The 140514-nt window shown below is 46.1% G+C and overlaps 5 protein-coding genes and 1 non-coding gene across 13 annotated transcripts; 4 read left to right on the forward strand and 2 right to left on the reverse strand.

Moving 5' to 3' along the window:
• Positions 1-2634: 2634 nt before the first annotated feature.
• On the forward strand, positions 2635-57409 carry INPP5B (inositol polyphosphate-5-phosphatase B). Of its 4 annotated transcripts, XM_002686466.6 has the most exons (24): positions 2635-2686; positions 3335-3404; positions 3820-3914; positions 4705-4802; positions 4937-4966; positions 6599-6709; positions 12313-12459; positions 30825-30921; positions 34782-34949; positions 36085-36186; positions 37652-37766; positions 38386-38502; positions 39147-39334; positions 40973-41084; positions 43479-43588; positions 44486-44621; positions 46301-46411; positions 47604-47766; positions 49999-50234; positions 52659-52772; positions 54300-54384; positions 55038-55165; positions 56233-56344; positions 56584-57409. In XM_002686466.6, exons 2-24 carry the CDS (start codon positions 3348-3350, stop codon positions 56724-56726), a joined length of 2775 nt encoding a protein of 924 aa, XP_002686512.2. In that variant the 5' UTR covers positions 2635-2686; positions 3335-3347; the 3' UTR covers positions 56727-57409. The 4 variants fall into 4 exon arrangements, with proteins under 4 accessions (XP_002686512.2, XP_059741176.1, XP_010802104.1 ...); XM_059885193.1 differs by lacking the exons at positions 2635-2686; positions 3335-3404 and having other exon boundaries at positions 3831-3914; positions 12313-12463; XM_010803802.3 differs by lacking the exons at positions 2635-2686; positions 3335-3404; positions 3820-3914; ... (2 more) ...; positions 6599-6709; positions 12313-12459 and adding an exon at positions 12632-12718.
• Positions 57410-58510: 1101 nt separating this feature from the next.
• MTF1 (metal regulatory transcription factor 1) lies at positions 58511-103069 on the forward strand. 3 transcript variants are annotated; one of them, XM_059883250.1, is made up of 11 exons: positions 58511-59289; positions 60329-60787; positions 75949-76187; positions 77023-77154; positions 79737-79810; positions 80267-80403; positions 83417-83494; positions 91127-91223; positions 91951-92546; positions 96130-96193; positions 97396-103069. In XM_059883250.1, the coding sequence occupies exons 2-11, from the start codon at positions 60380-60382 to the stop codon at positions 97824-97826; spliced, it is 2256 nt and encodes a 751-aa protein (XP_059739233.1). In that variant the 5' UTR covers positions 58511-59289; positions 60329-60379; the 3' UTR covers positions 97827-103069. The 3 variants fall into 3 exon arrangements, with proteins under 3 accessions (XP_059739233.1, XP_005204750.1, NP_001030252.2); XM_005204693.5 differs by having other exon boundaries at positions 58511-58589; positions 96133-96193; NM_001035080.2 differs by having other exon boundaries at positions 58552-58589; positions 97396-98969.
• A 119-nt stretch (positions 103070-103188) lies between these two features.
• Positions 103189-104398, reverse strand: C3H1orf122 (chromosome 3 C1orf122 homolog). 2 transcript variants are annotated; one of them, XM_059885195.1, is made up of 3 exons: positions 104361-104398; positions 103928-104129; positions 103189-103665 (listed from the first exon to the last, which is right to left on the reverse strand). In XM_059885195.1, the coding sequence occupies exons 2-3, from the start codon at positions 103973-103975 to the stop codon at positions 103570-103572; spliced, it is 144 nt and encodes a 47-aa protein (XP_059741178.1). In that variant the 5' UTR covers positions 103976-104129; positions 104361-104398; the 3' UTR covers positions 103189-103569. The 2 variants fall into 2 exon arrangements, with proteins under 2 accessions (XP_059741178.1, XP_059741177.1); XM_059885194.1 differs by having other exon boundaries at positions 104220-104398.
• YRDC (yrdC N6-threonylcarbamoyltransferase domain containing) lies at positions 104391-108374 on the forward strand. The gene is made up of 5 exons (NM_001075550.1): positions 104391-104869; positions 105717-105831; positions 105943-106062; positions 107022-107164; positions 107496-108374. Exons 1-5 carry the CDS (start codon positions 104487-104489, stop codon positions 107563-107565), a joined length of 831 nt encoding a protein of 276 aa, NP_001069018.1. The 5' UTR covers positions 104391-104486; the 3' UTR covers positions 107566-108374.
• On the reverse strand, positions 108359-116446 carry MANEAL (mannosidase endo-alpha like). Of its 2 annotated transcripts, NM_001102105.1 has the most exon segments (4): positions 109129-110703; positions 112276-112352; positions 114487-114596; positions 115813-116446. In NM_001102105.1, coding segments are annotated over 4 exon segments (1368 nt in total). In that variant the 5' UTR covers positions 116357-116446; the 3' UTR covers positions 109129-110066.
• Positions 116447-129030: 12584 nt separating this feature from the next.
• On the forward strand, positions 129031-129133 carry LOC112446068 (U6 spliceosomal RNA). The gene has a single exon (XR_003034146.1). It is a non-coding gene; the product is annotated as a U6 spliceosomal RNA (small nuclear RNA).
• Positions 129134-140514: the final 11381 nt, after the last annotated feature.

Here is a 140514-nt window from a genome sequence, read left to right on the forward strand (position 1 = left end):
CTGCACTTCTGTGAGGTGAGCCCTGGAGTGCTCCAAGGTCGAGCGCTGCCCTCCCTTAGAACTGCAGGCCTCCTCCTGCCTGGACAGAGTGGGGTCAGCAGCTGAATCTGGCTGGAGCTAGACCTGCTGGGGCCCAGGCTGCTGGACCCCTCTAAGCTCCACATAATGCTGAAATCCAGGATAGCAGCTGGAATCCTCCAAGTCCCCGTGACATGCCCTTGTTTCTGATCACCTTGGATGTTCTCTGAGGACTAGCTGGCTGGGAACCAGCAGCCCAGTGAAGTTCAACTCAGCCCACAGCCCCACTTCACTTTTTTTTTTTTCCAATATTTATTTATGGCTGCATCTGGCTTTAGTTGTGGCATGTGGCATCCAGTTCCCTGACAAGGGATTGAATCCTGGCCCCCTGCATTGGGAGCATGGAGTCTTAGCCATTGGACAACCAGGGAAGTCCCCCCACTTAACATTTTTTGCCTCCATGAATGGGGGACGAAGGCAAGGGGAGGATGAATAGTCTCGTCTCTTCTTGTAGCTGAAACAATCCAGCTCAGGCCACACTGCAGGGTGCAGCCAGGCCTGCACGGCAGGGACCCCCAGGTGTCACGGGGCTGTGGCTCAGCCCTGCTACCAAGAGCGCTGCCAAGCCTCGGGCCCTGACAGCTGCCTCCAGCTGGATGGGAACCTCCATTTCAACAGGGCAGCACCAGGGGCCACCAGGAGCCCCCTGCACGGGACCCTGGCTGCAGCTGCTTCTCCTCCACTCTGCCCTGCTCCTGGTCCTGCTCCCCTAGCTAGGCCAGGCTGAGTCAGGGAGAACCAGGCAGGAAGACCCTTTAGGCCCTGGAAGTTGCCAGGCCCACTGCCAGCTCTGATTCCTGTGACTGTATCTTTAGTGAAAGGGATTTATCAAGACTGCAGCTCTGTGCTAGAGGTTCCCAGGGCCTAGGCCTGAACATGATGCCCTCCAAGGGGGCAGGCTGGAGTTTTGTCTGATAAAACAGAACAATCTCCTATCTGATCCCCATCAAGTTCGAGGACCCCAAAGTCCTGAAGGAGCAGTTTCTTTATCTGTAAAAGGTGCCCAGTCCTGGGACTTCACTGATAGTCCAGTGGTTAAGACTCTGCCCTTCCAGTGCAGGGGTGCAAGTGTGATCCGTGGTTGGGGAACTAAGATTCCTCATGCCTCTGTGTGGCCAAAAATACAAAAAGCAGAAGCCAAAAAAAAAGTGCTCGTCCCTGTCCACTTTTCCCTGATCCTCCCCAGACTTTGACACAAAGAGAGGGGCTGGAATTGGGGTTCCCCTGATTTCCTGAAGTGACCTCAGCCCTCTTTATCTCGAAGGATCTGAATCAATCCCCTTTCCCCTCGTCCTCAACTCAGCTTTGAAACCAAATTCAAATAAACTTGAGCTCCATTTGTGCTGTGGATATTTCCAGGAAAAGAAAATTGGGAAGAAGTTACTTTCTCTGAAAGAGATTTACTTATTCAAATTGGTCACTAGGGCAGCAACTCTGAGCTTAGGGGAAAAGGACGGGGAATGGACTAGAAGTCACATGGTCACTCCTTCCCCAGCACTGACCCTTCAGTTTGGGTCAGAGCTTAAGAGAAAAAGTACTCATTAAGATAACTCACTAACTCAATAAACATGTTCTCAGGGTGAATTTGTGTGCCAGAAACAACACTGGAGTGATAAGGAAAAGATACAGCCTGTTCTCAGGGAGCTTACAGCTTAGTGAAATGGCCAATAGACTGGGAGAGACTGGTCCTGGATACCCTAATCTGAGCTGGCCCTTCGTCCATCTGGAGCAGCCTCCTTATCTTAGGTGGAGAAGGGCAGGCCCCAAAGGAGGAAAGCCTTGCCCAGTGGCCAGTGAATCAGGGGAAAGGGCTGGAAACAACAAAGTGTAGGCTCAGGCTGTTGTGAGAGCTGAGCTGAGGGGGGGACCTCCCTCGATGTCTCTCCTCAGGAGGAGAGAGAATGGGGCCTCAGCACAGGCGCTGCATATGAACACGGTCACACCCTTGACAACGCGCGTTGGCCTCCTTTTTCCCCACACAGCCCCATGAGGCAGGCAGGATGGGCTGGTCCCGTCACACACCCCTGCTGAGGCTAAGGGAGGAAATGCGGCCGTGGGTGGCAGTGTCCGCGGCATGGAAGCTGGAGTCTCACGTTTCAGTTGCAAGACCTTGGTCAGGACGCTTAACCTCTCTGAGTCTCAGTTTCTCCACCTGGAAAATGGGGGTATGTGGTTCTTCATAGTATTGTTCTTCCTGAAGCTAGGACAGGATAGGTACCTGGGGAGGAAGCGTTCCAGCAGAGGCCAGTGTCGGCCTGCCTGGAGTGCGAGGAGCTGAGGATGAAACGGAGAAAACGTTTTCCCTTAAAGTGACCATCTTCCTTCCAGGTCCTGGATAAGGAACTCTGGCCGCTCGAGGGCTGAGGATGTCGGGGGGAGTCCTTAGGAAAAGCTTTCCAGAATAGGGAGCCGAGGGTACCACAGGACTTAAGGAGTTAACGGAGCGGCGGAGGGCGCAGGGAGGAGCCCCCCAACCCCCACATTGGCAAGCATGCTGGGACTTGCAGGCTGGCTGACCATCGTGTGGCGTAGGGGCTGCTGGGAAATGTAGTCTTTGACCGGTCCCGGCCGAGGTTCCGCACACCCAGCAGCGGTGACAGCTCAGGAGGTAGGCGGCAATAGCAGGGGGCCAGGAGTGAGTGCGGGGCAGGGAAGCCAGGGCAGGGCTGGACAGGAGGGACTGGGCAAGCTGAGAGCTGGGTGCCCTGTCCTGAAGCTGTCAGAACCGGACACCCCCAGCCTTTGGCTGATGCAATGTGGCCTGCTGGGCTGGGGGAGGGCCAAGGAGTAACGGGACACTTGCCCATCTCCAAGGCAAGAGGGACAGGACTGGAGTCCTGGTCCAGAATGAGACACTCCCTTCCCAAGATACATGCAGATACACCCCTGACACTTCCCAGACAGCTGTTAGCAGAACTCACACTGCTCCCCCAAAAGAGAGGCAGAGCCCCCGTCCTGGAGCAGTAAAGACCATAGCCTCCTCTCCGGTAATGGGACAGGGCACCACACGTCCTGCAAGTAGACTGGACCCCACTAAGGAGCGACTGGATGCCCTTCAGGACAGAGGCCGGCATAGCAAGTTGTACCTCGCATCAGAGGCAAAGGATGGCAAAGGGGGAGGGGGAGGGAGAGGATGGGGCCTCCTCCGCCTTCTCCCAGCAGAGCCCCCCATCCCTGCCGGTGGTCCTCAGAGGCAACTCCATCACATCCCCGGTGACATATTGACCTAAAGAACCTCCCTTCTGCCCTTCCCCAGGGTGTGCACCAGCATGGACCAATCTGTGGCCATCCAGGAGACCCTGGCTGATGGGGAGTATTGCGTGATCATATCCTTCCCTGCAGCCTGGAGCTCCCAGCCCCAGGGCCTCCCTGCCTGGGCTTGGGAAGTGGAATGGCAGGTGTCTACGTGTCTCTCTGGTTGCCTCCCTCTCTCTGTGCCATGGGGGGAGGGGGAGCGCGGGGGTGGAGGGAAGGAAACCAGTACTTACTATGTACTCAGTTTTGGACTCTCTGCCTTATGCTTTAAATACTCAGTTATCCTCCCACCCCCTGTGAAGTTGGGGGTTGATATCCCTATTTCACAGATGAAGGGTTAGAGAGGTGAAGTGACCTGCCCAGGGTCACACAGTAAACTGCATGGGTGAGGGCAGGGCAAGCCAGGGCAAGGCTGGTGGGGCGGGCCGGGTTGGGCAAGACCTGGATGCAGGCTTCCTTTCCCTTTGCCTTGACCCTGAGCGGCAGGCGGTGCAAGGTGTGCTGTGCGAGGGCGACAGCAGGCAGAGCCGCCTCCTGGGACTTGTGCGCTACCGTCCGGAGCGTGGTGGCCAGGAACACGCGTAAGTGATGGGGTTGGGCCTTGCCTGTTTGGGTTTATTATTTTCCATCATCCCTCCAGCTGGATTTCACACCTTCTAGGACAGAGTCTGAGGCTTCTAGAATAATTATAATAATGATAGTTAATAGTTTCTGAACACTATATGCCCAGCCCTATGTATTATTAGCTCATATAATCCTCAAAATCTGATGAGAAACCCCGTGGCCTGACTGTCTTGGATTCAAACCTAGGCTTTGTTACATCTTGAGCAAACCTCAATGCGTCCAAACTAAAGATTAAAATGAGTTTCTGCATATAAAGTAGTTAAAATGCTGTGAAGTACGTAAAAAGGGCTCCATAAATGTTGCTAGTAACACCCACCTATTACCCAGAAACAGCGAGAATAATGATCAAAGTTCTCACAGCTGAAAAGTGACCCTCAGGGTCTCAGATCTGGGAAGGAGGAGCCTTAGACATTTTTGAACCCATCACCCTTCCTTTACAGATGGAAAAGCTGAGGTTCAGGGAGGGAGAGGAGGAGGTGAGGATTACCCTGTTCTTGTCATATACAGTCCTAGAATGCACAAGGGGGGGATTACACATGGGTTTTACTAACAAAGCGGGGTTCCCAAAGTGAGGCAAGTCCAGCCTTGATAACCCATCAGTCTCTGATGGGCACCATTGTGCAGAGAAGCATGAGCACAGCCCCCAGGGACCAAGGAGAGAATGCGAGCCGAGCACGCTGAGGCTTCCACAGTGGACCGGAGGAATGGCCCCGTGCACCCTGTCCTTACGATGCTTCCTGCCCTCAGTCTCTTCCTGTATACACACCGGAGGATGGCCATCACTGGGGACGATGTCTCCTTGGACCAGATCGTGCCAGTCTCTCGGGATTTCACACTGGAAGAAGGTGCCACAGTGGGCGGGATGGGATGATCCCTCTCCTCAGGGCCCCCAGGTCATTTCTGCCCTTGTTGGGGGTGGAGTGGTGGGAGCAAGGATGATGCTCAATGGCTAAGGGCCTTTTCCTTTCCCTCCCTGCAGTGTCCCCAGATGGTGAGCTCTACATTCTTGGTGAGTGGGCCTTTCAGTCTGAGTTGGGTCCTAATTATCTATAGTGACCTGTTTAATATCTACCTTATTTGCTAGACTGTTTAGTTCAGTTCAGTGGCTCAGTCATGTCTGACTCTTTGCTACCCCATGGACTGCAACACTCCAGGCTTCCCTGTCCATCACCAACTCCTGGAGCTTGCTCAAACTCACGTCCGTCAAGTCGGTGATGCCATCCAACCATCTCATCCTCTGTTGTCCTCTTCTCCTCCTGCCTTCAATCTTTCCCAGGCTCAAGGTCTTTTCCAATGAGTTAGTCCTTTGCATCAGGTGGCCAATGTATTGAAGCTTCAGCTTCAGCATCAGTCCTTCCAATGAATATTTGGGACTGATTTCCTTTAGGATTGACTGATTTGATCTCCTTGCTGTCGAAGGGACTCTCAAGAGTCTTCTCCAACACCACAGTTCAAAAGCATCAATTCTTCAGCACTCAGCTTTCTTTATGGTCCAACTCTTACATCCATACATGACTCCTGGAAAAACCACAGCTTTGACTAGATGGACCTTTGTTGGCCAAGTAGTGTCTCTGCTTTTTAATATGCTACCTAGGTTGGTCATAGCTTTTCTCCCAAGGAGCAGGCATCTTTTAATTTCATGGCTATAGTCACCATCTGCAGTGATTTTGGAGCCCAAGAAAATAAAGTCTCTCACTGTTTCCATTGTTTCCCCATCTACTTGCCATGAAGTGATGACTGGATCCCATGATCTTAGTATTTTGAATGTTGAGTTTTAAGCCAGCTTTTTCACACTCCTCTTTCACTTTCATCAAGAGGCTCTTTAGTTCCTCTTCACTTTTTTTTTTTTTTTGGCTAGATTATAGTCACAGTAGTGAAGTAGTAGTCATTATAAAAAGTATTGATAATAGAAATGAATACTTGGTCAAAGATGATCTTGGCCAGGTACTATGCTAAGAGCTTTACACACATCAGGTGGTGCTCTCTTCACAATTCTATCAGGTCATCATTGCTTTCATTCCTGTTTTATGGATGAGGTAATGGAGACCCAGAGAAATGAGGTAATTCAGTAAGTGGTGGGATTCAAACTTGGACTACAGACCCTGGAGCCCACACTCTTGATCAGTCTGCTAGACTGCTCCTACTTATTCACTAGCTCAGCACGTGTTTTGGGCGATCAGGTTACGCTGTAAGCCAGACACCATCCACAGGCTGATCTCTTCAGCATGGTATTCACAGTGCCTAGCATGTCTGACTGCCAGAAAGCCCCTCCGTCCACCTCTGTGTGCTTTTCATTCCACTTGGGTGGTGGTGGTGGTGGGCTGGGGGAGTGGGTAGACTATAGTTTGAGAACTTGGTCTCTTCTGTCTCCATCCAGAAGTCTGTGGCAAGGCTTACTGGCTTTTCAGAGCCTAGGTCCACCCCCTCTTGTAGACTGAGGGTGTTAATTTGGAGCTGGGGGTACAAAGGGCTCCGTATCGTCCTAGCAACAGTCATTAAGTTGACCCATAAGTCAATTGCTTAAGGGTCAAAGGGGCTTTGGGAGCTTGGGCTGCTGATACTCCATTCTGGGGGCTCCAGCCCAAAGATGCACCTTAGCATCTCAGAAGCCAAGAGCTCATGTCCTGCTTCCCCTGCACAGGTTCAGATGTCACCGTCCAGCTGGACACAGCAGAGCTCAGCCTCCTGTTCCAGCTCCCCTTTGGTTCACACACCAGAACGTTCCTCCAGGAAGTTGCCAGGGCCTGTCCAGGTAGGTGAGACCCCAGGCTCCCTGTGACAGCGGGGGGAGGGAGTGGCTGGGCATTGACCTCCCCACCACCAGTTGACTTTGCACACTTTGAACTCATACTCCATAGTTTCTGTGCCCTCTTAAAGCTATTGGCATGAGGTCACAGTGCCCCCAGGCCACCAGCTGGCCATGGTGTTTGCATTTCTGTTTTCCCATTTCTGGATCAGAGTTTTAACTCCAGCAGGGCCCCTTTGCCCTCCTTGCTCTGAGCAGGGCTGAACGGGGTGAGGTGTGATTCTAATACAGAGTCTTCAGTAAATTAGCAAGATCAGCAGCTTCTAGAGGCCCATCTTCCCTCTCTCTGCCAATGACAACTAGAACCAAGGCAGGTCTGCCCTTGAACCCTGTGCTCCACTGCAACTGAGAAAATGGTCTAGCTTTGCACTAGCAGAGAGAGGTTAGTGGCCTCTAGGGCAGAATCTGTTTAGACTAGGAGATTAGCTAGGCAGGTAAAGGAGAGTTGTTCAGATCAGAAGATCAGTCAAAGAATATGCAAATTCGAGCCACCAGGTGCAGAAGCTTGGCTGTTTACCCAGCACTGTTACTTCTTTCTTTCCTAGCCAGCATCTTTGTTCTGCAGAAATGGCGGAGGTGGGGTGGGGGGGAGGGGGCGGGCTCCCTTTCTATTGTGGTCTCATCATGGAGCCTGAATGTCTGGCCACTCCAGCTTCATTTGCATGGTGTGCAGGAAGTGGACTGACTGGATGCGAACAGGGGAGTGTGCAAAAAGGAAACAAAATTATAGAGCCTTGAATGCTGAGTTAAAGGATTGATTCTCTAAGCAGGGGGAAATTAATCTCCAAACCTTCAACTAATAAGGATAACTTGTTTTATGATGATCATTGGTAGTTGTATGAGAAGCAATAATAGTTTATAGTCCTTGATTGATATTTTTGCCTACATAAACACAACAAGTCTTCAGTATATCTGCATCAAAAATGAATTCTTTAGAAGATAAATGCTTTGATAGGAAACTGAGCAAAGGAGATGGATAGTGCACAAAAGAATACAAATGAACAATATCTTGAAGAAAAAGAAAAAGTATTTGATACGGTTTTTTTTAAAAAGTAATAATAGTCATAACAGCCAAGAGTATAGACTTTGAAGCTATATGACCTCTTGCATTTGAAACCTGTCTTTGCTGTTCCTTAACCGTGTGACTTTGGGCATCACCTCTCTGAACCTTGGTTTTGTAGATTTTTTTTTTCTTACGGTTTTTTGAAAAAATATTTATTTGGCCACACTGGTCTTAGTTGTGGCACCCTGGATCTATCATCTTCATTGCTGCATGTGGGATCTAGTTCCCTTAACAGGGATCGAACCTGGGCCCGCTGCATTGGGAGCATTGAGTCCTAGCCACTGGCCTGCCAGGGAGGTCCCTCCCTTTCTTCCAGTTTTATTGAACTCTAGTTAACATACAGCATTGTGTAAGTTTAAGGTGCACAGCATAATGATTTGACTTGCATACCTCATGAAATGATTTCCACAATAAGTTTAGTGAACGTCCATCATCTCATATAGATATAAAATTAAAGACATAGAAAAAAATATTTTTTCCTGGTGATGAGAACTCATGATTTACTCTCCTAACAACTTTCATATATAACATACAGCAGTGTTAGTTAGATATATCGTGTTGCACATCATATTTCTGTGTGTGCTCAATCACTAAGTCATGTCCAACTCTTTGCAACCCCATGGACTGCAGCCTACCAAAGTCCTGTCTATGGGATTTCCCAGGCAAGAATACTTGAGTAGGTTGCCATTTTCTTTTCTAGGGGATCTTCCCGACCCAGATTTGGACCTATGTCTCCTGCATTGGCAGGTAGATTCTTTACCACTGAGTCACCAGGGAAGCCCCATCATATTCTGAGTACTTAATTGTCCTATAACTGGAGCTTTAGACCTTTTGACTACCTTCATGTAATCCCTCCTCCCCCCTATGTTACCCCTCCCTCTGGTAACCACAAATCTGACCTAATTTTGAGTTTGCTTGATTGTAGATTTCTATATGTAAAGAATATCTTCCTGGGAATTCCCTGGTGATTCAGTAGTTAAGACTCTGAGGTCCACTGCAGAGGGCCTGGGTTTGATCCCACAGGCTGCACAGCAAGGCAAAAAAAAAAAAAAGGGAATATCCTGGGGCTTTGCAATGCAAGGGACACTGATTCAATCCCACATGCCTTAGGGCAACTAAGCCTGGCACCACCACTACTGAGCCTGCCTGCTTCAATTATTGAAGGCTGAGCGCCCTAAAGCCTGTGTTCTGCAACAAGAGAAACCACCACAAGGAGAAGCCTGCACACCGCAACTAGAGAGCAGTCCCTGGTCTCCGTACCTAGAGCAGGCCTGAGTGCAGGGACAAAGACTCAACACAGCCAAAAATAAATAAATATTTTGGAGGAAAAAAAAGAAAGAGAATATGTTCCTCAGGGAATTGTGGGAATTAAATGAGATAATACATATGAAAATGCCCAGCACATAGTAGGAACTCAGAAACTATTTCCTCATCTAACACTGATCATGGACTTATTGTGTATTAGACACTGTTTGAAGAACTTTCAGCACATTATCTCATTTTCTTTACCACAGCCCTTCAAGGCAGGTATTATATCTCCATCTTACAGATGAGGAAACTGAGGTTCAGGGAGGGTAAGTGCCTTGTCCGAATACATAGCTGGTATAAACAGTAGACGGAGGAGCCTGGTAGGCTGCAGTCCATGAGGTCGCTAAGAGTCGGACACGACTGAGCGACTTCACTTTCACTTTTCACTGTCATGCATTGGAGAAGGAAATGGCAACCCACTCCAGTGTTCTTGCCTGGAGAATCCCAGGGACACAGGAGCCTGGTAGGAGGCCGTCTATGGGGTCGCACAGAGTCGGATGCGACTGAAGCGACTTAGCAGCAGCTTAGCAGCAGCATAAACAATAGAGGCAGCATTAGACTGGATTAGAGAGTCTCCTCCAGAGCCTGACCTCTTGAGTTTCGCTCTAATGCATCCTAAACTCATGCCAACCCATCCCATCTAAACTGCTCAGGGAAGATTTCATGTAGGAGGTGATGTTTAAACGGAGACTTGAAGGACAAGTGAGGTTTTTACCAAGCAGGCAACAAGGACGAAAAGAGACATTTGGAGTTAAGAGCAAGTCACTGGGTGGGACTGAAGTTGCGGTGGGAGGAAGCTGTGGAGTGAGCTGAGCCAGAAGAGGCCCACAGAGATAGTACGTGAAGGGCCTTAAATAAGCAACAAAGAACTTGGACTTTTCTATAGCCTGTGGACAGCTGATGGAGTTTTAAAATGAGGAATGACAAAGCAGGATTTACATGTTAGGAAAATTCCTCTGGCAACTGGTGCAGAAGGGGGGAACATCAAACAGGGAGATCAGTGGGGATGTATTTGTAGTGATTCAGGCATAAAAAATGAGACTTGGACCAGGGGCCATCATGGGGATGGGGAGGAGAGGATGGACTGGAGAGACCAAACTGATGAGAACGAAGGTGCCATGGGAACAGTGAGTTTGGGTTATGTTCACAACTTAACCCTCTGTGGTTACAACAGTGCCTAGCTGTGTGCCTATGCTTTGTCGTGTCCAACTCTGTGTGGCCCCCATGATTGTAGCCAGCCAGGCTCCTCTGTCCATGAAATTTTCCAGGCAAGAATACTAGAGAGGGTTGCCATTTCCTACTCCAGGGGATTTTCCTAACTCAGGGATCGAACCCGAGTCTCTTTGTCTCCTGCACTGGCAGACGGACTCTTTACCATTAGCACCACCTGGTAGGCACTCAATAAATATTTGTTGAATGGAAGAACAGAACTTGATGTCTATCTGTGAGAATGAAAGAGAGAGAAGAGTCGATTTTCCTCTCTTAGGCTTACTCCTTTTCCCTACTCCTGGGGTCTACATGTGAGGTAACCAGCAAGGAAACTATACTAACTCAAGTTCTCTGAGTAGCTGTCATGATGGACTTCCTCAGAAAGGAATTGGGTGAGAGGGGACTCTCAGAGCCAACAGGCTCTTGGGAATCCATCTGCCCAACCCTTACATTTTATAGATAAAGGGACCAGAGTCCAAGAAGAGGTTATAGGTGAAAGTAACTAGGTTTTTCCCACTCAGCCCTTGGTGAATAATGTGCAGCACAGAAGGTCAGGGAGTGGAAGTGCCTTGGTCAGGAGATTGCAGTTAGAGAAAAGAATTAGCCAACATGAACTGAGTACCTACTGTGTGCCATACATTTTTCTAAATAGTCAGACAACATACAACCACCATGTTCTTCTGTTGAGTCTTGTGAGCAATACTTAAGTATAAGTATCTGTTTTATCCATGATAGAGTACACTGACACACGGTGCCTTACCAGAAGTCATTCATCAGTTGAAGTAATACGACCAGGTTTGGAACCCCAAGCTATACCTGCAAAGTCCATGGAGTCCAGAGATTTTGTTCAGATCCCAGCTCTGCCACTTCCTAGTTGTGAACAATATATTTAATCTCTTTGAGCCTTGGCTTTATTGTTGTGTGTGAGTGTGTGTGTTTTGTTTTTGGCTGCACTGAGTGGCTTGTGTAATCTTAGTTCCCCTACCGGGGATTGAACCCATGCAGTGAAAGTGCAGCGTCCTGAACACTGGACCACCAGGGAATTCCCAAGCCTTGGCTTTATTATTTGTACAGTGGAAATATGAACTCGCCTTACTTACTACTCCAAGGGTTTTGTGAGGATCAGATGAGGTGCTGCTGCTGCTGCTGCTAAGATGAGGTGCAGTATGGGTTAATAACATGTAAATGCTGAAAATAATTTAAAAGCCATGTCTGGCAGTGCCATAATCAGTCCTGCAACCCAAGTCTTTTCATTTATGATGTTTTTACAAATCCAATTCAGTTTGGTCAGGGTCATGCAGTTCTACAAGGGGGACAGGGAAGATAGCATAGGAAACAGCAAGTGTTTGGGAGTCAGGCATACCTGGGTTTGAGTGAGAGAGGCAGAGAGGACTCAAGAATTTCTGGGAGAGAGGAATGGCAATCTGGTTAAGAGGGAACCATGGAGCTTCTCTTGAAGGTGTATTTCATAGCAAGCACACTGCTTTTACTTACAGAGTGTGTTTTTTGGAGAGGCCTGAGAATTGCTGATGGAGATCATGGGTAGTTAAAGCCTCCAACCGGCTCTCTAGCACTAACATCTATTTGAATTCCCACTCTGCCACTCACTCTTCCACCTTAGACTACACCTGAGCTGAGTTGCCATGGGATAATCATTGCCACGGAATAACAGTTTCCTTCCTCCTTAAATTAGTTGTGAGAATTAGGGACGTAATATACTTGTGAAGCACAGACCTAGGCACATAATTACCACCAGGTGGGAGGAGGTGGTGCTGGTCTATCTTGGTACAGCATTTTGTTTTCATATTTATTATTGTATTTGAGTTTCAGGTGCACCCTGTGCGAGAGGGAAACAGACTTGGAGCCTCCCCGAGAGGCTGATCGATTTGCTCACGGACGGACAACCGTGCCGAGGGGAACCGGCTCTTCAAGCCCGTGGCTCAGTAGTCCCTCCTTTTTCTTTCCACAGGCTTCGACCCAGCGACCCCAGATCCTGAGTTCCGGTGGCTGTCTCGATACAGGTGCCCAGAGCCAGAGCCCGAGCCCGAGCCGCCCACGCCTCAAAGCTGGAATTCGGCCCCAGGCACCTGGCCGGGGCGTGCCAGAATTGGCGGAGGCAGGTATCGGTCTTGGAAGGCGAGAAAGTGATTGGAGGAGACCTCGCCTCAGGGACGGGCCCCGTTCTGTTTTGGGGCGGGGCTACTAAGCAGGCTGGCCTTCGATTGGCGAGGGTGGCACGCGGGGGCGGGACCCTCGGGGGGGCGGAGCTGGGGCGGAGCGGCTCGGGCAGCGAGATGAAGAGCTTGAGGAAGCTGGCAGAGAAATGTCCGCCGCCGCAGGCTCTCGGGAGCGCGACTCTGCAGGTCTGGCGGGAGGTGAGAAGCTGGGCTGGGGCTTTGAGCCGGGGGTGGTGGCGGGCTTGGCCCTCGGGCGGGCGGGGTCTGCGGGGTTGTCCGACGAACGCCTGGGGCGAAGACCAAGGTCCTGGCCCACGGAGGCGGGGACATTGGGTCCGAAGGGCTCTGGGGATGTTAGTTCTCAGCCCTCCGTGATGAGGGCAGGCGCGGGCCAGTGGGGGTATTCAGGAATCCCGAGGTCGGGATTGTGATTGTAGTAAAGCTCTGTTCTTGCTTCGCTGTGTGACCCGGGGCAGGTGGCTGCCCCTCTCTGAGCTTCAGTTTCTCCATCCTGACGTTCGAGTCTGACTTGTGTTGGGGATGCACTCCCTATCACACAGCGTTCCTTTGGGTGAGCACTGGTGTGTGTACTGGGGCTGCCTGGCTCTCCTGTCGGTCCTCAGCCCCTCTGAGAGATTGGACTCTGTGCAGACCGGGAGTCCAGGAGAGCCCTGTCCACCTTGGGCCTGGAGGCCACGGTGAGGTTACAGGTAAAAGAGACTAGTTTTTTTTTTTTTTTCCCACCCAGCCCTTGCTGGATAAGGCTGTGCAGCACAAAAGGCCGATTGTTGAGCAGGAGATTGTCTTTTGGAGAGTGAGAGGCCCCCGGCTGAAATTTGGGTCAGTCTGGTGCTTTGGGAGGAGGTATTTTTTGTCCAGCTCCTGGATTTTCTGTCCGGGGCTCCCTGGTATGTTTTATTCCTGGGTGTGCCCGTGCAGCTCCTGTTACGTCCAAGCTTTGGCATGACCGTGAGTACCCACTTGTGTCCCATTTCTCAGCCACTTGCTAGAGAACTGTCAAGTGCCTGTGTAAGCGTGGGCCGGCACTCCACTTGCTCTCACCAGGCTTGGAAACTGTGAGGGGCGGGGGGGAATAACACATTGCACAAGTTTGTAAAATGAAAGGAAACGAAGTGAGCAGAGGACTTCCTCCGCGCTTGTTCTTTACCTTCTTTGCAGCCGCCGCAAGACGCGGTCACAGCACCCTATGGTGCTGGTAGTTTGCGTCTCATGGGCTTATCTCAGTTATGAAGTGCTGATCTTGAGACAGCTTTTGCATCAGTTTCCATGACATTCTGGGCTCTGGCACTGGGACAGGTGAGAATTTAAGATTAAGAACATATCCTTCCCTGGCCCCTTGGAAAGAGGCTGCCAGCATCCAGACAGAAGACAGGCCCAATGGCAGCAGAAAGAGGTGGGTTCTGTCTTTTCGGCCAGCACGCCGGATCCTGTTGAAGCGCTTCATCTCTTGAATGGAGGGAGGTCTTCTGTGAGGAGTCGGGATGGCTCTGAAGCAGTTATCTGCTGTGGGGTCGTGAATGCAAACGGATCTCAGACTCTTTTGTGATCTTTCAAAAATCCCAAACTAGCTGCATGCTGGTGAAGAGTTACTGTCAAGGTGCTGGTTTCATTTTTAATCTGAAATTATTTGTCCCTGTCATAATCCCTACAATAAATGGGATTACACTATTAAATGGTAAGTTGCTTATGTTACAGTTGGTAAGAAATGGCCGTGGACCTCTAGTTCTGTTTGGGTAGCGTGTTTGCAGAGTTCTTTGGTCTCAGAGGTCTCAGAGGAGAGTCCTGTCATCTACAACAAGTAGGGGGAACCCTTGGGGCCGCCTCTGAATGTCCCAGACAGTCCAGACCCAGCGGGAAACAGATAGGGAATTTGGTGCTTCCAATATGCGTGTAATCAAAATACCCACTTCCTGATGGCTTCGGGAACCAACCCGAGCATTGCTTTAAAATGCTGTGTGTGATATGCATCAGGAGAAACAGGGCTTCTCCAGGGAGCTGACAGTGTCAGAGGGATCTGATGATTCACAGAGGTGAGTGAATGTGGGGTCGGTTCAGCAGGAGGGGGACCTTGTGGGGCTAGTCAAGGTCTGGCTATTTGGGGGGCAAAGTGAATCTGATTTTCACTCTCTGCCTTTGTTTTGGTAGAGAAAGGAAACATCTCACTTGGCTGCATCTCTCCAAAATGTCCATTTTTTTCCCCTTGGATTTGTCTTTCCTGCATTCAGGAGTGTCAGGCTAAACTTGGTAGAGGTTGCAGAAAAGTGAAATGCTGCTAGTTTTCGTTTGGGGTCAGTGTTCTCAGGTTCAAACCAGGATCTTTGAGCTAAGTTATGATGTGGAAGTGAGATATAAGCCTTCTTGTTGAGTGACAGCCTGTTCATCTGATTCTCTTGGCTTCTTCAGGTGCCAAGACCTTGCATGGGTCCCAGACAAGTAGCTGTTCTAAGTAGGGGATCTTTCTGCTTCTTCACTTAGTTAACTGCTCTGTGGTGTAGCTTTTTTTTTTTTTTCTTAAAAAGAAAAAAAAGAAATACCTTCCTGTTTCTGTTTAGCCAACTGAAGATGCTTTTATCAAGAAAACCCCTTGGGGAATCTGCCTCTGACTCAGTGCTCACCCTGTCATTGTGTAAAATATTCACCTGCCTCATCCTACACACACTCAAAGACCTGGAGCTGTGTTCTGGAGGACTCTGAGCTATGGGCTTGAGAGGAAGCAGCCACTCAGAAGTCCCATTGGGGTTGTTCTGGGCTAATTTAATGAAATGGTAACAACAGACTCATTGCAGAGTTCTGAAGTGGTTTTCTGATTCCATGGTTGATTCAAAACGTGATGGCTTTGTAGTAACTCAAATTCAGAATGAGATGTGCTATGGGTATTTTTTCCCCTGGACCCAGGAAATAAAGCATTGAAGTCTGTGTGGCCTGAGAAAGGAAATGAATGCTATTTATAACTCAGGGTAGCATAAAGGGTAACCTAGATTACTAGGGTAGAAGCCAGTGAGAATGTTGGAAAAACAGCCCCTGGGGTCAGTCAGTCGCCCTGCTCCTCCTCCTCTTAATAAATAAAATCTGTGTGACTGACATACCCTTTTAGCACAGAAAATGAATTTTCCTAGATGTTTATCTTACACGTAGAACTCTTGCCCATCATCTCCACCTTTGTGGGAAGCTCTGCTGGCTCCTAAGCAAATTAATTGGGCTCACTTTGTTTCTTTAAACAAAAGAGAACTGTGTTCCTTTTTCTTCCTTCTTGTGTTGTTCCCTTCTCCATTTCCTTGTGTTTGTTTCTTGAACAGGAGAACCCCCTGAAGACTTTTCTCTCCTTCAGGAAACAGGTTGTTGTGGAATTTTACAGTGGGAGCATGGAGCAAGCAGATGACCCACAAACATTCCCTTAGAAGGGGTGCTTTGCACAGGAAAGTCCTCAGGGACAGAAGGTTCAGGAAGAGGGAGGCATCAATATTTACTAGAGGAAAGACAGTCTGGAAACATAGACGCTCACTAGCTTGCTTGTTTTGTTTGCTGCTTCAAATCTACTGTAACAAACTTGTAGATTTTACCAGTGGTGCAAATGTGAACTAAAGCTCCAAAATGAAGGCTGAGGATTTGAGCAAAGTGTATGTCTACGTGGCCTACTTTAATTTTTATTTTTCCTACTGCATGTTAGTATCACATTGGACATACCTCTGACTTTCCTCTCGTCCCTCTGTAAGATAGGAGTGAAAGTTTGCCTCCTAGAAGGTCTCATAGGACTGAAGAAATTCAAATTTGGCGGGGGGGCATGGGGGGTGCTTCCTCTGGGAAACCCGTTTAGGATTTGCAGATGCCCACCTCCAAGAGCTTAGAAACTGGCTGCACTCCTCAGGGCCTTTCCTAGGCTGGCTTGTTCCAAGTTCCGTATTCATTCTCTTCTTTACTCCTTTCCTTCCTCCAGTTTCTTTTCTGTCAATACAATCACTAAAAACCTCAGTCATCCTTGACTCTTCCCTCCCCATGTCTAATAACCACATTTGGTCCATTTTTTCCCTGCAATTTAAAAATCTTTTGAAAATTAAAGAGATTAAGTCCCTGTAGTTCACATTGGTATCCTCTCACTTGAACTAGTGCAGTGCTGTCTCTACAAGTCTTCCCCTAGGTCTCCTCCTCCCCCTGGGGCTTGCCCTCAGTTCAGTTCAGTTCAGTTCAGTCGCTCAGTCATGTCCGACTCTTTGTGACCCCGTGAATCACAGCACGTCAGGCCTCCCCGTCCATCACCAACTCCTGGAGTTCACTCAGACTCACGTCCATCGAGTCAGTGATGCCATCCAGCCATCTCATCCTCTGTCGTCCCCTTCTCCTCCTGCCCCCAATCCCTCCCAGCATCAGAGTCTTTTCCAATGAGTCAACTCTTTGCATGAGGTGGCCAAAGCACTAGAGTTTCAGCTTTAGCATCATTCCTTCCAAAGAAATCCCAGGGCTGATCTCCTTCAGAATGGACTGGTTGGATCTCCTTGCAGTCCAAGGGACTCTGAAGAGTCTTCTCCAACACCACAGTTCAAAAGCATCAATTCTTCGGCACTCAGCTTTCTTCACAGTCCAACTCTCACATCCATGCATGACTTCTGGAAAAACCATAGCCTTGACTAGACGGACCTTTGTTGGCAAAGTAATGTCTCTGCTTTTGAATATGCTATCTAGGTTGGTCATAACTTTCCTTCTAAGGAGTAAGCGTCTTTTAATTTCATGGCTTCAGTCACCATCTGCAGTGATTTTGGAGCCCCCAAAAATAAAGTCTGACACTGTTTCCCCATCTGTTTCCCATGAAGTGGTGGGACCAGATGCCGTGATCTTCCTTTTCTGAATGTTGAGCTTTAAGCCAACTTTTTCACTCTCCTCTTTCACTTTCATCAAGAGGTTTTTTAGTTCCTCTTCACTTTCTTCCATAAGGGTGGTGTCATCTGCATAGCTGAGGTTATTGATATTTCTCCCAGCAATCTTGATTCCAGCTTGTGCTTCTTCCAGCCCAGTGTTTCTCATGATGTACTCTACATAGAAGTTAAATAAGCAGGGTGACAGTATACAGCTTTGACGTACTCCTTTTCCTATTTGGAACCAGTCTGTTGTTCCATGTCCAGTTCTAACTGTTGCTTCCTGACCTGCATACAAATTTCTTAAGAGGCAGGTCAGGTGGTCTGGTATTCCCATCTCTTTCAGAATTTTCCACAGCTTATTGTGATCCACACAGTCAAAGGCTTTGGCATAGTCAATAAAGCAGAAATAGATGTTTTTCTGGAACTCTCTTGCGTTTTCAATGATCCAGCAGATGTTGGCAATTTGATCTCTGGTTCCTCTGCCTTTTCTAAAACCAGCTTGAACATCTGGAATTTCACGGTTCACGTATTGCTGAAGAGGGTAACTTTTATCACGCCCTGCTGTTTTGTTTGTGAACTTGAATGCTGCATCACTCCCTGTAGCCTGCAGAATAAAGTTCAGATTCTTTAGTGGGACATCTAAGTCCTGCAGGCCTGGCCTCAGCCCCTCTGTCGAGCCTTATCGTCCCCAACTCACCTTCATTTCCTCTTACTTCAGACCTGATTGCTTATTATTTCTGTGTTTTTTCATCTTCGTTGGCTGTTCATTCATCTGCATTTGTACAAGCTCGAACGTGCTACTTTTAGCATTTTGCATCCTGTCTCCTCCCCGAATGCCAGCCCAATGCCTTGTATATCGGTAGGTGCTCAAAAAATGTCTGTTGTCTTTGAGACCTGAACCGTTCCAGCTCCAGTGCTTTGTTGCCTGAAGGATGCCTGCCCCCTTCCTCTTTAAGCGGGTTCTGCACTTCTTTCCACCCCTCAACCCCTTCCTGGTTTGCTTTTGCCCACTTCTCTTTCGGTTTTATCACCAGACCACAGACAGTTCACAGAAGGCCAGCAAAGAGAGAGCCTGGTGGAAAAAGTCAAGTCATCTCTCCAGTAGCCTGTGACCATTATAACCTGTGGCTGAAAAGTAATTGCACGGTTGTAGTCTTTGCTCAGAAGCTAAGCTAGTGATGTTTATTTAGTCCTTGCTAACCTACATTGGGGGCTTCCCTGGTGACTCAGGGGTAAAGAATCCACCTGCCAGTGTAGGAGATGCAGGTTCTATGCCTGGATCAGGAAGATCCCCTGGAGAAGGAGAAGGCAACTCACTGCAGTATTCTTGCCTGGGAAATCTCATGGACGGAGGAGCCTGGTGGGCTACAGTCCATGGGGCCTCAAAGAGTCGGACACGACTGAGTGACTAAACAACAACAAGAGCTCAAGTTGGATTTGCACAGGGGGCAAATTGGATTTTGAGACCAGGGCTTACAGGTTTGTGGGGCCTGGGATGTGTTTTTAGAGATGCCTCTGCTTACGTGAATTGTTAAAGTCTATGGTGCTTTTTTCTAAAGCCATGAGATAGTGGGAAATGTTTTTTTTTTTTTTAAAGGAAGGAAGACAGAAAGGAAGGAAAGGACTAAGAAGCATGGCTATTTGATTTTCAAAAAAGTAACAGAACTGTTTGGGTTGGTTGCCATGTTGGAATAGGATAATGCTGGTGCCCTGGGCTATGGGTTTCTCTCAAGAGTTCTCTGCCCTGTGTGTGCTATGTATTTCGTTCCCTTTGGTCATAAGAGTCAAATCCAAACTCCACATGGCATTCAAAGTCTTACAGTTTGGCCTTAATACATATAATAAAAACCTATTCCTAATAAATTAAAACAATAAAATTATAGTTATACATAAAAATCGATTACTATTATAACTATTATTATCACTGGCAGTTAACATTTAGTAAACACTATGGGCCTTACCCAGTGCACAGAAAAGTTCTGTAAAAGGATGTCCATTTTTCACATGGAGAGACTAAGGCTCAGAGAGGGTAAGTGACTGTGAGAATAGAATTCAGGTCATCTGTTTGAATCTAATGCTTGAGCCCTAACCCTAACACTCTTCTTTTGTATCCCGTGATGCTTCTCAAACAAAACCTTGCATGTCTACTTATTTATACTACTTGTTATGACTTATTTCTGAGCATATCATGATGCCATGTCTCTGCGCTGGAATTATTTCCTCTGCCAGAAATGCTTTCTGCATGTCACCTTTTTCTGATAGTATAGTTTTTGATTAACTGCACAGACTCTTGACCCATATTCCCTGGGTTTGAATCCTGGCTGTACTGTTTATTAGCTGTGTGTTCTTGGGCAGGTTACTTACCCTCTCTGTGTTTATCTCAGTCTGTACAGTGGAGATAATAATGCCATCTACCTCATGGAGGAGTTGTGAAGATTAAGTATACATACGGAGGTTAAAACCATGCCTGACATGCAGTAAGCCTTAAGTATTTGCGATTAATATTATTCATGGTGATATTACTATCATTGTCATCGTTAACACAGTCTGACTTTGGGTCTGGGTAATTAGGTCCGGATGGCTCTGATTCCTTGTAAAGTGAATGAATCTCTTGCTAGTGTGTGTTGCCTTGTCTTAGACTCAGAGAGGCCGTGGGACGGCCCCCTGGTGGTGTGTACCCAGCATCAAGAAGCGTTAATCCTGCCTATGGGAACTGCCGAGTAATTTGCTCACATGGTTTTGCAGGGTCTTCAAGTGTGCTGGAAATGGAATGCCAGGGCCGGTGACTGAGGAGTTAGGGACACCACCTCCTAGACTTATCTAGTAGATGCTCAGAAAGGGGCAGGATATGATTGTCACCCACTAGTGACAGCCATACACACACACAGCCTGTGCAGACCAGGGTGGTACTTTGGCTTTGTCATCCAGACTGACTTAATCCTTCTCTCCATGTAGTACTTACTCCTAAGAGTTCATAGTTTCATTGAAGATGTTGTGCTCATGTTGGCAAAAGGGAGGCTGTGGAGTTCTGACTGTTAATGTCAACGGTGCTGTTTCCTGGGCTAGCTCTGTGTCGCTGGGCATGTCTGCTCCCTTTCTGGACCTCAGTATCCTTATTTGTAAAATGAGGCCAATAATCAGAAATAACACATGAAGCATGTAGTGCAAGCCTAGCTATTCATATTAGAGGGGACTCGGTAAATGAGCATCATCATTATCAAGGCCGAGGGGGATGAGGAGTGGCAAGGCAGAGGGAAGAGAACTAACCATTCCTGCGTATGTGCTGTGTACCTGGCATGGTGCGAGGTTCTTGACCTGTTTAGAATTTCATTTGTTTATTCTTTTGGCCTCTCTCCAAGTGTAGTGGTGTTATCATCATTTTACAAATGAGGAAACAAATGAAGTAGTTTGCTTGAGGTTTCCTGTGAGGTTATGGATGCAGCCGGTAAAATGGCCAGGTCATTTTATTCCAAAGCCCCATGGCTTTTCCAGAAACACTCAAATGACCCTTAAAATGCTAGACAAGTCATACAGACTGGAAGGCCTTCAGAATTGAGAGAAATGACTGCCGAGGGCTAGTGTGGTCGTGGAGAGCTTGGTGGTGGAGGAGTTGAGGCTGGACTTTGAGGAGAGGGGTCCAGAAGTCAGAGTGAGGACGACGTGCACGGGGAACCTGTCTGTTTATTAAATCGGCTGTCTCCAGGTGGCAGATGGGGAGAGAGCGCAGGACCAGTTTGCAAAGGGCCTCTCCTGTGCCAGTGCAACCAGCTTTGGACCTTCACCTGCAGGCAGTGGTGTAATACTGGAAGTTTTAGAGCAGGGAGAGATGAAATCAGATTTTAACCTGGCCAAGTCCAGAGATAAAACTGGCAGATCGCGTCAGGAGAAGCAGGAAGCTCTCTCGTTGGGAGGCTTTTGATGTAACAGGCGAGGGGAGGAGGCCTGGAGGAAGGCAGCGGTGAGAATGAAGAGGCGGGTGGCTGACCAGCCCTGGTGGCCCAAGGAGAGTGGTGAGCGAAGGGCGGGTTGGCAAACCAGGCTGAAGGGGAAATGATGGGGCTGTGACAGAAGGGAGAGCCCAGCGGAAGTCCAGAAGTCAAAGCTCAGCTTTACCTGGGACCCACCAGTGCGGAGACGTGAGCAGCAGAGGGCCTGATGCCAGGCACAGCTGGGTAGCTCTGTTTGGAACTGACTGTGATGGCCAATGATTCTCGGAGAAGAGAAGAGCCAGATCTAGAACTGCAGTGGCCAATGTGGTAACCCCTAGTCACATGTGGCTATTTAAATTTACTCTAGGGGTTTAAAATTAACAGTTCAGTTTCTCATTTTAACTGTTCAAGTGTAGCTAGTAGCTACTCTTTTGGGCGGTGCAGTTATAGAGCATTTCCATCATCTGTTGGATTGCACTGGTCTGGATCTTGGGAAAACCTGTGAAAAACTGGGGGACATGCAGGGGGAAACCAGGGCAAGAGGAGCAATTGAAATAAGAAATATTGTAGCTGCCTTTTGGGCAATTCTCAAAAGAAATAGAGTACTTGAATTTTGATTTGAATTTGCTGGTTTGACTTCTAGAGCCCCTCTGGTCATGCAGTGAGGGGTAGCTTCGATTAACCATAGGAAGCAGTCATAGGCAGATACTGTTATCTTTGTTCAGTTCAGGAAGCAGAAGCTTAGAGAAGTGAGATAACTTCTTCAAGGTCATAGAGCTAGTAAGTAGCAGGGCCAGAAATGGAACCAAGTCTGACTCCAAAGCCTCTCTCTCTTTATATGTGTGTGTGTGTGTGTGTGTGTGTGTATGTATATATATATATATATATATATATATATATAGTGCTTTGTACATATATGTACATGCTATGTACAAAGGCCAAAACCTTTGACTGTGTGGATCGCAACAAACTGTGGAAAATTCTTAAAGAGATGGGAATACCAGACCACCTTACCTGCCTCCTGAGACATCTGTATGCAGGTCAAGAAGCAACAGTTCGAACCAGACATGGAACAATGAACTGGTTCCAAATCAGGAAAGGAGTTCATCAAGCTTGTATATCGTTACCCTGCTTATTTAACTTATATGCAGAGTACATCGTGTGAAATGCCAGGGTGGATGAAGCACATGCTAGAATCAAAATTGCCAGGAGAAATATTAGTAACCTCAGGTATACAGATGACACCACCCTTATGGCAGAAAGCGAAGAGGAACTGAAGAGCCTCTTGATGAAAGTGAAAGAGGAGAGTGAAAAAGCTGGCTTAAAACTCAACTTTCAAAAAACTAAGATCATGGTATCCGGTCCCATCCTAGATGGGGAAACAAGGGAAACAATGAGAGACGTTATTTTTTTTTTTGGCTCCAAAATCACTGCAGATTGTAACTGCAGCCATGAAATTAAAAGATGCTTGCTCCTTGCAAGAAAAGCCTAGAAAGCATATTAAAAAGCAGAGACATTACTTTGCCGACAAAGCTGTATAGTCAAAGCTATGGTTTTTCCAGCAGTCATGTATGAATGTGAGAGTTGGACAATAAAGAAAGGTGAGCACTGAAAAATTGATGCTTTTGAACTGTGGTATTGGAGAAGACTCTTGAGAGTCTGTTGGACTGCAAGGAGATCCAACCAGTCTATCCTAAGGGAAATCAGTCCTTAATATTCATTGGAAGGACTGATGCTGAAGCTGAAGCTCCAATACAGAAATCAATCACTGGCTACCTGATGCAAAGAACTGACTCATTGGAAAAGACCCTGTTGCTGGGAAAGATTGAAGGCAGGAGGAGAAGGGGACGACAGAGCATGAGATAGCTGGGTGGCATCACCGACTCAGACATGAGTTTGAGCAAGCTCCAGGAGTTGGTGACGTACAGGAAAGCCTGGCGCACTGCAGTCCATGGGGTCACAAAGAGTCGGACACGACTGAGCGACTGAACTGACCTGTGCTGATGTACGTACATACTTCCCGGGTGGCGCTAGTGGTAAAGAGCCTGTTGGCTAACGCAGGTGAGGTAAGAGATGTGGGTTTGATCCCTAGGTGGGGATGATCCCCTGGAGAAGGAAGTGGCAACCCAGTCCAGTATTCATGCCTGCAAAATCCCACAGACAGAGGAGCCTGGCGGGCTACATACAGTCCATGGGGTCACAGAGAGTCAGACACGGCTGAGCAACTGAACTGAACATGTTTGTGTGTGTGTACTCAGCTGTGTCCAATTCTGTGCAACCCTATGGACTGTATCCTGCCAGGTTCCTCTGTCTGTGGGACCTTCCAGGCAAGAATACTGGAGTGGGTAGCCATTTCATACTCCAGGATGTATATATATAGTACTTATATATTTATAGTATCAAGTGAAGTGAAAGTCAGTCCCTCAGTCGTGTCTGACCCTTTACAACCCCATGGTGTACAGTCCATGGGATTCTCCAGGCCAGAGTACTGGAGTGGGTAGCCTTTCCCTTCTCCAGAGGATCTTTCCAACCCAGGGATTGAACCCAGGTCTCCCACATTGCGGATGGATTCAAGGGAAGCCCGTGTGTGTGTGTGTGTGTATACCAAAAAAATACATCTTATTTTATCTAACTTTGAAAGTACCTATAAGCAAAAAGAAAAAAAAATTACCATTGAGAAATAACTACTATTGACCTTCAGTGTATGCTTTTCAGACTTTCCCATGGGTATGTGTGCGTCTAAATAAATACATATATATGTATATTTATAAGCGTGGTATATATGTACAGAGACATGTTCCAGTCTTTTCTGATGCATGTAGGCCATGCTCTTAACTACCACCCTTAATCCTTTATCAGCATTTCTGAAGTCCTAAAAGCTCTGAAGATGGGAAAAAAAATTTTTTTCCCTAAGTTTGGCCCAAGCTCAATTTGGCAATTAAGACTTGTCTGAACTGCCAGGAAACTATTTATAGGCTTTATTTATCCCACTAAGCATTACTACTCATAAGTTGCACTAAGGAGATACTGAAGCGATTGATTTCTGGATGTTCCCTTGACTCTGCTGGGTGCTGTATAACGTACAACACAGATTATGTGTTACCTTTCTAAAATCCCCAAATTTTGAATTCCAAAATACACTTGGCCCCAAGGGTTTCAGATAAGGGACTGTGGATCTGTATTAGGTTATACTGCTGCTTTAAGAATTTTCCATAGTTTGTTGTGACCCACACAGTCAAAGGCTTTGGCATAGTCAATAAAGCAGATGTTTTTCTGGAACTCTCTTGCTTTTTTGATGATCCAGTAGATGTTGGCAATTTGATCTCCGGTTCCTCTGCCTTTTCTAAATCCAGCTTGAACATCTGAAAGTTCACGGTTCACATACTGTTGAAGCCTGGGTTGGAGAATTTTGAGCATTACTTTGCTAGCCTGTGAGATGAGTGCAATTGTGCAGTAGTTTGAACATTCTTTGGCATTGTCTTTCTTTGGAATTGGAATGAAAACTGACCTTTTCCAGTCCTGTGGCCACTGCTGAGTTTTCCAAATTTGCTGGCATTTTGACTGCAGCACTTTCACAGCATCCTCTTTCAGGATTTGAAATAGCTCAACTGGAATTCCATCACCTCCACTAGTTTGTTCTTAGTGGTGCTTCCTAAGGCCCACTTGACTTCACATTCCAGGATGTCTGGCTCTAGGTGAGTGATGAAGCTAAAGAGTCTCTTGATGAAAGTGAACGAGGATGGTAAAAAAGTTGGCTTAAAGCTCAGTATTCAGAAAACTAAGATCATGGCATCCAGTCCAGTCACTTCATGGCAAATAGATGGGGAAACGATGGAAACGGTGAGAGACTTTATTTTTGGGGAGCTCCAAAATCACTGCAGATGGTGACTGCAGCCTTGAAATTAAAAGACACTTGTTCCTTGGAAGAAAAGCTATGACTGACCTAGACAGCCGATTAAAAAGCAGAGACATTACTTTGCTAACAAAGGTTTATATAGTCAAAGCTGTGGTTTTTCCAGTAGTCACATATGGATGTGACAGTTGGACCATAAAGAAAACTGAGCACTGAAGAACTGATGCTTTTGAACCGTGATGTTGGAGAAGACTCTTGAGAGTCCCTTGGGCTGCAAGGAGATCCAATCAGTCCATCCTAAAGGAAATCAGTCCTGAATATTCATTGGAAGGACTGATGCTGAAGCTGAAGTTCCAATACTTTGGCCACCTGATGTGAAGAACTGACTCACTAGAAAAGACCCTGGTGCTGGGAAAGGTTAAAGATGGGAGGAGAAGGGGACGACAGAGGATGAGATGGTTGGATGGCATCACTGACTCAGTGGACATGAATTTGAGTAAGCTCCGGGTGTTGGTGATGGACAGGGAAGCCTGGTGTGCTGCAGTCCATGGGGTCGCAAAGAGCCAGACACGACTGAGCGACTGCACTGAACTGATACTGCTGGTTGGGCCAAAAAAGGTGCCCCCAGGAGCAGTGTTAGCTATTTAGGCAGGCGTGTGAGAGGGGTGTAGTTTCCGTAATATGAGCAGTGCACAGAATTCACATGAAAAATGGTAGTTCTGCACATCTAGGTCAAGCTGCAGTTATCTCTTGATTTACCTACTAGGAGGTTCTTACTTGGACAGGGTTTCAATTGTAGGTATGAAAGGACCATCAGAAAGCACCCAGAAAAAAAACACCCAGAAATTACTTTGATCTTAACCCTTGCCCTGAGGCTGTTTGTTCAGTATTTACTGACTGCCTGGTACATTTCATATGTTGTGGCAGGCCGGGATAGGGGTGTCCCAGATGCAGCATAAGAGGGTTCAGTCCCCAGGTCTGGAAGATCTCCTGGAGAAGGAAATGGCAACCCACTCCAGTAATCTTGCCTGGGAAATCTCATGGACAGAGGAGCTTGGCAGGCTGCATTCCATGGGGTCACAAAGACATTACTAAAGTGACTTAGCATGCATAGCATGCATGCATGGTAGGCTCGGGGCCACGGAGGAAAAACATCAGTCCCTGCTCCCAGAAGCTGCTGCTTTTGCTGCTGCTAAGTCGCTTCAGTCGTGTCTGACTCTGTGTGACCCCATAGATGGCAGCCCACCAGGCTCTGCCGTCTCTGGGATTCTCCAGGCAAGAACACTGAAGTGGGTTGCTATTTCCTTCTCCAGTGCATGAAAGTGAAAGTGAAGTCGCTCAGTCATGTCTGACTCTTTACAACCCCATGGACTGCAGCCTACTATGCTCCTCCGTCCAGTGGATTTTCCAGGCAAGAGTACTGGAGTGGGGTGCCATTGCCCTCTCTCCCAGAAGCGGAGATCTAGCTAAAGAAAAAAGATGGATGAAAAGAGTTAAAGGTGGTTACAATTCTTTTGTGATAAATAAATGCCTTAGAGGTGAGCACTAGATATGTAAGGAGGAGAGGGCCCCAGAGGGCTTTTCAAAGGAGATAACTCCTGAGCTGAGTTTGAAGTTTGCCACATGAAGGTGTGATGGGCTTCCCTGGTGGCTCAGAGGTTAAAGCGTCTGCCTCCAATGTGGGAGACCCGGGTTCGATCCCTGGGTCAGGAAGATCCCCTGGAGAAGGAAATGGTAATCCACTCCAGTATTCTTGCCTAGAGAATCCCATGGATGGAGAAGCCTGATGGGGTACAGTCCACGGGGTCACTGAGTCGGACACAACTGAGGGACTTCCCCTTCACATGAAGGTGTGTTTGAGGGGTGGTTAAGCTATACCAAGGATCAGGGGTGGGTTGGAGGCAACATTTAAAACGATAAATGTCACCCACCACCCTCGGCAGTGAAAGCGCAGAGTCCTAACCACTGGGTTACCCTTAAAAAGGTAAATGGTTTTGGTGTGACTGAATTACTGGGGTGAGAAAGAAGTGTTTGTTTTAAAATCTCTGTTTATTCACAAATCTTTTTTTAAGAATTATTTGTTTATTTATGGTTGTGCTGCATCTCTGTTGCTGAGCACAGGCTTTTTCTAGTTGAGGCGAGCAGATGTAACTTCCTTGTAAGTGCACGGGCTTCTCACTGCAGTAGCTTCTCTTGTTGCAGAGCGCAGGCTCTAGGCACACAGGCTTCTGTAGTTGTGGCACATGGGCCTTGTTGCCTCGCAGCATGTAGAATCTTCCCAGACCAGAGACTGAACCTGTGTCCCCTGCATTGATGAATGGATTTTAACCGCTAGACCATGAGGGAAGTCCCGAAAGGAATGGTTTGAGTCAGGGGGTGTGGAAGATGGGTCTGGAGAGGTAGTCTGGGGCTAATTATAAAGGTTCTTGTATGTAGTACTTAGAGCTTTGGGTTTTGTTATGAAGGTGTTAGAAGTTATTAAGCCCTGCTTAATAAAGACCTGCTCAGATCTGCATTTTCTTCTAGCAGCTGGCAGAATCCACTGGAGGGGATGAGAATGGCGGCAGGGAAATCCCTGAGTGTGCTTTCCAGGCATATTAAGGGCCTAAACTAAGGCATGGCAGTAGGGATGGGGAGACGGTCGGGTATAAAAATATTTAGGAGAGAGGATTTATAGGACTTTGGGAACATGGAAAGAGGAAAACAATCCAGGTGTCATCTGTTAGGTTGAGTGACAAGGGATTGGAGGTCTGAGGTTGGAAAAAGAGCAGAGAGGGAGTAGGGAAGCAGGAGAAGAGGAAGGGCAGGAAGCTGTGGCCAGAGAGGGAACCATGGGCTGTGTGATGGTGAACTTGGTAAAGAGCTGCTGACAGCCGACTTCCGTGCCAGATTCAGGAGAGAAGAGATTCCGAGAAGGCTGCCCTGTGGCTGGAAATTCCCCCAACGGTGCCTTAAAGTTTCCATACATGAAGTCATGAATGGTGACGTTCCAGTTCTTGCTGGACTGAGTCCTGAGAGAGATATTGGGTGGAGGGATCGACAAGATACAGGTCAGCAAGGTGGTTTCCCAGTCTGTACACTGCCTGCTCTGGATGGAAGTAGAGTCCACAGGGACAAACCACTTGTTCCCTGAAAGGTAGCCTGACGGAGTCCTCAGAAAGCACTGACATGCAGAAAGAGCCTAAGTGTTATTCTTAAGTTTGCCTTTGCATGTCATGAAGCTCTATGAGTTTTTCTTTTTTTTTAACTTTATAGATGAAGTAGACCCAAAGAGAGGAAGTAACACAGAAAGATGATGGTGGAGCTAGACTTCAACTTAAGTTTCCTAATGCTTACATTTAATACGTTGAGTACCTTTACTGCTCCAAGTCCCTGGAAAGTAGCATAAAGATGGCAAAGTCCTTATCTCATACAGCTTACATTTTAATGGGAATAGCATCCAATTGAAAAAAAATGAATACATATGTATAAGATTTGATATCAAATGAGATTAGTACTAAGCACAGTCTTGTCCTCCGGAAGCTTACAGGCTAATGGGGAGACGACACACAGCCATCAGGGCTATGACAGGAGAAGTACAGGGAGCTATGGGAACATCCCTGTCAGAGCATCTGAACCGGTCTGGGAGGAGTCGGAGAAGGCTTCTTAGAAGAAATGGCCTCTAAGATGTGCCGTACACCAGGGGTTGGCTAACTACAGTCCCCTGGGCCAGAGCTGCCTGCTGCCTGCTTTGGGATACAGCCCATGAACTAAGAATAGTTTCTACATTTTTAAATGTTTGAAAAGAACTAAAAGAAACTAATATTTTGCGACATGTGCAAATAACGCAGTATGTAAACTTCAGTGACCGTAAAGTTTTATTGGAATACTGCCATGCTTATAGCTGCTTTAACACTCTAATGGCAGAGTTGAACAGTGGCAGAGACTGTGAGGCCTGCAGCCAGGACATTAACCCTCTGGCTATTTACAGAAAAGGTTGTTTGCTAGCTCCTGGCCCCAGGATGAGTGGGAGTCAGCCGTGTAAAGCAGAGTGAGGAAGAAGGAAGTCTGCTTCCGATGGGATCGTTGTATAACTGCAGTAACTTTCGTGTACTTGGACTACAGCTTTCAAGGAGCTAGGGGGCTGTGGTGAGCGATATGGCTGGAGAGGTGGGCAGGAGCCAGACTGAGAAGACACTTGGCAGCTGTATTAAGGGGTTTGGATTTATCCAATGGGGAGCTTTTTAAAGGTGTTATATTATCAGATTTTCAAAAAATCCTCTGGCCACAGTGTGGAGATTAGATTAGAGAGGGTGGGGTGAGAGAGGAGGCAGGGAGATTAACTGAGGTCTCTCTCAGCTTGTTCCAAGGAATCGCTGGTAACCTAAACTAGTAGAGAGCTATTGGAGAATATATTGACTTGAGATGCAATTTAGGAAGCAGAATTGAAAGCCCTTGGTGATTGATTAGAGGCATTGAAATGTAATTATTTTCATGTTGCGAATGACTGTGTTTTCTTTCTCAACTCCAAAGTTGTTTTTTTTTCCTCCCATTGCTGTGAATGCATGGTTGACAAATCCATGTTTAGTAATAGTCTTCAGAGCAGAATTCCTTAGTGATGCTTCACGCCCACAGTGCTCCATGTACCTTGTGTATCGAAGCAGCATCTCTCTATGGCCTCTTCATGCAGTTCCCTGTTGACAAGGAATCTGGCTTTTAAGGAACAAAGAAGCAAGAAATTGGCAGATGAATTTTCCTTTTCTGGTTTCTCTTGGTTTGATAGCTTTCCCAAAATATTTCTTTGTTGCAAGTCCTCGGGCTCCTTGGTTTTCAGGGCAGTTTGTTGACAATGACAGGGACTACTCATGTTCTAGAGCACTTAGGCCCTCCCGGTTTTACTTCTCTCACCCTTGCCTTCTCTGTCCTTGAAGCTGAAGTCTCACTCACAGTAAATGGTAATAACGTCACTACATTATATTTCATGATATATTGTGTGGCTTTCAAAGTGCTTACTCACACGCCAGCTATTTGATCCCCACAATAAACCTGTGAGGAAGGCAGGACAGGTCAGATTACTGAGATCAGGGGACATTAGATGGTTGCCCAAAGTCAAAAGATTAAAAAACAGCAGAGCTGATGATACAACTTAGGTCTGCAGATTTCTTAGCTTTGTTCCTTCTGTAATGCATTCCATCTCCAAGAAAAGCGGGTCAGACTAGTCGGGAGAGTTGTGTTTTCAGCAGTAAAGACATCTGGATGAAATACCTCCCGCCACCACCGTGCCCCCCGCCCCCCCGCCCCCGTCCTGGCCCTGCTCTGTGGGAGCTTCATACAGACACTGGTAGGCCTTTCCTGTGCCTTCAAGCAATATGTAAAGCACCAGTCATTCCCAGACCGAAGTTTGAGCAGCTGTGGTCTGCATGGTAGAGCAGCAGTCCCTAACCTTTTGGCACCAGGGACCAATTTCATGGAAGACAGTTTTTCCAAGGGCCGGGGGTGGGGAGATGGTTTCTCCCCGCCCCCTGATGAGGCAAGTGCATTGCATTTATTGTGCACTTTATTTCTATTATCATTACATCAGCTCCACTTCAGTCATCAGGCACTAGACCCCAGAGGTTGGGGACCCCATATGAAAGCATGTATGTGTTTTCGTTCCTTCCCTCTCCCCACAGGTGGTTCTTCCTCTGACGAGCTGAGACCAAATGGGAAGGGCTTGCCTGTGGACCAAAGCTCCTGGGGTCAAAATAAACCAGAAAACTCGCTCTCAAGGTAACACAGCTCTCCCTTCACTTGTGCCTCTTGGGGCCGCGGTTTTCCTCACTGAAGAGCTGAGGCCACTACTGTGCATAATGTATGTTGTCCCACAGTCGCTGGCCTCGGACATGTTAGACTTTTATTGAGCATTTACTGTGTAATGTGCCACACATCATACACTTACATGGATTATCTTCCCTTAACCTAAGAGGTAGGTACCATTATTTGCTCTGTTTCACAAGTAGGGAAACAGGTGAAGAAGAGATGTTACATAACTCACCTACGACCCAGAGCTAGCAGGCGGCAGACCTAGGGTTCGAAACTGAAGTCTAAGCCTACCTTGGAAATGCAGATTAGAAACATTTGATTTCTCCTCCTCGTTTTTTAGAAGTTTCTTCACTCTGAAGATACTTCTTTTCCCCTCGTTTTTATTTACTCTTTTCTTTTTTCTAATGCCGTTATATTTAGTGTATACTCCAGTTCCCCCTACTGACCATAGCTGGAATCATCTGGTCAAGATAAAAGCTTCCATGTGTCTGGCTTCCCAGCTGGCTGAGACAGTAAAGAATCTGCCTGCAATGCAGGAGACCTGGCTTCCATCCCTGGGTTGGGAAGATCCTCTGGAGAAAGGAATGGCAACCCACTCCAGTACTCTTGCCTGGAGAAGCCCATGGACAGAGGAACCTGGTGCACTACAGTGCATGGGGTCACAAGGAGTTGGACACAGCTTAGCTACTAACACTTTCATTTAAATTATGCACCTAAATAGCAATGAACGATCCCTGCGTGATCACTCACCTAGAGCCAGACATCCTGGAACGTGAAGTCAAGTGGGCCTTAGAAAGCATCACTACGAACAAAGCTAGTGGAGGTGATGGAATTCCAGTTGAGCTATTTCAAATCCTGAAAGATGATGCTGTGAAAGTGCTGCACTCAATATGCCAGCAAATTTGGAAAACTCAGCAGTGGCCACAGGACTGGAAAAGGTCAGTTTTCATTCCAATCCCAAAGAAAAGCAATGCCAAATAATGCTCAAACTACTGCACAATTGCACTCATCTCACATACTAGTAAAGTAATGCTTAAAATTCTCCAAGCCAGGCTTCAGCAATACATGAACCACGAACTTCCAGATGTTCAAGCTGGTTTTAGAAAAGGCAGAGGAACCAGAGATCAAATTGCCAATATCCGCTGGATCATGGAAAAAGCAAGAGAATTCCAGAAAAACATCTATTTCTGCTTTATTGACTATGCCAAAGCCTTTGACTGTGTGGATCACAATAAACTGTGGGAAAATTCTGAAAGAGATGGGAATACCAGACCACCTGACCTGTCTCTTGAGAAATTTGTATGCAGGTCAGGAAGCAACAGTTAGAACTGGACATGGAACTACAGACTGGTTCCAAATAGGAAAAGGAGTACGTCAAGGCTGTATACTGTCACCCTGCTTATTTAACTTCTATGCAGAGTACATTGGAGAAGGCAATGGCACCGGACTCCAGTACTCTTGCCTGGAAAATCCCATGGACGGAGGAGCCTGGTAGGCGGCAGTCCATGGGGTCGCACAGAGTCGGACACGACTGAGCGACTTCACTTTCACTTTTCACTTTCATGCATTGGAGAAGGAAATGGCAACCCACTCCAGTGTTCTTGCCTGGAGAATCCCAGGGACTGGGAAGCCTGGTGGGCTGCCGTCTATGGGGTCGCACAGAGTCGGACACGACTGAAGTGACTTAGCAGCAGCAGCAGCAGAGTACATCATGAGAAACGCTGGGCTGGAAGAAGCACAAGCTGGAATCAGGATTGCCAGGAGAAATATCAATAACCTCAGCTATGCAGATGACACCACCCTTATGGCAGAAAGTGAAGAGGAACTAAAAAGCCTCTTGATAAAAGTGAATGAGGAGAGTGAAAGAGTTGGCTTAAAGCTCAACATTCAGAAAACGAAGATCATGTCATCTGGTCCCATCACTTCATGGGAAATAGATGGGGAAACAGTGGAAACAGTGTCAGACTTTATTTTTTGGGGCTCCAAAATCACTGCAGATGGTGATTGCAGCCATGAAATTAAAAGACGCTTACTCCTTAGAAGGAAAGTTATGACCAACCTAGATAGCATATTGAAAAGCAGAGACATTACTTTGCCAACAAAGGTCCATCTAGTCAAGGCTATGGTTTTTCCAGTGGTCATGTATGGATGTGAGAGTTGGACTGTGAAGAAAGCTGAGCGCCGAAGAATTGATGCTTTTGAACTGTGGTGTTGGAGAAGACTCTTGAGAGTCCCTTGGACTGCAAGGAGATCCAACCAGTCCATTCTGAAGGAGATCAGCCCTGGGATTTCTTTGGAAGGAATGATGCTAAAGCTGAAACTCTAGTACTGTGGCCACCTCATGCGAAGAGTTGACTCATTGGAAAAGACTCTGATGCTGGGAGGGTTTGGGGGCAGGAGGAGAAGGGGACGACAGAGGATGAGATGGCTGGATGGCATCACCAACTCGATGGACATGAGTTTGAGTGAACTCCGGGAGTTGGTGATGGACAGGGAGGCCTAGTGTGCTGTGATTCATGGGGTCGCAAAGAGTCTGACATGACTGAGCGACTGAACTGAACTGAACTGAACTGACTGAAACCTATCATTCTCAGCTCACTTTTGAGTCTTCCTGATACATATAGATGCATTTTTACATAGCCTTTATTAGTATGTGGGAGAAGGCAATGGCACCCCACTCCAGTACTTTTGCCTGGAAAATCCCATGGATGGAGGAGCCTGGTAGGCTGCAGTCCATGGGGTCGCTAAGAGTCAGACACGACTGAGCGACTTCACTTTCACTTTTCAGTTTCATGCACTGGAGAAGGAAATGGCAACCCACTCTGGTGTTCTTGCCTGGAGAATCCCAGGGACCGGGGAGCCTGGTGGGCTGCCGTCTATGGGGTCGCACAGAGTCGGACACGACTGAAGCGACTTAGCAGTAGCAGTATTAGTATGTATTAATACATGACCATCAAGCACTTAAATGGCATTTATTCAGTGTCAGAAATTGTCTCAAGTGTTTTATATATCTTAGTTGGTTAAGTAATTTCAACAAAAGGTTTTTGAGCATTAGGATTCTTTTATATAAATATGTTAAATTTCCCTTAACTTTATATTTATTTTTCTTTAACCTTAAATGTTGGCATTTGAATAATTTTTAGTATGGCTATGAAAACTACACAAATAATAATAAAATATAAATTTTTACTGCTTTTCTCTTTTATTACAGATTATTCCTGTGGAGTAGAGACCCAGTAGAATTATCGAGTCAAAAGATCTAGACAGTTGTAGAGTCTTGTTATGTGAGACCCAGAGTCCAGAAAGAGCACTGTGTAAACTGAGTTCTAACGCACAGTCTGCCACCGTCCAGCCTCATGAGTCATTCACGGTGCTGGGTCTCATTTTTCTCATTTGAAAAATGAAGAGTTAGATTAGATTATCTTCCAGGTTTCCTTCTGGTCTGAGATTCTATAAAGTTAATATTTCTGGACCAGTGTATATAATCAACAGCATATAAGGGGCTTCCCTGGTGGTCCAGTGGTTAATACTCTGCATCTTCACTGCAGGGGGCTTGGGTTCGATTCCCTGGTCAGGGAAGTAAGATCCTGCATGTCGTGTGATGTGGCCAAAAAAAATATGATAAAAACTTTTTTTCTCTCTCTTTTTTTAATCCCCCTTTTTTTTAGGCACATGGGCTTAGTTGCTCCACAGCGTGTAGGATCTTCCCGGATCGGGGATCAAATCGGGGTCTCGTGCATTGGCAGACAGATTCTTTGCCACTGAGCCACCAGGGAAGCCCTGATAAACACTTTCTACAAAAACTTTTGTTTTGTTTGTTTTTCTAGACAGAACAAGTCCAAATCTGAAATAAGCAACATGGTTCGCTCCTCCACTATCACGGTATCAGACAAGGCTCACATTTTATCCATGCAGAAGTTTGGACTGCGAGATACAATTGTGAAATCACATCTAATACAGAAAGAAGAGGATTATACCTACATCCAGAACTTCAGGTAGCTCACTGGATCTTAGACTGTTTCCACAGCAAAGTGATCGCTCAGCTCTCTGAAACAGAAGCTTCCTCTGTACCCTACAGAGTCACTCCCATCATTTTCTGAATGAGTGATTCCTTTCACTCTTCCTTGGCAGGCATTTATTCTGTGCCTTTTCGGGCCAGGCATCGTGGGAGGTGTGGTGTGGTGGGAATGACACAATTTGCAGCAAACAGTTGCAGAGATATTTGAAGATAGCCCTGTGTGGAAGAAGGAGAGAGATCTTGATTTTTGGTTATGCCTCTGTGTATCTCTTGGTCATGTGGGGCCTTTGAAGAAAGTTGTTTGAATTTAAATTAATCACATGAAGTTAGTGACTGGTGATCTTTTTAGACAAAATGACTGAAAGTTCCATGAATAAAGGGTGCAGGTTTGCCAGGTCTTTTTAAATCACTGCACTGGGACTATAAGACAAAGTCATGTTGCTTCTAGAGATCAAGATACGAATTGTCTTAGGGAGTTTGGGATGGACATGTACACACTGTTATACTTGAAACAGATAACCCACAAGGACCTGCTGTATGGCACATGGAACTCTGCTCAATGTTATGTGGCAGCCGGGATGGGAGGGGAGTTGGGGGAGAATGGATGTATGCATATGTGTGACTGAGTTCCCTTGCTGCTTACCTGAAACTATCACAGCATTGTTAATCGGCTATACCCCAATACAAAATAAAAAGTCTCCAAAAAATTTAAAAAAAAATCGAACAACAGAAAAAACCCCAGTGAATTATCTGAACACTGGTATTGCTTTCTTTCCAAAAGTAGTTGCCGGGATACTTCTCTTTTCATTTCAGTAGCACGCACAGTACATAGTCATTTTGTGGATTGTGGCTCTCTAATTGCTATTAAAGCTAAGTAGAAATGTTCAAAGTGGGTCTCTACTGTCTGAAGTTATCACAAAAGCAACAAATGTCATGGCAGACTGCAGGTCACCCCTTGGTGCCACAGTCACTTGTCTAGGACAGCTGTGACATTTCTTAAGTCTTCAAATTCCAGCCCAGAGAAACTGAAACCTGCCAGAATCAGCATCCAGCGCTCTCCCTGTCATGTCCATAGTCCTCCCAAGTGACCAGTTGATTGTCTTTGGCAACAGATTTTTTGTAGGAACGTACAATGTGAACGGACAGTCCCCTAAGGAGTGCCTCCGGCCCTGGCTCAGCCACGATACCCAGGCCCCAGATGTGTACTGTGTGGGGTGAGTGCTTCTCTTCTCGTTGTCTCTGCATTTTCCAGAATGTGTAGCTGTGGTTGAAGGGATGGGGGCATGAATCTGTAACTGAGACTTCGCAGCAGGTGAAGGGATTGAAAAACGAGCATATGCTCAATAACAGCTGCTCCTCTGTTCTGTGTGCTTCCTCATAGTAAACAGATTTCTGGCACTATTAAAGTGATGTGCTTGGCACTGGAATGCTAATAGTTAATTTTGAGTGCAACCCTGTGTTAAAAGCATGCACCTTGAACTGAATTTTATTACTTAGACATTCAATGCTTTGTTGGTTACAAAGCAAAAATATCTTTTGTGAGGGAAAGAAGGTTAAAAGGGAAAAAAAAAGGCCCCATCCAAGGACTTCCTTGGTGGTCCAGTGGCTAAGACCCTGTGCTCCGATGCAGGGGGCCTAGGTTCAATCCCTGGTCAAAGGACTGGATCCTGCAGGCCACCTTGAAGATCCTTCGTGCCACAACTGAGACCTGAAAGTGAAAGTGAAAGTCACTCAGTCGTGTCCAACTCTTTGTGACCCCATGGACTATACAGTCCATGGAATTCTCCAGGCCAGAATACTGGAGTGGGTAGTCTTTCCCTTCTGCAGGGCATCTTCCCAACCCAGGGATCAAACCCAAGTCTCCCAGGCGGATTCTTTACCAGCTGAGCCACAAGGGAAGCCCAACTAAGACCTGGCAAGCCAAATAATTAAATATTTTAAAAGGGAGGGCCCCATTCATCAGTCTTTTTTTTTTTTTCCCCACACCTACTGTCTTCTTACCACTGTACCAAATATTGTTGTTGGGGAGGGAGAAGCAAAGACGCCTGGGTGGTAACGTGTAAAGGGACTAGAATTTGGAATTTATAGAGAGCTAGGTTTCAATCTTGGAGAAGGCAATGGCACCCCACTCCAGTACTCTTGCCTGGAAAATCCCATGGACGAAGGAGTCTGGTAGGCTGCAGTCCATGGGGTCGCTAAGAGTCAGACATGACTGAGCAACTTCACTTTCACTTTTCACTTTCCTGCATTGGAGAAGGAAATGGCAACCCACTCCAGTGTTCTTGCCTGGAGAATCCCAGGGACGGGGGAGCCTGGTGGGCTGCCGTCTGTGGGGTCGCATAGAGTCAGACACCACTGAAGCGACTTAGCAGCAGCAGCAGGTTTCAGTCTCTTTGCCACCTGGTGCTTAGGTGAGCTAGTGATCTCGGATGTAAAGACTGGAGACTCTTCCAGGTACTTCAGGCTCATTATGAAGATGAAAAGGGCCACTGCTTGAGAAAGTACCTGGTGAGTTCCTGGGCCTTTAGTCCTTTGTCTCTGAGTGTTTGTTTTCTTCCTCTTTGAGGGTCCTGCAGTTTAGCTAGAAAGGTAGGCCTTACACAGCTTCACCAATCTGAGAATGTGCCCATCTCGCACGTTACCCTTCTCTACTCCCTGACTGGTTGCTTTTCCTGATAGGTTCCAGGAGCTTGATCTGAGTAAGGAAGCCTTTTTCTTCCACGATACCCCTAAGGAGGAAGAGTGGTTTAAAGCTGTATCAGAGGCTCTTCATCCAGATGCCAAATATGCAAAGGTATGAGAGGAGTCCGGGACCTTCTGACTTTGTGTTGCCATGCAGGGAAATGCTAAGACAACTTTTCACTTCTTCTGCGACTTTCATCAAAAGCCAGCCCTAATGGGTGGTGGTCCCTTCCCTGGTGGTCCAGAGCGTGAGACTCTGCCTGCCAATGCAGAGGACACAGGTTCAATCCCTGGTCCGGGAAGATCCCACGTGCCTCGGGGCAAGTAAGCCCACGAGCCACACTACAGCTACGGAAGCCTGCATGTCTCGAGCCTGCGCTCCATAGAGCCACTGCAGTGAGAAGCCCGCGCATCACAACAACGAGCAGCCCCCACCTCGCAGCAACTAGAGAAGGCCCCGTCACAGCAGTGATGACACAGCCAGCTAGAAAGGAAGGAGGAAGGAAGTCCTGTTGATGCTGTGATGTTCAGTTCTAGGAGAGGTTTCTCAGGTCTCGGCACCTGTAGGCTGCTGAGGTTATCACAGGGTGTGGTCAGTGAGTTGCTCGGGTAGTTACCCTGTTTCCTGGTGTGGAGCAGGAGATATAGGAGTCCTCACAGCCAGCTTCCCGTCCACTTATCCTTTCACCTCCCCATTAATGCCGTGACTTGAACGCATGCCTCTCTTCCAGGTGAAGCTCATCCGACTGGTTGGGATTATGCTGCTGCTATATGTCAAACAGGAGCATGCCGCGTACATCTCAGAAGTGGAAGCTGAGACAGTGGGGACAGGAATCATGGGGAGAATGGTGAGTTCCTGGTTGGTACAGGGAGGGCCTTGGTCCCTAAGGTCTTGAGCCTGCTTCTCATGATACCACAACTACCTGTGTCCCAGCTTGAGGGTACTGGCAGCACGAGATGAACTGTCCCCTCATGCTGTAGCAGGAATTGATGGAGGAGGCCATTCCGAAATTGTATTTTAGTGACTTCCAGGCTGACTTGCCCAGTTAGCCCGCATCCTCACGGCTGCTCCGCTCTGGAGCCCCCAAGTGGGTCCTTCCGTTTAATGCATGACCCCTGTCGCAGAAGCTGTACTGGATCACCAAGGAAAAGAAAGAAAGAATGCTAATAATAGGTTTGCCGTTTTTCTTCTTGAAGTTGTTAAAGTCCTCCTTTTAGGTTCTACTGTGAGAGCTTAGCTTCCCAGGGGGAAGGGAGAGTGTGTGGCTTGCCTGCAATCTATTGCAGAGTGGACTCGCCTTCACCGCTGGCCGCCTGGTCCTTCTGTCTTCTTGCATTTGTTTTCCCACCTATAAATATGTAACTCTGCTTTACTCATCTCCCAGGATTGTGACACAGACTGACTAAAAGAGAACATTTTGAAAGCCCATGGGTTTGAATGACTATCACAGTGAAGTTGGGAACTGTGCCTTTTCCGGGCTCCCTTTCACAGGGTAACAAAGGGGGCGTGGCCATCCGGTTCCAGTTTCACAACACCAGCATCTGCGTGGTCAATTCCCACCTGGCAGCCCACACTGAGGAGTACGAGAGGAGGAACCAGGACTACAAAGACATTTGTTCTCGAATGCAGTTCTGTCAGGTCGACCCAAGCCTGCCCCCTCTCACCATCAGCAAGCACGAGTGAGTCTGGCTTTCCACCCCAGGCAGCGTGCCAGGCTGCGCGGTCCAAGCCCAGGGCTCTCTGTTTCATTAGGGAGGGGACCAGGGGAGGCTTCCCACCACCTGAGCGGGAACTCTCAGCCAACTCTCGGTTATACAGGGATTACACCTCTTGGAAATTTTTAGTTTTCCAACTTACCATCTGGCCAACCTCTCGAATTTTCTCAGACACCATTTGTTCCTGGAAAATGTGTAAGATGTTTTTTTAACACAGTCCGCCTTGATGCAGCGTCATGAGAAAAGCCACGCCAGAGCAGGCGTCTCGAGCGCAGGTTTTAGAAGTGTGGTTCAGGGTTCTGCTGCCTGTTGTCTGCAGAAGCATGTGCGGTCGAGGATGGGGCTGCATTTCCCAGTCTTCACGTCTTTTTCGCCTCTTGATTCAACATTTTGGAGCCATGGTTGCAGCTGCTTGGGATGTCTTGTGCTAATGTTTGTTCTCTTTATTTCATTTATCTCCAGTACTTGCTCTCTGTCTAAACTCAAGGCATATTGGAATTTCAGGCTTTACAGTAACACTTGAAACTTACGCCCCTTCTTCTTATAACAAGGAGGAAGCCACTGGGGCTGTGGTGTCTGCCAAGGAGTACGCAGAGCCCAACCTCTCATCCACCTGCTGCGTCCATAGGACCATCTTGATTGGTGTGCTGGAAGCTGCCAGAATGGCTTTCCGTCTCCAGGGGACCTAGCAGGGACTGGGTCTTCCATTCTGCTGACCCGGCAGCATCCCAGTGTGTGAGGCTGCATGTCAGCTTGTCTGCATTTAGCTCGTGGGCGCATTCATTTTGGAGTGTGTATGCTGCCATGCGGCTTCTCTCATAACCCAGCTCTTGGCTTCATGTAGAGCAGTACTGGTCTCCCCAGAATGTGCAGTGTCACCTGGGAGCATCCAGTCATCGTGTTCCCAAAGCAGCAGGTGCAAGAAAACACCTGTCGAATTCTGCAGAAAGAGCCGGCCAGTAACGCAGTGGTGGTTAAACTGAGACACCACTGGGCAGGTCAGGCTTTGTTTCAGAGGAACTCTGCTCCAGAAACAAAGGCTAAGAGCATGCTTTGGGGGCTGGAGTGTGCATGGAGGCAGAGGCAGCATTGTGGCATCATCTGGCTTGGGGTCCCTGAGTGATTGACAGGACTCCCAATACTTGATCTTTCCCCGTCTTCCCAGGAGAGGTAAATTATTGTCTTGCTTTTAGATCTTATTAGACTATCTTTCCAGCTGTGCTCGGTCGATTCAGTCGTGTCTGACTCTTTGTGACCCTATGGACTGTAGCCCGCCAGGCTCCTCTGTCCATGGGATTCTCCAGGCAAGAATACTGGAGTGGGTTGCCATGCCCTCCTCCCTTTCCAGCTGTATGGGAATAAAATAGTCAAGGAGAACACAAGGCTGTTGCCAGTGAACTTGGACCAAGATAACTGAGTAAGAGGCATGCTAGAGATGATGTTAAATGGGATGGCAAGAGGAAAAGAGACCCTGAGCAGTCAAGTTCCTTCCCCATGCAGCTCCCAAGAGACTGAGCCTCCGGGCATTCTGTCAGAAGCACACCGGATAGGGTGGGCGAAGCCCCTCCTAATCCCTGTGCCCTTTGTGCTCTGTCCCCGCAGTGTGATCTTGTGGCTGGGGGACCTCAACTACAGGATAGAAGATCCGGATGTGGAAAAAGTGAAAAAACTCATCGAAGAGAAGGCCTTTCAAACGCTGTATGCGTATGACCAGGTACCAGCGGCCACCCAGGCACTCTTCAGGCAGCTGTCGTTGCCCTGCCCCACCCCCCAGGGGGCACAGAAAGCCTGGCTGCCCAGCTCCAGCTCCGCCTCTTCTTCCTCATCTTGGGAGGGTTCCCTGAGGAGCTGGCGCCCGCCATCCCTTCCTTCCCTCCATCTGTGCTCCCTCTCCTATAGCTGTCTGCCCCACTGGTCCTGCCCTTGAGGTTTGTCTCCCCTGGAGGCAAGAGCTGTTCTCTTTCTCTCTGTCTCGTGTGTGCCCATTCATTCAGTCATTCAAGTTGGGGCCAAAAGGGAGCCAAGCTTCTCATCAAGACGATATTAGTCCTTTGTATATTTCAGATGATTTACTGATGTTTCGAGTGGGCCCCCTGCGCCCCCTGCCCCTCAGCAGACCTGTGCCGTGTGCGGGACCACTCTTTTTCTAAAGGGCTGTGTTCACTTCCAGAAAGAATCCGTTCCGTCTCCTGCTAGCCTCTACCGTTGTTTGGGTTATCATTCCTTTCTCAGAGCATTAGCTGTTTCCCAGCTAATGAAGGTCTCTCTGACCTTCAGGGTACTCCTCTCAAGAGATTCTGAAACTGTTCAAGCAGTCAGAGTTGTTCGGGATGTCATGGTCCTTTTTCTTTCTACCCTGTATCTCCCTTTTAATCATCTTTGTATTGTCGTTAGTCTAAATCTTTCTGTTACCTTTATTTTTCTCCCAGTGGGATCAATTAAGGGGAAAAAAATCCCAAGTCTGTTATGTCTTTCTTTATAGAATAATCTCTTTAGTGACCCATTTTTCTCTCCCATTCTTTTCCTTGGTAAATTAGTCTCTTTATTCCCCTTTTCAGCATTATCCCTTGTCTGTCTTTTTTCTAGACTGCAGCATTCTTATTTCCCTGGGAGTTCAATACCATCTCTTCTTCCCTTCTTTTCTGGTCTCTCCTTAAGTAATAGTAACCAGTTTGTGTGGTGCCTTGCTTTCCAAATGGTTTCAAGATTTATATTTACCCATTTCTTGTTTTTAATTTATTTTTTACTCTTCTTATTCTGGCCATGCTCAGTCTTTGCTGTGGTTTGTGGGCTCCAGGGCACGTGGGCTCAGCAGTTGCCACATGAGGGCTTAGTTGCTCTGAGGTATGCAGGATCTTAGTTCCCCCAACCAGGGGTCAAAGCCAAGTCCCCGGTATTGGAAGGTAGATCCTCAGCCACCAGACCATCAAGAAAGTCCTCATATTTACCCATTTAAGAGTCATCTTGGACTTCCCTGGTGGTCCAGGAGTTAAGACTGTGCTTCTGTTGTAGGGGCGTGGGTTCAATCCCTGGTCTGGGAAGTTCCGTATGCCATGCAGTGCATCCAGAAAAAAGCGAAAAGGAAAGAATCATCTTACACTATTTTAATTTCCTGTTGCTTTTTCCTTAATAGTATTTTATTTTTAAGGAATTCCTATTTGGGGGTTTGTCAACTGTTGTCCCCTGGATAGCTGACCCTTTCACCAAAGTTAGAGCTTACAGTTCGTCACCAGGCCACACAGCACCAAGCTTGGTGCTCCAGGGAGGGGGCAGGAACACCCATGGTTTTTCTCTTTTGCTGAGAAGGAGCTCTTAGAACCAGTGCAGTGGCAAGGAGGCCAGTTACTATCGTAATGTGTCAGGCACTGTTCTAAGTTGACAGCTTATCTTTGTAACAATCCTGTGAGGCAGATTCTATTATAAATCCAGAATTTACAGATGGGGAAACCAAAGCATAGAGCTCCCCCCAGTTCATATAACTGATTTGACAAACCTCTTTAAAGAATTTAGTTTAAACTTAATTCATAATGGTTTGCTTATACCTGTACTATATATTTATACATACTTGGAGGTTCCCTTTTACTTTTTGGATTGTATCTTTACAGACTTTTTTTAATGCAGTTTTATCCCTCTGTATATTGGAACACCTGTGCTACACAGATGATGTGTTTGATACCTGGAAGAGAAACTATATCCATAAACTAATCCTCCTAGGGGCATCTCACTGCGATGGAGCTCAGGCCCCTCAGACGTGGATATGGTTTATAAAAGAGCATTAAAAATTGTACAGCAGGCAGAATAGCCAGCATGCTCCTCTTCCTGGGAGTTAATTAACTCAAGGTCTTACAGAGTAATTTTCTTTCTGTTCTTTTTGACACTGCAGTATGTGGGGTCTGAGTTCCCCAACCAGGTATCAAACCCATATCCCTTGCAGTGGAAGCATGGAGTCCTAACCACTAGAGAATTCCCACAGAATAGTTTTCTCATGGGCTTTTCCTTTGGGGTTAGGGTTTAGATTCCAGATTGGTTTCCTTTCTTCTGCTAATTCAAGGTTTGACCTTTTTATGCTGAGATTTTTTTTTTTTTTTTAATTCCATCCTTTGTGTAGCTGAGAGCTCAGGTGGCTGCTAAGGCTGTCTTCGAGGGCTTCAGCGAGGGTGAGCTCACGTTCCAGCCTACCTATAAGTATGATACTGGCTCCGATGACTGGGATACCAGGTAGGTCAGAGGTTGCTTCGGAGGCTGAGCAAATAGAAACTCAGAAAGTTTTGGAAGTACTTTCCCTCGGGGACCTACAGAGGAAGATAGGTTTCCTGTCACTTCTTCCTCAGGTCGAACATTTTCTCTCAATATCTGTTCATTAAGCAGACTGCTTTCCTACACTTTAAAAAAAAAAAAAAAAAAACTTATTTCTTTGCCTGGTCTGGGTCTTAGTTGCAGCACGCAAGATCTTCGTTGTGACAGACGAACTCTCTAGCTGTGGCTCAGGGCTTAGTTGCCCTGCGAGGCATGTGTGATCTGGTTCCCTGACCAGGGAGCGAACCTGGGCACCCTGCATGGACAGCATGGAGTCCTAACGCCTGGACCCCACCCAGGAAAGTCCCCACAATAATTCTTAAGACGCATTTCCCTTCCAGCTATGCTTAGGGTGATGATTCCAATAGACTGAGCTTGTACTTGGTCATTAATGGTAGTTCATATTTTTATGAGAGCCTATGGGATGCTGTTCAGTACTTGCATTATCTCATGTAACCTTCTTAACAACCCATTGAAGTAGGTATGATTTATTATCTTCATTTTATAGACTGGGGAACAAAAGCCCCCCACCCTCAAATTTAAGATCCTCCCAAGCAGGCAAGCGTTGAAGCAGGATTTGAAGCCAAGCTGTAGGAATTCACGACCTGTTTTAACCAGCATCTTTTGAGGCCCACAGAGTGCTTACCCTCAGATGGCCTGATCCCCATAGGAAGGTGGAGAGCAGAAATCATCCTGAACAGCGTTTTCGCTCTGAGTGCTCACAGCTGTTTGGGGGTGACACCCGCAGGATACACGCTACCCCAGGCGTCAGGCGCCGCTGTGCCTCAGAGGGCTTTCAGTGTGGGCTTTGCGTTTCAGCGAGAAGTGTCGTGCTCCCGCCTGGTGTGACCGGGTCCTCTGGAAAGGGAAGAACATCACTCAGCTGAGCTACCAGAGCCACATGGCCCTGAAGACCAGCGACCACAAGCCTGTCAGCTCAGTGTTTGACATCGGGGTAGGTGGGCAGCTGAGACCAAGCTGCCATCATCCTCTAGGGAATTGGTCCCCACAGCTGAGACCACTTTTGTCTTTCTGGTCTCCTCCTCCCAGCTTGAGTGAGAGGAGGCTCCTTTTAAAAATGGTTTTAATTTAAATTTAATTCATAAATGTTTTATAGGCTTATACTTTATGTCTCTGCATACATGGAAGTTCCCCTTTGCTCTTTGGACTGTTTCTTTCCAGACCTTTTTCTATGCAGTGTGTCAGTATTCTATATATAACATAGAGGAAGTTTCTCCCTTTTTGTAAAAGAAATCTATCACACCCATGGTTCTGAGAACATCTTTTTCCCTCACTGGCTATTTTTTAGGAGATCTTTTCATGTCGGTAAGGGTAGAGCTCCCTCCTCATTATTTTTAAGGGCTGTAACATGTTTCATAGTATGGATGAACCATGTTTGTATTGATAATTTAAGTTGTTTCCAAAATGGTGCTATGATATACATTGCTATAGTGACCAGCCTTCACATATATCTTTGTGTGTCAATATGAACATTTCTGTAGAATGAAATTCCTGGAGGTGAAATGAGTGGTTCAGAGAAAAATGTATTCTATTTTTATTTGAACCTACAAAATTATCCTCCCAGCATCCTTACCATTTTACTCTTCTGCCAACCATGGATGAGCTTCTTTTCCCACAGTCTGGCTAATACTGGGTTTTAGCAATCTTTTAAATTTCTACCAATCCAGTGAGCCAAATGAGAAAGATACTTCATTCTTTTAGATTATACTTCCTTGATTACTAGTGAAACTGAACATCTTTTTTTTTTTTTGTCGAAGTATCGTTGACTTATAATAAATATTTTTTTTAATCTTTTTATTTATGTATTCTCCACTTGCATCTCCTCTTCAGTGACTTCTGTGTTTCCTTGTATATTATCAGTTCTCAAGGGTGCAGGCAGAGGTGCCTCAGAATCCACAAGGGTGTGGGTGGCTTGAAAAAAGCCTAATGAGTGTTGTAACTAAGGTTTTATTATTGGAAGATGACAAGAATTGTAATTCAAAATATAGAAGGGAAACCCTGACAAAAGCTTCTTGGCTGATGGAGCACAGGTTTAAAAAGCCTGTGAAATGCTGCTTTGACTCAGAGCCCTAGAGAAGCTCCCGCCTGCCGGCCTGTCGGCAGCAGCAAGCATAGCAGAGACAGGCAGGGGCGTCTCTCTGCCCTGGCCTCAGACCCTGCAGAACCACTCACCCAGCTTTCACCCCCATATCTTTTTTTTCTGCTAATCGGGAAGCAGTTGATTTTATGAGAGGCTTTGCCTCTGGGGGACCCTTCTACGTCTACTGTTAATTGGCTTCTTTGTTCATTAATTAAATCTGTTTAGTATTCACTTTCTGCGTTGTGATCAACTGCTATTTCCCAAGGCTGTGAATGTCCTCTAAAAGCAGCCGTCTCCAGCCTTTTTGGCACCAGGGACCGGTTTCATGGAAGACAATTTTTCCATGCATAGGGAAGAGTTGGGGGTGGTTTGGGGATGATTCACACACGTTACATTTACTGTGTACTTTATTCTGTTATTACTACATCAGCTCCACCTCAGACTATTAGGCATTAGATCCTGGAGACTGGGGACCCTGAAAAAGAGAAAGTGGGTGAAGCCAAGGCACTAAGTCTCTGTTGTTTCCCTTCCAGGTGAGGGTCATCAATGAAGAGCTGTATCGGAAAACTCTGGAGGAGATTGTTCGCTCCCTGGATAAGATGGAAAATGCCAATATCCCTTCCGTGTCCCTCTCCAAGCGAGAGGTAGAAAGGATGTGATAACGCATCTGGCTCTTCTCTTTGTAGAACATAAATCTCATCTGCTAGGTCTCAGAACTCAAAGGGGCACCTGTCAGACTCCTGGACTCTATAGTCTTCCTTGATTGGCTGCTTCTAGACAAACTGAGGCTGATGATGCCAGCTGACAGGAGAGGGGGTGTTGGTTTAGATTTGGTTCACCTCTTGATCTTTTAAACCAAAAGCCTGAAACCTTTTGTGACTCCTGTATTTTACCCATCCATGGGCCCTCCATCGGAGAAGGCAATGGCACCCCACTCCAGTACTTTTGCCTAGAAAATCCCATGGATGGAGGAGCCTGGTAGGCTGCAGTCCATGGGGTCGCTAGAGTCGGATACGACTGAGTGACTTCACTTTCACTTTTCACTTTCACGCATTGGAGGAGGAAATGGCAACCCACTCCAGAGTTCTTGCCTGGAGAATCCCAGGGACAGGGGAGCCTGAGGGCTGCCGTGTATGGGGTTGCACAGAGTTGGACACGACTGAAGCGACTTAGCAGCAGCAGCAGCATGGGCCCTCCATGAGTTAAATAAGTCACAGAGGATCCAAAATATGTTTCACTTGATCTTAGTATAGCTGTGTGCATTCTTGCCCTGGGTTTGTCTTCCTACTGATGCTTTGCTTTGAGATTGAGTCCAAAATGTGGGGTACCTATGAGTTGATGAGAGGGAAGGCAGTATGGAAAAGTAACAGGCATTGGGAGAAGTCAATTTAGGGCTAAAGATTTTTCAGAGAAGTGCCACAGTATAGATCATTCAGAATTGACAGTAAAAAGTCAATTAAATGAGGATTTATGGTGAGGGTATTTTTAATGTCCTAGATGTCCAGCTGCAGGGAAGGAGGAGCTTCAGTTTCACATTTGGGAGTGGAATGTGTGAAGGATATTTTGGGTATGGTCTTTGGGTATAGGAGATTTAAACTTGGATTCTGTTAGGGAATTTTTTGTTTTTTTTTGAGTTTAGGATTTCTGAGTTAAACACTAACAACTGGTCTTTAGTACGAGCAGCTGTGGTCTCCCAGGTAAATACTTAAAAGCATGATTTGAAAGAGATGGTCCTTCGTTTTCTTCCCAGGAAGGGCAAGGATCGCCCAGTTGGGGTGGTTGGGCAGGTTGCCGAGGAGAGGGCCCTGGTCTGACTGGTCCCGGGCTTGTCCCCAGTTCTGCTTCCAGAACGTGAAGTACATGCACCTGCAGGTAGAGTCCTTCACCATTCGGAATGGACAGGTGCCATGTCAGTTTGAGTTCATCAGCAAGCCTAACGAAGAGTTCTACTGTAAGCAGTGGCTTCGAGCCAGCCCCAGCCGAGGGTTCCTCCTGCCAGGTAAGGCCTCTGTCCCTGGCTTCCTGGTGGCTGGTTTGGGGAACACCCTACCCTGTCTTTTGCCCATTCTCCTAGAATAAACTTTTTGTTTCTGAATGTTTTGTTGTTTGCTTGAAGCTTTTTCAAAGCCCTGTGGATGTTCAGTTCAGTTCAGTTGCTCAGTTGTGTCTGACTGTTTGTGACCCCATGGACTGCAGCATGCCAGGCCTACCTGTCCATCACCAACTCCTGGAGTTTATTCAAACTCATGTCCATTGAGTCCGTGATGCCATCTAACCATCTCATCCTCTGTTGTCCCCTTCTCCTCCTGCCTTCAATCTTTCCCAGCATCAGGGTCTTTTCCAGTGAGTCAGTTCTTCACATCAGGTGGCCAGAGTATTGGAGTTCCAGCTTCAGCATCAGTCTTTCCAATGAATATTCAGGACTGATTTCCTTTAGGATGGACTGGTTGGATCTCCTTGCAGTCCAAGGGACTCTCAAGATGGAGATCCATCCATAGATAAGATGTAAAATAGTAAAGGGCGTGAGTTCATTGTCAAAAGTATTCTCAGTCATGTGGATGCTCTATAATTTCACACAGAAAACACAGTTCTGTGAAGCAGGTGTGGCTGTAACAAGAACCCTTTCACTTTCTGTCTCACTATAGTCAATTCCTAATTGTCTGCTCTTGTGGCGAAGATAATAGGGTGGTCATCCAGAAATTATGTCCGGCCTGACCACCCGTATCTCTCTCCCAGCTTCTCCTTGGCACTGTGTTATGCTGTGAAGCAAAGGGGTTAGCTTGTTTTGTGGTCAGTTCACATGTCATATACAGATGAGAGAGCTGGACCGTAAAGAAGGCTGAGCGCTGAAAAATTGATGCTTTCAAATTGTGATGCTGGAGAAGACTCTTGAGAGTCCTTTGGACAATGAGGAGATCAAAACAGTCAATCCTAAAAGAAAGCAACTCTTAAATATTCATTGGAAGGACTGATGCTGAAGCTGAAGCTCCAGTACTTTGGCCACCTGATGTGAAGAGCTGATTCCTTGGAAAAGACCCTGATGATGGGAAAGATTGAAAGCAAAAGAAGAAGGGGATGGCAGAGGATGAGATGGTTAGATAGCATCACCAACTCAATGGATATGAATTTGAGCAAACTCTGGGAGATAGTGGAGGACAGAGGAGCCTGGCATGCTGCAGTCCACGGGGTCGCCAGGAGTCAGATACAATTTAGTGAGTGAACAAAAGCAAGTGGACAGTTCACAGTCTAATAACATGTTATATTTTCTACTGGATCCACACCTTCTTATTAATTGTTTCTAGCTTGAGTGTCTGAGAAGGCAATGGCACCCCACTCCAGTACTCTTGCCTGGAAAATCCCATGGACGGAGAAGCCTGGTGGGCTGCAGTCAATGGGGTCGCTAAGAGTCGGGCACGACTGAGTGACTTCACTTTCACGCTTTGGAGAAGGAAATGGCAACCCATTCCAGTAATCTTGCCTAGAGAATCCCAGGGACGGAGGAGCTTAGTGGGCTGCCGTCTATGGGGTCGCACGGAGTCGGACACGACTGAAGCGACTTAGCAGCAGCAGCAGCAGCAGCAGCAGCAGCTTGAGCGTGAAGTGAAGTGAAATCACTGTCGTGTCCGACTCTGTGCGACCCTATGGAGTGTAGCCTACGAGGCTTCTCTGTCCATGGGATTTTCCAGGCAAGAATACTGGAGTGGGTTGCCATTTCCTTCTCCAGAGGATCCTCCCGACCCAGGGATCAAACCCCGGTCTCACATTGTAGGCAGACGCTTTATCGTCTGAGCCACCAGGGAAGTAGAACCTAGCTTGAGCAGTGCTACCTAGAACGTGAATTTAATAGCAATTACCTATTCGTGTTTTTGTTTACTGTTTTCAATTCCCCTTTGGACCATAAACTCCTTGTTCACGTGTCTCTTGAGTGTGTGTGTGTGCATGCTCAGTCTCTTCAATCGTGTCCAACTCTTGTGACGCTATGGACTGTCGCCCGCCAGGCTTTTCTGTCCATGAGTTTCTCCAGGCAAGATACTGGAGTGAGTCGCCAAGCCCTCCTCCAGAGGAGTCTCTTGAGTGCTGAGCATGTAGATTCTTGCTGGTTGGCTGATACCTCTTATTTCCTTCCCCTAACTCTGTATGCCCGACCCTCTGCCAGCCCGTCTTCTCGCCCCCTTTCCTCTTGGCCTCCTGCCAACCAGCATTTCTTTTTACTTTTTTTTTTTTTTTTTAGATTCTGCCATTGAGATTGAATTAGAGCTATTTGTAAATAAGACCACAGCTACAAAGCTCAACTCAGGTGAAGACAAAATCGAGGACATTCTGGTTTTGCACTTGGAAAGGGGAAAGGATTACTTCTTATCTGTGTCTGGGAACTACATACCAAGCTGCTTTGGATCGCCCATTCACACGTTGTGCTACATGAAGGAGCCGATTTTGGACTTGCCACTAGAAACCATTAGAGAGCTGGTAAGTTACTTGCCACAAGAAAACATCTAGAAGGATGTAGCAGCCAAGCCAGTCAAGTGAGAGGCTCTCATGCCTGCCTTGCCAGGGACCTGAGGGTTCTCTAGCCTCCATGGTGTTTGCCTATGCTGTCAGATGTGTACTGCTGTGTATCGGACATCCTGACAGTTTTTTGTGGTTTGAAACAACAGCAAGTTATTGCTTCTCATATGAGTTTCCATTGTGGCTCTTTTGCTGGTCTCGCCCAGGCTCATTTTTGTCAATGGCAGCTGTGCTGGCCAGAGGGTTCAAGGAAGCCTTCCTCTCTTTCTAAAATAATTTTTCTTTGTTTATTTTTGGCTGTTCTGGGTCTTGGTTGCTGCAAGGGCTTCTCTCTAGTCGTGAGCGGGGCCTACTCTCTAGTGCGGTGCTTGGGCTCTAGGGTGTGCAGGCTTCAGTAGCTGCGGCATGTGGGCTCAGTGATTGCCGTTTGCAGGCTCATTGGTTGTGGCACATGGCCTCCGTTGCTCCATGGCATGTGGGATCCTCATGGACCAAGGCTGGAAGCTGTGTCTCCTGCATCAGCAGGTGGATTTACCACTGAGCCACCGGGGAAGCCCCTCCCTTACTTTCTTGGTGTTGGCTGCTCACTGGACCTCTCCCTCACTATGGGCTCTTGCCATTCAGTAGGTTGGTCTGAGCTTCCCTCAGTAGTGGCAAGAGTTTGAACGCAGAAACTGTAAGGCCCCTAGTGGCCTAGCCTCTAAACTCACATGGTACCATTTCTGCCACATTTTATTGATCAGAACAAGTTGTGAGGTCAGTCCAGATTCTAGGGACAGGGCAAGACTACCTCTTGATGGAAAAACTGTGAAATGTTTTGCTGTGTTTTTTGATCCTTCATAATATTATTAAAGAAATTCAGCCACAGATACTAAGATAATGCATGTCCCTGCCCCACAATAGTTATTTCTTTTCCTGTTTTAGTCATCACTTTTTTGTTTTGTTTTATTTTGTTGGCTGCGCTGCGTAGCCTGTGGGACCCTAGTTCCCCAACCAAGGACTGAACCTGGGCCCTCGACATTGAGAGCTCAGAGTCCCAGCCACTGGACCACCAGGGAATTCCCTGTTTTAATCATCACTTGGTGTATTATCCTAAAATAATTTTCTGAGATCTAAAAAGATTCATATGCAGACTTACAGGTATTGAACACAAAGTTATGGTTACCAAAGGGGAAGTGTGGGGACAGAGAAATCAAGAGCTTGGGATTAACATATACATACTTCTATATATAAGACAGATAACCAACAAGGACCTACTATATAGCACAGGGAAGTCTGCTCAATATTCTGTGATAACCTGTATGAGAAAAGAACCTGAAAAAGAATAAATATATGTATATGTATAACTGAATCATTTTACTGTATACCTGAAACAAACACAAAATTGTAAATCAACTATCATTTCAGTTCAGTCACTCAGTCGTGTCTGACTCTTTGCAATCCCATGGACTGCAGCACGCCAGCCTTCCCTGTCCGTCACCAACTCCTGGAGCTTGCTCAAACTCATGCCCATCAAGTTGGTGATGCAATTCAACCATCTTGTCCTCTGTCGTACCCTTCTCCTGCCTTCAATCTTTCCCAGCATCAGGGTCTTTTCTAATGGATCAGTTCTTTGCATCAGGTGGCCAAAGTATTGGAACTTCAGCTTTAGCATCAGTCCTTCCAGTGGATATTCAGGGTTGATTTCCTTTAGGATGGACTGGTTGGATCTCCTTGCAGTCCAAGGGACTCTCAAGAGTCTTCTCCAACATCACAGTTCAAAAGCATCCATTCTTTGGTGCTCATCTTAATCAACTATAGTCCAATAAAATTAATAAAAAGTTCCTATGGAGATAATTTTAATACAGGGGAGCTAGTTTGGAACAGATTTTTGGCAATAGGTATGCTTTTCTTTTTCCTCCATTTCATTTTTTAATTTAGGGACTCCTGAACTCTCTTCTCTCCATTTTATGGATGAAAACAGAGGCCTAATAAGGGGAGTGATTTTTGTCACGGATCTGTGTAGTGAGTTAATCCTGGACCTCAACCTTGCTTTTGGGTTTTGGGATTCCTAAGTCTGTGCTCCTTTTTCACCAGACCACACCATTTCTCTGGTTCTGATGGTGAAAGTGCTACAGGCAGGATGTTTGTTTCTAAGATGCTACATATTTCACCTGATTCATTGAAACTACTTGCCATAAGCCACTCCCAATTCTCAGGAGTCACTTTTCATACCTTGATCATGCCACCTGATTTCATTTTTGCCTGATGAGCATTTGCTTAGGGACATCAAAACGCTTCCCTTCTTCCGTGGGTCTGCGTCCCCATATCCTGCATTCTCCTGAAGCCAGCCTGGTGAAAGCTCCATTGGTGGACCTTCTGATCATGCTTTTTATTTCTTTTCAGACTCTGATGCAACTCCAGACTGAAGATAATGGGAGCCAATTGGAGAAACCCATGGACATCCCCAAGGAGCTCTGGATATTGGTTGATTACCTGTACCGAAATGCCATCCAGCAGGTAGGTGGTGCTGAGGTAGGTATTCACACCTGACAGAGGCCATGCTGCCTTGAGAAAGAGCATCAGCCCTGAGAACTTTGGGCAGAAAACACCTTTACCCTGCAGAACCTGTGGAACGCTGCTCTTCCACCGTGGAGTGGAGGTTGACAGGTTCACGTGCCACACTCCCATGGGGCCCCGCTATGACATATAGCACCCAATTCTTCCTAGGGGAAGCAGCCTGGGAGGGCCTTCTGGGCAGAGCATACTCCCTCCCTGGGCCTCTGGGGTCCCCCAGTAGAAAGGCATCTGAAACCTTCTCAGAATGTCAGCCTGCTTTCCTTTGCAGGAACTCTCATCAGCTTCTAGGAATGGGAGGGGCTCACTTGTTGACAAGCCAGACAGGCAGGGGTACCCGTGCCGTCAGGCCGTGAGTCAGGAAGCCTGATTTCCAGAGTGGGTTGGGCAAGCTTCCTGCCATCAGATTGGTCAGTTTCACTGACTGGTTTGTCTGGGGCCCAGGGAGACCCATAGAAACTCTGATCTACTGCAGCTCTGCCACTTCAGAGCAGTGTACATTCTTAGCACAGTGTCTCTCTGCTTTTCCCCTCAGATTTATTGAGCATTACAGTGTCCCAAACTCTGTTCTAAGTGTTTTGCAGCACAACCTGATTTAGTTCTCATAGTAGTTCTCAAATGAGGAGACAGATGCTCAGAAATGGTGAAATAATTTGGCCAGGGTCCCAGAGCTGACAGATGGGCAGGATCGGGATTTAAACCCAGGGAATCTCTAGAAGTCACCTTCTTAAGGACTGTGCTAGTCTACCTTCTCTTCAGAGCTCCTTCCAGGTGTAACTTTTGAGCAATACATATAATATTGTTACTGTTCAGTTATTGGGCATTGAGTCATTTTGTAAAACAAATGAATGTACGGGATCCTAGGATTCATGGAAATACCTTTATTGCCATAATCTCATTTTCTCAAAGCACTGAGATACCTTTTTAACTTTCTCCATCTTATAAATGATATATCTTCTTTGTTTTTTTTTTTTCTGGTTAATCCCTCTTAACACTGCAGGAACCATAGCTACTTTAAAGTTTTCCCTTCAGCTCCAGTACACTTGCCTGGAAAATCCCATGGACTGAGAAGCCTGGTAGGCTACAGTCCATAGGGTCGCAAAGAGTCAGACACGACTATTTTAATAAATGTTTATAAAAAAAATAATAGTTTTCCCTTCGGTCAGATCTCCAGGGATCAAACTTGCACCCCCTGCAATGGAATCACAGCATCCTAATCACTGGACTCCAGAGAATTCTCTCATAATAGAAACATTATTATGCTCAAGACCTGTTGTGAGAGCATGACTGGGAAGGCCTGAGAGATGAATTAGCCACATCAGCCTACATCACATTGTCTACTGGGTTGATTCAAAAGCCTCAACATGCTCTCCCTTTCTGTACCCTGCTGGTGATCATGTTTCTAGGTCAGGAAATCATTGCTGACTTTCTGAGAATAGAATTATTTTGTGACTCTCTTCCTTTTTTCAGGAAGATCTGTTTCAGCAGCCAGGCCTGAGGTCGGAATTTGATCATATCAGGGACTGTTTAGATACTGGGATGATTGATAACCTCTGTATCCTTTCAGATGTTCGTGTGCCCGTGTGTATATGTGTGTGTGCATATGAGTAAGAGAAGTGAGCAGAAGGAAAGGGTGATATTTTAAGGCTCAAAATCAGACACTGTGAACTCAGCTGTCATGTTTTTCTTATTTAAAGTTTGCATAGAGAAGACTTTACAACCTTGCTGCTGCTGCTAAGTCGCTTCAGTCGTGTCCGACTCTGTGCAACCCCATAGATGGCAGCCCACTAGGCTCCTCTGTCCCTGGGATTCTCTAGGCAAGAATACTGGAGTGGGTTGCCATTTCCTTCTCCAGTGCATGAAAGTGAAAAGTGAACGTGAAGCCGCTCAGTCGTGCCCGACTCTTAGCGACCCCATGGACTACAGCCTACCAGGCTCCTCCATCCATGGGATTTTCCAGGCAAGAGTACTGGAGTGGGTCGCCACTGCCTTCTCCATTTACAACCTTAAGCAACCAATATATCAGGAATTTAGGAGAGCCCAGCTAAGCTAACAGCTTGGCCCCTTCACGATGTCGGTCCAGCATCTGAGCACTGAGCAGAGAGCCTGACTGGGCACACAGCACTCTGGCACGTGCTGGCTCCCAGGCCTTTTCCTAACAGTGACCATGGCAGCAGTGTCATCTATTCCTTAACGATGGGCCCAAAGCTGCTAGCAATCATTCTGTGGCTGAAGCCCTGCTGCTCTTCTTGGAGAGCCTGCCAGAGCCTGTCATCTGTTACAGCGCCTACCGCAACTGCTTGGAGTGTTCCGGCAACCTCGCAGCAAGTAAACAGGTGAGGGCAAGCGTGGAGCATTGCCGTGTTCATGGTGTAACCCTGGGTCTCATGGGGCCTACAGGGAAAAAGTGGCTACCATCCCCCAAATGCAATATCTTAGAAACTCAACTCCAAGTCTTTCCTTCCCAAACCCATTCTTCCTCTCATGTCCCTTTTCCTCTTAATGGCATCACCATGATTCCACTGACTCAGCCCAGAAAACGGCGTCATTCCTTCCTCCTCCTCTTCTCACCTCCCACATGTGCTATCCCCTTACTCTGCCACTCTCCTTCTTTCTTCCATTCTAGTCCCACTTTCCTTGGTTCAGGGCCCTGCATTCATGCTCTGCCTCTGCTAATTGGTTTTGCGAACTGCCATTAGATCTGGGGTTCAAAAGTTCTCATCAGGTCCCCATTAGTCAGAAAGGCTCTCCACTGCCAAATAAGGATTTTCTTAAACCAGTATTTGGGACTGTTTATGATCTCACCTAGTCGTACACATAAGTAACCTGCTGGAGCAAAATAATCTAGAAAATATGCTAACAATACAGGTTCCCGAGTCTTACCCCACCTCCTCTGAATCAGAATCTCTTTTGAAATATATTTTGTGCAAGCTTTGCCACCAGTTCTGAAAGGCAGACAGCCAGAGTACTTTTTGAATTCTAGCCTGATCAACCATTCCAGGCTTAGGGCCTGTTCAGACAGTAGTGCTCTTACCAAAACTGACTTCTCACAATGGGTTCTCTCTTCTTATCTCACAGTTTTCCTTATCTTGCCTTTTTCTACACTTTCTTTTGCCCTAAATGCTCTAGTCCTTACCTCTGCAAGTCCAATCTTCACTTATATTCAAGACCCAACTGAGATGTTTTTGACTTTTGAGAACATGCAGTTAGAAATTTGACCTCTAAATTCACGTAGCACTTGATCTGTGCTTCTCTTTTGGCACCTGTGATGAGTGATCAGGGTTTTCTACACACAGTCTTTCTCATGTACCTGGATCGTGTACAGTCAATTCCTGGAACATAACAGCCACTGGAGAAATGATTGAATGAACAAAAAGACAAATATCAATTCTCCCTCTCTCAGGTCATTACTGCCCTTCCTGCGTGCCACAGAAATGTCTTCACCTATTTGATGGCGTTTTTGCAAGAATTGCTGAAAAATTCAGCAAAAAATCATTTGGATGATAATATTCTAGGTAAGCCAAGGATGTGTGGAAAGCAGTCTGCAAACTGACTCATTACAAGAAGGGTGGTTGAGGAAGGTCCCAAGTCCACTGCAGTGGAACTAAAACCTCAAGCTCTGGGCAAAGTTTACCCTCAGATAGTTATTTTAAAGCAGAAACTATTGCCACGGGGGCAGCCCTCCCCACCCTTTAGAACACGAGAGTAAGTAGTACTTCTGCTGAATTCTGTGTCTTATGTGTTTTTCATGCAGCCAGCATATTTGGTAGCCTGCTGCTTCGAAACCCAGCTGGTCACCAAAAGCTTGAAATGGCAGAAAAGAAGAAGGCTCAAGAATTTGTTCACCAGTTCCTCACTCACCCGGAGCCTCTCTCTCTCCTCTCCTATTCTGCCTGAGACAGCCAGTTACCAGCCCCACCTGTTTCAGCTCCAGAGCTGCCCTAAGAGGATATGAGCCCACAGGGAAGCCTGAGTGGCAGCTGCCTGTTTCTTGAGCCCAGACCGCCCTGTCCACCATGACCATCACACTCAGTCCTGCTGTGAAGACATTGAGGGGAAATCCACCACAGTAAAACTGACATGCAGTGTTCAACTTTAGTTTTTTAACTTTTTTTTTTTTTTTAACGTTTAAACAGCCATACTCCTTGTGCTCAACCTGCTTCCAAGGCATACAGTGCCTTCCCTGTAGCTTGGGCCGAGCTCCCCACAATCAGATATTTGAACAAACTCTGGAGTCCTGAAGGATGAATGAGGATGCAAATACAAAGAATTAAATGGAAGCTGCTGGATAAACAGGCCACACAGCCTCTCCAGGTGCTTTCAGTGCTCTGTCCGAGGACATGGGTGTACCCATATGCAAACCCTGCCCCGCTTCCCACTCATAAATATGGCTCAACAACTCTGGAACTGGCCACTTAGCCTCCAAGGGCAATACAGTGGCTTGAAAATGAAAATGCTGAAGAAACTGGTGTTCTGGTGAAACAAGTGGAGTTTACCAGGCCAACAAATCCTCCCAACTGTATATAATGCATTCCCTCTGTGTGTAATATATTTTAATGATAAATGTATTTTTAACAGTGGTTGCTTGTTTTTATCTTTTTAGAGATGGCAGGTCTCAGCAGCTGGACATTTGTGGCATAAGCACTGGGGGCAGCTGGTCAGGGGCCAGAGAGATACTTGCCTGGCAGTCTGGTGATAACAACCACTATTTACATTTTTCAAGGAAGAGCTAGTACAGGCATGGCCCAACCCCTTGACCCCTGATCTAATTTCTGAGGGTTGTCCCACGCTGAATAAGTAGCTTATAGGGAAGACGATTGTGGCTGATAAGAAGTTCCGACAGCTAGATCTAACAGGCATTTATAAGTCTGGAGCAGAATGAAAGCACGTTCAAAATCGCTTCTTGGAACACCACCACTCCTTGGCAGTGTACCGATTCAGATACGGGCAGGCTGTACGACCATGTGAACGGTGAAAGAAAGGGAATGGCCAGTAGGTGGCGTTACCTGGCCCGGGTGCGTGTCCGGAGGAAGCCGGCAGTCCTCTGGAGAAAAACCTGGGAGACACGGCCTGGGCAGGCGAGTGAGGAGGGACTTGGGCGTCTTAAAAGAGCCTGTGAGAGGGGGAAGAGGTGGCGGCGCCCTCTGGCCAGGCTTGGAATACTCCCCATTTCTGCCGTTTGGGTCCAGGATTCCTTTCTGGAGCCCTCCTGGCCTACTAACTTTGTTGGGTGAGGAGGGGAAGCTGGAGCTACAGGAGAAACGCGGGAATGCCACAGCTTTCCAGGTTTCCCCCTTGCGGTCCCGGCCGGAATTCAGCGGCTAACTGTGGTCCTTTCCGTCGTGCTTGCGGCTGCCAAGGTGACGGCAGCGCAAGCCCCGCTGAGGAGACTTTGGGTTAGTGATTTGCGGGTCTGACCCGTCTTCCTCGCGTCTGGTGCCTCTAGAGCGGAACTTCGAACCCCCGGCAAGCAGAATACGAGGCAGATTCTTCACCGCGCGGGCGGAATTCGCGGCCCAGCGAAGTCTCCGCGGTGCCCGCCCCGCCTCACCCCTTTAGCGCTTACCAATTGGAGGCTCGAGCTCAGCCCCCACACTGACTAAACCAACCAGAAGCTTCAATGGGAGGCGGAGCCCGTATCTTCTCTTTCCTCCGGAAAGCGGAAGCGGAAGTGACGTTCGGGGAAGGTGGGGGCAATCATGGTGCCGCTGGGGAGGGGAGAAGCTGCTGCCGCCGCCGCCGTTGCCGGGAGCCGCGGAGGTAAAAGGCGAAACTAGACGCGGCCTGGGCTGGGGACTTCCCGGGAGGCACGGGACTTAGGCTTCCTCCTGAAGCATTTTCCAGTAGGGACCCCAGACCGGTTACCATAGGGACCCCACCCCGCCTCCGTTTCCATGGGGATGAGTATCCAGCCCCCCTCCCCTGTTTCCATGGAGATCCGGACCCTGCCCCTCTTCTCTCGGCTTGGAGCCCCCCAGCCTGACTTCGGGTGTTTTCGGGTAGCCTTTGACGGGGGACCATCCCAGACAGGTTCCTTTTCCCAGGCTCCTCTTAAGGGTGCTCCGTTTGTACTTCTCGTTTGCCACCCTCAAAGCTCCTGGTCTTGTTTGTTCCGGACAGTTGGTCTCCGCGTTGCCGCCTGTGGTGCTGGGGCAGCCCAGTGGGGCCCCCGGTGCTCTTATCTCTCCTCTCAGATGCAGCGAAATGTGCATCTGCCGGGTTGCGTAAGCCAGAGCAAGGGGTCGGGCCGGTTCCTCCCGGATCAGATCCCCTGGCCTGTCTCTGGTAACTACCACTGTGTCTAGCCGCCCTACCGAGTAAAGGTTCACTTTCTGATCCGAAACAGAAGAGAAAGATAAAGTGCAAAGCCAGACTGAAAACTAAAAGTGATGTACTAATTATTTGTAAATTCTCTATTCTGTCTGCCAAACCCGCGTTTGTGGAACCGGTGTGTTTGCAGGTAAAAGAATCAGTATTCCAGAACAGGAAAACTTGAAGTTTGATATTTTCCCCAAGAGAGTATATCCTTCCAAGAGGGTGTATCTGCAAGTCTTTCATTCATTTAACTGATATTTCCTGAACTCCTCATGCCTAGGGACGAAAATAAGACTCTTTATTCCCTCATTTCAGAGAGCACCCTATAAAACTTAACTTCTAGTGGACACCAGATTGTTTTAGGAGATTAATAGATAAAGTGATCTTCATTAGATATACCTGATTAGGGGTCAGCTCCACTACCCAGAAACTGAACCATCTGTTTTGGGATGAAGAGAACAGATTCACCCTTGATTCCTCTGCTGTGGTCAGACATTGCGTTTTAACATACATTATGTCTTTTACTCTGCATAACAGTTTTGTGAGAACAGGAATTACCAGTCCCACCCTATGTAAGTGAAAAGTAAGGCACAGAAAGTTACCCAGGCAGTAAGTAGGAAAGCCAGGATTTGTGGCTAGGTGACCCTACCTTCAAAGCCCTGCTTCTTCCACCATAGACTTACTGCCTCACTGTTGCATTTGGAGTTTCCTTTCTTTAAGATTTATAACAACTCAGCCCTGAAACAGTTTGTCCCTGTTTCCCCTTAAGTATTTTGACTCACCTTCACAGTGTTTGGCAGTAAGGCACATTTGGAAGGTCTTATGAGCTGCTACTTATTATTTCCATTAAATTTTTTTATTTTATTTATTTATTTAAAAAATTTCTTTGGCCACACTAAGTGGCTTGTAGGATCTTAGTTCTCAGACCACAGATTGAATCTGGGCGCTCTACAGTCCTAACCACTGGGAATTCCCATTACTTCCATTTTTTAAAAAAGGCATTGTTTTTCCTTCAAAATGACTTGATAGTTTTCAACTTAAAGAAGAAATTCCCAAAGAAGATGTTTTTCATTGCTCTGGCCTGCTCTTATATGGAGAGCAAAAAGAGTCTCGTGACTGCTGTGAAGGTGAGGTCCCTGGGTCCTGTGTTTTATGACTTTGACTCTGGCTTTGTTCTCTTGTAGACAGGTCACTGCCTTTCCATTTCTCACAATTGGGCTGAGCACAACTGAACCATGGGGGACCACAGTCCAGACGACAGCATCAGCTACTTTGAGGTAGAGGAAGATGAGCTGACCCCCGATGACAAGATGCTCAGGTTTGTGGATAAGAACGGACTGGTGCCTTCCTCATCTGGAACTGTTTACGATAGGACGACTGTTCTTATCGAGCAGGATCCTGGCACTTTGGAGGATGAAGATGACGATGGACAGTGCGGAGAACACTTGCCTTTTCTAGTAGGGGGTGAAGAGGGCTTTCATCTAATAGATCATGAAGCAATGTCCCAGGGTTACGTGCAACACATTATCTCACCAGATCAGATCCATTTAACAATAAACCCTGGTTCCACGCCCATGCCAAGAAATATTGAAGGTGCAACCCTCACTCTGCAGTCGGAATGTCCAGAAACAAAACGTAAAGAAGTAAGTAAAGCAGTGGGTGAGGGCCCGGTTTGGCTTTGGGGAGGGTCCTTAAACCACACTAGATGGCAGTTTCAGCCAGGGAGTATCAGAGCCCCTGGAATTAGGACCTACAGTGGCTTTCCTTAACAGTATATGCTTCGTGTTTTGTTGTGACTCTTTTCTGAAACTTTCAGTGTGTATGGCTATGTTGAAATCTGGGAAAGCTAAATTGCTACTTTTCCAAATTTCCTCCTCAGATCATAAATAAAATAGACATCTCACGGAGGTAAATCCATGTCTCTGATGCGGAAATAACTGCGTTGTGTAAAAATGCTTTGTTTTGGAGAAATGAGTGTTTGCTGGAGTATGCTTTATTAGTGAACACGTAGTGGACAATGAAGGCTATCTTTCTTTTGTAAGAAACTCGAGCAAGAGGCCGTATATCTAAAAGTTTTCATGCTTGTGTTTAGCTAGTGCGCGTAAGGTAACTCATTCTTACAGTGCTTTGAAAACTGTAAAGCTTGATACAAAGTGGTGATAATTAGCAGAGTAAAAGATGTGGTTTAAAGGTAGTGATATACATTTTCCAGGAACTAATTGCAGGTCAACTCGTAGATCCCTGGTAGTTAAAATGCCAGGGACTAACTGTCAGATGTTGCTAAACAGCCATTGGATAAATCATTTTGCAAAATACTTTTCTCTTTTACTGTAATTCAGGTCTTGAAACTGGAGAATTTGATTCGTGGCATATGGTTTTCCTTTGCTAGGCTTAGAATCTCAGAGCTGGAAGGGAGACCTAGTGAGACCATCGTGTCATACCTCCCACCTCATGCAGAAATCTCTCTGCAGCAGTTTCTCTGGTCTCTGCTTGCATACCTCCAGGATGATGAGAGCACAGTGTTCCACAGTTCAGCCTAATACAAAGTTTGTTGGCCAGCTCTGATTGTTAGAAAGCTTTGGCTTGTATGAAGCCAAGAATCTGCCTTCCTGCAGCTGCTGCCCGCTGGTTCTAGATCTTCCTTTCTGAGCAGTGAGCTAAACCTTCCACAGAGGGCAACCCATTAAGGTAGTTAAAGATCATGGGTTTCTCTACATCTTCTCCACTGACTTTAGTGTCCCTCTTATGACATCTTCCCCTAGTTTCTCAGCATCCTGGTCACTTTTCATTGTATGAGTTCCAATTTTCCGGAGTCCTTAAAATTTGTAATTGAAGACAGTCTCAGAAGTGTGAGTCAGCTGGCACCAAATACCATGCGACTCTTATCTCTTCATCTGGACACTGTACTACAATTACTATATGGCCTGTATTTTATTGGCAATGACATCTTACTGTTAGCTGACACTTGAAAATCTCTAGACTGTTGTTTCTTAGCTGGGGATAGTTTTGTCCCCCAGGAAACATTTAGCAATGTCTGAGGACATTTTTGGTTGTCACCTTGGGGAAATGTTACTGGAACCTATTGGGTAGAGTCCAAAGATCCTGTTAAACATTCTAGTACACAGGAGAGCCCCCTACAACAAACAATTAATTGTCTGGCCCTAAATGTCAATTAGCTGTATTCCAGTAAAATTCTACTTACAGGAGAAAACAGGCGTTGGGTTTCCTAGACTACCCCTAGACTAGAACACAGGGAGCTGTGGAAGAGAAGAATGAAAAGATAGCAGACATCCAGACGTGGAAGGCAGTGATAGCATGCAGCGGGTCTGGACTGTGTTCTGGAAGTGCACTGAAGGTGTCTGAGCCAAGGAGTGATGTGGTTAGAGTAGCATTTTAGAAATGTTGCTCTGATAGCCGTGGCAGCTTGATTGCCTGGTTAGAAGATGGTTTCAGTTTAGGTTTGGGATTTCCTTTGAGTCTGATGAAGGTTAACATGGAAAGAATCCAGAGCTTGTGTTGACGTATAAGAGAATGTGGTTTATTATTGAAATTTGAAGAACGAGTGGTAAATTGAGTCTGATTCAAAGGATTTAAATGGCACCCCACTCCAGTACTCTTGCCTGGAAAATCCCATGGATGGAGGAGCCTGGTAGGCTGCAGTCCATGGGGTCGCTAAGAGTCAGACACGACTGAGCGACTTCCCTTTCACTTTTCACTTTCCTGCATTGGAGAAGGAAATGGCAGCCCACTCCAGTGTTCTTGCCTAGAGAATCCCAGGGATGGGGGAGCCTGGTGGCTGCCATCTATGGGGTCACACAGAGTCGGACACGACTGAAGTGACTTAGCATAGCATAGCGTAAGCATGTTGAGTGTCTTCTCTCTCTTAGCACAGTGGCCACACAGATGACTCATGGAGCTTCAGATCTCAGCAGTGAGTTAAGTAGTTCATGTCCACTGTGATAGGTACTTTGAGGCCTCTTCAGAGTGCTCTATGCAGGCTGAGGAGAAAGCAGCTAACTCTCCTGTCCCCCTTGCCCTCTAAGAATGGTGATTCCATTAACAGGGATCAAGAGGGGAGGAAGAGGAGAATATTTGGTGGGGAAACTGGTGAACTGGTTGGAGTATATTGAATGTATAGTACTTGGAGGAAAGTCAAGTGAACAAATTGAGAAGCTGTTTGGAAATGTGGATCTGAAGTCAAGGAAGGGGTTTGGGATGAGAATTGTGGATCCATGAAAGTGCAGTAGTTCAAACTGTGGGCAAATAACCTAAGGAGAAGAAGTAAGACTTGTTCTGAGAATTTAAGGGTTAGAAAGAGAAAGAGGAACCAGAGATCACATAGTCCCAGAGATGGGTGGAACACACAATGCTGTGGAAGCTGAGGGAAGAGGGACTTCAGAAATATGAATATTCTTTTGTGACCCTGAAGAGGGATCGAGGGGCTGAAGATGAGCCATTAGTTCTGCTGCTTGTGCAGTTGATCACCTCGTGGGAAGACGTGCACCGGAGGCTGAGGCCAGATTTCAAATGATGGAGAAGTGAGTGGGTGGTGAGGAAACAGGAGGCAGGAAGCATCAGGGTTTCTCTCTCTCTCTCTCTCTTTTTTTAAATAGGGTAGTTGGAGGAGGAAAAGTGATGAGGCAGTAGTAAGTAAGGGGATTGGATCATTGTTTTAGCAGAGGAAATCTGAGCATGGCTCAGGGCCTAAACTTCGGGCCATCCTCAGTTAATGATTACTATGTGAGAGTTTTTCAAGAGCAGATGTTTGGGAAACATTTAAGTTAAATCAAGACAGAGATTTGTTTATGAATATGGGATTTCTCAAGAGCTTTTGATAATAACCAAGAAGGAAGGAAATGCAGAATTCTCCAATTATTTTGAACTTGCGAAATCATCTTTCCAGGTCTTATTTCCATGGTCAGTGTTCTGTGGAACACGTTTTGGGAATGCTGATCTAGGCAGAAAAGGAGGAGATGGTAGGGAAGGGAGGGTTATGCAACCAGTGATACGAGCTGTCACTTTTCCACTCCGTCCAGCTTGCAAGCCTGGTTTACCATTCATGTCTTTTGATCCTTGATAATCATGTTGAATAAGACAAGTGCCTTGTTCAGTCCACCATGGGTTTAGCCCACTGTGCTTTCTTTTCCTCCCACCATGTTTTCCCATTCTATCCATGAGACCTACATGGAAGGTTCTAGAAACGCATTGAAATCATTAGGTGTGGGGTTGGCTGGGGGTTGAGGGAGAAGCTACAGTGGCTTTCAGTCTTTGAAAGTTGTGCTAAATGACCAGACATTCAGTAGAGTCGCCTTCCTGGAGCACCATCATAAATGTAGCTTTCGTTGTAACAGCGATGTTCTTTTATTTCTTGGCATTTAAATCCATTTAATTGGTATGAAGAGGCCAATGTTTATGACTGACTGATAACATTCTTCATGATTTCTTTACATTCCCCCCACCTCCACCTTTAAAAAAAAACGACAAAAAACCGTGGTCTTTTTCTGCATCTCTATGCCCAGGTGTTACTCTTAAGAAATCAAATTATTTGATAGCTAGTCTTCTTGGCTTCCTAAGCAGCTTGTTTTCTGAGTCAGATTCTGGCTTGATTTTCCTGTTTACCTTAGATTGTTCCATTGTTTGCTATAGTGTGTGGTTGGCTTACCTGTTACTCCATTTTTTTCTCCCTTGTGCTTGTTTTGTGCAAAAAGAAACCAGCCAGAGCCTTGCTGCAGATCCTCCCTTTTTCCGCAGGGCCACTGGTCATTCCCACCCAAAGTGCACCTGTCTTATTCTTGTACTTGCTGCTTTGCTGCTGTCTGCCTGTTGACTTGTTATTGTTGTTCAGTTGCTAAGCTGTGTCCGACTCTTTGCGACCCCATGGATGGCAGTGCACCAGTCTTCCCTGTCCTTCCCTATCTCCCAGAGTGTGCTAAGACTTAAGTTCATCGAGTCAATGATTTAGAAGCTCGCAAATCAGAACATCGTCACTCTGACCTGTCAGAATGACAGCCTGTCATTCTCAGGGTCAGCATTCTTAAGAATTGCTCCTTTAATACCTTTTTACTCCAGGTTTCTAAGCAGCTGTGTTTCCTTTCGTCGGTTCATGCAGTCACTTGGTTTCCTAAGCTTTTTTACAGCTATGCCCTTCCCAAGACCTTTTCAGGACTGTCGGGTTACTTCCTCTGAACCACATCAGTGAATGTGTCTCCCCGCACCCCTGAACTGACCTTGCACTTCTCTGCTGCATGGTTGGCCAAGAAGGGTGAAGAAACCCAGGAGTCACATACCAAATATGCTCTTTATGATGCACCAGAGTGTCCCAGAGCATTGATTGGGAGAAAATATATTTTTCTGCCAAGAAGCACAGCTATAGGGATGCTTAATGAATTGGGTTGCTTGCTATGTTGGTCAGTGACATTCCAAGAGATCTTTTTTTTTTTTTAGTGTGACAAATTTAAGATATAGAATAAGGGGGAAAATTTGACTCCAGTGTTTCAAAGCCTTTTTGCGATGTGCCCTTTACCGTGGGGACCCAGTTCCAATCTCATTGCTCATTATGAATCCCTACGGCCGTGTGAGGATCCTCTGAGACAAACCAGGTTGCTGCTGACTCTGCAGAGGGGACCCGCCCACTTTTAGTCTTTGCACACCGTGATTATATTCCTTTACAGGTTCCCTTGTGAACTCTCACAGAATTGCCCTGCAGAACTAGGACAGAGACAGTTTCTGCTTGAAATGCTAGTGTTGAGGATCTGTTCATTCTTTCCATAAGCTTTTATTTATTGAGTATCATCAGCGTTTGTCAAATATCAGGAAGGACAAAGAAATAATCCCTGCCCTGAGGGACTCTGGGGGGTCCGGAAGGAAGACCGCTGAGGCCGAAGGCGCAGCGTTCGGTAGGAAACCAGGGCTGGAAGCATTTTCCCTTGCCAGCAGATGAAGCCAGTTGAGCGCTCTCTCCTGCATGCCGCTTGCGTGTCACATACTTCTTCTCAGCCATCAGCATTTCCATCACTGAGGCCCACTGGCTTGGAAGAGAGACCAGGGTGGCTTTACATTCCAACTGGTTTTCCAGCATAATGCTGCAGGAATAACAGTTCTCAGATTTACATCGTACATAGGCTGTACCTGTTGAGTATTGCTAATATTTCGATGTAGGACATTGGAGAAAGAATCTGAATGTTCATGTTTTTCTTTTATTTAAATCTAGCTTTTTCTTAAAATTGTTTCCTCTGTGATGTACACAGGGATAAGTTAGACCTCGGTCCCATCTTTGTTCTGGTATATACTAAGTGGCCTTGGGCAAGCTGCTCCGTTTCCTCTTTTGTAAAATTGAAATAGAAATATCTTGTCACTTTTTGTGAAGGTGAAATAAGATTTATTCAGTTATACATGCACAACAGGGGGTGCATAAAACGTCCAGGATCGTGCCTGGTGCCTGGTGGTGGCTTGGTGAAGGTCCGCTCTTCCTAAAGGCCCACGTGGTTCTTTTTTCTTCCTTTTTAAAAAAATTTACTTCTGGCAGCACCGGCTCTTTGTTGCTGCGCTCAGGCTTTCTCTAGTTTCGGAGTTGAGAGGGCTCCTCTTTTTTGCAGTGCACGAGCTTGTCCTCGCAGTGACTTCTCTTCTTGTGGAGCATGGGCTCTAGGGCGTGCAGGCTTGAGTAGTTGCGGTTCCCAGGCTCTACCATGTGGATTTAGTGGTTTTGGCACATGGGCTCAGTTGCTCAGTGGCACATGGCATATTCCCGGACCAGGGATTGAAGCTGTGTCCCCTGCATCTGCAAGTGGCATCTTATTCACAGTACCACCAGGGAAGTCCCCCACATGGTTCTTGAAGGACGTATGGAAGGACGTATCCTCCTGTTGAAGAAAAGGTTAAACTGTTTTTGTTTGGAACTCTTTGGGAAGCGTTTTCTCCTGAAACAGCATTATAGATTGTGTGTTTGGGTACCCTGGAGCCCAGTCACCCTTGACTTGCTGAACTGTCTTATTAATACAGTTGTGGAATGTGACCCACCATTTAGAACCATGTTTTACAAGGAGAACATGTTCGTAGTCCCTCTGCAGGGGCTCTGGGTGCAGCCCTTGCCACAGGTAACCGTCCATACATTCACCCTCCTCCCTTGGGCTTCTTGGCCTTACTGAGAGCAGGCCCCCCAAACTTCCTTCCCTGGTGGGCAGTTGGGGTACCAGGCAAAGGTGGGACTCTTTTTAAATATTGTTTTAAAAAACTTTTTACAATTGAGATAAAGTTGACATGCAATATAATGATTCCGTATTTGCAAATATTACAAATGATCACCATAATAAGTCTAGTTACCATTTTTTTTCTCGTGATGAGAACTTTAAAAATCTACCGTGTCAGCAACTTTTAGATAGACTATACATATCTATTAACTGTAGTTACCATGCTGTGCACTACATCCCCATGACTTACTTATTTCAGAAGCTCAGGGCTCTTACAGCTAAAGAATGAGGACTCCTGTTTTGCTGGCAGTGGCAAGAGGGTTAGGTGGCTGGCATCTTTTGAGTGCCTGCTACGTATCAGGCACTGTGTTCAGGATTCTGATAGTTTTGTATTTTCGTAATGATCTGAGGCAAGAATCGTACAATGAAGCCCATTAGCTATGAGAAGGGCTGAGACATGAAGGGCAGCAGGGTGGCACTGGTTCCCTAAAGGTACAGGGTTGAGGCATGGAGACAGTATGTGAATTCAGCTCTGTGGTGGGCAGTGCAGAGCTCTTCCATTTCTCCTTCGAGCTCTTTGGTTGCATTTGATGGAGTGGGAGAGAAGAGATCACTGACAGTGTGGGGAGAGAGTTGCTGGGGAGAGGGATGGGAAGGAAGGGGCAGAGCCAGGCTGAGGATTGATTTATAAGTATGTTCAGGTGCTCGGTGTTCAGAATCAGAGACTCCCTTTCCTTACTGACAATGGCGCTTTTAGTGTGTGTGGGATCTAATTCTGCTGGACTCATTTCTTTTTCCTCCAGCAGAAGCTCAGCTTTTTTTCTCTTCTTGATTTTTTTTTTCCCTCCCGTGCACCACGTGGGGAGCTTAGTTCCCTGACGAGGGATTGAACCTACACCCCCTGCAGTGGCGTCTTAACCACTGGACGCTAGGAAAGTCCCACTTCTGAATTTTTTTTGAAGCTATTTTCTTCTAGAATTCCAGTGTTTAATTTTCTTATTTTTGCTTATCTCATTTCACCTTTCCTTCTCTGCTTCTATTAACTTACAAGGGCAAAATCATCTTTGTTAAATATTTCTCTATTCTAGAACTACTCAGAGCACTTTATAAGTCAACATCTGAAAACTTTTATGCCTCCTGCCCTTTATGAACGGAGAAGGCAATGGCACCCAACTCCAGTACTCTTGCCTGGAAAATCCCATGGATGGAGGAGCCTGGTGCTGCAGTCCCTGGGGTTGCTGCGAGTCGGACACAACTGAGTGGCTTCGCCTTCACTTTTCACTTTCATCATTGGAGAGGGAAATGGCAACCCACTCCGGTGTTCTTGCCTGGAGAATCCCAGGGACGGGGGAGCCTGGTGGGCTGCCGTCTATGGGGTTGCACAGAGTCAGACACAACTGAAGTGACTTAGCAGCAGCAGCCCTTTATGAAACATTAGACCCCATCCTCAGTGATCCCAACCTGTGCTGTATCTGAGCTCCCTAACTCCCTAATCAGCAGCTGTTTAAGTGATGCAGTACTTAAGCTCTTTTGGAGAAATGTGTTTTCCAATGGAATCTTTGGTGACATGTTCATATTACAGGTACTCTAGTTAATTTCTTAAAAATTTTTTTTTAATTTTTAAAATTGTTTGTTTGTTTTTGGCTGCACCAGGTCTTCTTTGCTGTACACGGGCTTTTCTCTAGTTGCGGAGAGTGGGGGCTACTCTGTGGTTGCGGTGCACAGGCTGCTCACTGCAGTGGCTCCTCTTGTTGTGAAACACGGTCTCTAGGCGCTCGGGCTGAGTTGCTCTGCTGAATGTGGGATCTTCCCAGATCAGCAGCGATCGAACCTGTGTCCCCTGCATTGGCAGGCAGATTCTTATCCACTGCACCACCAGGGAAGTCCCCTACTCTGGTTAATTTTGACAGGCCAGTTAATTATGTGTCCCTCAAGTTCTTTACAGAGAAGGCAATGGCACCCCACTCCAGTACTCTTGCCTGGAAAATCCCATGGACGGAGGAGCCTGGTAGGCTGCAGTCCATGGGGTCGCTAAGAGTCAGACACAACTGAGCGACTTCACTTTCACTTTTCACTTTCACGCATTGGAGAAGGAAATGGCAACCCACTCCACTGTTCTTGCCTGGAGAATCCCAGGGACGAGGGAGCCTGGTGGGCTGCCGTCTATGGGGTGGCACAGAGTCGGACACAACTGAACCGACTTAGCAGCAGCAGCAGCAGCAAGTTCTTTAAATTCAGGTTGGGCAACACCTCCTTTGAGAAGTTGTTCTTTTTAGTCATCCCCAAGCTTGAGTTTTTCTTCAGTCAGTTCAGTTCAGTTCAGTTCAGTCGCTCAGTCGTGTCTGACTCTTGGCGACCCCATGGACTGCACGCCAGGCTTCTCTGTCCATCACCAACTCCTGGAGCTTGTTCAAATTCATGTCCATCAAGTTGGTGATGCCATACAACCATCTCATCCTCTGTCGTCCCCTTCTCCTGCTGCCTCCTGGGTTTTTCTTAGTCTTTTTCTCTATATTTCCCTATATTCTAACATCTGTACATTTCCTCATACCCTATTGTTCTTGTCTGGGTCTCTTCTCGACTTTGAGCTTCTAGAGAGCAGGAGCCATTTTTTCTGTATTCCTATCTCCTGGGCAATATAATCCCTGGAACAGAACTTTTTTTGAATGCGTACACGCGTGAAAAACTTTAATTGTATTTAAATGTACCAAATGTTGCAATACGTCTGCTGAGTAAGGAGGTTTTTTGCAACTTCCTGCTCTGATCCAGTTTGAGGTGGTTTGTTTTCCCTTTTTGTGATATTCGATGCTGTTTAAAAACGATTCTCAAAGACAGTATTGGCACTTGCATTTACTGCCTTCTTCCAGACAGGGTGAGATTGCACACTTGTTCAGTGTAGTACTGGGGAGCACTTGCTTTGACAGCCATGTGTCCCACCATTAAATCCACACACCTTCCTCAGGCTGTGTCCTCTCCCCGGTCTCTCCCCTCCGCTGTTTTGTGTAAGAGTAGTTTTATTCATTATCTCCATCTCCTCTGTTTCCCCCAGCTTCTCAGCCTGGTAAGTCCTGGCTTCTGCTCTTACCCTTCACTAGTCTTGCTGGACTAGTTCTGATCTTGTGAGCTGAGTCTTAAGAAATGCTTCCTCAGTCACCTCTGCTAAATTTGACCTGGTTGACCCTCCTCCTTGAAACTCTGTCCCTTTGTTACTTAGAGCCCTTGCCCCTACTTTCCTCAACAATGAGTCCTGTTGGTTTAGTTTTGTTTGTTTAGTCATCTGTTCCTTCACTCAACAAGTCTAAGTCACTTCTCCAGAGGCTGGTGCCTGAGGCTGTGACAGTGAACTGGTCGAGCTGGACGTGGTCCTTGCTCTCCTGGAGCCTACTACAGTCTCACTGGAGAGGAGCGGTTCATTGTTTAACTTTACAGATGTCTGCTTGGTGCTTTCTGTTCTCCAGCTACTGCTGTGCCTAGCATCTAAACAAATAATTATGTAAATTATTTAGCTATATGATTATTTCATCTTACTGGTATTCTGTGCTTTAAAGACATCAGGATGCCATGTGCTCTGCTTAGTCGCTTAGTTGTGTCTGACTCTTTGCAACCCTGTGGACGGTAGCCCACCAGGCTCCTCTGTCCATGGAGATTCTCCAGGCAAGAATACTGGAGTGGGCGGCCATGCCCTGCCCTCTTCCAGGGGATCTTCCCAACCCAGGAATTGAACCCAGGTCTCCCGCACTGCAGGCGGATTCTTTACCGTCTGAGCCACCAGGGAAGCCCAGGATGCCATGAAAACCTGTAATAAGAATTGTTGTTTAGTCGATGAGTCGGGTTCAACTCTTGTGACCCCATGGACTGTCGCCCACCAGTCTCCTCTGTTCATGAGATTTCCAAGTCAAGAATACTGGAGTGGGTTGCCATTTCCTTCTCTGAGGGATCTTCCCAACCCAAGGATCGAACTTCCGTCTTCTGCTTGGAAGGCAGATTCTTTACCGCTGAGCCAACTGGGAAGCCCCTATAATAAGGATACCTCTTCTCATTCGGGGAGGGGGTAGGAATGGGTCAGGGAACAGGTTCCTGAGGAAGGAACACTTAATGGAAGCTTGAATTGGCCAAGTAAGAAAACCTAGATGAGAGCAGTGGTTGGCAGGGCAGAGAGACGGGAATGAGTAATTAATTTCACTTGTTACTTAGGAAGTTATCAACCGCTATAGCATCTTAAGAAGGAAATTCTGCTCTTGTCATTCACCACTGTCATAAGCTCTATGACTGAGACTTACAGACTCCTTAATTAGAGCATTCACAGTCATGGTTCTCCTCCCTGGTCAGTGATCATTTTGAAATCTCTATCTCGAAGTGCCAAAGAGGTTTTCCGTCTTGAGAAATCAGGACATGTGCATGAGAGGATAGTTAACTGTGTAAGCTAAGTGTCAAGTGAGTGGTATAGTTAAATATTGTTGGAATTCAGAGAAGGGCACTGTCACGTAGGTATGGAATGGTAGCGGAGGGCCTGGTGGTGGTGAAGCTTGAGTGGAAGAGATTGGGAAAAGCAGAGAAGAAAGGAACTGGACATTTCCTTTCTAGTGGGACTCTAGTGTTGCAGTTAGGGAAGAGGGTACTGTCCCTGTGGGCCTTAACAGTTCTCCGCTGCTGGCCTGAAGAGGACCTTGAAGGAGTTTGAATACAAGGCTGGGGAATTGGGACTTTACCATTTGAGCAGGGAAATGGCATGTGTGTGCACTGTTTTAGAATAAATCTGGTGGTGATTAGCTTCAAAACTAGACCCTGAGACATGAGAATGCCTGATCAATAGTTCAATTCAGCCGGTATTTATGGAGCACCTCTGGTGTGGCCTAGGGAAGGGAAAGGGGTGTATGAGCAGGAGAACCCTTGTCTGGGGAACAAAAATCCTGTGCAAAATCCTACTAGGGATTGGGCTTTTGAGAGAAGGACCTGGAGCCCAAGGGAGATGGGAGGACTCGGGGCCCCTCCCTCCCCACCCCCACAGGTTTTCAGGGTTTGGCAAACAGATGCCTGTTTGTGTAGAATGGTTTTCACATTTAAAAATTATTTTTAATCCAAAGAACATTATTTCATGATATATGAAAATGATGAAATTCAGATCTCCTTGTCCATAAATACAGTTTATTTGGAGCCCAGCCTTGCTTGTCCGTTTATGTACTCTGTGGTTACTTTCGGTGCTTCCCAGATGGCTCAGTGGTAAAGAGTCTGCCCAAACCCTGGGTCAGGAAGATGCCCTGGGAAAGGAAATGACAGCCCACTCCAGTATTCTTGCCTGGAGAATCCCATGGACAGAGGAGCCTGGCAGGCCACAGTCCATGGGGTTGCAAAAGAGTCAGACACAACTTAGTGTCTAAACAACAACAGACTGTTATTTCCACCTACATACAGCAGTGGAGTTGAGTAGCTGTAAGAGAGACCACGTGGCCCAAAAGGCCCTTGAGTCGCCGCATCCTAACATCAGATCCTCCTTCTCTGAAACTGGATGTCCTCCTCCCTACCTCAGGCCTTTCCCTCCACCCGGGCTTTTAAATATCCTTGTCATCTTTATGTTCCTCCCAGATCCTCAGCTTCTTTCTTCCAGGACCATTTTCCTTCCAAATATGCTCAAAACCTATCTTCCTTCAAACAGACAAGACTTCATCAAGTCAGAGGTCCATTGTGGTGCTGCCACTCTGCACCTCCAGCCTCTATCCCTGCCTTTCATGATTCACCTTAAGCCAGACTTCTGGCTTTGTCAGTCCATTAAAACTAGTCTTGCTGAGTCCTTGGTGAATTCCTAGCTGCTGGAGCCTACACTTTCCCTAGTCCTTCCTATATTCCTTGTTTTCTCTGAAAACATCCTGACCATTCTCTTTTCCTTAAGACCTTTTATCTTTTGGCTTCTGTGACGTCCATCTCCTTTGCATTCTCTTCCCAGTTCCCCAGTCATGTTACCCATTCACCCATCAATGGCGTCGCTTCTTTTTACCAGTTCCCTAAACATTGCTGACGTTCAGGAGCCCGTCCTTTGGCCTCGTGGCCAAGATTTTATTGAGCATCTACTGTATGCCAGTCCCTATGTTGAAATACTTTACATGAATTATCCCTAATCCTTATAACAACCCCAAAAAGATTGATTTTCTTTCCTTCATGTTGTAAATAGGGGCTGGAGACTTGGCTTAAGTAATTTTCCCAAAGTTACACAATAAGTAGCAGAGTTGGGCCTTGAACCAGCCTGCTTTATTATATAGAAAAGGCAACTATTATCTGTGTACCAGAAACTCCTGCGCTAGACTTGATTTTGTAGCTTCCAGCCTATTATGTGTGCCTACTAGACATTCCTACTAGACATTGAGGTACCTGGCAGTACCTCAAACCCAACTTATCACTTCTCCCCACCCTCTGTCCAGTCCAAAATTGGTATGTGACCATCTGTTTTGTCATCCAGGCCCTAATCTTGGGAGTTGATCTTGACTTTGCCTTTCCCCATTGCTACCACGCCTCAGCACACAGTTGTCACTAGAGCCACCCATTTCCCCCCTTTTATTTTCTCTGGAATTCATCTTTCATAATGTCCACTGCCACTTTATTTATTTGTGCTGTGTGGGCATGCGGGATCTTAGTTCCCTGACCAGGGATTGAACCCATGCCCCCTATAATTGGGAGCACAGAGTCTTAACCCCTGGACTGCCAGGGAAGTCCCGTCACTTCCCTAGTTTGGATTCTTCTCACCTCTGTCTTGGACAGTTGTCCCCCCTCTCTTCACCTCTGCTACCCCTTCTTCTGTTCGCTTACCCTTCCAGTTTATCTTCCGTAGGCTTCCAGAATGATCTCTTGCAAACCCCACATCTGGTTGTGTTGCTATCTTGGTTAAAACCAAGATATCTTGGCTCCCTGTTGTCCTGTTCCTCTACTTCACAGCTTACCTGAGGAGGCTTCACTCATTTTTCTAGATTCTTTTTCCAGTCTCTTACCTACCGAGGTGTGTTTGTGGTCTCTTGGACCAGTGTTCTCATTCATCTCTGCATGTAGTCCTCAAGGTGTTACCTCATTCTGGAATGCCCATCTCGTCCACTTTGTCTAAGGAACACTTTTTCAGTTAATCCCTAAAAAATAGACCAACAGGCAAACCAAAACACATCCTCAGTTCAGACAGAATGCCTCACTTTCCAAGCCTTCACTGAGTCCAGTCTTTCTGAGAAGGATTAGGTTTCCCTTTTTTACGCTTCCCAAGCACCGTGGGTGTGTACATCGTCCAACTCAGCACAGTCTATAATCATTTGTGCACATGGGCCTCCTTAAAATGATGCTCCTTAAAAGGAAAGCTTTTTGTCTTGTTCACCTTTTTATCTGTGGTATCTAGCTTGTTGCCTGGGATATAGGAGTTCATTAACTGTTGAATGAATACCAGTAGTGTGGCGAGAGCAGTAGACTAAAGCTTGGAGAACGATGAGGACTGAAGGAGGAAGGTGTTTGCTAAAGCTGAAGAATAGGCAGAACTAGCGCTTTGATATGAATAGCATCAGGACATTGACAGTCTTTTCGCAGATGCTTTATCTCACTTTGTTCTGCTCACAAGCACCGTGAGACAGCAGGACGTTCAGTTCTGCCGTGTAGAAATAAAGAACCTTTAGTTCAGAGACATGGAAAGACCTGCGCAAAGTCCTGAACCCAAGCACCAGTATTCATGTTTCTTCAGCCAAGGCTGTGTTGCTTCCCCTTTCCCAGGAGAGAGATGGGGAAGGTTTGGAAGATGAGAGAGAAGCTTTGGGCTGAACCTATATGTAGAAGTTAAAGAAAAGGAGTGAGTGACTCAGGGAAGAAGATAAAGAGCCCCATGGAATTGCTTTGTGGTGTAGGACACGTTTTCAGAAGGAGTGGGCGTCGATGAGAAATTTTTTTCCAATACTAAAGGAAAATTGGGACGGAGGAAAGAGCTTGAGCACCAGCAAGCTCAAGAGCATGGTTTCGTCTGGTGAAGGCAGCTTGCCGAGTGGTTCCATGGGCATTGTGGGAAGTGGAGGCTCCTGTGGAGAGCACGCTTTCCGGGAAGGGGACCAAGAGGAGCAGTTTGAGAAGCGCCATACTGCCAGATATTCCCAGAGATTCGTGATACGCGTTTTTCATTTTGTAGATCTGAAGTTATAGAAGAGACTATGCTGGTATATAACTGAACTAGTACACCTATGACTGAGTATATAAATTTCAGAATGTTTTAAACTCAGTTTTATATTGGTTGGTTCTCATCAGGTTACAGGCCCAGAGGACAGGATGTTGAGTCAAACCTTAAAGTCAAATTATATGTGAGTGTGGGTGAGTGTAGTAGTATGTGCCCACCTTTAGCGGGTGGGTGTTGAGTGGACACCGGTCTTATATTCGTTTAGAGTATTTAACTGCCTCTGCCTTGTCTCTTGCCCATTGCTCTCATCATTTGTTGCCCCGGTGTAATTTGCTCAGCAGGAAGATTTCCCCACTTGTGTTAGAGGGTGCTTTCTGTGTCGACGACAGAAGCCTGTGTATCTCACCTGCCTCTCCCGAGAGCCAAGCTCTCGGGGAAGTTCGGCCCTGGGCAGCTCTGTTGTGCCACTGACGAGGTGTCCTCCGTCTGCCAGGTAAAGCGGTACCAGTGCACCTTTGAGGGCTGTCCCCGCACCTACAGCACAGCAGGCAACCTGCGCACCCACCAGAAGACCCACCGAGGGGAGTACACCTTCGTCTGTAACCAGGAGGGCTGCGGCAAGGCCTTCCTCACCTCCTACAGCCTCAGGATCCACGTGCGGGTGCACACGAAGGAGAAGCCATTTGAGTGCGACGTGCAGGGCTGTGAGAAGGCGTTCAACACGCTGTACAGGTCAGCACCCCCACGCCCAGCACCGCCAGCCCCCGAGCCCGGCTCTGCCGTGACCGCGGCGCTCCCCCTGCGTGCACACGTTCCCATGCAGGGCTTTAAAGAGGGCAGCCGCGCTCAGCTGCTGGCAGTTCCTCAGAGGAGCTGTTACTTAAACATGGACACATCCTGGATCGGTTACAGTCAGAGAAGCTTTGTGCCTGGATTTGTATCTCCCGGAATGATGTCCCGGCCTGAGGATTTAGTAGTTGGTATGGAATAATATCTCCTGTCGGCTCAGGAGCTTGGTATTAAGGATTCTTTGATTTCCTTCCCAGCCTCAACTTGAAGATTTAACTTTTTTCTACCCTCAGGAAGTGGGGAGTGGTCGGCTCATTAGCCCTTTCTCTTTTCTACCGTTTATATCAGGAGACTTATATTAGTCTTCAGCATTGGCTATCACATAGCAAATATAATAGCTAACACTGGCGGGCTCCAGTCCATACGATCACAAAGAGTTGGACACAGCTGAGCACGTGCACCTAAAAAGCACTCACTGCGTGGTAGGCAGTGTCCTGTGTGCCGCAAAGGCAACGGAAGCAGAGAGGTTTTGTAACTGGGTCAAGATCCCCTTCTGGTAGAGGAGACCAGAATTTGAGTCCCAGGCAGCCTGGCTTCAGGGTCACACTCACACCACTCTGCTGTATAATTGTTTGAATTTCTCTCTGAGCACAAAATGTTGGTATTAGTGTATTATGACTAGAATTCTTATGTGCTTGACCTTGATGCACATTAAGCTGACGTGGGAAAGCTCTGGTGTGCATTATGACAAAGGGGATTTCTCTGGGGTATCTTGCAGGCTGAAAGCACATCAGAGGCTTCACACAGGGAAGACGTTTAACTGTGAATCTGAAGGCTGCAGCAAGTACTTCACCACACTCAGTGATCTGAGGAAGCACATTCGAACCCATACAGGAGAAAAGCCATTTCGGTGGGTCTTGCTGTTTTCTGTTTATCACTGACCAGGTTTCAGGGGGGTGTCTTGATGTACTCTAGTATTTTTCAGAATGGGAAGGAAATTCCCTTTGCTAGTTCTCTGGGCAGTGTTTGCTCTCCCCAGGATAGCTATAAACTACTGCAGACTGAGGGAGGGGTGATGGGGTCCACGAGCGTCTCTACCTGCTCTGTGGATGGTGGCTTCTCTGCCTTATTCTTTCCCTTTACTTTTACGAAGCGCTTACTGAAACTCCCTCATCAGTACTAGAGAAATGCTAACACGTAGGCTCTCCTCCTGAGAACCTTAGTCTGCTCTGGTGGAAAAGAACAGGTAACCAGACAGTATGAGAATGAGATTCTGAGCACAGGAGCAAGGATACCTTCCTAAGAAGAGGTGAGGAGGGAAGGAAGGGATGAGGGGCAAAGACACTTAAGCTAGTGGTGCAAGAATTGTTTTTTTTTTTTTTTTTAATCACTTGTTTGGTTATTGCTTTGTAATATGTCATGTGTACATACAAACATTATAGGAGCATCTTTTTTTAAAAAAGTAATTAATTTATGTTAATTGAAGGCTAATTACTTTACAGTATTGTAGTGGTGTTTGCTATACATTGACATGAATCAGCTATGGGTGTACGTGTGTTCCCCGTCCTGAACCCCCCTCCCACCTCCCTCCCCATCCCATCCCTCAGGGTCATCCCAGTGCACCAGCCCTGAGCACCTGTCTCATGCATCGAACCTGGACTGGCGATCTGTTTCACATATGATAATATACATGTTTCAATGCTATTCTCTCAAATCATCCCACCCTTGCCTTCTCCCACAGAGTCCAAAAGTCTGTTCTTTACATCTGTGTCTCTTTTGCTGTCTCTCACATAGGGTCATCATTACCATCTTTCTAAATTCCATATATATGCGTTAATATACTGTATTGATGTTTTTCTTTCTGACTTACTTCACTCTGTATAATAGGCTCCAGTTTCATCCACCTCATTAGAACTGATTCAAATGCATTCTTTTTAATAGCTGAGTAATATTCCATTGTGTATATGTACCACAGCTTTCTTATCCATTTGTCTGCTGATGGACATCTAGGTTGCTTCCATGTCCTAGCTATTGTAAACAGTGCTAGGAGCATCCATTTTTATCTATAGATTTCCGTTTATATATATATATATATGTGAACACACATATATTTAATTGATACATGTATAAATATAAGCTTGAAGGAAGGAGTTGTATCATCTAATTTCTCCTGTGCTCACAGCATATAGTGTGGTTCTGGGCATTCAGCAGGGATTGAAAAACAACTTTGAGTGATTATATGATGTTTTTAATGAGGTAACCAGTTTGTAAGGATTTGTCCTAAATATAACATATCTATATATTACTGAAAACTGCCTATAAACATGTTTCTGAATTTAGGCAGGAGGGATTACTGTTACATTCATGGCATTAAATATGCTGCCTTTCTATTCTCAAATCACTCATCTTGTTAGGACATCTAAAAATCGGAACCTCTTCAGGGACAGTCAACTCTTAAACACCAGTTAAATGGAAGTGTGTTTTTTAAGAATTACAGATACATTTCTGAGTCATGGCCCCTCTAAAGGCAAGAATGTTTGGATCCTAGTTGGTTACTTCCCAGCTGCTATGAAGCTTGGGTTGCTTTTTTCCCCATAGGGCTATCAAGGGGATTCTGATTTCTCTTCAATTACACGTGTTTTTGTCATGATTAAAACTGCTAATTTTTCTTGAATGTTAGATGGGGCTTTAGATGCAATGATTTTATGTACTTAAAAAGTAAAATGCTTTAGAGAAGCTTTCTATTTAAAGAAATAAAATATTTTGGCTTATAAGTGTATGCATTCATTCATGTAAATAGTGACCAAATGCCTGCTATGTGCAAGAACTACAGCAGATGTGAAGAACTACATGGACCCTGCCCTCAAAGGAATTGCAATCTAGGAGAAGAGATAACAAATGTATGCACACAGAGATAAAATAAGATTGGGAATGACAGGTGCCATAAAAGTAGCATGTAGATAAATGTCCTTGGAGTCCTAAGGAGGGAAGTATTACCTCTAGTTTTAGTTATCAAGAAAGTAAAAGAGAAAAGTTCTCTGAAGATGACCGATAATCACATTGTAGCCAGTGTATTCTAACTGATTTTGCTCTTTGTATTTCGGGCCCTGTGCCTATGTGAAAGCCTCTGTACCCATCACTGATATTCCTTATGTTTCATTTGCCACAGTAGATTTTCCATATGCATTCTCATTGTCAATAGAATTCCATTGTGTCATTCATCAAAAGGCTTTTATTGTTAGGGCTCTCAGCATGTGCCTTACCTGTAGGACAAGAAACACGTTTCCTGGGCCAGCCTCTCCCTCTGATTCCAGATTTGTCACCTTACTTTTCCAGGGACCTGTCATCATTCCTACCTGTAAAACCTGTTTTGTCGATCTGATCATAGTGTTCTGAGCAGTTTTAATTTAAGTTTGTATTTACAAGAGATATTAAAGATGAAGGTCGATTAGCTAATGACTGCTATCCTTTCTGCTTAAACAACTTCCTTAGGTGTGATCATGATGGCTGTGGAAAAGCATTTGCAGCAAGCCACCACCTTAAAACTCACGTCCGTACACATACTGGTGAGTTTAGGCTAATTTTTATCTTTTAACCTTCGTTGAGCCAGTAAATTACGTGTGTTTCCATCGAGACTGGTACAGCTTTGTGGAGAGAGCAAGTCTAATCAGTTGGCCTTCACCTATAATGTTTGAGTTCCTCTCAGATGTTAAAAAGGATCTAAAGACTGGACTCAGGAGCTTAACCTTAAGAAATAAAACCAATTCAGAGATACTCAGTAAAGAATCTGAGGGGGGAAAAAGAAACTAGCTTCTCTTTTAACTTCCTAGGAGCAGGCCATTCTCAGTGCTTTGTTCTCCATTAAATTTTAGGACTGGGATGATTAACTTGTGGGTAATTGATCCAGTGTATTACTTGAACCCTCATGAGCATATTTACTTCCCTATGTTAGGGGAAAGTAGATGTCTCAATCCAGTGAAATGATTTTATGGTGAAATTAACACCTCTTTTCGTTCTTGCAGGTGAAAGACCCTTTTTCTGCCCCAGTAATGGCTGTGAGAAAACATTCAGCACTCAATACAGTCTCAAAAGTCACATGAAAGGTCACGATAACAAAGGAAACTCATACAGTGCACTTCTAAATCACAATGGATCAGAGGTGTGGAGTGTTTTGTCTCTCGTTTTGATCTGGGCACCATAGAACAGCGACAGTTGTTTGTGTCTCAAAATAAAAGGTTAAAATGCCTTCTCGCTAAATCTGTTAGCGAGAGAGAAGAATCAGTGTCAAGATCTACGTCTTCGTGAGGGGGTGGCAGAAGCCAGAAATTTCACCAGGCTCCCTGTGCGTCAGCCCCTGATTCGGCTCCGCCTCCCCTCCGTCACGTCTGGTGGAAGAGGTGTCTTGGAACCAGAGGTCTCAGAATGGCTGCCAAAGGGTTGGCCAGGTGCTCTCAAAGGGTGTTATTTTCCCATTCTTGTCGTATAAAATGGTACATTTGAACTTGAGTTTGGGACACGATTTAATGATTTGCTTCACCCTTCCATTAATCCATCACTGGAGAACCAGGTGGAGTCTGGGGGCGGCGGGGGCGGTGGTCCCCTGCCCTTTAGAATTGTCTGCAGACATGATGGTTTGATAGCCACTGCCTTTAAGGCACTGAACCACAGACAAGCCTCTGAAGAGGTTTAGGTGGTTTTGTCTGTTTTCCTTACCAAGCCCTCTCCTCTGTGGCTTCTTTCCAGAGAGATCCTGGGATAAATTTACTGTTGCTACTTCTGATATGGTATTAGGCACTTACCTTATGTCTTTTGCACTCAAAAAGTGAGAACTGTTATTATTTTACTATTTTATAAATAAAGTGGAAGCTCACTGACCCCCTTTAGAATAATAAGATTCTTAAAGTATGTAATATGGTTTTGATTTGGGAAGAGACAGCATGATTCTTTGGTTTCTGATTTTTAAACAGAAAAGGATCCCTTTAAAAGGACTCTTCCTCCTGTGTTTTATTGGTAATAATAACTAATATTTACTGAATGTTTACTGTATGCCAAGTACCGTGCTAAGTTTTCTTCAGTGAATTATCCTGCTTACAAGAGGTCAGTATTATTATTCCCATACCACTGATAGAGAAACCCGAGGTAAGGAGAAATTAAATAACTTGCCTAAGTATCCAAAGCTTGTAATTAGCACCCTTTAGGCAGACCATCTGATTCCAGAGCCTGGTCTTGACTGCCCCCCACCCCACCCCAATCATAGGAGGTAAAACAGCATTGGTTGTGAAGAGTCTGAATTCACATCCAAGCTCCACCACTAGACGCATGACCTTAGGCAAATGGCTTCTTTGTGCCTCAGTCTCACTGTCTGTAAAACCAGATAAAAACACTAAGATTTGAGAGTTTTTGTCCACAAAGCTGCATTTATGAAGTCATGATCCGTTTTCTCAGTTTTGTAACAATCGCAGTTTCTCACCAATAGCTTCTGCGCATTGGAGGCCCCAATGCACAGGGTCCAGACTTCACATCTCTTGGCTGACTGGTAGCTCCCCAGTGGAGTGAATCTGCTGTAGTCTTAGGCTTTCAAAGCTATCAGTATTGCCTTTGAGTCCTAAATTTATATCTCTAGCCCAGATTTCTTCCTGAACTTCAGACACATATTCAACCTCCTACTTGATGTCTCCACCCAGCTGTCACCTACATTTCCCAGACCTGACGCGTCCAACCTGTTCCTCCTGCAGTCTTCCACATCTTAGTAAATGGCACCTCTGTTTTTCTAGTGGCGCAGGCCAAAAATACTGGAGTCATTCTTGACTCTTCTTTTTTTTCCCTCATTCCACACACCCACCAGCATCTATCAGTTCCATCTTTCTAGAATCTGATCTGATTACTTCATCGAAGCCCTTGTCATTGTTTGGCCTGGATTCTTGCAATGACCTGCTAAGTGGTTTTCTTAGCACCTTTCCCCTCCCTTCTCCCCACTGATACTCCACCCTGATCTTCCTAAACAATGAGGCAAATCATGTCTGTTCTCTGCTTATAACCCTTCAGTAGCTTCTTATGTCACTTAAGGTAAAAACTAGAATCTTTACAGTGGTCCAGAAAGTCCTAGACACTGTGGCCTGGTCACTTCTCTCTTCATTTACTTCACTTCATTTCACTTGAGCCGCACCATCTGCCTTGTGGTTCCTTGAACTGGGGAAACCCGCCTTGCCTCCAGGCCTTTGTATGTGCTGTGCCCTCTGCGTGAGTCACTTTCCCCACCTGTGTGCATGGCCCATGCCTTCTTCAGGATCTGCTCTAAGGCCACCTTATCTGAGTCCCTTCCTAATCTGATAAAAGAGCATCTCCTCCCCTGGCCTTCTCCACTCCCCTCACTCTCTTATATACTGTATATTTATTTGGTTTTATGTCTGGCGCCCTTTCTCTGGTATCAGGGACTTTATTATTGTATCCCTGGGCCTGGAACAGGGCTTAATATGTATTAGATGCTCAGTGAGTATTTGTTAAAAACATGCACGAATCAGAACATACGATACATGAGGTAAAGTAAGGCGACCACATAAAGTATTTGAACCACAGCTGGCATTCTAGGAACCCAGGATTCTGAGTCGGCCCAGACACGTGTATAGGAACAGCAACCGCTCAGCACCATTCTTCAGTGACAGTCCTGAGCTGCCCATGCTGGGGACACTGTGAAGTAATGGAAGATGGACTTTCAGTCAGAAGCACCGGGTCCGTGTTATGTGAATTAGTGATTTTTGGACCGTTTACTGCTAATCTTAGCATTAATTTTCTCATACTTAAATGGGAATGTGAAATAATACTACAGAGGATTATATTAATAGTAAATGAAGTCACGTAAAATTGCTTTGTCAGTGATAGACCAATTTCACAAATATTATTGATTTCCTGTTATTATAGCTTTTGTTACTCTGGAGCCTGAGTCGTGAGATAATTCTTAAACTCTACTAACCATGTTTAAGAACATAAACAATTTCCTCTTAAGAATATCAGGATTTTAAAAATTGAAATAATCCAGGTAGCCTTTGTTTTGAATGTTTTTTTATTCTCTAGACATTTGGAATCTTAGGGACGCTGTAATCAAGTGTTTTATTACATAATAGAATACGGTAAATCCCAATTGTTTGTCAATTAAAATTTTTTTTCTTTCACAGGATACAAATCACTCACTTTGTCTGAGGAATTTAAGCCTTCTGTCCACAGATTCTGAATTTCAAGAAAATTCCAATACAGTAAGTGTACCTGTGATATGGATGTTATTAAAATAAATGCAAGAATTGAGCCTCCCTTTGGTGGGAAAATTGAGTGAGGCCAGTCTTGGAAGTCTTTCAGATTGAGTTGTGTTCAATTACTAGCCACTTAGGGTGTTTTGATTTTGTTTCCTGATAAGAGCTCTCATTGGAGAGGTTGTTCTCTCCAATGCATAGTGCCTTTTGGCCCAGATCACTCGCTTGATAACCTCCTGCACCAGAAAATAACTTCTTTATTTATTTAGCAAATATTTATTGAGTGCCTACTCCAGTCGGGCATATCAGACCAGCCCTCCCACAGAAAACAACTGTATATGCTGGGCAAAATATGAAAACAACTACGTGAAGGCACCAGAGAGCAACCCAAACAGGCAGAGGCAACATTTGAACAAAGGGGCCACTTGGAAGATAGCAGTGGCACTGGATGGGTCTTCAGGCTTTATGGCTTATCCGTCTCAGACCAAGCCCAGTTGATACCAAACAAGATGGCTCAGGCTCAGTAAACACTCGCTCTTACTGGAGTGACTACCAGGAGGACAGAGTTCAGGGCTACTGCAGCACCTGGAGAGTCGAGGGGGATGACCTGGAAAGGAGAAAACACACAGGTCGAGTCCCAAGTTCTGTTTGGAGCTGTGTCCAAACCTCTAGGTGACCCCTGAACTGTGGGTGTGTGGGGCAGACCCCAAGCAGTCCAGCTGAGGCTAAAGAGCTGGATGAAGATGACAGCTGCCATCCACTGCAGGGAAGACAGAGCTTGGAGTTAGAGCATAGCCAAGTCACTGGAATGTTAAAGCAAACAACCAAATACTCTTCCAAGAAGTGTAACAGAATCCTGAGTCTCTGCAGCATATCATTTGCAATGTCTAGGGTTATCCAAAATTAGTAAACATAAGACATAGGAGAACATTACTTCTACTCAAGAGAAAAGTTCATTTATGGACTATGGAGACTGACCCCAAGATGAGCCAGATGATAGAACTAGTGGACAGGCATTTATAAGTAGCTCTTAAAATGCTCAAGCATATTAAGGATTGCTTGTAATGATTTAATAAATAGGAACTCTTAGCAGAGAGATAGAAACTATAAAAAAATGTGCCAAATGGGAATTCTGGAACTGAAAATATATCAAAATTTAAAAATTCACCAAATGGGTTCAACAGCAGACTGGAAATAACAGAAGAAAGAATCGGTTGAACTGAAGAGAGATGAATAGAAATTAACCAATCTGAAGCCCCCCGCCCCCCCCCCGAAAAAAAGCACTTTGTATGATTGTTTGGCATATTCACATTTCAGAGCTGATGCTCTAAGAGTACTGGGCCAAGATTGCCCTCTAAACCACACGGGGTAAGATTTCTGGGCATAATGTCTCCTTAATATCAGAGATCATGGGAAATGGTTGAGGTATCCACTCCCTGACTGGGACTTGACACATGACTGAGGAGCTTTCTGGAGCCCTGAGGTCACCAGTGAGGAACCACATGAGGGGACATTGAGAACTTGTGAAAAAGGAAAGCATTTTCTATCCATAATTTACAACAGCAAGAGAGAGCCCTGTTTTTCTCCCCTGGGATCAAATTATATGTTGTGTCCTTGTCTTCCAGCGTTTAGTCTTTCAGACTAAGACCAAAGTTCCTTGAATAGGATGGATTTTGCCTTGCCTGCTTTAAAAGAAATGATAATGAGTTAAAATTAAATGATATATTTTTATGAGATCATCATTTTCCAGGTTCCTGGGCAGCCTACATGTTTCTGTGTGTCCTGGGTATGAATTTGGGCTGAAGCTCTGAGGAACGGCCCACTGGGCCTGTTGGCCCCTGAGCCTCAGGATCCATCCTGTCCCCAAACAGCTCAGTGTTCTCATGTCTCTTGCTCCAGGCCACAGAGGCTCAACCTGTTCTTCGCTCCTAACTTGAGGGGGTGGTTCCAGCTCGCTCTGCCCCCAGGGTTATTGCCCTGAAGCCTGGCAGTGGCTGAGTCAGTCCCTTTGGCACTTACCTTTTTTAATTAAAAAAAAAACCAACCTGTTTATGGAGATATAATATACATACAGAAAAGTACACCTGTCATAAATGTACAGCTTGATGAGTCATCACAGTTCATCATATTCCTGTAACTGTCACAGGAGGGAAAGTGTGGGGACAAGAGGATGGTCACATCTGAGTCCCCTGGACGGCCACCAAGTGTAGGTCCTTGGCTTTGTGCAGGAAGGAATTCAAGAGCGAGCCATAGTAGAGTGAAAGAAGGGCTCTTCAGGGAGCAAACTCTTCAGGGAGTACTCAAGAGTGTGAACCATCTCGGAAGGCAAGAGAGGCCCAAGAGGCAGCAGGGTATCGGGCTGTCCGAATTTATAGGGGTGGGTAATTACATAGGCTAATGAGTAGGAGGAGTATTCCAGCTATCTTGGGGAAAGGGTGGGGATTTCCAGGAATTGGGCCACTGCCCACTGTTTGACCTTTATGGAAGACAACTCATGGCCATTTTGGACCTAGTTATTTGTAATCACTTTATGCTGTGTCCTCAGGCCATGCCACTGGGCTTCCCTGGTGGCTCAGCAGGGAAGAATCTGCCTGGGAATGCAGGAGACACAGGTTCCATCCCTGGGTCAGGAAGATCCTCTGGAGAAGGAAATGACAACCCACTCCAGTATTCTTGCCTGGGAAATCCCATGGACAGAGGAGCCTGGTGGGCTACAGTTCCACGGGATCGCAAGAGTCGGACTCAACTGAGCGACTAAACAACAACAGGCCATGCCATTCTTTTAAAGGTTGTGCCCTGCCCCTTCCTGTGTCATAACCAGCATGCAAATCAACAAGTACAACATTCCCAACACCCTAGAAACCCCCATCAGGTCCCTTAACAGCCGTTACCTCTTCCTAAGGATAACCACTATCCTGGCTTCTCACAACCTAAGATGAATTTTGCCTGTTTTTATGTTTTCTATAATTTGAATGTGGCCTATACTCGTTAGTCCTGGCTTCGTTCTTGCAACATTTTGTTTGAGGCATTAACCCATGTTATTGCATAAAATAATATATAGATTATTTGTTCTCATTGTTGAAGAGTTACTCAGTTTCAGTTCAGTCGCTCAGTCATGTCCAACTTTTTGCGACCCCATGAACCACAGCACGCCAGGCCTCCCTGTCCATCACCAACTCCTGGAGTTCACCCAAACCCATGTCCATTGTGTCGGTGATGCCATCCAACCATCTCATCCTCTGTCGTCCCCTTCTCCTCCTGCCCTCAATCTTTCCCAGCATCAGGGTCTTTTCCAATGAGTCAGCTCTTCTCATCAGGTGGCCAAAGTATTGGAGTTTCAGCCTCAGCATCAGTCCTTCCAGTGAACACCCAGGACTGATCTCCTTTAGTATGGACTGGTTGGACCTCCTTGCAGTCCAAGGGACTCTTGAGTCTTCTCCAACACCACCGTTCAAAAGCATCAATTCTTCGGCACTCAGCTTTCTTCACAGTCCAACTCTCACATCCATACATGACCATTGGAAAAACCATAGCCTTGACTAGACGGACCTTTGTTGACAAAGTAATGTCTCTGCTTTTTAATATGCTAGGTTGGTCAAAACTTTGCTTCTAAGGAGTAAGTGTCTTTTAATTTCATGGCTGCAATCACCATCTGCAGTGATTTTGGAGCCCAAAATAAATTTTAGAGCCACTATTTCCACTGTTTCCCCATCTATCTGCCATGAAGTAATGGGACTGGATGCCATGATCTTAGTTTTCTGAATGTTGAGCTTTAAGCCAACTTTTTCACTCTCCTCTTTCACTTTCATCAAGAGTCTCTTTAGTTCTTCTTTACTTTCTGCCATAAGAGTTGTGTCATCTGCATATCTGAGGCTATTGATATTTCTCCTGGCAATCTTGATTCCAGCTTGTGCTTCCTCCAGCCCAGCATTTCTCATGATGTACTCTGCATATAAGTTAAATAAGCAGGGTGACAATATACCGCCTTAATGTACTCCTTTTCCTACTTGGAACCAGTCTGTGGTTCCATGTCCAGTTCTAACTGTTGCTTCCTGACCTGCATACAGGTTTCTCAAGAGGCAGGTCAGGTGGTCTGGGATTCCCATCTCTTGAGGAATTTTCCACAGTTTATTGTGATCCACACGGTCAAAGGCTTTGGCATAGTCAATAAAGGAGAGAGAGAGGTTTTTCTGTAACTGTCTTGCTTTTTTGATGCTCCAGCAGATGTTGGCAATTTGATCTCTGGTTCCTCTGCCTTTTCTAAAACCAGCTTGAATATCTAGAAGTTCATGGTTCACGTATTGCTGAAGCCTGGCTTGGAGAATTTTGAGCATTACTTTACTAGCATGTGAGATGAGTGCAATTGTGCGGTAGTTTGAGCATTCTTTGGCATTGCCTTTCTTTGGGATTGGAATGAAAACTGACCTTTTCCAGTCCTGTGGACACTGCTGAGTTTTCCAAATTTGCTGGCATATTGAGTGCAGCACTTTCACAGCATCATCTTTCAGAATTTGAAATAGCTAAACTGGAATTTCATCACCTCCACTAGCTTTGTTCGTAGTGATGCTTCCTAAGGCCCATTTGACTTCACACTCCAGAATGTCTGGCTCTAGGTGAGTGATCACACCACTGTGATTATATGGGTCGTGAAGATCTTTTTTGTACAGTTCTTCTGTGTATTCTTGCCACCTTTTCTTAATATCTTCTGCTTCTGTTAGGTCCATAACATTTCTGTCCTTTATCGAGCCCATCTTTGCCTGAAATGTTCCCTTGATATCTCTAATTTTCTTGAAGAGATCTCTAGTCTTTCCCATTCTATTGTTTTCCTCTATTTCTTTGCACTGATCGCTGAGGAAGGCTTTCTTATCTCTCCTTGCTGTTTGGGTGTTTGCTATGACCAGTGCATTCTCTTGGCAGAACTCTGCCTTGCTTCTTTCTGTACTCCCAGGTCAAATTTGCCTGTTACTCCAGGTGTTTCTTGACTTCCTACTTTTGCATTCCAGTCCCCCATAAGACATCTTTTTGGGGTGTTAGTTCCAGAAGGTCTTGTAGGTCTTCATAGAAGTGTTAAACTTCAGCTTCTTCAGCATTACTGGTTGGGGCACAGACTTGGATTACCATGATATTGAATGCTTTGCCTTGGGAACGAACAGAGATCATCCTGTCCTTTTTGAGATAGTATCCAAGTACTGCATTTTGGACTCTTGTTGACTATGATGGCTACTCCATTTCTGCTAAGGGATTCCTGCCCGCAGTAGTAGATATAATGGTCATCTGAGTTAAATTCACCCATTCCAGTCCATCTTAGTTCGCTGATTCCTAGAATGTCGATGTTCACTCTTGTCATCTCCTGTTTGACCACTTCCAATTTGCCTTGATTCATGGACCTAGCATTCCAGGTTCCTATGCAATTTTGCTTTTTACAGCATCAAACCTTGCTTTCATCACCAGGCCCATCCACAACTGGGTGTTGTTTTGCTTTGGCTCCATCCCTTTATTCTTTCTGGAGTTATTTCTCCACTGATCTCCAATAGCATATTGGGCACCTACCGACCTGGGGAGTTCATCTTTCAGTGTCCTATCTTTTTGCCTTTTCATACTGTTCATGGGGTTCTCAAGGCAAGACTACTAAAGTGGTTTGCCATTCCCTTTTCCAGTGGACCACATTCTGTCAGACCTCTCCACCATGACCCGTCTGTCTTGGGTGGCCCCACATGGCATGGCTTAGTTTCACTGAGTTAGACAAGGCTGTGGTTCGTGTGATCAGATTGGCTAGTTGTCTGTGATTGTGGTTTCAGTCTGTCTGCCCTCTGATGCCCTCTCTCAGCACCTACCATCTTACTTGGGTTTCTCTTACCTTGGATGTGGGGTATCTCTTCACGGCTGCTCCAGCAAAGCGCCTGAACAGTTATTATACTAAATGAATATGAGTATGTTCTGTCTCCTGCCCTTGGGCATTTGGAAAGTTTCTAGTTTGGAGCTGTTACAGTAGTACTGCTGTGAAAATTCTTGTACATCATCTTCTGAAGTCACAGACTCATTCCTTTTAAACAGTGTTATTCCTGTAATGATTCATAAACAAGTAGAACAACAAAAAAAATAACAACCATGAAGAAGTTGCAAAGCTTGCGGCTTAGTGGCAAGTTGTTAGCTCACTATGTTTCAAACTGGATGGTGCATCTATATTGGGTTATGAAATAGTGGGTTATAATCAACATTTTGAGAACAGCAATAAAATAGAAAATAGAGAAGACATTGCAGATCATAAGGACAGGCTCTGTTTCATAGACTTTTGTTTCAGTTATACATTCATATGTATGTAATATATTTTATAAATTATATATAATATAAATTATTATATATACCCACTTTAGTATTCTTGGGCTTCCCTGGTAGCTCAGATGGTAAAGAATCCTCCTGCAATGCTTGAGACCTGGGTTCGATCCCTGGTTTGGGAAGACCCCCTGGAGAAGGGAATGGCAACCCACTCCAGTATTCTGGCCTGGAGAATTCCATGGACAGAGGAGCCTGGCAGGCTACAGTCCATGGGGTAGCAAAGAGTCAGACACGACTGAGTGACTTTCACTTTCATAAATTATTATAAATTATATAATTTCCTACTTTGTGTCATGATGAAAGGTTTCAAGGCGTTTTCTTGGCCTGTGATTCCTCACTCCCTCTGGACTAGAGGCTGGAAGCCTTACATAGGTTTCTGCCTTCGTGTTACAAAGAATACGAACAAACATTTTGGCCAACCCTATATCACACTGGTCATCAGCGTCACTGAACTTCTTGGAATCTTGCTTTTGTCACTCTTGCTCTCCAGAACGCGGAGTGGAGGTGGACCGAAAGAATTACTGTTTTCCCCTTCCCTTAAATAAACTAAAGGGAAGCCTAGAGGTGGTTATTTCATTTGGTGCCTGGCAGGAGTCAAGCCCTCAGGAATCTAGGTGTTTTGGTTTTTCATAGCTTTTCAAAATGCCTCCGACCTTTTCTTAACTGTAAGTTAGAACGAAACTGGAATGCCAGTGGTGAGGATAAGGCCGTTATAATTGTCTGTTATTAGGTTTCTTTATATTGTTTGATTCAGCACCATGGGTACATATTAGAATATTATAGATGTTATATAATAACCTTGAAAGATATTCACAATACATTATTATTATTACATGAGAAAAGCAAGTTCCGAGTAGTAGATATTATACAACCCCACTTTCATGTAGGATTTTATCTTTCAGAGCAGGGATCAGCAAACTTTTTTTTTGTAAAGGGCCAGATAGATGATTTCAGCTTTGTGGCCCATACATTCTCGGCATAACTCCTCAGCTCTGCCATTGCAGTGCAGAAGCTATAGAGAGAATTCAAAAGTGAGCCAGAGTGCCTATTCCAGTATAGCTTTATCTGCAGAAACAAGCATTCAGCCAGCAAGTCAGTTTGTCAACTCCTGCTTCAGAGTGTTTGAAGACCCAGATCTTCAGTGTCTGAGGCTTAGGGGAATAAATGTCACCTTAGGAAAAGAGAAGTTAGAAACAGAAGCATAGCCAAAGATCATTCTCGTCCTGCTGCTCTGTGCTGCCTCGTGCTGCAGACCTGCTTTTGGATGTGCGCCTCATACGTTTGTCTCTGTCTCTGACACAGGGCCAGAATCTCAGCACTCTCTCACCAGCAATCATTTTTGGACCAATGTTCCAGAAGTCAGATGACCCGGCAATTCAGGAAGATCCTCAACAGACAGGTTTGTTGCACAGACTCTCTTCCCCCTCAGATCTCTGCACTGGGAAGGAGAATTCACACTTGTTGACACGGTAGATGTCAAGCACAGTGATATATTTCAGGTCCTTTGAATGAAGTGTACTTACATTGAGGGATCAGAGAAGGATGGGCTTTTTAGCTCAATTCCATTTTTTTCTTTCCCCTGCTTCCCTCATCAAGGGTTTACTTGAGGATCTACTTTTCCTGGACCCTCAAATGAAGAACGTCCCCTTTTCCAAAAGTTTTCGTTGACTTCAAAAAGTGAGAGGAGTTGTGAGCACTTTCTTCTGATGTGACACCCCATTCATGAGTGCGTAGAATCCACAAACCAAACTTCAGATATGTAGATCAGATTGTGTTTGAATGAAAATATGTCCCTGAAGCTTCACAGTAGTTAGAAAGTGTGTTCAGTGGTCATATGCCAAGAAAAGAAGGTCTAATCTCTTTTCCACAAAAGCCACAGGACACATATTTTTTATGGTTAGGTCCATACTAGGTCTATATGTTTAGAAAGTGAGGTTGAAGGTAAAGCCTGGTACTTTGACCAGAGGGGTCATTAGATGAAAAGCAGAGAGCCAGCCTGTCAGCAGTGAAGGAATCAGCTCTAACAGACTTCAGCTGTCTTTGGTGTGGCCCATAGAGACTGTGTTTTTGTGGCTTATATAAGGGTTGGAATGTGTATCTATATTTCTATTTCTTTTTCTTGCCAGCTGCCTTGATTGAAAGTTTTAATGGTGATGCGGAGTCAGTCAGTGATGTTCCGCCATCCACAAGACATTCAGCATCTTTATCTCTTCCACTTATACTGCAGCCTGGCATCTCCGAGCCACCCCAGCCTCTACTACCAGCCTCAGCACCATCTGCTCCTCTGCCTGCTCCCTCCCTAGGAACTGGTTCCCAGCAAGCTGCATTTGGCAACCCCCCTGCTCTCTTACAACCTCCAGAAGTGCCTGTTGCCCACAGCACGCAGTTTGCTGCTAATCATCAAGAGTTTCTTCCGCACCTCCAGGCACCGCAGCCCATCGTACCAGGACTCTCTGTTGTTGCTGGGGCCTTGGCGTCAGCAGCGGCAGTGGCATCAGCCATGGCAGCACCACCCCAACCACAAAGTACTACTGAGCCCCTGCCAGCCATGGTCCAGACTCTGCCCCTGGATGCCAACTCTGTCCTAACCAGTAATCCCACTATAACCATCACCCCGACTCCCAGCGCGGCTATCCTGCAGCCCAGCCTGGTCATGGGAGAGCAGAACTTACAGTGGCTACTGAATGGTGCCACCAGCACGCCGCAGGCTCAAGAGCAAATTGTAAGTATGAGGTGGAAAGGGACCCAGTGGGCGAAGTGTATGGGTGGGTGACGTGTTCAGAGGCCTTTACGTCAAAAAAGGAAAACGGCTGTCATTTCTACCCCGAAACACATCATTCTACCAGTCGTTTGCCCCATAATCAAGCAGCGTAAATCCCGGGATGTTGTGGTCAATACCTATAATAGAGGGCCAGAGAAACAATTTTCAGATTTACCTAGGTATTTCAGCTGTGGTCTGATTCTGTCAGCTCTGACAGGAGAGCCCGAGAACGTTCTCCAAGGCAGAGTCCAGCCTAGGCTGAGGGACTGATGGGACCTCATCAGATGGAAACAGACCACAGTGGCCAAGTCAGAAGTAATCTGTGCTCCCAGAATCCATCGTAGAGCCATTTTCTACCCAAGTGTGTGGTCTCAATGGCTAAGGACGTGATGTGGTTGTTCAGCTGAGTATATTTTGAGGGCCTGCTGTATACCAGATACCACATAGGATACTCTTGGAAATCTGGAAAAATGAAAAAAAAACATGATTTCTTTTTGATAAAAACTTATATTCTAGTTAAAGAGGCTAAAATGCCTAAAAGAAAGTTAATGCTACCAGTAGATAAAGTGTCAAATAATAAAAATAATGGTAATAAAAAATAACAATGGCTGTGACCTTTGGAGCCCTTACTGTATGTCTGGGCTTCCCGTGCTAACTAAGCACCTATTGAAATTGAGGATCTAACGTGCCAATTATTACCTTAGGGACCTTATTTTTAGATTATATATATATTTTAGGTTTTACCAAACAAATAGTAAGAACTTCCATACACTTCCTGCTCCCTGCCCACCCCCAGCCTAGTTTCCCTCATTTTTAACAGCTTGTATCAATGTGGTACTGTTATTGTAAGTAAATTAATATTGATAAATGATTATTAACATCTGTATATGTTTGTATCTCTACAAACATATAGATGTCACCCCCCCATGTTAAGTATTTTAATCACAGCAATCCTAGGAAGTAGATATGATTTTATCAATGGAGAGCTGAGACCCAGAGAAGTTAAGTGACTAGTCCAAGGTCACACAGCTTATAAATGGCAAAGCCTAGGCAGACCAGTCCCAGAATCCATGCTCCTGATTGCTGCCTTGTGCTGCCAGATGAGGGGTTCAGAGACTAAGGGCTTGCTGGGTGGCCATACGCGCCAGGTGAGCCTTCTTGAGGTGTGAGCAGGAATTAAGTGGAGGAAAGGCTGCACTGAGCAGGAGTAGGTCTGGGCGGATGTATGATGCTGCCAAACGAACCGGAAAGGCAGGAGCACTTTCCGGTTGGCAAGAGCACTCGAGTTCCATAAATGGGATGGGCGCCACCACCTCTGGAGGCACTGTGGTTCCAGTTTCAGATGGCCAGAGTCCTTAGAACGGCCTCTTCAGCATTGTGATCCAACCTGCCTCCAGGTGGTTGGGTTTTTTGGTTGTTACTATTGTTTTCATTATTTAAAATTATTTTCAGGGACTTCTCAGGCAGTCCAGTGGTGAAGGCTCCGCACTTTCACTGCAGAGGGCAGCCCCTGGTTGGGGAACTAAGATCCCGCATGCTACACGACACGGCCAAAAAAAAATTTTTTTTTCCCATTATTTGTACTGTTCTTTATTTGCAGATGGCTGTATACAGAAAATGATCCTACTATCTCATTTATGATCATGGCATTTTTTTTTTTCTATTTTCTTCCAGTTTTATTGAGATACAATTGATAGATAGCAGAGTATAAGTTTGAGGCGTACAGCATAATAATCTGACACACGTTTAGTGAGCATCCATCATCACATGATAGATACAAAGTTAAAGATACAGGAAAAAATGTCTGAGTGTGAGAACTTCAGGGTTCACTGCTTAAGGAGCTTTCGTATATCACATACAGCAGTGTTAATCGTGTCCATCACATTGTGCCTTGTGCCCCTCGTACGTGATCTCTTAACTGGAGGTCTGGCTCTTCACTGCTTTCATCCAACTCCCCGTCTCCTCACCCGGCCCCTGCCTCCTGTAAGCACAAAACTGATCTTTCAGTGAGTCTGTTTGTTTGTTTTGAAGTACAATGGACCTGCCTCTGTTCCTGTTAGACAACGCAGTGATATTTCTGTACATTTCAAAGTGATCACCGTGATAAGTCTAGTCACCATATGTGACACCACCACACATGTCACCATCCAAAGGTTTACATACTTACTGCCTATATTCCCCACACTGTACCTTTCATACCCATGACGTGTGTGTTTTGCAACTGGCCTTTTGCAGTTTTTACTCCCCCTCGCCTGTTTCTCTCCTCCCCTCTGGCAACCACGTGCATCCATGGTTTCTTTATCTCCTTTTTCTGGATCTGTGCTGCCCTGGGGAATTGCATGGAACAGCTTATTATTTTTCCACCCAGTTCATTTTCATGTGAGCTTCCCTGGTGGCTCAGACAGTAAAGAATCCGCCTGCAATGTGGGAGACCTGGATTTGATCCCTAGGTTGGGAAGATCCCCTGCAGGAAGGCATGGCAACCCACTCCAGTATTCTTGCCTGGAGAATCCCCATGGACAGAGGCTACAGTCCATAGGGTCTCAAAGAGTGGGACATGACTGAAGTGACTTGCACATGTTCACTTTCATGTATTTGTATGTGAGTCTCATTCCTCCATAATTGTTTCAGAATGTCTTCCCCTATAACTTGCGTTCATATTCCTCCTAGACTCATCCTAGAGGCACTTTTTATTTTCCTTAAAAGGACGAAAGATAAAGCCCTTTTTAATATGACTTGGAGAAAGCAAAAACCCTATAGCAGTTGAATAGGAAGTGTACTAAAGTGAGGGGTGATTTCTGGGCACAACTTGATGGTCCTACTTAGTAATCATATGTATAGCTAGTATTTGCTGAATCCCCATGGTATGCCCCAGGCTTCATATGCATCATCTCATTTCATCCTTTTGGGGCCTTTGGGAGAGTCTTTGGGTTGTCATCCCAGTTTTTACAGGTGAGGAAACCAAGACTAAGAGGTTAAATTACTTTCCTGACATCAAAAACTAGTAAGTGACCAAGCTTGAACTTGAATCCTGGTGAGGCTAAGTCCAGGGCTCACCCTTGAGCACCATCCTGTGCAGCTTATACCATACTGCCTAGGGCCTTCATAGGTCTTCTGCCTATGAGAGGAAGTCTTGGCCTGTCCTTAGCATGCAGCTTAGTCCTCAAGGGGTAAAAAGAACTTCGGGAGTCAGCAGGGAGTAGAGAACTTAGAGGGGAAACTAGCCCTCAGGCTCCCCCTGAGAAGACCGTCCACTTGAGAAAAGCAACCTTGGAGGAGCCTTTGTGCACATAGAACCTACTGGATTAAGCAGCTGGGAGACAGCCAAGGAGTAGGGGACAAAGACGGCTACATTGTTAGCACTGAATGTCCAGCAGTGTGGTGACCTCATGTCAGAGCACAAACAAAACATCGCTCAGTGCAAAAATCCTGAACACTGAGGGTTTTCTGTCCTCATGGATGACTGTTACAAGTGGGGAGGTGTCATGTCCTTGGGGATCTATCATATTTGAGTAGCCATAAATGTGATTTTTTTTCCCCCCAGCAGCAAGCATCTAAAGTTGAGAAGGTGTTTTTTACCACTGCAGTACCAGTGGCCAGTAGCACAGGTACGTAATTCTGTGTTAGCTGTAAATGGAAGTCAACTCTCTGGGCCCCCTGAGGCACAGTTAGTTAATCTTGCTTTGCCCTGGATTTTAATTTCTTTTAAATTACATTTTAATTTCTTTTAAATTACATTTATCATGTATTGTCTTTCTGTTAGAGTATTTCATATTCTTAAAGCTATTGAAAGTTACTGCACTTATAGCATAAATACCACATTTAACATTCTTTAACTAGTAATGGTTCTTTCCCTTTTACATGTAGCCTTTAATATAGCCAGAACAAAGTCTGAATCACAGTTAATGCTAAAGAGAGAAGTTATTAATTCACTGGACTCTTTTCTAATTACAGTAATGAAGAAATAGCATCTGGGTCAGAAACTCCTATAAAGCTAAAGGGTCCTTTTTCTCAAACTCTTTCTTTTATACATTAGAAAACTTAGGCTCTGAAAGATGAAACGAGTCCCCCAAAGGCATCAGTGAGTTTGTGGCAACGCCAAAGCATTTGTTCTCAGACAGGCCTTGCCCCCAACCTGTTCTCTTGCCCCGTGGTCTCTAGCTCTTTTGAGACACACAAAGCCTGTCTAAGTTCAGAGTGTGCTTGTGCACAACAGACATAGGAAAAAGAGGAGGAATGTGTGCACAAATGTGTCAGAGACCATGGCTGCAAAGATGAGCAGAATGTCCTAAAGGAGGTCAGAGCCTCTGGGGCAGGCAGGGCTAAATGGTACAGTGCCCTCTGCACACGACAGTGCCCTCAGGCCAGCCCTGAGGTATAAGCCTGCTGCAAACACTGCCTGGAGGCACTGGGAGAGGAGGGGAATGAACTCAGAGATGAGTTAAGTTCTCCAGAAGAATTGAGGCAGAAGGACGAGCTGTTGAGCCCAGAGCTTTGAAGAACGTGCAGAGAGGCGTCCACTGTGGCTGGCATGGTGGGTGCCTGGGAGAGCGGCCAAAGATGAAGCTAGGAGAATAGGGTGCATTTAGATGTGTGGCTTTTCTGTCTTGGAGGGGATGGGGAGTGTCAGAGGCTTCTTGAGGAAGAACGCGGTCCAATTTAAAGCAGAACGAAACCTGGAGCGTGGCATCCAACCCTTCCCATCGTTCTGCCTCCGCGGTGCTCAGCTAGTCTCACACCCTCCTGTCCTCTTGCCCTTGCCCTTGCCCTGCGGCTACTTGAAGAGCAGTCTCTCTCGCCTCTCTCGCAGGGAGCGCTGTACAGCAGATTGGCCTCAGTGTTCCTGTGATCATCATCAAACAAGAGGAGGCCTGTCAGTGTCAGTGCGCGTGCCGGGACTCTGCCAAGGAGCGGGCGGCCAGCAGGAGGAAGGGCTGTCCTTCCCCGCCCCCTCCCACGCTGAGCGCCCAGCCTCCTGACGGGCCCAGCCTGAAGCTGCCACCACAGACTTTCTCCCCACCCCCGATCCCCCTGTCATCCTCTTCCACTGCCGCCTCCTCCTGTGAGCAAAGCAGACAGGCGGTGACTCCTTCAGACCCGCAGACAGAGCCACTCCGTGCCATAGATATGTCAGAGTTTCTGTCCCTCCAGAGCCTGGACACCACTTCCAATCTGATTCCCATTGAAGCACTACTGCAGGAAGAGGAAGAGATGGGCCTGACCAGCAGTTTCTCCAAGTGAAAGGCCCGCATGTGCTCCCCTCCTGGAACAGGCCGAGCAGGAAGCAGGAGGTGTGTGATGCGTAACATCGTGGGGGTCAGCAATTTGAAGGATGAAGAAATCTACTGTTTGTAATCCTCACCTTTCAGACGTATTTTCTTTATTCGAATCCCAGGAGCATCCATTTTTAATGAACTGATCTTTGGAAAAAACAAAAACACAAAAAAAGGCTAAGTTATAAATGAACTGTTTGGCTGCACTGTATGTCACTTTTGCTTATTGTCATGTGAACTTGGAAATTAAGGTTACTCGTATGCATAAAAATTCTAAATGAAAGGGTGTGGTTTCCATCAATCTGATGCTGCCCATCTCTTGCACTGGGGTCTTTGTAGTTGGGCAGTGGAGTTCAGTGTATTGGATGTTGCGATGCCCTGTGAGTCTTTTGAGGCTGAAGCTTGCTTGCAAGGCCAGACCCTCACTCCATCCAAGAGGCATGTGGCAAAGGCAGGTCAGACAGCCGTGAGCTGGACAGGGATCGGGCGAGGCGGTTTTGTGGTCTGTGCTTGGTGATGGTGGAGCTGAGGGTGACTATGGCTGATGTCACCCTGCAGCCAGCAGCATCACAAACGGGCATCCAAAATCCTGGGCCGAGGCTGTGGGGACTGTCCGCTTCCTCCGGAGCCCTAGCAAGTTGTTGACTGCTCTCTGTCTGTCCCTGACACCTGTGCGGAGCAGGCTCTATCAACATGATCATACTGTTTGCTCTGGGTTCTTGCTTCTCTCTCTGCTGGTTGCCAGGCCTTGCAGATCACAGTAATGAATTTTTCTTGGGGATCATCCCTGTTTTGTCCTAGAGTGGACATGTGGTTTATGGCCAGTTGCTGGCTGGTGGTCTGCCTTCCTTGAATGGTATCTTCTTCCTCGGAGCAGAAGAGCTGCATTTTGCTGATCAGGAGAAGGTGCGGCTTGATGGGAGTGATGTTCGGTTGGCATGTCATCGGCAGGCCAGGTATCCTGGTCTTGGGTTCCAGCCAGGCTTTTGGTTGCCCTCCCCCCCCCCCCATCTCTGCCTCTCACCGCTCTGGATTTTGCATACAGCCTAGTACAGTGCAAAGAAGGATGTGACTTGCTCGGCTTAGTCATATGATTTCTAAACAGAAAAAAGAAAAAGAAAAAAAAAAAAACACAAAGCGATGATCTTCTACTCAGGGTAAAACAAAAAATTCCCCTTCCACCAAAAAGCCTGAAATGTTGCAATAAGTTATCTCATTTGGAATGTTTCATTAAGTTGTGTTATAGGGAAAAAAATTTTTTTATTTGTGTATAGAATTATATCCATCTCTCTGCCTTTGGCTCCGAGTCAGTCATTGCCTCTTAAAACATAAAATACAATCCACACTAAAATGGAAAGTTTCTCTTAACTGGCTATATTAATGTAGTCACGAGTGCTCCCCACACTCACTGAACTCAGAAACTAGGTATGGCCCAAGGTCTAACGAGGCCTCTGCCTCCCAAGGGCCTCGTCCCTGCCTTGAGCAAGCAGTAGGGTGCCACACACAGGGCTGCCCTATTGAGTCAGCGACGTTAGGCAGAAAGCAGCCGTGATTTCGCCTTCCTGTTTCACTCCCTAAGGTGACGAGATCTGCATTTGTCACTCTCCTGTTCCCTGCACCATTACTCAGGGCCAGCCAAGACAGTATCTAGAGTAATCATTTACCTGGGAGCCAGGGGCCCTGCTTTTAACAGGATGTTCAGGGACAGATTCGGATGAGAGGGCAGAGGTGGTAAATGTGACTGCCATGGAGAGAAGTGGGGTTTACTACAAGCAGCTGGTGGTTTCTCACTCCTGGGGTCTAGTCAGGAGAATCCGTTTCTTTTTTGACCCTTTGCATTCTCCTGTCCAAAAAACTGGTGGGTTCTGGGTGACCACTGACCTCAGCAGAAGTTGATAAGGCAGGAGGAACCTTCTGTTACCACAGTGGGTTCGTCTCCCTGGAAAACAGCTGCTGAGTATGGGTTGTCCTTGGCTGTCGCTCAGCCTTGAGCTTGTGGGAAGCTTTGCGGTAGGTCCCTGGCTGTTTTCTCTACACCTTCTGAGAGACAGCAGCACAGTGGGGTCCCAAGACACCTCCCCATGCGCGCACCCTAGGCTCACCTGAGATGTGGCTCCTGGGAGCTGAGGTGGAAAACAGGAGCCCGGTGAAGGCCGTCGGAAGTGCCCATGGTTGATATATTGCTTCCCCACTGCTGTGCTTGTGTTGGGTCTGCTTGGGTCAGTGACTTTTCTGCTCTCCTAAGGTTGAGGGTGGTGAAGAAGCAGAGTTTTAGGCTGACAGATTTTTCTAGTTGAAGTGTCTGCCTTTTGAGGGCGACTGATTACAGGGGGGCTTTTGAAAACATCAGGGATATGCTTAAAATGCTAGTGAGTGGTTGTGAAGAGCAGGTTTACTCCACAGGGTAGGCAGTCTCATTTCCTTCCTCTTCTCGCACTCTTCCCCACCCTACCTACCCCCTTCTATCAGCCTGGTCTCTAGTGCCAAGGGCCTTGGAGAAGAGAGGGCCACTGAAAATGGAGCCACAAAGAGCCTTCACGAAGAGTGGTTTTCAAACCCAGGAACGATTCTAGGGTGAAGCTAGGGAAGGTGTGCAGACTTCCAGCAGGTAATATCACGCCTTTTTTCTTCCCACGGTAACCTTAATCAAACCCCCCATAGACTGAGACTTTCTGCTCCCACTGGCATCTCCAGTTAGACTGCCCCTTTATAGGGTGCTAGTCAGCCTGGGGAATTTGGGGATTTGTGGGCTTGGCAGGTGGCCGCAAACTTTGGCTGGCACCACCAAATTGCCTTAGTGAATTTGGCCCTTCCCAGGTAGGTGAGGGAGGCATTGAGGGAAAGTGGCCTTACCTTTCCTGGCAGTTTGGCCAACCTCTCGGGGGCATCAGTAGTTTGATGACAGGAACTGGTGTCACTCACTGAATCCCACCCCACCCCACCTCATCCCCCCTTTAGAAGGAGATCATGGTACAAAGCCCAGGAGGGGCCTTCAGGTGTGAAGACTGCTCTGGGTAGAAGAAAGGGACTTCTTTTCACCATCTCTGGAGAGTTAATAGACTGGAGAGTTTTACTTTCAGGGTCAAGGCAGCAGACTGATGGGGATAATGGGCGGGTGGGTTTTTCTGAGAGATTTTGTATAATGCTGAATGTGTCCAAAGGGACGGGTTTGCAGAACCTCATATTGGTATATTAAAGAAATAATTTTTTAAAAAAAGCACTTTAGGTTATTTTATCTTTAACTCAATTGCTGCAATTTCTTTTGTGTGTGTATATATATACATATATATACTTTCCACAAAGTTTTATTTTTTGCTCAGAAAAAAAGTTAAATTGAGGTGTGACAAGAAAAGCACTTACCTTGGTGCAATATGTGTAGCTTGACGGTCGTTGTCCCATGTGACCCTGGCCTGGCCGCGTTTTCCACTCTATCAGCCCTGTGCTATGAGGCTGTCCATAGGGAAACACTATTATGCATTCTCAGCAACTGCTCAATCTATGCAAGCCTTCCCTGTGTGCCCAAGGGCACCCCCTCAGGCTCTCTGAAGAACTGCTGCGGGTCCTGTTTCTTCTGCTGACTGTTGAGGCCCTTTTTCATCACTTTTGCTTGGCCGTTTGCCATCTTTCCCCCTTCACCGTTACACAGTGATGCCTGAAAGGAAGAAACCGGTTGTTCCTAGGTAGACACCTGGCACTTTCTAGACTTTTACATTTGTAATCAGGTCTATTGTCCTTAATCCTAAAGACTTCTCCAGAGTCACTGAAATCATTGATTGTGGAACTGCAACAATATTGCTAATGAGTTTACAGTATTTCTACACCACCAATCAGAAATATGTTTGGGGAAGGTGGTGGGGGTCACCACCCTAGCCATCCTGTCTCTTTAAGCAAAAGCCTCCAGCCTTCATTGAATCCAGTAAACAAAGCTGTTAATAATCTGCTTTATGAACTTTCTTCCTTCCCTCTCACTCCTCTCCCCTCCCATTTTATCTTCAGTTTTCAGGCTACAATGAATAGAGAAGTTTTAAAACATATTTCAGCCAAAGCAGAAAGATTTCCATAGATCATATACAAATAGTTCTGCTATGAGATAGATCAGAAATTGACCATTCCTAAATATTGGGGAGGGGAGAGGCAACAAAACTGAATTAAGCATATTTCTGATTGGTCGTCAGTTTAGCCTTTTTTCTCTTGCATGTGTTGGGAGGCAAGAGAAGGGGTCCCATGTTTCTTCTGAAACCTTTTGGGGAAGCTGATGATCACTGTTGGGCATTTCTGTTACTCCTGTTCAAGAGAGGGCTTCTCAGTCTGCACTGAAAAAATGCAAATTAAACTGGATCTTTATGTCATTGTGTACATAGTACAAGCTTTTTTTACTGGAAGCAAAGTTTAAAACCACACACTGCCCTTTTGGTGGTGTGCTTGCTGGGCCCCAAATTGGGTGATGTCATGTCACTTTCTCAGCTCAATGCAGTTTCTACTCTTTTTCTTACGGGGAAATTTTTCATAAAATCTTTTCTTCACCAAACCCAGGGGTGTTTTCTGCAATATCCTTGTTATCCTCATAGTGGTGCCAGGTCCAAGAGGCCCGTCTTGCCCTTTTCCCCCGTGTCCTCAGGCCTCCCCAGGGCGCCGTTTGACACAACAGTCTACATCCTTTGTTGTGTTTTGGAGAATATGGGGGTGGGAGGTCGGAATTCAAGGTGGCTGTTATTTTTCCCTGTAAACTCCTAGTTCCTGTTTGGGGAAGGTGGCTGGAAACAGGGTTTTGCTGAATCTCTGGCTCAGATTTTCTGGCCAGGAGAGGCAGGACCCACAACAACCTTCTTTTTTTGACACACACTAGTCATTGGCCAGAGGTCTTGGTTGAAAGTTTTTTAAAATCCCAAATAGTTTTATTTGGATTATGTAAAAGCCTACCAAATTTATTTGTGAAACATGGGAACAACGGACTTCCACTGAGCGATATGAAAACGTTACAGGTTCAGTACTTCCAAAGGAAGAAACCTCTAAACCCAAAAAAGAATAAATATGAATTTGTATTTTTGAAGAATGTGAAATAATGGTGTTTGCTTAATTGCTCATTTTGTATAAACTTAATATTGTACTTTAAAATATCTGCTAAGAAGTGAAAATTTAACTTTTTGGAATTGAAAAAAGCAATATTAAATACTAATGAAATCCTAATTAAATGCTTATTTAAATCTGGTAGTATCTGTGGCATTTCTTCCCAACCCTACCCATGGCTGACAGTTTTCAACCACTTCCCCACTCCCCAGGCATCAGAGTTTTTAGAGGGGACAGAAAGGAAAGGTCGGTCACCAGGAGAGTCTGCAGGATTCCTTTTAATAAAGGCTCTGCTAAAAGTGTTTTGTGGGGCTAGGAGCCCCCAAAGCATGAAATGGACATGTAACACCACCTGGATCCCCCAGAACAGGCCAGATAATTCTGGCGAGCACTGCTGGTCTGCCCAAATCTGGGTAATCAGACTGGGTATTCATTCGTCAGCTACATTTCAGAGCTCAGCACTGCCTTCAGCCAGGATGAAGTGGGAGTGAACCCAGCTGCTAGCAGAGCTGCCTCCCCAGGCTGACAGCCAAATACCAGCCATTGCCAGTGAAGACTGGCCCCTTTATTGAAAGGGAGTTGTTCAGAGTCCAGCCACCAGCCCCGGGGAGGGAGAGAAGATAGGGCGCCCGGCTCGGGGATGGTCAAGGCTCCGCAGCTCCATCGCTAGCATCCTTTGGAAAGCCACCTCTGGAGGAGACAGCTGGCTGGGAGGGCGCTCCAGGTTTGGCTGAGACATTCTGATTGGAACAGGGGGAAAAAAAAAGAAAGAGAAAAGAAAAAGTGAGGTTGGGAGGAAAGGCCTTGGATTAGGCCCCGAAAGAGATGGCCGTTTGGCTATGGATAGCACTTAACTTTTTCAAAGCCTCTCGTCCAGATGAAAGGCAGTAGGGGGTTAAGCAGTGGGGACACTCGTCCACCCTCCAGGGGAAGCCAGGGCTTAGCAAGTGCGGCCAGTGGGCAGTCCCCACCTCCCAGGCCCAGCCCGGGGTGGGCACTGACCCCGCCACCAGCCGGTTCCGGGCGCCGGCGGCCCAGCTGCCGTAGCATCTCCTCGCAGGCGGCGATGGTGTCCAGGAGCTGCCTCTGCCGCTGCTCCACGGCGTCCAGCAGCTGCTGGGCGCGCTCATCCCGGGGCGGCTGCGGGGGTGGCCTCCCGCCGAGCCCCAGCCCCGCCTTCCCACGGTCCACGCCGGCAGCCTCCCTGCCCGGGAGAGAGCGAGACAGACGGTCAGGGCCGGCGCTTGCGCCGGGTCAGAACCCCTTCCCCCCGCCCCGACGGGCCCCCTCTCACCCCCGTGACCAGTCTGAGCCCGGGCCCCATTCCATCTCCGCCTGCGCGGCCCGACCACCGCCCCCCTTTCGGCCGCCCCCACCCCCCGGCCCCCAGCGCTGCGCTAGGACTCTGCAAAGCAGCGCCCCGCCCCGTCCCCACCGGTCTCCTTCAATCCTCTTGGGGGTCGCGGTCCCTTTAAGTTGCCCGGCGCGGAGGTGGGGCCGAGCCTCCTGGACCGGAAGATGACTGGACGCGTCACTTCCTCCCGGAAGCGGGCCTGGGCGGATGTCTCCGGCACGTCCGTGCAGGGGGCTGAGGGCCGTGGTGGCTGCCAGCATGGGGTTGAGCGAGGGACCGGCGGGCTCAGCCCGGAGCGGGCGCCTCCTTCGCTCACCAAGCCCGACGCCGGGGGCCCGGCTGTTGCGGCTCCCGGGGAGCGGGGCCGGGCGGGCCGCAAACCCGGAGCGCGGCGGCTGGACCGAGGCGCTCCGGGCCGCCGTGGCCGAGCTGCGCGCAGGCGCCGTGGTGGCCGTCCCCACCGATACGCTGTACGGCCTGGCCTGCTCGGCGAGCTGCTCGGAAGCACTGGGCGCCGTGTACCGTGTCAAGGGCCGCAGCGAGACCAAGCCGCTGGCCGTATGCCTGGGCCGCGTGGCCGACGTCTACAGGTGAGGCCGCCCCGACCCGGCCCCGCTGGGGGCGGCACCGCGGGAGGGGTTTCCGGTGACAGGCTTGGGAGACTGAGGCGCAGAGAGCGGGAGGGGCTTGTCCAGGCTCACCCAGGAATCCGGAACTGGAAATGTGTATGGAGCACTTAGCGCCTGCCAGGCCTTGAACGTGATCGGGGACTCGGCGCTGAAAGAGGCAGCAGCTGCTGCTGCTGCTGCTAAGTCGCTTCAGTCGTGTCCGACTCTGTGCGACCCCATAGACGGCAGCCCATCAGGCTCCCCCGTCCCTGGGATTCTCCAGGCAAGAACACTGGAGTGGGTTGCCATTTCCTTCTCCAATGCATGAAAGTGAAAAGTGAAAGTGAAGTCGCTCAGTCGTGTCCGACTCTTAGTGACCCCATGGACTGCAGCCTACCAGGTTCCTCTGTCCATGGGATTTTCCAGGCAAGAGTACTGGAGTGGGTGCCATTGCCTTCTCCGGAAAGAGGCAGGCGGAGGCCCTATGGTCCTGGCGTTTTTTGTGATACTGGGGTGGGGGTACTCCTACGGCTTAAAAAAGGGGGAGCACGGTAGCTTAAATTAACAGAGGGAGTACTTTGTAGAAAATAAAACTCGGAGCCCGGTAGCGGTGCAGCTGTTGTAGTCTCCCAGACTAGAGACCTGTGGGATCCAAGCCTGGGGTGCTCCTCTGGAGCCCTGCTTTCTGCTCAAGCTCTTGGGGGTGAAAGGCGAGACAGGCGGATCCCACTGTAGTCCCTCAGGTCACCTTTCCTAGATCTTCCTAGGTTCTGGAATAGGACCAGCAGTGCCTTTCATTTGGTTGGATTTGCGCCCCCTTGTTTCCCAGGTACTGCCACGTGAGAGTACCTGAGGGGCTCCTGAAGGACCTGTTGCCAGGACCAGTGACCCTGGTGATGGAACGCTCAGAGGAGCTCAACAAGGACCTGAATCCTTTCACTCCTGTGAGTCAGATTTTCTCTTGTGTCCTGCCATTGGCTTTCGCTAGGATCCATGCCAGGCCCATTCCCCACCCCTTCCAACCTTTTTATGACCCCTTTCTCCTTGCCTCATAGCTTGTAGGCATCCGGATTCCTGACCACGCCTTCATGCAGGACTTGGCCCAGATGTTTGGGGGGCCACTCGCTCTCACCAGTGCCAACCTCAGCTCCCAGTCCAGCTCTCTGAATGTTGAGGTGAGAGTAAACCCAGTCCTCCCTGCAGAAACATCAGCCAGGCCACAGTTTCCTCTGAACAGGGCATGGCGGGGCCGGGGGCGGATGATGATGGTTCACTGGAATTGCCTGGCAGGAAAGCCACCCTTTTGGGTTAATAGTAGGAAGTGTGCCCATTTGGCAGAGGTGGGAGAAATCCAGAATAACCTCAGAAAAGTTTTAAAGTTGGAGAATCAAGGGGGAGAATTGATTTTTTTTTCCAGTAGTGTCTTTTTAACAATAAGAGACATAATAAGTATGTTTTTTTCTCTCCCCCGCTCCCCGCCTCAGCAGAAGACTGAAAAGTTAAGTCACTTATCCCAGGGACTCCTTTTTCTGTTCTCTTAGCTCTGCTACAAGCTAGGTCATTTAACAATTCAGTCCACAGCTCTGAAGGGAAACTCCTTTCCACAGCCCAGGGATTGAGTGCCAATGGCATGCACTTGCTGAGTCCACCTGTTTTCTCTTTGCTACCCTGATCCAGAGTTCTGCTGAGATTCAGGATTAGAGTGGTAGGCCTGGAGGGACCTTTAGTGACCATCCAGTCTAGCCCTTTTATAGCCCTGGATAAAATAACTTGCATACAGTCACACAGAGTTTGGTGGAAAGTCAAGGGTAGAGCCTACAGCTTTGGATTCCCACTGAGGTCTTCAGTCATTTTACTCCTCCCTCCCAAACTGAAGCAGTGTGTGGAATTTCCTCTTGCCATAGCAAGATTGTCTTTAAGCTCTCAATAGGTGTTCCTTGGGGTGCTAACGTGGGGGAGCTCCAAACCTCATAGGATGTGGTATCCTGGGTACAAATGCAGTGTCTTTGTTACAGCTGACCCTGAGTTTCCTTCCCCTGCTTAGAGGAAGATGCCTGCTGCTTTAGAGCTGTGTGGCCTCTGCATATATGCCTTGTGCGTGTGTGACATTGCAGATGCCTCTCCCTCTTCTCAGGAATTCCAGGACCTGTGGCCTCACTTGTCCCTGATCATTGATGGGGGACCAATTGGGGACGGCCAGAGCCCAGAGTGTCGACTAGGCTCAACTGTGGTTGACTTGTCTGTGCCTGGAAAGTTTGGCATCATTCGTCCTGGTTGGTGAGTCTCTTTTTTTTTTCCTGTGGCACAGGGGTAGGATTTGAGCGGGGGTTGTGAAATGCAATTTACAAAAGTGCCTTGACCAGGAGGGAAAAAAAAAAGTTGCCCCTCCTATCTTGCCCTGAGTGGGGTGGGAAGTTTGGAGAGCTGGTGGGTGGAGTGGAACTAAGTTTGCTAGTGTTTTCTGGCTTTTTCAGGATTCAAAGGGTCCATCACGGGTTTGATGAACAGAGCATATTACAAAGAGTTTAGAGGTCCCTGATGTCCAGACTCTGGTGGGCTCGGGGCTTTAAGAAGTCACACCCTAACTTGTCCTCCATTTCCTCCCCAGTGCCCTTGAAAGTACTTCAGCCATCCTCCAGGAGTATGGGCTGCTCCCCTCACATGGATCCTGCTGGTGACACTCTGGAGGAGGGAAGGCCCAAGGGCTGGTGCTGGACACTATGTGTCCGACTGCTGGTGGTTGGCAAGGCCTCATTTGCAGAGGCTGCTAGGGCTACAGTGTTAGTAGTCTGACCTTTTAAGGCAGAGTTTCTTTCTGAACTGTATAGACCAGAACTCAGAAGCTGCTGGTTAAGCCTCACACCTGGTTTGGGAGTATCTATAATTTCCTATATTAGCTAAAAGGTGAATAGAAATTTTAAGTCCATTCCTAGTTTGGCCTGGTTCAGATAACAGGTTTCTTCTTCCTTTGATTTTTGAAAAATAACCAGTTTGCAATCTAATGAGAGCCTCTTCTCTGGGGGGTAGTGGCATTTAAGGTCCAAATCAGCTAGTGCATCAGTTGATGCTTCTTTAAGAGTCTCAGGAGACCAAAGGCACTTTGTGCTTCTGAAGCTGGAACCAGATTAGGATAAAACCTGTGGAGCCATAGGCCAAACACTGCTTCCTCTGGACCAGGGCTGGTTCTGTGCTGTAATTGCCTGGCAGAGTCATCATTTCGGTCTAATGATGGGAAGTAAGCTCGGTTGGGGAGGGGTGTCCAAATTATTAAAGAATGTTGGAAAATCTTTTTTTTAGCCCCTTTTTTCTTATTTATTCATAATACAAATTGTGATTTATACCTGTAATACCTTTATTTAAATCCAGTGTCTACTCTGCAGTATTTATATATATATATATAAAGTATTACACATAATTATTGTTGGGCATTTGAACTTTGTTTTTTCGTTAATAGAAAAGAATGCTATTAAACATCTTTGTAAATGTTTTATTTTTCTTCTTTTGAATTATTTCCTTGGTGTAGGATTACTGGGTCCAAGTATATGGACATTTTTATGGCTCTTGATACAGGTTAGCCTTCAAAAGAACTCAATCAAGTTGCATTACCATCAGCAGTGTGTGAGAATTATTGCCCCTTCCCCCTGGTCTGACCGTAGTGTCTTTAAAAATGTGTATGTGTGAGATGAAGCCTCATTGTCACTCCCTTGTAAATTACTCCAGGTCACCATCCAGCCCTTTTCACCTGTCCCTGCCTGCCTTGGTTTCTTTCCCCAACTGAATCACAGCAAAGTGACCAAGCCTGCCCCATCCATTGGTGGGGTTTAGTACCTGTTACTAAACAGGTACTGGGGAGTCCTTGTGATGACCAGTAGGGCCCACTTCCTCCCCTCCCCCCTCACATCCCAGTTCTCAGAATTAGGATTCAGTCTTAAGCCCATAAACTCAATACAGTGGTTTCGAATGTATGTTTTCAAGTAGATCTTAAGAATCTTGACAAGAGGGTGTCCCAGGGCCTGCTTTGAGGATCCCTGCAATTAGCATATTAGTTTGTAAATAAGCCTTGGTTTGCTAAATATTCCCTCTAAAAGTCTTGTTGAAACTACTAATTTCTTAAGCAAACTCGGCTTTTCCATTGTGTTAATGTGGTAGCCAGCCCATCCCACTTGGCAGTTCATCACAGAATCTGACTGAGGGGTCAGAGTTTGTTGACCTGAAGGAGCAAAAGGAAACCTGGCTGGAGAATAGGAACAACACGTCATATTTAATACAAATCACAGTAGCACTGAAAACGGCTCTAGTGAGTGGGCCTCATTCAATTCAGGCAGCTAATGGGGATGGGGAGTGTCCTAGTCCTCTCCTGGAGCTAAATAATCATCTAGGAAAGTGAAAGCTCTGGAGCACAGAGGTGTTTTCTTCGAGGAAAATGAAGTGAACTCCCAGCAGCGGGCAAAGCTGATAAAAGGAAAAACTCATAGCTGTGCTCAGGCACTAGCTACAAGGCCACACCAAAGAAGGAAAAAGGAAAGCTGGCTCCTGTAAGTTTAGGAAGACAGGAACCATTCCTGGTCAGGTTTTCCCCCAGCACCTGGCACGTGGTAAGGTGCTCGCCGAGGGTGTGTTGAATAAATGTGCGAATGCTCAGGATTATATCCTGATAATCAGGTCTGGGAATCTACTGGGAAGAGCTTAAACTGAGAATGTTCCCTTTTATAAAGTCTTAAGTATGGTTTCTTAACTTGGGGAAGACAGCCGATGTGGGAGGGAGGCCTGGGGAGGACACAGGCTGGCAGAAGAGCAGGTGCATGCTGGCCCAGAGCCCTGACACCCTTCTGTGAGCAGTGACTTGGTGACTCCACAACACCAACCAGCTGAGTTCCAAGCTAGAAGGAATTGTTTAAAGTGTTCTGACTGACGACGTGGAGCTGCCTGGGGCTAAGTGCAGTCCCCTGCCAGCCCCTGGGGTTCCCACTCTGGAACACCCCCTAGTTTTCCCATCCCTGCAGGACACCCACCTGCCTGAGGAACTAGCTCTGTTCCCCATGGGCCCTGACTTGACGGGCCCAGAAGCACCTAGCTGCTGACTCGGGAGCAAGTGCCTATAACCTCAGCCGAGCCCCCTGTGGTGCCATCTTCCAGAGAGGCTGGGATTCAGCACCTCCCGCCCTGGCTCCGAGGCACCTCACATCAGCCACTGCTCCTTTTCTTTGATGAAGTGCTCCGCCCAGCGGCGCGTCAGCTCCAGGTACAGGCTGGGCTGATGAGGCAGGTAGTCCAAATACAGCCGAGTCGGCGTCTTCTTGGGAATGGCCTTCTCAATCTGGGTGCCCTCGTGCCACTCATTGAAAGAGGTGATAGAGACAATCTCAGGCCTCACAGTCAGGGCTGCCTGCAGGGCTGTCTCGTAGTACTTGCCATTGACCCTGTTCCGCGTATTGTGGTTGTTCCAAGGCCTGATGCTGGTGTCAATGTAGCCAGGCCCCACGCTGGGAATGAACATGAGGTTGTTGGCATCGCAAAAGTTCTTCACAGCTTTCCAGTTCTGATGGGAGGAGCCGAAGGAGAAACCGTTGGAGGCGAAGTAGGTGTACATGCCGTCAAATCCAGCAGCCAGGATGTCATGGGTGTGGCCCTCCTCCACCAGCAGCGCTATGAAGACCCCGTCATAGGGGGTGTTGCGGATTGAGTGGGGCCCGTTTGGTGTCAGGAGGTGGGCCCAGGCCTCAGGGGACGTCAGGTAGGAGTCGTAGATATAAAAGAGCGGGAGGCTCTTACCCATGCTGTTCTTGTAGCGGTAAAATGCACCATGGGAGCCATACCTGAGGAGCAGGAAAAAGAAAAGGCTGAGCCAGCAGCCTAAGAGGAAAGAAGCCCACACACCCAGAGGACTGGCCATGCATGAGACCTTTCCTGATGCCCAAGCACAATTTTGGATCCAGCTGGACTCCACAGTTGGACTCATCATGCCTGTAAGCAAGAACCCAGTTCTCTCCCCCCAGCTTTGTCATTCCTCTATTGAAGCCTCACTTCCCTGTCCCAGGACTTCCCTGGTGGCTCAGACGGTAAAGAATCTGCCCGCAATGTGGGAAACCCAGGTTTGATCCCTGGGTTGGGAAGATCCTCTGGAGAAGGGAATGGCAACCCACTCCTGTATTCTTGCCTGGAGAATTCTGTGGACAGAGGAGCCTGGCGGGCTACAGTCCATGGGGGTTGCCAACAGTCTGAGTGATTAACACAACAAATTACAACCACTTATCCCTGCTCCACCATCTTCCATCTGGACTATACTGACAGCCACCTAACTGGTCTCCAGGCTCCTACTTCCATCTCCCTATAATCCAGCCTCTTATTTATTCATTTTTTGGCTGTGCTTAATCCAGTATCTTTTTAAAGTGTGAATCAGATCTCACTGCTCCTTACCGAGACCAGCAAAGCCCCACCCACTTGATGTGCCCTGCCCACCTCCATTCCTGCTATGACCCCATCTACCTCTACATTCCAGTTATACTGGCTGCTGTCAAGAGTTGTCCCATCGGATGCCCTTTGCATCTGACAGCCCTCTTCATGGTGTTTTCTGTCTGTCCCAGATCTCTGCACAGCTGACTCCTCATTTAAATGCTGGCTCACATGTCTTAGAGAAGCTCACTTGAACACTCATTCTAAAGCCATTTCTTGAGCACATTCTTAACACATTACTCTGCTTTATTCTGTTATTACTTTTTCATAGTATGGATCACTATTTGTTTTGTTGTCTATAACTACTGTCTGCTCCACTGTACCCCAAACACACACTAGGTTGTGAACTCTGCTAGCCCTACACATTTGCTAAACAACTGGGACTTAGGACAGTGCCTGGACACTGGAAGGGACTTGATAAATATTTTTTTAATGAATGAATGAATGATAGATGCAAGCCATTTACAAGCCACTTTTCACATATATTAGCTTATGTAACTCTCACAAAGGGCTTCCCTGGTGGCTCCATGGTAAAGAACTCGCCTGCCAATGCAAGAGATGCAGTTTCAATCCCTGGGTCAGGAAGATCCCCTGGAAAAGGAAATGGCAACCCTCCAATATTCCTGCCTGAAGAATCCCATGGACAGGAGCCTGGCAGGCTGTGATCCATGGGGTTACAAAAGAGTCAGACATGACTTAGTGACTAAACAACTCTCACAAGGCTCAAAGGTTAAGAGGCTTGCTTCTGATCACAATATGGAGACCACAGAACCAGAATGCAATCCCAGCTTGCTGTCTCCAAGCCCAGTACTGTTTCACTCTTTTTAGATGCTGGGGACACAGGCATTCTGCCCTTTTGTCTCTTGACCTACACCTCCAAACCTATCCCTGCCCCCATTTTGATCCCCACCAAAATCCAAGCCTTGGAGCCTTACGTGTCAATAATGTACTTGATGTTGTCATGCAGAGTGATGTCATCTCGGCCCTTGTAGGGTTGGATGTGGAAGGCCACCTGCCACAGACACAAGGGACATTGGTCAGGTGAGCGTCTGTCCAGGGGCAAAACCTACAAAGCCTGTGCTCCAGCCATGGCCTGAGGAAGAGGCAGCATTCAGGAGAGACCTGGCAGTGGTGGGCATAATGGAAATAAAAGCAATCACTGCCCTTCAGGCCCAAAAAAGAGAAGTGAGAAGTTTCTCCACCTCCCACAGCAGAGCCTTAGGAATCATTCCGATGGGCTATTGCAAGCTAATAGATTTCAACTTAATGTGCCAGCTCCCAGTGATCGGCACTAGCTGCCTGAAACTGCGGAAAGAAGTTTGATCTGGCTTGGTCTTGCAGTCTGAGGGTCTCTCAAGAGTCTTTTCCAACACCACAGTTTGAAAGCATCAATTCTTTGGCACTTAGCCCTCTTTATGGTCCCACACTCACATCTGTACATGACTATGGGAAAAATCATAGCTTTGACCATCCAGAACTTTGTCAGCAAAATAATGTCTCTGCTTTTTAATATTCTGTCGAGGTTTGTCATGGCTTTTCTTCCAAGGAGCGAGCATCTTTTAATTTCATGGCTGCAGTCACCATCTGCAGTGATTTTGGAGCCCAAGAAAATAAAATCCATCACTGTTTTCACTTTTTCCCCTTTTATTTGTCATAAAGTGATGGGATCATATGCCATGATCTTAGTTTTTGGATGTTGAAGTTTAAGCCAGCTTTTCACTCTTCTCTTTCACTCTCATCAGAGGCTCTTTAGTTCCTCTTCACTTTCTGCCATTAGAGTGATATCATCTGTATATACATCTGAGGTTGTTGATCTTTCTCCCGGCAAACTTGATTCCAGCTTGTGACTCACCCAGCCCAGCATTTCACATGATGCACTATGCATGAAGTTAAATAAGCAGGGTGACAATATACAGCCTTGATGTACTCCTTTCCCAATTTTGAACCAGTCCATTGTTCCATGTATGCTTCTAACTGTTGCTTCTTGATCTGCATACAGGTTTCTCAAGGTGACAGGTAAGGTGGTCTGGTATTCCCATCTCTTTAAGAATTTTCCAGTTTGTTGTGATCCACACAGTCAAAGGCTTCCGCATAGTCAATGAAACAGAAGTAGATGTTTTTGTGGAATTCCCTTGCTTTCTCCATGATCCAATGAATGTTGGCAATTTGACCTCTGGTTCCTCTGCCTTTTCTAAATCCAGCTTGCACATCTGGAAGTTCTCAGTTCATGTACTGCTGAAGCCTAGCTTGAAGTATTTTGAGAAGTACCTTGCTAGCATGTGCTGCTGCTGCTGCTAAGTCACTTCAGTTGTGAAATGAGCATAATTGTATGGTAGTTTGAACATTTTTTTGGTATTGCTCTTCTCTGGGATTGGAAAGAAAACTGACTTTTTCCAGTCTTGTGGCCACTGCTGAGTTTTCCAAATTTGCTGGCATTTTGAGTGCAGCACTTTGACACCATTGTCTTTTAGGATCTGAAATAGCTCAGCTGGAATTCCATCACCTCCACTAGCTTTGTTCGTAGTACGTTTGTTCCTAAGGCCCACTTGACTTTACCCTCCAGGCTGTCTGGCTCTCTGTGAGTGACCACATCATGGTGAATATCTGAGTCATTAAGACTTTTTCATAGTTTTTCTGTGTATTCTTGCCACCTTTTTTAATCTCTTCTGCTTCTGTTAGGTCCTTACCATTTCTGTCCTTTATCATGCCCATCCTTGCATGAAATCTTCCCTTGATATCTCCAGTTTTCTTGAAGAGATCTCTAGTCTTTCCCACTCTATCATTTTCCTCTATTTCTTTGCATTGTTCACTTAAGAAGGCTTTCTTATCTCTTTTTGCTATTCTCTGGAACTCTGCATTCAATTGAGTATATCTTTCCCTTTCTCCCTTGCCTTTCTCTTCTCTTCCGAGTGATATTTATTTAGTCCCCCATTTATCCTCTATTTATTTTCCCCAAAGTATTTTTTCCAGAATTCAAAAAATAAAGAGTGACACAGGCAGTATTTATTAGATCCCTATCTCCCAGCATCACATTTACTATGTATATGTGTACCTGGACTAATGCCAAGAGGCGCCATCCCTGTGGTGGAGGAAGGGACATCTCCAGCATGGGCTAGAGAGCATTTGACCTCTTCCTGGAGACTCACCTGGATGTTGTACTGATGGGCGGTGTCCAGAATGGCAGGCACCAGGTCATCTGAAGGTTCCCCGTTATCATCAGCCATGCCAGGTGGGTACCAGGACAGGACAAGGACGCCTGAGACACAACACAGAGGATACTTCAGAGACACACAATGCCTCACAACAGAGATGTGCTCCCTCACAAACCATCTCCAACTGCCAAATGGTTTCTGAATGAAATCTTGATTGATGCTCCTGCCAGGTTCTTTTCTTGCAGATCAGAGCCCTGAGCCTGAGCCCTGGAGCTGTCCACGCCTGTGGTGCTGAAGCTCCATGGCTGCAGGAGCCCTAACGTTTCAGGCCAGGAAGGAGCCTTAGAGCCCAGCCAGCCTCTGGCCTGCGTTAGCAAGTAGTTAAACAAAGGGGAATGGATGGACAATGCCTCATCCACCTGGAAGATAGGAATCCACAGCCCTATCTCTGGAGGAGAGGAGTATCTCTGAGGGAGAAGAGCCCTGAGTAGAGGTCATCTTACCCTTCTTGTGGAAATAACATTTGTCTCAACTGTCAACCCTCTGTCTGTCCTGAGGGACAGCCTCTGTGCTATTTGTGAATACATCCCACCATTGTCTCTGGCATTCAGTTCCCCCTCTCCTCCACACTCATTAACCGGTTCCAGAGAAATTGAAATGTACTGTAAAATCCAGCAGAATTCAGTGACAAAATCTGAAATGTCAGCTTCCCCACCCCAGCCTGCCTACAGATGGACTTCTATCCAAGCAGAGTATCTGATGAAAAAGCCCCCAGGCCCCTTACTGCAAATAGAACAGGGTCTGTCATACAACATGTGCAAACTTTCCTTTCTGCTGCCAGAAAAAGTAGCAAGGGCTGAGGCTCTACCCTGTCCCTGGTGTGAAAGCAGAGGCCATCCCAGGTGCTACTGCTTTGATCTCCAGACTCCTTCCGGGCCAGAGTACCCAGGGCTCACTTACCCAAACCTAGAAGCCCAACAGACATGAAGACTGCCCTCCTCTCCTCACTGTCCCTGGGACAGCCCTGGTGCAAACGCCTTCCACCGACCCTCCCAGCAGCTCCGCCCTCGGAAAGGGCCCTGGAATTGGGAAGTGAGGGCGGGGGGTTGTCAGACGGTAGAGGTGGAGGGGTCGGAATTCAAGAGATGGGGGCGGTGCCTCTTGGTGAGCATGGAATTAGAGTTCTGGAAGAGAAGGGGTAAGAAGCCAGGCTGAGTGAGGGGGACCAAAGGCCCGGCGATAGGAGCAGTGGAAGTTGGGGTGTGGGAACGAAGAAGGGCGAGGCTGGGGGCCCGAGCGATGGGGGAGGGGGAAGCTCACCGATGGCGGCTTCCTTCAGCTGGGTCATGTGCTCCCGTAGCACGTCGGGGTCCCGGGAGCTGTAGGGCCCCAGTTCCGGGTAGAAGCTGGAGCCCAAGTCATCAGGAGGGCTGTGGCGGCCGCGGGGGTAGCTGGCCGAGATCTTGGGGTCCCAGTGCGGCACCATGACGTGGTCCCAGTGAATGTAGTGGCCTTCGCGCCCGGGACTCCCGTACCACGAGTAGTAAAAGGCGTGCAGGTCCGAGTAGACGCGCAGACTCTGCCCCGGGGCGGGTTCGGCCTCTGCTGGGGCCGGCCCTGGGGAGCTGCCCGGGCCCGCGGTGCGGGGCGGCGGCGGCGGCGGCGCGGCGGGGGCGGCCGGGGCCCGGGCGGCTGGCGCGGGGGCCCCCTCCGGGTGTCGCTCAAAGGGCGCCAGCTCCAGGCCTGGGCCCAGCGCCGGGAGTCCGTCCGGAGCCTTGAGCGTGCGGAGGCCCATGAGGGTGCCGAAGGCGAAGAGCAGCACCAAGAACAGCGCGATGCAGGCGCGGCGCCGCCGCCGGGCCATGGCGGCCCCCGCGCTCCCCGCGTCCCGCCGGGCTACCTCCGCGCGCGCCGGGCCATGGCTGCCCGCCCGGCTCCCGCGCGTCGCGCAGCCGGCGCGCGTCCCAGGGAGACGGCGACGCCGAGAGCGGCGTGGGCGGCTCCCCGCCTCTCCCCCGCAGTGCGGGCGGGCCCCGCACACAGAGAATGCAGGCGGCGCAGACCAAGCGGTCGCGAGCCGCGGGGGGAGTGGACGGGGACCCAGACCGAGAGTGGCCGAGCTGAGAGATCCCTGGCCAAGGACCCGGGGTCTGAGTCAAGCGGACGGCTCGCGGAGGATTTGTCGCCTTCCCCGCTGTACCCTCTTAACTGACTTCACCTTCTCTGCCTATCTCAGAGATCTTCCTTCTTTGCCCCAGATCCCGCGTCCCTCGGACTTTTTCTCAAACACCCCAGGCAGAATATGAATCCCGAGTTAAAGGAGCGTCGGGAAAACCCCAGAGAAAACACTACAGACCCTGGCGAGAGCCTGCGAGAACGAGGGAGACCGTGACTTGCACAAGGTCACACGGACCGGGCCTTAGTCCAAAGATCACGACTGTCTCCTTGCCAGAACTCTTGTCCACCCTGCCTGTTCCCGACCCAGCTATCCCAAGCACTCTGTCCTTGGACAACCTCCTAGAGTTCAGTTCAGTTCAGTTCAGTCGCTCAGTCATGTCCGACTCTTTGCGTCCCCATCAATCACAGCACGCCAGGCCTCCCTGTCCATCACTAACTCCCGGAGTTCACTCAGACTCACATCCATCGAGTCAGTGATGCCATCCAGCCATCTCATCCTCTGTCGTCCCCTTCTCCTCCTGCCCCCAATCCCTCCCAGCATCAGGGTCTTTCCCAATGAGTCAACTCTTCGCATGAGGTGGCCAAAGTATTGGAGTTTCAGCTTCAGCAGTGAGGCCTAAATGAGATGGCTACCATAAAGCACTTTTGCAGGGCCGAACAAAATTAACACTGAACACTTGCTGGAAGTTCCTTCGGGACTCCGAGCTGCAGAGGGCAGACACTGGGTCACATTCACCGTTTAAGAACCCAAGGGCTTGAAGAACAGGGTCTGCCACTCAGTTCCCAGGGTTGCTTGTGGAGTGAATACTTTGGTGTAATATTCTGTAGACAATGATAAGTTTTCCACTCAACGTTAAGTCCGAACTCTGCATTATTCATTATTTCACTTATTCAGAAAAAGTTTTGTTTATGTCTGCCTCCTTCTCTGGTCCATGAAGACAGTAAATTTGTTTCATGAGCAACTATATCTACAGTATCTAAAATAGAGCTTGGCATAGTAGTAGGCACTGGATTCTTGTTTCACGAGTAAGTGAATTTTAGGAACCCCAGGAAGAGGAGGAGCAAGACTGGGAAATGTGGGTAGTTTGGGAGCCCGAGAAACTGCATTCGAGAGAATTCATGGTAGTGTTGCTGAAAAGTTAACCAGGTGATCTAAGACAGAAATGGAAAATTTTATTTGAGCAGAATTTGAGGACCAGAAGCTGGGAAGAGCCTCTCAGAAATCTCTGAGAACTGTTTCACCCATTAGAAATCAAGGCAGAGTTAGACCTGTACACTAAATGATGTATTGCTGACAGTTTACATAATCCAGATCAAAGCCCCATGTGATTCCTTAGCAAGAAGGAATGCTATGCAGATGCTGGAGAAGGTGCGGAGAAAAGGGAACCCTCCTACACTGTTGGTGACACTATGGAAAACAGTGTGGAGGTTTTTAAAAAAACTAAAAAAGAATTATAATATGATTCTGCAATCCCACTTCTAGGCATATATCTGAAGAAAACTCTGACTCAAAAAGATACATGCACCCCAGTGTTCACAGCAACACTATTTCTAATAGTCAAAACCTATAATAGTCAAGCAAACTAAATTTCCATCAACAGATGAAAGGATAAAGAAGATGTGGTGTATATAGACAATGGACTACTACCAAGCCATAGAAAGGATGAAATAATGCCATTTGCAGCAACATAGATACAACTCAGTTCAGTTCAGTTCAGTCGCTCAGTCGTGTCTGACTCTTTGTGACCCCATGAACCACAGCATGCCAGGCCTCCCTGTCCATCACCAACAACCGGAGTCCACCCAAACCCATGTCCATCGAGTCGATGATGCCATCCAACCATCTCATCCTCTGTTTTCCCCTTCTCCTCCTGCCTTCAATCTTTGCCAGCATCAGGGTCTTTTCCAATGAGTCAGCTCTTCACATGAGGTGGCCAAAGTATTGGAGTTTCAGCCTCAGCATCAGTCCTTCCAATGAACACCCAGGACTGATCTCCTTTAGGAGGGACTGGTTGGACCTCCTTGCAGTCCAAAGGACTCGCAAGAGTCTTCTCCAACACCACAATTCAAAAACATCAATTCTTCAGCGCTTAGCTTTCTTTATAGTCCAACTCTCACATCCATACATGACCACTGGAAAAACCATAGCCTTGACTGGACGGACCTTTGTTGGCAAAGTAATGTCTCTGCTTTTTAATATGCTGTCTAGGTTGGTCATAACTTTCCTTCCAAGGAGTAAGTGTCTTTTAATTTCATGGCTGCAATCACCATCTGCAGTGATTTTGGAGCCCAGAAAAATAAAGTCTAACACTGTTTCCACTGTTTCCCCATCTATTTCCCATGAAGTGATGGGACCAGATGCCATGATCTTCGTTTTCTGAATGTTGAGCTTTAAGCCAACTTTTTCACTCTCCTCATTCACTTTCATCAAGAGACTTTTGAGTTCCTCTTCACTTTCTGCCATAAGGGTGGTGTCATCTGCATATCTGAGGTTATTGATATTTCTCCCGGCAATCTTGATTCCAGCTTGTGCTTCTTCCAGCCCACCATTTCTCATGATGTACTCTGCATAGAAGTTAAATAAAGCAGGGTGACAATATACAGCCTTGACGTACTCCTTTTCCTATTTGGAACCAGTCTGTTGTTCCATGTCCAGTTCTAACTGTTGCTTCCTGACCTGCATATAGGCTTCTCAAGAGGCAGGTCAGGTGGTCTGGTATTCCCATCTCTTTCAGAATTTTCCACAGTTTATTGTGATCCACACAGTCAAAGGCTTTGGCATAATCAGTAAAGGAGATATAGATGTTTTTCTGTAACTGTCTTCCTTTTTCCATGATCCAGCAGATGTTGGCAATTTGATCTCTGGTTCCTCTGCCTTTTCTAAAACCAGCTCGAACATGAAGTTCACGGTTCACATATTGCTGAAGCCTGGCTTAGAGAATTTTAAGCATTACTTTACTAGCATGTGAGATAAGTGCAATTGTGTTGTAGTTTGAGCATTTTTGGCATTGCCTTTCTTTGGGATTGAAATGAAAACTGACCTTTTCCAGTCCTGTGGCCACTGCTGAGTGCTCTATACAGTCAGCAAAAACAAGACCAGGAGCTGACTGCGGCTCGGATCATGAACTCCTTATTGCCAAATTCAGACTGAAATTGAAGAAAGTGGAGAAAACCACTCAGGTATGACCTAAAGCAAATCCCTTATGACTGTACAGTGGAAGTGAGAAATAGATTTAAGAAATAATTAACAGATTGCCTGATGAACTATGGATGGAGGTTCGTGACATTGTACAGGGGACAGGAATCAAGACCAACCCCAATAAAAAGAAATGCAAAAAAGCAAAATGGCTGTCTGAGGAGGCCTTACAAATAGATACAACTAGATTATCATACTAAGTGAAGTAAGTCAGGAAGAGAAAGAAAAATACCATATGATATTACTTACATGCAGAATCTAAAGTATGATACAAAGGAACCTACCTATGAAGCAGAGACAGAATGAGGGACAGAAACTGGTGGTTGCCAAGGGAGAGGAGGGTGGGCGAGGGTTGCAGTGGGACTTTGAGATTAGTGGATGCAAACTGGTATATAGAGGATGGATAAACAACAGGGTCCTATTGTGTAGCATGGGGAGCTATATTCAATATCCAGTAGTAAACCATAATGGAAAAGGATATGAAATAGGATGTGTATCTATGTATACTTTGCTGTACAGAATATGTCCCTATGAGTCGTTTTGCTGTACAGCAGTAATTAACACAACATTATCATTCAACTAAATGTCAATAAAAAATAAAAAAGAGAGAAAAAAACAGTGTGAATCAAGTAGAATTTTAATTTCCGCTCCAATAGCAAACATCTGAGTCAAACTGGCTTACCCAATGTGGAAATATACCATCTCACAATGCAGGAAATCCAGTAGGAGAGCAGAGTGGGCAGATGCTCTGGTTCAACAATGTCATCAGGGACCTGAGAGGCTTTTATCTCACTGCTCTGCTGTCCCCATCATCGACTTCATACCAAAACTAGCTCCACTCAAAACACAAAATGATGGCCACAGACAGCTGAGGCTACATGCTTCCTTTTGCCATTCAACAAAAAACAGTAAAACTGATTTCTCTTTCCCAGCAGTCCAAAGCAGCATTGGTGGCATGGTGGTGAGCAAAGCTGCCTTCCAGAAGTCCTAAGCAAGCATTTCCTTGAATTACATTGATCTAATATGATTTAGGCCTGTTCGACCCAAACAGATTTTTTTTAAATTTTATTTTATTTTTAAACTTTACATAATTGTATTAGTTTTGCCAAATATCAAAATGAATCCGCCACAGGTATACATGTGTTCCCCATCCTGAACCCTCCTCCCTCCTCCCTCCCCATACCATCCCTCTGGGTCGTCCCAGTGCACTAGCCCCAAGCATCCAGTATCGTGCATCGAACCTGGACTGGCATCTCGTTTCATACATGATATTTTACATGTTTCAATGCCATTCTCCCAAATCTTCCCACCCTCTCCCTCTCCCATAGAGTCCATAAGAGTGTTCTATACATCCGTGTCTCTTTTGCTGTCTCGTACACAGGGTTATTGTTACCATCTTTCTAAATTCCATATATATGCGCTATTTTGCCATGGGGGAATGGAATGACCATGACTGGATTAGATAAAATTTTTGGAGTTAATTAAATGTTGGGGAGAAGACCATACTGTCTTCTGGACATTAGATGGAATTAAATGACTAATGGAATTAGATGACTTTGGAAATGAGTAAGAGGAAAAGAATAAGGATGAGCCTCTCAGGAATACCAGCATATAAGGGTTGGGCACAGGAAGAACATGTGAAGTAAACTGAACAAGAATCATTAAAGAGGAAGAGAATTGGGAATGCGTAGTGGTTTTAGAGGAGAAGGCAATGGCACCCCACTCCAGTACTCTTGCCTGGAAAATCCCATGGACGGAGGAGCCTGGTAGGCTGCAATCCATGGGGTCGCCAACAGTCGGACACTTCACTTTCACTTTTCACTTTCATGCATTGGAGAAGGAAATGGCAACCCGCTCCAGTGTTCTTGCCTGGAGAATCCCAGGGATGGTGGAGCCTGATGGGCTGGCGTCTATGGGGTCGCACAGAGTCGGACACGACTGAAGCGATTTAGCAGTAGTGGTTTTAGATAACCAGTGGGAAGGTTCCCCAGCTGTCAATCATTTCACTATTTCTGGGACTGCCCTGCAATGCAATAGTGGTCCCCAGTGGCCATGCATGGAGTCCTTGACACTACCACCCATCCATAATGGCTTGATCCAAGACTGGAACTCTGACCCAAGATGAACAGACATACACCTTGTTTCCCGTTTGACCAATCAAAAACACTGACCCGAGGGTCTTCGATTACAATCCTTCTTTGGAATTTTTCTCTTTGGTGCTGAGGATAGATTCAGTCTTTCTCTCAAAAGGTAATGCTATTAAAAGAGCGGAAACAAGGAACAGAGAAGAACTTAGTGGTATGGCATTCCTGGTTTGTTTTCCTTGAGGCCTGGTTTCAGTGTGAGACACTGAAATAGTCTAATAAGTTACCTTTTGATTCTAAGCAAGATGAGCTCACGGAGCAGACTTTACTGGTTGCCCATATTAACTTAAAACAGTGAAACAGCCAGTTGTTTCATCTGAAAAATAGGTTTATTCAGGAGCAGCAATGAATTGCAATTTGGGACAAGCAAGTGTTTGGAGAACCACATGTAAGTCTTGGTAAAACAAAGGAGAGGAAACCATAGGGAAGGGAGAGTTGGGAGGGGCCCCTATAAACAAAATCTTGTGGCTCAGCTGGTAAAGAATCTGCCTGCAATGCAGGAGACCTGGGTTTGATCCCTGGGTTGGGAAGATCCCCTGGAGAAGGGAAAGGCTACCCACTCCAGTATTCTGGCCTGGAGAATTCCGTGGACTGTATAGGCCATGGGGTCACAAAGACTCGGACATGACTAAGTGACTTTCACTTCCACTATAAACAAAAAATCCACTGGAGGAAACTGGTAGTTTGAACTATAGTGGCTTTTCAATGACTTAGTTGTGCCACTCTTATTGGCTGAGTTGTTGCCAGAAAATATTTCTGCTGAAATAGGAGGGAAGGGGACAGGGCAAATCTTTAAAAGAACGACATAGCTGTCAGTTCAGTCACTCAGTTGTGTCCATGGACTGCAGCATGCCAGGCTTCCCTGGCCATCACCAACTCCCAGAGCTTGCTCAGACTCATGTCTATCGAGTCGATAATGCCATTCAACTGTCTCATCCTCTGTTGTCCTCTTCTCCTCCTGCCTTCAATCTTTCCCAGCATCAGGGTCTTTTCATATAAGTCAGATCTTCGCATCAGGTGGCCAAAGTATTGGAGCTTCAGCTTCAGCATTAGTCCTTCCAATGAATATTCAGGACTAATTTCCTTTAGGATGGACTGGTTGGATCTCCTTGCAGTCCAAGGGACTCTAAAGAGTCTTCTCCAACACCACAGTTCAAAAGCATCAACTCTTTGGCATTCAGCTTTCTTTATAGTCCAACTCTCACATCCATACATGACCATTGGAAAAACCATACCTTTGACTAGATGGACCTTTGTCGGCAAAGTAATGTCTCTGCTTTTTAATATGCTGTCTAGGTTGGTCATAGCTTTTCTTCCAAGGAGCAAGTATCTTTTAATTTCATGGCTGCAGTCACGATCTGCAGTGATTTTGGAGCCCCCCAAAATAAAGTCTGTCACTGTTTCCATTGTTTCCCCATTTATTTCCAATGAAGTGATGGGACTGGATGCCATGATCTTAGTGTTTTGAATGTTGAGTTTTAAGCCAGCTTTTTCACTCTTCTCTTTCACTTTCATCAACAGGCTCTTTAGTTCCTCTTTGTTTTCTGCCATTAGAAAATAGCTGTCGGACATTATATAAACTGGTTTGAACTAACTAGGTCTAAGATGGCAGAAGATTTTACTTCCAAATGGAACTTGAGCCTCATTATAATATATTAGCATGAAAATATAATGCATTCGTATGATAAATGATACACCCACCAGCAATGTGACAGTTCAGAGCTAACTATAAAAGCCCCAAAAGTGGGCAATGGCCCTATTACTAGAAATCCCTACCCCTTCCCAGAAATAGTTGGAATAATCCTCCCACTCATTAGCTATGAAATTACTCAGCCCATAAAAGCTAACCACCCCATATTTGAGGGCCTCTCACCTTGTAAAATGGCCTATACTCTATAGAGTGTGTTTCTTTTTAAATAGATCCACTATTTATCTATCACTTTTGTCTCTTGATGAATTCTTTCTGTAATGAGACATCAAGAACTTGAGCTTTATTAAGTCCTGAGACCAGGTTTGTGATCTCAATTAAAAGACGGTGGGGGGCTTCCCTGGTGGCTCAGTGGTAAAGAATCCATCTGCCAATGCAGGAGATGTGGGTTCGATCCCTGGTTAAGGAATATACTACATGCTGAGGAACAACTAAGCCCGTGCGCCACAACTACTGAGCCCAAGAGCCACAACTACTGAGCCTGCGTGCTGCAGAGACTGAAGCCTGCATGCCCAGCACCTGTGCTCACAAGAGAAGCCACCACAACGAGAAACCCCTGGACCACAACAGAGTAGCCCCCACTCACCACAACTAGGGAAAAGCCCATGCAGCAACAAAGACCCAGCACAGCCAAAAGTTGTTTTAAAAATTAAATCAATAATAACAGTGGGTTCTAGTCAGGTTTGAGTCCTGGCCCGCTGTCGCGGTTGCACGGTTTGCCCCTGCTGGCAGTATAATGAAGCAGCGTCACTTTGCCTTGGAGAAGCACTGCGCCTTCTCTTCCTGTGGGGGTCTGTGCTGATGGAGAATGAATGGCACATGCAGAGAGCTCCACCTTTGCATCTTCTGACTCCACTTTACTTAGGTTTCCTTTTACTAACTTTTACACCTGTCAATCTCAAGCAGAGACTGGAAAAGGGACTTGGGAGCAGGGAGGTCTTTGGGAGGAGATTCTTGGAACCAAGTGTGAGGGACTGAGGAGAATGAGACAGGAAAGAAAGAAAAGCCAGTCTAATGATGTATTATGGAAGTTGCTGCTGACACCAAGCAGGACCCCGTAGGGCTCCTGGGCACAAAAGCCTCTCTGTGGTCTCTGTTTCTTGTTTGGAGGAAATAGGCTCATTCAGCCTCCACGACCTTCCCTGAGTTCCAGAGGACAGGTTCAAATGGTTGCTAATCAGGGAAGGAGGGGATGCAGAGAAAAGGGAGGAAGAATCAAGAAACAATAGTGCAATTATACTCCAACTAAAAAAAAAAAAATTGATCTGCACATTTAATACAATAAAAAAAATAATGCAGCCATGGGACAGGATCCTGGTGCCCCCTCAAGGGATATACATAAGGGATATACATAATAATATCTTTGAGCCGTTTTGCAGATACTGAATCCCCCACCAGGTGAAAGAAGTTAACTGTGTGCAGCCCACAAGCATGCAGACCCTAGACCAGTTGGAACCAAAATGTTGAAAATGCTAACTTCAGTTACCTCACCACTAACCAACCAATCAGAAGAATGTCTGCAAGCTGATCACGCCCTCCTTCTTGAACCATTATGATAAAACTTCTCTTAAGGCAATGGCAACCCACTCCAGTACTCTTGCCTGGAAAATCCCATGGACGGAGGAGCCTGGTAGGCTGCAGTCCATGGGGTTGCTAAGAGTCGGACACGACTGAACGTCTTCACTTTCACTTTTCACTTTCGTGCATTGGAGAAGGAAATGGCAAACCACCCCAGTGTTCTTGCCTGGAGAATCCTAGGGACGGGAGAGCCTTGTAGGCTGCCATCTATGGGGTCACACAGAGTCAGACACGACTGAAGCGGCTTAGCAGTAGCAGCAGCAGCTACCCTGTCCAGGTTGGGGTGCACAGCTTTGAGGACATTACCCCACTGAGAGCACTTTTGCCTGACAAAGCCATAAAGCTATTCTTTTTTACTTTACCTAAAACTCTGTCTCCGAGATTCAATTTGGTGATGGTGTACAGAGGCAGGGTTTCGGCATCACTGCTATAGGTAATGGGGTCTTGGTTCTACCAGGACCACTGAGAAGTGTACAAATACCACCCAGAATTAAGAAGATCAAGACTAAACCAATAATCTACAGCCCCCCTCCATCTGCTGGTTGAGAGTTTTCTCTAGGGCTATTAACTTCCTCACATTTCTGGTCTCCTTTGTGACAAGAAGACTCTGTGATATCAGAGGAAGTCCTGAGGCTGGCCTTAGGACAGAAAGATGTATTGTATCTTTGAAGTGGGGTGCTGCCAATGAGAAGCAAATTTAAGCTGCACAGAACAATCTACCCTGACTGTGCTGTTATAACAAATTGCCACAAACTTAGCAGCTTAACTGCACAAAAATCTATTATCTTACAGGTCCTGGAAGTAAAAATCCTGAGCACGGTGTGGCCCAGCTGGTTCCCTGCCTACAGTCACACAAGACCAAAATCAAAATGTTCACAGGACCAGGTTCCCTTGTGGAAGCACTGAGAATGAATCCATACCCCAGATTGTTGGCAGAATTCAAGTTTTATGCAAGTGTAGAACTGAAGTCCCTCCTGTTTTCTCTTTAACTGTCAGTGGGGGATCTTTCTCACCTAGAGGCTTTCTGCATATCTTGGCTAGTGACCCCTTCCTCCATCTTCAAGTGAGCAACATCAGGTCCAGCTCGTCTCACCCTTAGAATCTCTCAGATGTCCTCTTCTGCCTCATCTCACCTACCTTCCCCTTTTTATACTTTTAAGAGTTCATTTGATACACTAGGCCCAATTGGATACTCCAGGATGATTTCCTATTTTATGGTTGCTGTGGGTTGTGTTTATTCGCTCTGCTGCTGCTGCTGCTGCTAAGTCACTTCAGTCGTGTCCAACTCTGTGCAACCCCATAAGCGGCAGCCCACCAGGCTCCTCCCTCCCTGGGATTCTCCAGGCAAGGATACTGGAGTGCGTTGCCATTTCCTTCTCCAATACATGCATGCATGCTAAGCCGCTTCAGTCATGTCCTACTCTATGAGACCCTATGGACAGCAGCCCACCAGTCTCCTCTGTCCACAGGATTCTCTAGGCAAGAATACTGGAGTGGGTTGCCATCTAGTCGCTCAGTTGTATCTAACTCTTTGCAACATGCCAGGCTCCTCTGTCCATGGAATTCCCCAGGCAAGAATATCAGAGTGGGTGGCCATTCCCCTCTCCAGGGGATCTTCCAGATCCAGGAATTGAACCTGTGTCTCTTACATCTCCTGCATTGGCAGGCAGGGTCTTTACCACTACTGTTACCTGGGAAATCTGCAATTAAGAAGAAAAATAGCTAAATACAGCTTAAAGTAGTGCTTCACAAACTTTAATGAGTATACCAATCCCTTGAGGATTCTTTTAAAATGTAGATTCTGATTCAATAAAGGGCTTCCCTAGTGGCTCATATGGTTAAAATCTGCCTGCAGTGGAGGAGACCCAGGTTTGATCCCTGGGTTGGGAAGATCCCCTGGAGAAGGAAATGGCAACCCACTCCAGTATTTTTGCCTGGAAAATCCCATGGTCGGAGCAGCCTGGCAAGCTACAGTCCATGGGGTTGCAAAGCATTGGACATGACTAAGCGACTTCACTTTCAATTCTGATTTAATAAGTCAAGGGCGAGGCTCAAGATTCTGCATTTCTAGTAAGATCTCAGGTAATGCTTATTCTGATGGTCTCAGACCCCATTTGGGGACTTAAAATATTGTGGGCTTTTATACTCCACTTTTTGAGGGGTCTTTGGGTTAGGCTAACTTTAGGGATGGTTAATCCAGTGGTGCAAAGACCTTAGGGCGTCAGATCATGTCTGAGGTTTCTTTGGTCTTCTTCTCATGGTTGAAAACAGAGGGAAAGAGTTCTAAGCATCACATGCCCATGTGACAGTCTTCAGATGCAGAAAAGAAAATGGCTGTCTTGGAACCCTCTTTTTTTTTCCTTTAAGTTTTAAGATTTATTTATTTTTATATCTATTTGGCTGTGCATGGGCTTTCTCTAGTTACAGTAAGCAAGGGCTACTCTTCCTGGTGATGTGTGAGCTTCTCATTGCAGTGGCCTCTCTTGTTGCAGAGCACAGGCTCTAGGTGTGTGGGCTTGTCGTTGGGGTACACGGGCTTAGTTGCCCCATGGCATGGAATCTTCCTGGACCAAGGCTTGAACCCATGTCCTCTGCAGTGGCAGGTGGATTGTTAACCACCAGATGCCAGGGAAGTCCCTATAACCCTTTTAAGAATAAAAGAAACTCTTTAAGAAGCTCCCAGTCAGTGTCCCATCAGTTCCTATTGGCCAGAATTGTGCCATAGGCTCACGCCTAAGCCAATCCCTTGCCAAGGCCATTAGAGAAGTGTGAACAAAATCAGAAAGAAGGGAGGAAATAGGGCTGGCTAAACAGCCAAGAATATCTCCCACAAGCGCCCAGAGTCTATTCTCCCTTTCTTCCTCACAGAACTTAGGCTGTGTTGAGAGAACCATGAAACTGACCCTTGGCAACCTGATGGGACTGTAGTCTGCCAGGCTGCATTGTCCATGGGATTCTCCAGGCAAGAATACTGGAGTGGGTTGTCATTTCCCTCTCCAGGGGATCATCCTGACCCAGGGATTGAACCCGAGTTTCCTGCACTGCAAGCAGATTCTTTACCATCTGAACCACCAGGGAAGCCCTGCTTCCCCACTACAGTAAGAGATGGCAGATTTACTCTGTGGAAGAGGAGCAAGAAAGCCTCTAAATTCAGGGGCACCAAGCAGCAGCAAAGGTAGGGGTGAGTTGCCACGTTGAAATCCAGGGGAATGAGTAAAAATATGTAAATAAATATAGGAAGACCAGCCCCTAGAACACTTCTAAGAAGAAGTCCAAGTGACTCTTCTCTAGAGAAAAAGAAAGAACCTTGAGAAAAATTCTACACATACACATACCTGATCAACCCAGACTGAAATGCGTGAGTCAGCAAATCTGTCCCTCAGGTCTTTAATCAGCTTCTTAGTGCCTCCCTCTAAACAAGAATAAGCAGCCAAGATTCCCAGACAGTGAGTGAAAGCCTCTTGTATGAAATGCAGAGATAAAAAAAAATAAGCAAATGCACAAAAAAAAAAGTAAGAAAAGGGAAGGAGAATGAAAGAGCGAGGGGGCAAGAACAACTAGATTGGAGGAATCAGAAATAATTCAGCTAGCCAAATAAACAGGCAAAATGCCACCATCTAATACCTCAGAGATGTTTAATTCATAAAACAAGAACAGGATGGTTTATAAAGTGGGGGTAGGGGTGGGTTACAGAGCAAGAAAGAATCTCAGAAAATTAAAAACAGGAGAGCTGTGCTTGCCTCAGCAGCATATACCAAAACTGGAACGGTACAGAGAAGATTAGCATGGCCCATACGCAAGGATGACATGCAAATTCAAGAAGTGTTCCATATTTTTTTGATGTATGGCAGACACCAACACAACATTATAAAGCAATTCTCCTCCAGTTAAAAATAAATACATTTTAAAATAATAAAAATCACACACTAACTGAAGGAAAAAAAAAAGTTGAACTGAAATTTAAACTGTGAATAAAAAATTTGGAAGATAAAGTCAAAAAAATCTCCCAAGAAGTAGAAAGAGAAAACAAACTTGTGGGTGGAGTTTGGAAGGGAAAATGGGAAAATTAGAGGACCAGTCGTGGAGTTCTGTGTCTAATCCAAATTCCACAAGGAAAATATAGATAACATTGAAAGGAGAAATGATCAACTAATGCAAGAAAATTTCCTAGACAATGACTTTCTGGATTTCAGTAGCCCTCCCACTGAGAGAGAGTGAAAAGAGATCCACGTAGGATAAATCATTATGAGATTTGGGGGTACTGAAAGCAAATAAAAGATCCAAGTGCTTTTGGGATTAAAAAAAAAAGGACTTGGAATTAGAATGGCACTGGAAACCAACAAGATGGAAGAATTGCCTCCAAAATTCTGAGGAAAAGTACTATTGAATCAAGAATTCTATAACCAGCTTTTAAAGTGTGAGGAGCGAATAAAGACACTCTTAGATATACAAGGTCGCCATTTTTTTCTTTCTCCTATGCCCTCCTTCTCAAGAAGCCACCAAAGGATATAATAAGAGGATAACTTTAATAGGTGAGGGGGAACTTGGAATCTGGTAAAAAGGAAATCCAACAGAAGGAAAGCTCTAGTGGGCCCCAGGATAACAGGCCAGCTGACCTGCCTCCTGAGAAACCTGTCTGCAGGTCAAGTAGCAACAGTTAGAACCGGACATGGAACAACTAACTGGTTCAAAATTGGGAAAGGAATGCATCCAGGCTGTATAATGTCACCTGACTTATTTAACTCCTATGCAGAGTACATCATGTGAGATGCCATGGGTAAATCACAAGCTGGAATCGACACTGGTGGGAGAAATATCAACAACCTCAGATATGCATATGACACCACTTTAATGGCAGAAAGTAAAGAAGAACTGAGGAGCCTTTTCATTGGAAGGACTGGTGCTGAAATTGAAATTCCAGTACTTTGGCCACCTGATGTGAAGAGCTGACTCATTGGAAAAGCCCCTGATGCTGGGAAAGATTGAGGGCAGGAGGAGAAGAGGGTAAAAATGGATGAGATGGTTGGATGGCATCACGGACTCAATGGACATGAGTTTGAGCAAACTCTGGGAGATAGTGAAGGACACGGAGGCCTGGTGTGCTGGAGTCTATGGGGTCACAAAGAGTTGGACATGACTGAGCAACTGAATGATGAGGATGACAGCTGTGGAAGTCCAAAGAGCAGTCTGCCCCCAGAGGAGCAGGAAGACACCCAGGATGGGCATCTCCAGGAATGACTGAAATTACTCCTTTCACAGTTCTCCTCTTTGCTTGCTCCATGTAGTGATATTATTATTTTAGGTTGAGTCTCCAGTAAACTTCATATTTCATATAGTATTTTTCACTATTGTGACAAGTGTGAACTATGATTATACTTCCTTTCTTGTACAATTTTCATTTCTTCTGGTGTTAACAATTCTTCCTTTTTTCACCATTTGATTTGTTTTCCATATCTTTATTCATCATTGTTTTCCCCAAACTCTCCAACCCAAGATACCTTTGAATACTGTTTCTACACAGTTCCCATATTAGGCTATCAATCAATGAATTAAATGAAGTGGCCAGGTGATGCTCAGTGCTACAGAGAAAAGCAAAGCAGGAGTAGGGGAAGAGGGAGTGTTAGATTGGGGAAGGTTTGTAATTTTTAGTAGGTTAGTCAGGGAAGACCTCACTGTGAGCCTGACCTGAAGGGAGACATCAAGGACACAAGGCAGACATTTGAAGGATGAGTTTCAAGCAGAGGTGATAGTGAGTTCAAAGTCCTAGAGACAGGAACGTGCCTCATCTATTCTTCGTGCATCTACTAGCATTTTCCCTTGCATGTTTTACAGTCACTTCCATTACCCACTTCCCCACTGAAGGGCTCTCCAATCTCAAAGACACCTGTATTTAAACTTTAGTCACTCTTAGTGCACTTTTTAATTCTCAGTGTTCAAATGGAGACAAGTCACATCGACTCTGTTTGCCAGTTAGATTCCTTCTTTTTCTGTATTTCCACTGTCACTACATAAATTCTATAAGAGAATTATAGAGCATTAGGACTGAAAGGGTTCTTAGAGACTATCTAGGATAATTCTCGGAGAAGGCAGTGGCACCCCACTCCAGTACTCTTGCCTGGCAAATCCCATGGACGGAGGAGCCTGGTAGGCTGCAGTCCATGGCGTCTCTAGGAGTCAGACACGACTGAGCAACTTCATTTTCACTTTTCACTTTCATGCCTTGGAGAAGGAAATGGCAACCCACTCCAGTGTTCTTGCCTGGAGAATCCCAGGGACGGGGGAGCCTGGTGGGCTGCCTTCTCTGGGGTCGTACAGAGTTGGACACGACTGAAGCGACTTAGCAGCAGCAGCAGCAGGATAATTCTATCCTATGAGGTGCAAACTAAACTGCCTCTCTGAGAACTCTCTCAATCAGGTCTCTGGAGAGCCAGGCAAAGCTTGGTTACACCACAGCTGAGTCTGCCCGTTGCCTGAATTCAGTCCATTTGGCTGCTGCTCAGCAAGTGCTCTTTGCCCTCTGCCTCATTCCTGCCCATCCACCCTAAGGAATAACCTGTGGTCTACCCTGGCAGAGCTTTCCTCAGCTGCCTGTCTGACATGACCTCCTACTCCTGAAGAAATCCAACATTCAGTTACATCAGTCGACTTTCACTATTCCTCCAACACAATATCTTCATCTCTACCTTTAAGTCTGCTCTTCAATTCTTCTCTTTTCTGGAATAACCTTTCTTTTTCCTTCCTGTTCAAATTCACCCATCTTTAAAGACCTCTTCCAGACCTAGTTTCTCTGTCTGATGGAATGGAGCAGAAGCTAAGTGTTAGGATACTTGGTTGCCCACACCCCCTTGTCTCTGCATCAGTCTTGCATCATGAGTATTGTCTTCCCATTTTACAGGTGAAGAAGTAAAGGCTTACAGAGGTAGAGAGTGGGGTAGGATTTGAGCCTATGTCTGCCTGTGCTCTTAATCATTGTGCAATACTGTCTCCTGAACTAGTGACTGTTAGCTGAATTGTTCATGAACTGCTTCATATATATTAATGGACTCATCACCCCCAATTGACCATGATCCGAAGTTTGTAGAGCAGAGTAGGAAGAAGAAAGAACCCCACTTGCTAAAGGGTCCACTTTGTGTCAGACTCAGGACCTTCTGCAGCAAATGTGAGGTAATACCAGGAGATACAACCAGAAATGTTGAAAATGGTTGACTCTGGGGGAGGAGACTCAGGGAGAGGGGAGGAGAGAGGCTGGGGCTTTCTATTTTAATAATAAGTTGACTTTTAACATTACATATAACTTTGATTAAAAACTGAGAGTGAATTTAAAGAAATTAAATGGATAAGTGAATGTAAATAACCCTTTTAGAATCTTGGATGGGAAGGGAAGAAGGAAATGTAGAGCAGTAGCCATTATATACAATTATACTGGGGCTTCCCTGGAAAACGGAATGGCAACTCACTCCAGTATTCATGCCTGGGAAATCAGAGGAGCCTGGCAGGCTACAGTCCATGGGGTTGCAAAAGAGTCAGACACAACTCAGAGACTAAACAAATACATTTGTACTGAGGATTAAATGAAAACAAGGTATTTAGCATATATTTGACATAGAACCAGTGACAAGTTTTGTTTTGTTTTTTTCTCCATCATCTCCTTTATTTTTTTTATTGGAGTATAGTTGCTTTGCAATGTTGTACTGGTTTCTGCTGTGCAATGAAGTGACTCAGCTATATGTTCACATATCTCCTCTCCCTCTTGGACCTCTCTCCCACCCCTCTCAGTTCAGTTCAGTTCAGTCGCTCAGTCATGTCCAACTCTTTGCGACCCCATGGACTGCAGCATGCCAGGCCTCCCTGTCCATCGCCAACTCCCAGAATTTACTCAAACTCGTGTCCATTGAGTCAGTGATGCCATCCAACCATCTCATCCTCTGTCATCCCCTTCTCCTCCTGCCCTCAATCTTTCCCAGCATCAGGGTCTTTCCCAATGAGTCAGTTCTTCCCGTCAGGTGGTGAAAGTATTGGAGTTTCAGCCTCAGCATCGGTCCTTCCAATGAATATTCAGGACTGATTTCCTTTAGGATGGACAGGTTGGATCTCCTTGCAGTCCATGGGACTCTCAAGAGTCTTCTCCAACACCACAGTTCAAAAGCATCAATTCTTTGGTGCTCAGCTTTCTTTATAGTCCAACTCTCATATCCATGCATGACTACTGGAAAAACCATACCTTTGACAGACAGACATTTGTCAGCAAAGTAATGTCTCTGCTTTTTAATATGCTGTCTAGTTTGGTCATAGCTTTTCTTCCAAAGAGCAAGTGTGTTTTAATTTCATGGCTGCAGTCACCATCTGCAGTGATTTGAGCCCCCCAAAATAAAGTCTGTTGCTGTTTCCATTGTTTCCCCATCTATTTACCATGAAGCGATGGGACTGGATGCCATGATCTTAGTTTTCTGAATGTTGAGTTTTAAGCCAACTTTTTCACTCTCCTCTTTCGCTTTCATCAAAAGCTCTTTAGTTCTTCACTTTCTGCCATAAGGGTGGTGTCATCTGCATATCTGAGGTTATTGCTATTTCTCCTGGCAATCTTGATTCCAGCTGATTCACTTGAGTAGGTTTAAATATTTCTGATTGGGGATTTCCCAGGTAGTCGAGTGGTTAAGAATCTGCCTTGCAACACAGGGGATTCAGGTTCTATCTCTGGTCAGGGAACCAAGATCCCCCCTGTATCAGAGCAACAAAGCCCATACACCACAACTCCTGAAGCCTGTGAGCACTGGAGCCGTAACACCATGATCAGAGAGGCCGCAGGCTGCAATGAAAGATCTTAAATGATGCAAGGAAGATTCCATAAGCCACAACTGAGACCCGATGCAGCCAAACAATTAATTTTTTAAATAGCTAAAAATATATTTCTGTCTCTGGCAGACGGATCCTAGAGCAGTCCCCATGATTCCTGTTTCCTGGTGTCCATGTCCTTTTGAAATTCCCTCCCCCTGAGTGTGGGTGGGATCTGTGGCTTACTAGCCAATAGCCAAGACATTCTGGAGATGTAATTAAAGTCCCAAATCACTTGATTCTGTGTTAACTGAAAGGGAAATTATTCTTTATTAATTATGAAAAATCCCTTAAGAGAGGGACTAGATGACCCCTGAGAGGAGAGACTCTCCTGTGGACATGAGGAAGTGAGCAGCTGTGTTGAGAATCTGACAGGGTAAAGAAATCCAGGCTTACAGTCAGGCTTCCCTGGTTGCTCAGCAGTAAAGAATCCGCCTGCCAATGTAGGAGCTGCAGATTCTATCCCTGGGTCAGGAAGATCCCCTGGAGAAGGAAATGGCAACCCACTCCAGTACTCTTGCCCGAGAAATCCCATGGGCAGAGGAGCCTGGCGGGCTATAATCAATAGGTTCACACGGAATCGGACACGACTGAGAATGCACGCACACGTGCATTGTTGTTTACAATGTTGTGTTAGTTTCAGGGGTGCAGCCAAGTGATTATATATCTAATATATATATACACTATTTTCAGAATATTTTCCTTTATAGGTTATCATAAGATACTGAATATAGTTCCCTGTGCTATACAGTAGGTCCTTGTTATCTGTTTTATATATAGCAGTGTATATCTGTAATTCCAGATTTCTAATTTATCCTCCCCCATCTCCTAGGAGTTTTGAATAAGCTAAAGGAAGATGCCATGTGGGAGAAAAGGGAAAGAAAAAGGGAGTGAAGGAGAGAGAGGGAGAGAGAGGTTGAAAATGGATATTTTAAAGACACTGCGAGATAACTGGGAAAGTAGAAAACATGATTTTTTTAAACATAATTTTCAAATAATGTCATATACCAAGAGAGAATATATTTTCCTCTAAAGATTTAAGGAATCTGTGTGATATAGAGAGCACTCACTAAATATTCCGTGGGCTTCCCTACATTTTCCATTCTCCTTATGTAATAGGTAAGAACCTTCATGTTCTATTACAAGTTAATCACTAAAGGGATGTTGCCTATAAGCTTAAATTATACTTAATAGCCCATCTCTGGGAACCCTGCCTCTCGAGTAATGAGTGTTAAGCTAAATTACCTTTATTTAGCTCACAGGAAACATCCTGACCAGGACCACATGTGAATGGCTGCAGGAAGGAAGAAAAGAACACACTCACTCTGGAATCTGGCTGGAACCAGGACTAAACTCTTTCCCTTTTAGAAGCCTGAATTCTAACTCAAGGGAGATGATTCTTTGAGACACTGGTCCACCATTTTCTCTATCTGTTGGCTTTCCAAATAAAGCTGCTATTCTTCACCCCAACAATATTTTGGCCTGTCCTGCGATAGGCAGTAAGAGCTTAGACTCAGTATCATTTGCAGTTAGGATGGGTCTATGTGGCTGGATCTAGCCAATGATCCATGAGCAGACATGACTTTCGCTACTTCTGAGCATTCACTAGTTAAGAGTTTGTGTGTCTCATCCATCACCCTCTTTTCCTGTCACATGTGCCCAGTGGTGCCGGGTCAAGGTGTCAAAGCTTCTGTCAGCCTCTTTCCCTGAGGACTAAATAAACAGAGTCCCTACCTTACCAGACACATAATGAAAGCTAAAAATAAATTTACTAAGTCACTGAAATTTGGAGGTTTGTCTGTTGCAGCAGTTGGCAGTTAAATTACATGGATACTCTTAGGCTATGTTCACATCCCCGGAGGCCCTCTGTCTTCCAGTCATTCCTCTGCACAAGTTCTTTTTTTTCCAGATTCCCAGGACTCTTAGTCCGCTGCTCTTCATATTGCAGACCTGGAGATGTGATATGTATGGCATGCTTTTATATTCTTTGAGGATATTGTGTTAGTCGCATACAAATTTAGAGTTGTTTTCTTCCTAGTTTATTGGCGTTTTAGTCATTATGCAGTATCTGCTGATGCTTCTTGCCTTGAAGTCTAATTTGTTGTATATTAGTTTAGCTTCGCTGATTTTCTTTGAGCTACTCCTTGTATAGTATGTCTTTTACAACCTTTAAGGTACCTGTATCCTTATATTTCAGATTTTTTAAAGCAATAAAAAGTTGCTTTGCGGGACTTCCCTAGTGGTTCCATGGCTAAGACTCTGCACTCCCAATGTAGGGAGACCGGGTTCAATCCCTGGTCAGAAAACTAGATCCTGCTTGCTACAACTAAGACCCAGCACAGCCAAATAAGTTAAAAAATAATTAAAACACTAATTGGACACTTTTGTTCTTTAAGTTTATTCCACTCAAGTTTAAAATATGTACTTATACATTTGAGTTTCAAAACATCATCGTACTTGTTTTCTACTTGTCCCATATGTTCAGTGTTCCTTTTTTCCCTCTCTTCTTTTAAATCTTTTTAAGATTGTTTTTATTATTCCATATTTTCCTACATTCACTTGTTTCATATACAGGTATAGTTTTTTAAACTATTTTTCCATGATTGCCACGGTGATTACACCAGGCATCCTTAATTTGTTAAAGTTTAAGATAAATTAATTCTTGTACTACTTCTTGAACAATGAAAGAATCTTGAAATACTTTAATTCCATTTATCAGTTCCCACACTGTGTGCCATTTTAAATTTTCCATATGTTTAAAGCTCTGCCAGACACTTTTTGCATTATATACTCAGTGTTCATTTATTTTTACCCATAGGTTTACCTTTTATCTTGTTCTATATTTCTTCCTTCATAGTCATACTTCCCTTTGGGTTTATTTTCATTCTGCTTGAAAAATTCTCTTTAGCATTTCTTTTCGTGTGGGCCTGTTGATGAGCAAATTTTTTTTTCAGATTTTGATAGTCTGAAAACACACATTTTTCTTTCATTTTTGAATGATATATTCACTGGGTATGAAAGTTTATATTAACTATTATTTTCTTTCCACACTTCAAAGATATCGTTTCAGAGACTTCTCTGGAGGTCCAGTGGTTAAGACTCCACATTCCCAATGTAGGCGGCACAGGTTTAATTCCTGGTTAGGGAACAAAGATCCTGCATGCTGCTTGGTGTGGCCAAAAACAAACAAACAAAAAATTCCATCATCTTCTGAATTTTATCATTTATATTATAGAGTCAGTTGTTAGTCTTAATGTTGTTCTTTTGGAGGTAATATATCTCCCCCCAGGCCAACTGCTTTCAATACTTCGTTTTTGGTTTTCAGCAGTTTTACTATGAAGTGTTTAAAGTTTTCTTTGCATTTTTTCTGTGTGGGACTGAGTATATGTTTTTCGTCAATCAGAAAATTTTCAGCTACTCTCTCTTCAAATATTGCTTTTCTCACTCTCTCTCTCATATCTTTCCAGGACTCTAATTTATTCTATTTAGGCTTTTTCACCATGTCCCACATGTCTGTTACTCTCTATTTTATATATTTTTAAAATTTATTTCTCTTTCTATATACTTCAGTAAGGATGTTAGTTGAGAGAAGGCAATGGCACCCCACTCCAGTACTCTTGCCTGGAAAATCCTATGGACGGCAGAGCCTGATAGGCTGCAGTCCATGGGGTCGCTAAGAGTCGGACACGACTGAGTGACTTCACTTTCACTTTTCCCTTTCACGCATTGGAGAAGGAAATGGTGACCCACTCCAGTGTTCTTGCCTAAAGAATCCCAGGGATGGGGGAGCCTGGTGGGCTTCCATCTATGGGGTCGCACAGAGTCGGACACGACTGAAGTGACTTAGCAGCAGCAGCAGTAGCAAGGATGTTAGTTACTGATTTATCTTCTAGCTCTTTAGTCCTAAAATGAGCCATGTCTAATCTGATGTTAGGTCCATTTATTGTATTAAATTCATTGTTGTATGTTTGAGTCTTAGGATTGCAATTGTACTTTGGAGATCACCTAGCACTCTACCACAATCCCAGTGGAAATGCTTGCTGTTCCACACAGATCTGTCACATGAGCCAAAACAAAATTCTCATTTTTGTTTAAGCCAGTTTTACTCAGTTTTCCAGTTACATACAACTGAAAGTTCTTGAAGTGTTGAGATATTTCTCTTGATGATGTCAAGATGGTTGCCGCAGCAGCAGCAGATGCAGATGCAGATGTCAGATGCAGATATGATATAGAGAAGAAGTGGGATATTGCTGGTCATACATCTCTTTTTTATTAGGAGGGAAAACCTTTTCAAGAACCCCCATCAGAATATCTGGGTTGTGTCACATATCCATGTCTAAGCTAACCATGACACATGGAATGGGATGAAAATGATTAGCCAATAACAATCTTTACTCTTCCCTGAATTTAGTGAGAGGGTTGGTCATCTTCTCTGAGCAAAGGACTATAGAAGATGACCATCCAAACAAACCTGGGCCTCTCTCAACAATTGAAAACATGAGAGGAGCAAGGTCTTGGGCAGATAATCAATGCTGTTTACCTGACTAACAGATGTATTAGTGTGTGTGTGTACAGAAAATACCAGAGGATCTTCAATGGAGGTCCAGTGGTTAAGAGTCCACCTTCCAATGTGAGGGACTCAGGTTCAATCCCTTGTTGGGGAACTAAGATCCCACATGCTGCAGGGCAACTGAGTCCTCCCTTTGCAATGAAGAGCCCTCGCACTGCAAACAAAGACCCATTGCAGCCAAAATAAGATAATTTTTTTAAAAAAGAAAATACCAGGTAGAGTACATATTAATCTCTTAGCATGGTTTAAATTTTGAAATGGGACTCTATGGGATGGAATGAATGGATATTTTCACTTTTTACTTACAGCATTTTTATTAGTTTATGTTATCTTGGTTATTTAAATTTAAAAGGACTGGAATTCCCTGGTGGTCCAGTGGTTAGGACTAAGTGTTTTCTAAGTGTTTGCTTGAGGCCCAGGTTCAATCCCTGGTCTAGTAACTAAGATCCCACAAGTCACGCAGCAAAAGAGAAAATGAAATGATAAACAAACAAATACATGTAAAAGGATTGCTTTGATCTTAAAATGGGCTCTAAGAAATGGAACAAGGATTTAAACAAAAAACAAACAAACAAACAAAAAGAGAGAGAGAGAGAGAAGCATATGTTAGTGGATCCCATCCCTGGCTCTGGCCCCTGTAGAGTCACCAGGTGCCAGCAGCAGGATTATTCTTATCGAGGATTTGGAAGCACAAGGTTCTCAGAGCCTGATGCCATCAAATATTTGAACTATCCAACTCCCTTCTCACACACTCTCAAAGCAGCATAAATTGGCTTCCTATGCACATTTTCTACAGGAGAAGAATTTGCTGGACATGGCAATGTGAGCATTCTGACCCCCTTGGCAGTTCCATTTTTCATCATATATTAATAAATTGTTTTTTTTTTAATTTCTCAAATAGTGGGCTAAGAGCTGAGCTAGTATTATCAATCTCCCCCCACACACACCCCACCCCCACCCAATATATGGGCTCTCTCTTAGCGCTGTTAAAGTCAAGTTTATGAGCTCGTACCATGATGAATTCAGCAAGGTAAATGTCACCTCTGAGGCCACTTGGCAGCTGGCTAGCCAGTCTGCTCTGATGACACTCCTGTCTCTTCAAGCACATTTCCTTCAGACTCCTATGCTTTCTAGCCACATTCATCCCAGCCAACTCTCTGTTTATTTATCTTTCATTCTGTCTTTTCCTTTATGACTATCTCTCTCTTCCTACCTCACACCTAACCTTCCTTTACCCTTTCATTTTTTCTTTCTGTTTTTTTACTTTAATTAACCATGGAGTTGAATCATAAAATATACTAGAAAAATGTGCCAAGCCCTGAGCTGGGCCATGCATGTAAAATGTATTTTGACCTCACAATAAGTCTGAAAAGTGTTTTTATCCCTATTTCACAGGGAAAGTAGAGGCACATAAAAGCTAAGCACTTGTGTTTGATAATTTAAAGTTTTACTGCTTAATTTTCAAAGTCAATAAATTTAGTGCGTTATATTCTCTTTGTCTTAGACAATAAAATTTAAACATTATGTTTGCCTGGGTGTCCTAAGAATTCAACCTTTAGGTATGTTTATTTCTGGTCCCATCACTTCATGGGGAATAGATGGGGAAACAGTGGCTGACTTTATTTTGGGGGGCTCCAAAATCACTGCAGATGGTGACTGCAGCCATGAAATTAAAAGATGCTTACTCCTTGGAAGGAAAGTTATGACCAACCTAGATAGCATATTCAAAAGCAGAGACATTACTTTGCCAACAAAGGTGTGTCTAGTTAAGGCTATGGTTTTTCCAGTAGTCATGTATGGATGTGAGAGTTGGACT

This window comes from Bos taurus, chromosome 3, assembly GCF_002263795.3.
Source record: "Bos taurus isolate L1 Dominette 01449 registration number 42190680 breed Hereford chromosome 3, ARS-UCD2.0, whole genome shotgun sequence".
Taxonomy (NCBI): Eukaryota; Metazoa; Chordata; class Mammalia; order Artiodactyla; family Bovidae; genus Bos; species Bos taurus.

Bases quoted from the DNA above. Each gene is read 5' to 3' on its own strand.
- MTF1 (XM_059883250.1), top strand. From the start codon at position 60,380: ATGGGGGACCACAGTCCAGACGACAGCATCAGCTACTTTGAGGTAGAG. The intron at 77,155-79,736 runs GTGGGTCTTGCT...CAACTTCCTTAG, and splicing joins ACAGGAGAAAAGCCATTTCG to GTGTGATCATGATGGCTGTG. The intron at 83,495-91,126 runs GTAAGTGTACCT...TCTCTGACACAG, and splicing joins TTCAAGAAAATTCCAATACA to GGCCAGAATCTCAGCACTCT.
- MANEAL (XM_024989393.2), bottom strand. From the start codon at position 114,557: ATGATAACGGGGAACCTTCAGATGACCTGGTGCCTGCCATTCTGGACA. The intron at 110,704-114,486 runs GTGAGTCTCCAG...CCTGCTCCTCAG, and splicing joins CCCATCAGTACAACATCCAG to GTATGGCTCCCATGGTGCAT.
- INPP5B (XM_002686466.6), top strand. From the start codon at position 3,348: ATGGACCAATCTGTGGCCATCCAGGAGACCCTGGCTGATGGGGAGTAT. The intron at 4,803-4,936 runs GTGCCACAGTGG...CCCTCCCTGCAG, and splicing joins GGATTTCACACTGGAAGAAG to TGTCCCCAGATGGTGAGCTC. The intron at 39,335-40,972 runs GTGAGTCTGGCT...CTGTCCCCGCAG, and splicing joins CTCACCATCAGCAAGCACGA to TGTGATCTTGTGGCTGGGGG.
- C3H1orf122 (XM_059885194.1), bottom strand. From the start codon at position 104,254: ATGGAATGGGGCCCGGGCTCAGACTGGTCACGGGG. The intron at 104,130-104,219 runs GTGAGAGGGGGC...TCTCCCGGGCAG, and splicing joins GGCTCAGACTGGTCACGGGG to GGAGGCTGCCGGCGTGGACC. The intron at 103,666-103,927 runs GTCAGTGCCCAC...TGTTCCAATCAG, and splicing joins CGGAACCGGCTGGTGGCGGG to AATGTCTCAGCCAAACCTGG.
- YRDC (NM_001075550.1), top strand. From the start codon at position 104,487: ATGTCTCCGGCACGTCCGTGCAGGGGGCTGAGGGCCGTGGTGGCTGCC. The intron at 104,870-105,716 runs GTGAGGCCGCCC...CTTGTTTCCCAG, and splicing joins CGCGTGGCCGACGTCTACAG to GTACTGCCACGTGAGAGTAC. The intron at 106,063-107,021 runs GTGAGAGTAAAC...CCCTCTTCTCAG, and splicing joins CCAGCTCTCTGAATGTTGAG to GAATTCCAGGACCTGTGGCC.